At 50.4% G+C, this 143,736-nt stretch overlaps 1 protein-coding gene across 2 annotated transcripts; it reads right to left on the reverse strand.

Annotated features, from left to right (window-relative positions):
• Positions 1–3,332: 3,332 nt before the first annotated feature.
• On the reverse strand, positions 3,333–78,735 carry LOC144799079 (uncharacterized). Of its 2 annotated transcripts, XM_078670266.1 has the most exons (6): positions 76,630–78,735; positions 72,063–76,485; positions 55,661–55,739; positions 33,539–33,622; positions 4,987–5,065; positions 3,333–4,883 (listed from the first exon to the last, which is right to left on the reverse strand). In XM_078670266.1, exons 1-2 carry the CDS (start codon positions 78,710–78,712, stop codon positions 73,820–73,822), a joined length of 4,749 nt encoding a protein of 1,582 aa, XP_078526392.1. In that variant the 5' UTR covers positions 78,713–78,735; the 3' UTR covers positions 3,333–4,883; positions 4,987–5,065; positions 33,539–33,622; positions 55,661–55,739; positions 72,063–73,819. The 2 variants fall into 2 exon arrangements, with proteins under 2 accessions (XP_078526392.1, XP_078526391.1); XM_078670265.1 differs by having other exon boundaries at positions 72,063–78,735.
• Positions 78,736–143,736: the final 65,001 nt, after the last annotated feature.

Raw genomic sequence — 143,736 nt, forward strand, 5'->3', positions numbered from 1 at the left:
GGGCTCTGTATATACTATATCAAAGTAGAGTATAGTGTGTGCAGAGCCAGCTTCCTACAGGGTTCAGTTTTTTTCAAAGTTACTAAAGATCTTTTCATTTTTGTGGTTCAAGTAGTTTGAGAGGTTGTCATGGCTGGCTCTTCGATTCCTTTCCAGCTGTCTGCAGTATTTTTTTTTGGAGACGCAAAGTTCTTCCATGCACCAGGAGGCCTGTTGGTTAGTTCTGCAAGGTTTGTGAGTTCATGAATGCCAGAGCATCAGTAGTTAGTGTGACACTGCACACTTAAGTTTCCATTATTTTCTGCTCTAGTTCCAGCTGGGTTGGTTGATGCACGCTTGGCTTGTAGCATGGAGATTTTGAAATGGATGTTGTGGTCAGTTTATGTAAATGGGGTGGCTGCTGATTCTGTTGTCAGAGGCTAAGATTAAAAAACGATGGAGTCCAACCCGAACAGCTTACTTGAATCAGTTCTGGCAAACAATTCTATATCCTGTTGGGATGGTCACAGCAATGTTGGCACAGGTTTCCATTACAAAGAAGACTAGTGTGCGGTCTTGAGTAGGTCCCAAATTTCAATAGTGTGCTTTTTAAGTGAGCGGTGGGTGTTGAACTTTCTTGAGAGAGTTCACTGAAGGTTAGGCGTGGTGTTTGGGGAGGTTGTGAGAGCGATGTGGGGTACAGGTAACATTTGATGGAGAGTTGGTGTAGGTTCAGTGGGAGCAAGAGAAAGGTCCTACTGTGCTGTGGGTCACAGAGCGGTAGCAGCAGGTGGATTGGCGTCCTGAGTTGAGCGAGTGCACAGTCACTATAACGTAGCAGCTAAGTGTGATCCAACAGAGAATTGAAGCACTGGGTGCGGTCCAGGAGCAGCCAGACTTCCCATTGGTGCTCCTGCACCAACCATTAAGCAGGTCCGGGGAGAGGGGAGGAGCACAGAAGGGAAGTGGGCAGGGCTGGTAAAAAGGATTTGATGCAGGAAAGCAGGTAACTAGAGGGCGATGGGGCAGGAGGAAAAAAGCACTGGAGTGGGGAGGGCAAGCTGTGAAAGTCACAGAAGTACGACAAATATAAGAGTCACAAAATCGAGGGACGAGAGCGAGAAAAGAGGCACAAAAGCGAGGGGCGAAAAAAGAGGCACAAAAGCGAGGGACGAGGCACAAAACCGAGGGGCGAGAAAAGAGGCACAAAACCGAGGGACGAGAGCGAGAAAAGAGGCAAAAAACAGAGGGACGGGGCGAGAAAAACAGCACAGAGGGGTCGAGAAAGAAAACCGCACAGAGGTGGGCGAGAAAGAAAACCGCACAGAGGCGGGCGAGAAAGAAAACCGCACAGAAGGGGCGAGAAAGAAAACCGCACAGAAGGGGCGAGAAAGAAAAACGCATAGAGGGTGCGAGAAAGAAAAAGATGCCAGAGGGTGCGAGAAAGAAAAAGATGCCAGAGGGTGCGAGAAAGAAAAAGATGCCAGAGGGTGCGAGAAAGAAAAAGATGCCAGAGGGTGCAAGAGAGGCAGACAGAGCAAGAAATCATGAGAGATGAGGAGAGAGTGAGGGGCAGTGGGGAAGAGCGATACAGGGCCTTGAGGAGCAAGGACTTGTCTGAACAGGCCATAGACTGGTCAGAGGACCAGCCCCAGGTAAAGAGGGTGGGGAACTGGGGCCAACTCACTGCGTTCAGCTCACTTTGTTAGCATCAAATTGTCAGCTATGAGGCACTGGCCACATGTACAGGAATCAAGATCAGATGGTTTGTAAAGTTTTAGTATAATGTGAGTAACCAAAAAAGCTGTAGCAGTTCAGGTCAAAGGATGAGACCAGCACTGGTAGGGAGCTTAGGGGGCAAGGGAATACGAGTCTAAGGAGAATCATAATGGAGCAAAAGGTGGGCAGTGAGTACAGAGCTGTGCATCCCTATAGAATAGTCTCAAGATCAAACTAGAGGAAAGCAGGAGCTGCATGAATATGCTTAGTGTGTCTGCATCTGAAATTATGTGAAGCATAAGTGGGAGATTGGAGCTGTGCACAGAGGCTGGCGGTTAGCAAGGGGATGTGGGAGGGAGCAAAAGACATGACTGTGAAAACTGGATATGGGGGTGTGGGAGGGACAATACAACCTTCTAAAACACAGGCATGCATTGCCACATAGCACACAAACATCCAGCCTAGCTGACGGGAAAGGACAATGGCTCAGGGAGCAGAAAGCCATCTACGTAGCATAGCTTTGAAACGGTCATATACACACACACACACTGGCTTCTACTTAAAATTCATTTATAGCAGTCTAAAAACATTAAAATGCCTGGTACACTACCCAGTAGACATTCCACATGTTGAGCGTGACAGGAATTGTAACAATGGGGAAACAACTGCTGGACGTGCTTTCTCCTCACACCAGATATCAGAGTTCATGCCACTGCAAAGGTCTGAAACACTGATAATGGTAGAGAATCAACTGAGAAAATGGAAACAGGCAAAAATGGAATTAGAGAATACAAATCCTTGAGACCCATCAAAACAAATGAACTATTGTAGTGATCTGGGACGTGCACTCAAGGAAAGTCTATCGTTTCCAGCAAAGGAGGATTTTGGTTGGCTGTGGCATACTACCAGTATTGTATTTTATTAAAGAATTAGGAAATTCCCAATTTTTCATTTCAAATTTAGAGTGAGCATTTGCTTTAGGAAATCATGTTGATGATGCTTTTGCACAAGTCCGCTACTGCAAAGTGATTTGTTGAGCATTTAGCTGTCCTGCAATCATCTACTAAACAATATTCTCAAAGATTTCCTTAGTTTCACACACAGACACCTCTAATCTGGTTTGAGACACATCTAAAGATAACGTGACAGGAGACTTGCGTAAGTTCGTCCTGAACCAGGCAGGAGGATAGCACATGAGAAATGGGTGACTCAATACCAATATGTGCAAGGTATTCAAGCCCAAACCGATATGAAGGCGTCAATTGCATCACCATGAAAGTCATGTGTAGAAGGTTCACAGACATGAAATTATTTAACTTGATTGAATGATAAAAACAAGGCACAGGAAGAGAGCGCAGGAGATGTGGGCAAGGTGCTGCAGCTTCAATATTTTTTCTGTGATTCCAAGTATTAACATGTTCCATCAACAGATGCTGTCCTGCTTAATGTACGGAGAGGAGTGTGCACCCATCTGAAAACATCTATTTTGCTGGCTTGGCATTCAGGTTTTTATTTTGGCACCTGATTTTTACTACCAAACTGTTGATTTAAACATTGGTCCTTTCCAACAGGTGTGGAAACTGGTTATTTTAGTAAAATCTATCATGGCATTAACAAGAACCAAACACATGAAAAACTTGCAAATAACTTTAATAGAGTAAACGTGTTAGAACTAGAATGTACACATGACGTTGCATCTTGCGCTCACAAACGCGTAATACTATATTATTTAAAAAAATACAATAACTGTAGCATGAGTCCAACACAAATGAACATTTTAAGAGGCAAAACAACTTCCCTCCCTATTCCAAAGAGTATTACAGGAAAACAACCACAACTATCAGACATGGAAAAAACTGAGTACAAATGTTTTACCTTTTCGTAGCACTATCTTTAATTACATGCGCTTAGAGCTTCAGACTGCTGTGGTCAAACTATGAGGAAACGCATTCCGGCAATAAAAATTAAAAAAAATGGAAGATTCTCTAAATAGTAATGCTTTGATAGATTCTCATAACTCCATCAGTAATTAAACAGGTTGAACGTCTTAGCCAGCAGATCAAGAACACAAGGAAAGAGAAGTAAAACTAATCTTTTAAATCCTCCAGCTTTACTGGAGATCACTGGTGAGATGGCATCTATAACCGCCTTAGATAAGGAAGCATGGGCAACATTATGCATGTCCTTCCTACAAGGCTAAATGTTTTCAAAAATATCTTCAAGTCGCAGGAGCTTTAGAATACTCTTTAAGAGGCGTTTAATATTAGCAACTTTACAAATTGCAACAATTTTTTTTACCAAAAGTGCTTTCGCAGCATGGTCAAATTTAGATTGATCAGTTCCTAACACATAATGGTATAAAACCTCCACTGCTGGTGAAAAACTATAGGTAAAGTGTAACACCAGCTGTGGAGAGTGGATTTAAGGGGAAGCCTTCAGAGCTTTTAAGTCACTAATGTATTACACTGGTGTCAATATTCAAGGGATTAACACATTTGGGTAAAGAAGGTCACATCCGATGTTTCACCAGCGCTTCGGATTAGCGGTAGATCAAAGAGGACAAACGTACTAAATTACCACTCCAGTGTATGGAGTGGAATGTTTAAATCACATGAATCGATAAACTTATAAAATGTTTTGGAAGGGTTTAGATGAACCATAACGGCATCCTTGCCGACAAGCTCAGAACAACATTCCTGCAATCCAGAGCCAAAAAGAATTTTCAGCTGTCCCGTGGTGTTTTAATCATAAGTAGGGTGTGACAGAAAGTGGAGAATTAATGTCTGGGCTCTACACCCATCCCAACCCCAAAGTAAGGCAACTTTTTGAGCAGACATGCAGCAAAAACCAAAAATGGAGACAAGAGGAGCAACTCAAGGCCACCATAATAAAGAGACCGAAGCAAACAGCATTTATTCACAAAACTTCGGTCACATTATATCTTTTGCTCTGTAACTCGAAACTCTTTATATTACTGGTGTTCCAATCATGTCCACACAAAATCCTGCTCTCCGAAGGCTTCATGAGTGGCAATGTTTACATGCCGGGTCATGGGTTTCACAGTAGTTCTCCCAAAGGACAATTCTTTCTGGGCTTTGGTGTGGTCCTCCTTAGTTCTCCTCGGAGATTAATCCTGGCAGCAGAGTTTGACTGTTCTTCGTAGGGGTCAGAGCGTACCGCAGAGGCTGCAGAAGAAAGAACATAAGAAAGGGTCACATGAAAGAGGAGGCAGAGGCAAGGTCATTATGCCCAGCTTTAAGTAGTGGTAGACTTGCAGAAGAGACTTACCTGAGTGCTGTCCTCTCTTGCACAGCCTCTACATGGCAGCCAACAGATCTCCATTTTCAGCCTGAAGGGACAGCGTTCACTAGACAATAAAAACATGACATCATGGTATGTGTGTCAAAAGGAGTGTGTGATTTTTGTGAACGCACATCCACGAATCAAGCGCTCATTGCCATGGTTGTGCCACAAGCTTGGAGCTGTAATCTTTGGGTAGTGAGGTGAACTCATTTTTCATCCAAGCCCCATTGGTAAACCAGTCCCTTCCACAGCGAGGATCTCACTGCGATAGGTGCAGGCTGTCCGCAGTGTTCTTCAGGTTGACAGCTGGTTGGGATACCACTAAGGGTAGTTGGGCAAGATCATGGTATCTCTTTCTCTTGTTCAAAGCATGCTAAAGTGCAGAGCTTTGGGTATTTGATTTACTAATAGTCCCACATATTTGTGATCACTGCAAACGCCTTATTCCTACACCTCAGTCTTTTAACAATACTCCCCGCAGATATAGGCAACGTGGAGACTAAAACTCTTGTGTCTGGTGCCTAATCTCAACAGGTCATGAAAATATGGTGGTTTCACATGCTTCAACTCAGTCGGATGGGGTGGGGGGCACTTTTGAAAATCAGCTATAGTTCGATAGAAGACCATGTTTACTAAATGGTTACGGTCTGTGGGTATCCTGACAAACCAATGTTTGTACCACATCCCACTTCTGCAGCTATTAAAAGAGCTCTGCGTGGATGCATCATATGTAGCACCCCCATTGCGGTCAAAAGGTAGGCCCTTGTTTTGATTCCTTGAGAAAAAAAACATTGACAAATCCTGCTGCTCCCCTGATTGGAGAATCAGCACATGGTTGCTGAAAGGCGAAAGAGGGTCAAAGGTTGGATGAATGAGTGTGAGCAAGAAGATGGGCGCACACGCCATAACAACCAGGGTGCAAACTCCACAGGCATGAATAAAGGTATGATTCAGGGTTTGGGGGGACAGGTTACCAAGTCACAAACATTACATATATCCTGGCCACCGAATTACAAGTGCATTATACTCTACAACATTTGTATAGGATACTAGTCATGCTGGTGATGGAGAATTCCCTCCGCCAAACTCTAACTCAGACCCCAGGTTAGTAAAGTGAATCCAGGGATAGTCTGAAGTTGAATCGCATGTGAGAAACCAATCACAGGGACAGCCAGAGAACACAAATGTGAGAGACATTAAGAGTCGGAGCTGCACAGAAGATACTTAGACTACCTGCACAGCTGCAGCACGCAGAGTCCACGCTGACATCTGTACACAAAGGGCCACCAAGTTACAGCCTCAGCCCGTGGTTACGCCGTTTATATGTTGCTCACACTACATTTCATTGGTTTACCAATCATGAAATTGGCTAATTGTCTTTTCCCTGCCATTTAATTAGTAGGGTCGGAGGGACAGGGTGCAATTCTTACTTCCAAAATAAAAATTCACAAGACAAAGTACACTGGTGAAGCAGTGTGAAGACACCGCCATCGTGCTACACTTTGACAAGTGACACCTGCATGTACAGATGCACTGGGGCAACTTTCCCGCACTCTACAGCTTTGTAGTGCCCCTGGAGAGAAGAGAAGCCCATTTGATAAAAGAAGAGAAGCCCATTTGATAAAGCTTGCTCCTCTAGAACCCTGGCTTGAAGCTGCGCATTGGTTGGGATAGGAGTAACAACCTCCCCTTCTGCACAGACAGGAGCACTGACTCTCAGAACAAGACTCAGCAGGTCTGAAAACATCACTTTACAAGGCTGTGCTCGAGCCACGTGGATGACAAGAGTAAACAAAGGTGTGCACCACCACCACAGGCCATTCACTAGGGATAACAGGCCCTGCCCATCCAAGAGGCGAACATTATGGTATACAGACAAGTTGAAAAGGAGTCTACCTTCAGACAACACCAGGCCCCGAACACAGGGTTGAGAACTTACAGTTCCGCAACATCTTAAAGAATGGAGAAGCCTACTCGCATGGAAGTGGACTAGGAGGTTTCCTCTGAGTGCAGCAATGGGCCTGTTATGAAGGTTGCCCGCTTGTGGTCTGTTCCAAGATACAAACATCTAATAATTCTGTTTTAGATACCACCATTAGGTAGCAGGACAGCACCCATAAGTGCCCAGAGGTAAGAGTATTGATCAAGGCCTGCTAATAGATTAGGAGTTCTATCGAATTGTCTGCTCCTAGAATATTGCCCTATCGCAAACCACGTTTTATGTACCTATCCGGCATGGAAGAATTTGAGCATATGGGTGTCCACCATGATGTACGATTTTCACGAAAGGCACTTCTAAAGCAGACAGGTCCCTTTAGATTACTTATATATACATACACCATATCCCTTAGAATCAGTCATGGATCTAGTAGATCTGGACCTAATTTGGACCTGCTTTTTAAGTGAGTCTGGGTGACTCATGTACATAGTGAAGGAATCCTAACCACAGGAGATGGCAGACACAGCCTCTGAATCAAAGCTAGGGACTTCCAGTGCTGTATTGTGTCAATGGACAAATCATACATTTACATGTAAACAATGAGTAGCAGGTTCTTACTTATAATGTGCAAGGGCCTTCACTGATAACTGTCTCGATTTATTCTCTCCTGGCCGATGACTTGTGCTCAGAAGAACTGCAGGAAAAATGGAAGCAGTTTTAGGGTCGCTTCACGTTTTAGGTGATACGCTCCAATGTGCCGGAGGTGGCAGAAGGCATTAGTAACTTAGCAAGTGCTGCACTGAACGCAACTTCAACTACAAGCACCAAAGTCTGAGTTTATTGTTGGTAAAGCGTTCTTGGAGAACACTCCTGAGTTGAAGTTGGTTATCACTATTAAAAAGCCCCAAACTGGACAGAACGATCTGCAGCTACGCGATTAATTTGACCAAGAGAAAGCACTATTGCCACCAGCTGGGCTGACAATTGAGTGAAGCGAATCTTGTGTTGGATGAGATGGCCCAACTCCAAGTGTTGCATCAATGACATCCCAACAAACCGAGACCCTGAAGTTCTACCGACAGCAATCACAGTGTGGAGTCCAAAAAGGCATCAATGGTGTAATGTCCATTAGTGTTTTTTCTCCTTTACATGGGTACAAGATGATTAGATTTTGCAGCTTGTGTAAAATGTGATTGGATTGCACATTTGTAAACATATTATACCAACATAGCTCAATGACAATGTATTCCAGCCATATCACACTGGGTAAAAAGTCCCTGCAATTAATCAACATAGGGTAGTAGCAGACAAAGTCACCTGAAATATTTAAGAGATGCATGTAGTCTTGCCACGCAAATACTAGACCTTTCACTGTTGTGGACAGCATGATCAGTAAGTCTAGAACAATATGGTTCGAAACCTCCCTTTCATCTGCAATGGAAACCTTGGATCTATGGACTTATGACTATTTTAAAGATATGATATTCTTTTATCTGCTTTATTCTATGATATTTTACTATTCGTGCAGAATTTCTAACTGTCTTTTAAAAATTTGCCTTACAATTTTTTTAATTTGTAAAATGCTTTTATGATAAATGGTTTATCAAATAAAGCCTATCTAACAGTAAGTCTAGCGGCAAAGTAATACACAGGTTGCTACACAATACAAGATGCATGCATACATACAAAACTACAGAAGTTTTCTTTACAATATAATCATCCAAACACAAGAGTGAGGGAGAACAACAGTTGTTATAATTTTAAATCAGTTATTCTTTTTAAAATGTAGAGTGTAAAATGTTCATAAGAAATAATTTTTAAGCGGACATGTAGGGGTGGTATGGTGAGGGGTGAAATTGTAGATGCAGGAAAAGTGGTTATATAGTTATGTTTTCAATTTCCTCCTAAATTGAAGATTTTTACACCAGACATCTTTAGGAACAGAGATCCACATCGGAGAACAGGTTCCGAAAAAGGATGATGTGGCTCCATGAGAATTGAATTTCCTAGTCCGAAGTCTTAGATGGTCTTTAACCATGAGGTTTTTCTTTTTGCCTCCAGATATCGTCAAAGATGAAGTGAGCCAGGAGAGTGTGTTGAAGTGTGCTGAAGAATATAGAGCCTTGTCAGGATTTAATGTTTTTTCTTTTATGTAATGTAAGTATTGAAGCAGAATGTAAAATAGCTCTGAGGTATGACTGAAGCTCTTGAAAGACTGGCTACAGTAGGAGGTCTGTAGTCCTGCAAGATATTAGTGAAGACCATACCACTCAGCAGAAGTCTTCTGGTGAAGCAAAAGAGAGGGGAGTGTGTGTGTGTGTTTTTTTTCCAACAGATCAGTGAGGTTCTGGTATTCTTTAGTGAGTGTTCAATACTAGAGCTCATGCATAAATGTTGGTTTAGTTCAGCCAAAATCCCAGATTTTTTACCTTGGGTGAGACTAGGAATTCGTTATTTTTTTAATTGAGTTGTGGATATTATCATAAATTTAGCGGTTTATGGATTGAGTTTAAGAACATTTGTCGACACACAGTTCTGTTGATTTGATAGCTATGTTTTTATTACACATTAATCTTCAATGGAGGATATTTCAATAGTAGATGAAGTATTGCTTGCATATCTGTGACTGAAGAGGTCAGAATCCTCCATCAAGATTCTCAGATTCCGTTGACAAGCAAACCAACGTAGGAGAGAGGAGGAAGACCTGGGGAATGAAACAAGTGACCAAGCCATGGTCGAAGAGTTTCCCATTCGGATATTCACCCCTGAATTTCACGTGTGTCTTAAGGATGGCTAAAAGTTTACTTTGGAAAACTTAGCGAAGGCCACCAACGGTCTAGAAAAGGGAGTCCAAGGTCACTTGTGTAAGTTTGTATGCGTGTGCTTTTGTGGAAGATTGAATTGTGCTGTTCAAGCTATGTACCATTAAGTGCTGTGCAAGAGTGAGGTGTTGCACGAGATTGAGCAGTAGGATAAGAGCCAGCGCAGCTTCAGTGGAGAGGGGGTTTGGAGAGTTGCAGGTTGGAAGGTAGATTGTAGGCTAGAGTAGAAGAAGGGGACTTACAACTAGGTCAATCATGGTTTCAACTGGGAAAGAAGAACACAATCAGGAAATACCACCAGGAGGCTCATGAAGGCAGGATTAAATGGACATTTTAAAAACCTTGTGAAAGAGAACCATATGTGGGTGAGAAAAGCTTGAAAATCGCTAGAATAGATTTCGCATACGGTGTTCACGTGCTATCAGCAACTGTTTGACTTCGGCATTTCAGTGTGCCCAACTGCACGTTCCCTTGTGCTATCGTGCGTACCAGCATGCACATACAGCACCAGCACGCAAGCCATGCTGAGGCCTTGGATACGATTTGTACGTCTTGGTACAGAGTAGGAGACAAAAACGTAATTGCGTTAGACTGTAGTGACTGATGATTATGCGGACATCTCTTAGGACGGCCAGAGCTGCCCACATTGGAGAAAAATGATGGGGACTGGAGAACAACATTTGGGAACAAGCATTTGCAATGCAATAGGTCTCGCATTAGGAACGTTTGAGCTATTGGACTTGTAAATGACAATTTTTTATTTATGTGTTGGTTTTGAAAATAGCTAAATTAATAGCTTTGTCATTTACAATGCCAATAGTTATCACTTTCGCAAATGTGACACCTATAACCTGGGGTTGCGCTGAGTGATGCTGTGGTGGTGCAGAGGTGGTGGTGCAGAGGTGGTGGTGGTGGTAAAGTAAAGTAAAAGTCCACATTTGTAAAGCACACAATCACCCGTAAGGGTCTCTAGGCGCTGGGGGCCGTCGGGAAGATTAAGCGAGCTATTGCCCAGAGTCACATGGTGCTGGGCTAACCTGCCGCCGGAGCCGGGGATCGAACCGTGGTCCCCAGATTCCAGCGTCAGTCGCCCTGGCCGCGGCGCCACACCGTGGTGCGGTGGTGGTGGTGCCGAGTGATAATGTGGTGGCGCCGAGTGGTCGTGCAGAGGTGGTGGTGCTGTGGTGGTGGTGCCGAGTGATAATGTGGTGGTGCTGAGTGATAATGTGGTGGCGCCGAGTGGTCGTGCAGAGGTGGTGGTGCAGAGGTGGTGCGGTGGTGGTGGTGGTGCGGTGGTGCTGTGGTGGTGGTGGTGGTGCTGTGGTGGTGGTGGTGGTGGTGTGGTGGTGGTGGTGGTGGTGGTGGTGGTGTGGTGGTGGTGGTGGTGGTGCTGTGGTGGTGGTGGTGGTGGTGCTGTGGTGGTGGTGGTGGTGGTGCTGTGGTGGTGGTGGTGGTGGTGCTGTGGTGGTGGTGGTGTGGTGGTGGTGGTGCTGTGGTGGTGGTGGTGGTGGTGCTGTGGTGGTGCTGAGTGATGTGGTGGTGGTGGTGCTGGGGTGGTGGTGGTGGTGCTGTGGTGGTTGTGGTGGTTGTGGCGCCGAGTGATGGGGTGGTGGTGGTGGTGCTGGGGTCGTGGCGCAGAGTGGCGCTGGGGTGGCGCAGAGTGGCGCTGGGGTGGCGCAGAGTGGCGCTGGGGTGGCGCAGAGGTGGCGCCGAGTGACGCTGGGGTGGCGCCGAGTGACGCTGGGGTGGCGCCGAGTGACGCTGGGGTGGTGCCGAGTGACGCTGGGGTGGCGCCGAGTGACGCTGGGGTGGCGCCGAGTGACGCCGAGTGACGCTGGGGTGGCGCCGAGTGACGCTGGGGTGGCGCCGAGTGACGCTGGGGTGGCGCCGAGTGACGCTGGGGTGGCGCCGAGTGACGCTGGGGTGGCGCCGAGTGATGCTGAGGAGCTGTCCTGGGCAGCACTGAAATAATGAGGACTGGAAGTTAGAACGGGGAGTGTGAACGGGGATTACAATAGTTAAAAAATAAAACCAGGGCCAGTGTGCGAGTGGAACAGTCGGAACCTAAATAGGGTAGTTGGTAAGCAGAGATTGTAAGAGTTTTTAAGCATAGTGGGCAGTATATGTGCATAGGCTAGTGCAGGGTTAGGGTTAGCGTGCACAGTGTGTGAGCAGCAGGAAGAAATGCGTTACTTACCTGTAACAGCAGTTATCCAGTATTGGTGTCTTTCATAGATTCACATGCCTGAATCATTCCCCGTCGTCGAGATGGGAGCCCCGGTAATAGAAAAGTAATGTCCTATAGACATACATAGAGAAAAGTAGGCCTAAGGGCCTTGCCTTAGTAGCCTATCTATGTCCTTTTGTAAAAAGGACCAAATTTCCAAAGGTAGCCAATCAGCTACCACCTCCCTCTAGAACCTTCCTGCCAGGAGCCTCAGTCTCTCAGATTTTCGTACGCACCAAGCTAGGTAGACGTAACATATGCTCTGTAGTGAGAGATGAGCCCTTCCTGGGGAGGTGGGAGGGTTGCATGTGAATCTATGAAAGACACCAATACTGGATAACTGCTGTTACAGGTAAGTAACGCATTTCTTATCCAGTATTATGGGTGTCTTTCATAGATTCACATGCCTGAATCAGAATAGCAAGCAATACATTATGCACATATGCGATGGAATATAACTGTCTGAGATAATACATATCATGTGACTAGATACCATCAGTAATATAAAGAGTAAAGTAAATGAATGTGCATACCATTGCAGGACGGTGGGAAGTAGGAGGGCTCATCTTACTGGAAGAGATGGCGAAGTACAGCTTGGCCCACAGCTGCATCCTGCATCAGTTCCGTGTCCAGGCAGTAGTGTCTGGTAAAGGTGTGCGGCGATTTCCATGTGGCCGCTCTGCAGATGTCCAGAATCGGTACACCAGCGAATAGTGCTGCCGATGTGGACACAGCTCTCGTGGAATGTGCTCGGACTGAGGAATGTAATGGACGTCCGGCTTTGTCATGACAAAATGCAATTACTGCCGATATCCATCTGGAAATGGATTGTTTGGAGAGTGGCATGCCTTTTCTCGGCCTGCTGAAGGCAACGAAAAGTTGTTTTGTCTTTCTGAAAGCTTTCGTTTTGTCCAGGTAAAATTTTAGACATCTCTTAATGTCCAAAGAGTGAAGAGATCTTTCAGCCACTGTGCCTGGGTTCGGGAAGAATGAGCGAAGCACAAGCGGTTCATTGAGATGGAAGTCCGAGGGGACTTTAGGAATGAAACGGGGGTTGGTTCTTAATATGACTCTGTCCTCTCTAAATTGCAAGAAAGGATCCTGTATCGAAAGAGCTTGTAACTCACTGACCCTTCTGGCTGATGTTAAAGCTAAAAGAAGTGCAGTTTTCCATGAAATGTATTTGATATCTGCCCTATGGATAGGTTCAAATGGATGTTTCATTAATTGATTGAGTACAATATTCAGATGCCACGTTGGTGGTATTCGCCTTGGTCTAGGGAAAGATCTGTAAAGCCCTTTAAGAAACTGTTTTATCAGTCTGTTGGACCATAGTGAAGGGCCTTTTGAAGACCTTGTGAAGCGTGAGATTGCTGCCAGGTGTACCCTGATGGAAGCATGCGCAAGACCTGTTTGGGCCAGATGCAGGAGATAAGGCAGTATCTGCTCTGGAGTGATCCTGAAAGGGTGTATATTGTTGTCTTTACACCAAATACAAAATCGTTTCCATTTCAAGGAATAAGTTTTGTTCGTGCTAACTGCTCTTGCTTTAGCTAGGACTTCCTTGCACTCCTGCGGGATGCTTAGGTGACAGAATTCTCGGTACTCAGGAGCCAAGCCGATAATCTGAGAGATTTCAGATTCGGGTGGAGTATCTGGCCTGTGGACATCGAGAGTAGAGAGGGATGTTGAGGCAGTTGGATTGAAGGTCGGACTGAGAGGCGACGGAGGTCCGCGAACCAATGTTGTCTCGGCCAGTATGGGGCAATGAGAATCAATGTGCAATGCTCCATTTTCATTTTCCGGATGACTCTGCTTATCAGGGGAAATGGCGGAAATGCGTACGCAAACACGTTGCGCCATGCGATGGAAAATGCATTTCCTAATGACCTCTGTTGGGGATGCCAACTTGCGAAGCTGTGGCATTTTTTGTTCTCCTTGGTGGCGAAGAGGTCTATTTGTGGTTTTCCCCATGCCGAGAAGATGTTGTCTAGAACTTGTTGGTTCAGTTCCCATTCGTGGGACATTGACCTCTGTCTGCTGAGAGCGTCTGCTATGACGTTGTCTTTTCCTGGGACATACTCTGATGTTAATGTGATGTTGTTGAGCAGTAGCCAGTTCCAAATTTTTTGTGATTCGCGAGACAGCGTCAGCGAGCGTGTCCCTCCCTGCTTGTTTAAGTAGTGCATTGTGGTCGTGTTGTCCGTCCTCACTAGCACTGCTGAATTTTTGATGCGAGGGAGGAATGCCTGTAGGGAGTGAAGGACTGCACGTAGTTCTAGGAGGTTGATATGCAGAGCCTTCTCTTGCTCCGACCATCTGCCGCTGATTTGTAAGTCTTGAAGGACTGCACCCCATCCTTCGAGAGATGCGTCCGTCGTTATGACGTGTGGAGTTTCTGGTAACAAGAACGTGAGACCTTTGGATAGGTTCTTGTGCTTCATCCACCAACCCAGCGTCTCGGATATTTATCGAGTGATGACTATGTGATCCTCGAAGGAATCTGTACATTGGGTCCACTGTTTGGTCAGGGCCTCCTGAAGGGGGCGCATTCGGAGCCGACAGTGAGGGATGAGTAGAATGCAGGAAGACATCATCCCTAGAAGAGATTTGAAAATCCTTACTTTGATGGTTTGTTTTGAAGATATTGCGGTAGCTAGAGTCATCAGTTTGCTTTTTCTTTCCTGAGACGGGAAAGCTTTGGAGGAAATGGTGTTTATAGTGGCCCCCAGGAATGTTATTATCCTGGTGGGTTGTAAAGTAGATTTTTCGAAGTTGAGAGTCAAACCTAGGTTCCGGAAAATATCGAGACAGGCGTTGGAAGACAGCTGCGCGTCTGTGAGAGACGGTGCTTTCACCAGCCAGTCGTCCAGGTAGGGGAAGACCTGGTGATTCTGTTGTCTCAAGTAAGCTGCCACAGGAGCCAGGCACTTTGTAAAAATGCGAGGCGCTGATTTGAGGCCAAATGGGAGGACACAAAATTGGTAGTGGAGACCTGCTACTTCGAATCGTAGGAATTTTTTGTGTCGTCTGTGTATTGGGACATGGTAATATGCATCTTGCAGGTCCAAAGATGTCATAAAGTCTCCTTCCTCCAGGGAGCCTAAGATTTCCTGGATAGTCACCATTCGAAACGATTGGCTTTTCAGGAAGGCATTGAGCGCCCTGAGATCTAGAATGGGCCTCCATTTCTTCTTTTTCTGTTGGATTAAAAAGAAGCGGGAATAAAATCCCTTTCCCTTTTGAGCTGATGGGACTCGCTCTATTGCTCCCTTTTTTATTATGGAAGAGATTTCCTTTAGTAACATACGAAGGTGTTTGTGAGGAGGAGTTAACGGTGGGATGGAGTTGAATTCCAAGGTGTGACCGTGTTGAATTAATTGTAGTACCCACCGATCCGTCGTAATCAATTTCCAATTGTGGAGGAAATGTGTCAGCTTGCCACCAATTTTGAGCGGACAGGACAGTGGGGGGACTGGCTGCGGGAAATGGTCATTGTCTTCCGCCAGCCGTTTTCTTTTGAGATTTGCCCCTGAAGTTCGATCTCCCGTAGGAGGTCTGACGACTTTGTTGTTGCTGTCGCTGCGGATATTGTGAGCGATTTTGATTGTATGAGTATGTGGATTTGCCTTGATAGGATCCTCTGTATGTGGATTGTCCTCTTCCTCTGTGCCCTCGAAAGGACTGGTTTCTGAATTGTAAAGTCCCGAGAGCCCTTGCAGTATCGGTGTCTTTCTTTATCGTTTGCAAGGCTTCATCTATTTTAGCTCCAAATAGTTGTTGTCCGTCATAGGGCATATCTACAACTTTGGTTTGTACCTCTTGTCTGAAGGACGTAGCTTTGAGCCATCCTTGTCTGCGCAAAACTGCGGCGCCTGCAAGCTGTCTGAAGCCTGTCATGGCGACATCGACAGCTGAATCTATGATTTCCGATGCTGACATTTGACCTTCATGAAGGAGTACCTGGACCTCATCTTTCAAGTTGTCAGGTACGTGCGTGAGATATGGAGCAATATCCTCCCATAGTTGCCTATTGTATCTGCCTAGCAGAGCAATGGCGTTGGCCACTTTGACCGTCATGGCTGACGTTGTGGAGAAGCGTTTGCCTATGCCATCTAATTTCCTGCCCTCCTTGTCTGGTGGTGCTGACAGTGGCGAGGATGGGTTTCTGGAGTTCTTCTGGGCGGCTTGAGTGACGACCGAATCTGGTTTTGGATGTGAATTAAAGCAAGTGGGTGCCGTTGACGGAGCTCTATATTTTTTATCCAGTCTAGGGACCACTATGGAAACAGATGCAGGTGTTTGCATGAGTTGTAGCCCCTGTTCCCAGATGTGCTCTATTATGGGAATGGACCTTGCCTCCTTCCTTATGGGGTCTTTAAAGTCATACAAGAAACAATCCGTTACTTTTGTTTCCATTGCCATGTGAAATCTAGTGGCCGCTCTCTCTATTAAATTGTGGAATCCACAGATATCCACTGGTGGAGAGTCTGACGTGCTGGGTTCCGGTGTGGCCGGAGAATGAGCAACGTAATCCTCATCATCTCTGTTTTGAGAGAGGTCATCTCTAACCTCACCTTCCTCAGGAGGTTCGTCATCATCAGAGGATTGGATGTTGTGAACCTGTTCACTATCTTGAGGAATAACCAAAGGCGCTGGTCTTGTCCTTGGTGATCTTTGCTGTTTGGAAGAGTCTTGAGACTTGTCATGTGAAGGGGTCGCCGACAATTCTGGGAATCGTTTTTTATAGTCTGTGATCAGGAATTGAAGATCATTAACTATCTCAGCTGGCAATACGATCATTGGAGTGACTCGAGTATGTACCTGAGCCTGAACAGTGTCCTCCGTAATAATAACATCATCTCCGTCATCGTCAGTACTCTGGCATTTGACATTGAGATCTGACGGGCTAGTAGCTTGTTCGAATTGTTCATCATCTGATTCGTCTTCTTGTAGTATGTGAGAAGGGAGCAGTGTTTGAACCCTACTGGGTGATGTTAATTCGGGCGTAATAGTGAGTTTGGTGACCTTTTTTGATGGAACTAACTCCGCTTTTTTCCATGGCGTCGATGATGTCGTCGTCGACGAGGTCGTCGTTGGTGCCGTCGACGGTATCGACGTCGATCGTTTTTCAAGCGTCGAGTGTCCCTTCGCCGATGAAGTTGTCGTCGACGGGGCGGTCGTCGACGGTGCGGCCGTCGACGATGTCTTCGACGACGCGGTCGTCGACGGTGCCTTCGCCGATGTGGTCGTCGACGGTACTTTCGCCGTCGATGTGGTCGTCGACGGCAGTTTCGTCGTCGGCGGCGTAGTAGCCGTCGACGGTGCATTTGTCGTTGGCGGTGCTCCTACCGTCGTCGGTGTCTTCGTCGACGATGCGGTGGACGTCGACTGAATTCTCGTCGACGATGTCAGTGTTTTCTGTTTTGTCGACGTCGACGGTGATGACGACGGAGTTTTGACAAACGATTGCTGTTTTTTAATAAGTACAATCGACGATATTGGCTTACCCGTCGTCGAGTGGGTGGTCGTCGTCGTTGAAGTCAAGGCTGACGATGCCACCGTCGTCGAGACTGTCGTCGTCGATGTGGAGACATAGTTCGTTTTTCTTGAAGAGAACGTCGTGGAAGTAGACGACGAGGACTGCGATGGCTTTCTGAAGGTTGCAGCATCCTTCACAGACGTGTCAGATCTTGCCTCAGAAGACTTTGAAGTAGTCTTTTTGTGAGGGACGTCTGAATGGCCAGGGGAAGCCTCCCTTGGCCTTTTTAAGGACAGTTTTGAGGAAACTGAAGCCATTTCACTGCCCTCCGAGGAGAGCACCTCATCATCTCTGGTTTTGAGTCTGTTTAACCAGAGGAGCAGTCTGCCTTCTCTATCCTTAAGTGTTTTGGTAGAGAATGTTCTATATACCCTGCAGTCCTTTACTGTATGGTCAGGGTAGAGGCAGTAGAGGCAAGTCTCATGCTTGTCGTCGACGTGCAGTCTCTTCTTGCCACAAGAAGAGTAGGCTCTGAAGAGTCCTTTTTTCTGTTGTTCAGTCATAGTTGAAGTATAATCCAAGTTTTTTGAAGAAAAGGAGAGAATTTGAAGAAACCTGAGGAGAGCTCAGGTGGGGACTCCCTAGCACAACGTGCGGTAGAAAATCTGAGAGACTGAGGCTCCTGGCAGGAAGGTTCTAGAGGGAGGTGGTAGCTGATTGGCTACCTTTGGAAATTTGGTCCTTTTTACAAAAGGACATAGATAGGCTACTAAGGCAAGGCCCTTAGGCCTACTTTTCTCTATGTATGTCTATAGGACATTACTTTTCTATTACCGGGGCTCCCATCTCGACGACGGGGAATGATTCAGGCATGTGAATCTATGAAAGACACCCATAATACTGGATAACAGGGAGTGCAGCGTGGGATCTGAGGCTTTAAGGAGCTATGGGAGTAAACTGCTGGAAGGAGCGTGTGAGCACAAGGGACACACGCACAAAGCAGTCTGAACAAAACAGACAGGGAGCAGAAGAGGCTGAGCGCATGCAATGGGGACAGGGTGCAGAGGGGACAGGGTGCAGAGGGGGCAGGGTGCAGAGGGGGCAGGGTGCAGAGGGGGCAGGGTGCAGAGGGGGCAGGGTGCAGAGGGGGCAGCGTGCAGAGGGGGCAGCGTGCAGAGGGGGCAGCGTGCAGAGGGGGCAGCGTGCAGAGGGGGCAGCGTGCAGAGAAGGAGCAGAGTGCGGGAAGAGGGACAGGGAGCAGAGATGGCAATGTTTGAGTTGAGAAGATAGAACACAGAAGGGGCAAACTGTGTGACAGGCAGGGAGCACCAAGGACGGGGGATAAGCAGAAGTGGCAGAGACCTCTGTGTTTGGGCAGAAGGGGCAAGACGCAGAGGGCAGTGTAAGCAAGAAGAATGGGCACGAAGCAGAGAGAGGTGTGTGTGAACAGAAGAGTGTGAGCAAAGTGAACAGGGTGCAAAGGTAGCAGTGTATGAGTAGAGGGGGCAGGGTGCAGAGGGGGAGTGCATAAGGTGGGAGGCAGGGGCAGTGAATGTGCAGAAGGGACACAGAAGAGGGAGCAGTATGTCAGCTTAAGGGGCAAGGTCTGGCGGCTATGTGAGGGAAGACGGCATTAACTGAATACAAAACGTTATTTTGCCATGGAATTGACGGCACTGCAAATGTTGCAATTAATCAAACTGCATATATCTTTTAGGTTGCTACACTCGGGTCAACTTTGGAGGCAAAGGGCTCCGAAAGTCACAGATCCGGTACATGTGAGCTTGTGTGTATGTATGCATGTATAAAACACCCATATACGAGAAAGTGTGTAAAATGGGGTATACACAACTTTCAGAACCAGCATGGCATTTGTGAAACGGGTGCAACGCTGTTGGTAAAAAAAAAATATATATGACCACGGGAAAGTCTTCCTGGGAGGATGAGGGGTGTGGGGTATTGAAATGCCGTCAGCTGCTCGTTCACATGCAAACGCAAAACATCCCGTGCTCGTTTATATGCAAACGCAAAACATCTCGAGCTGCCGACTCTGCCGAACTGAGATGGACTTAGGCATGTTCACACAGGCGTTGGGAAGGAAGCGCGATGCATGAAAGAAACCCCGTGCACAAAAGAGGTGTTGTGCTTGAATAAATAAAATAGAAAACTACGTGACCAAGGGAAAGCCTTCCTCGTGGATGAGGGGTGTGGGGTACTGAAATGCCGTCAGCTGCTCGTTCACATGCAAACGCAAAACATTCCGAGCTGCCGACTCTGCCGAATTGAGATAAGCTGTAGAAGCACCGACACAAGACACACAAGAGTGACGTTGGAGGGGTGCTGGGGGCGGGCAAGCACTGTTGTGTGAGGGGGAGGTGGTGTGGGATACGGAGAGATTAAGTGACGGGCGAAGAAAATTATGCCGTCAGAGGAGCACGAACAAAGTAACCAGTGTATTTCTGAAGTAAAAAAAAAAAAAAACAAGCTCTTGGCATTGCTGTGGGGTGGGGGCAGGGAGAAATGCAAGACACGGCCTGGCGTCCGTGAAAAGTGTGAGGCGTAGAGGGGTGGGGGTGGGAGTAGAAATTAGCCAGCAGAGGAAAGGCAGCGCTGTGAGGAGGAGCGCGTGAAGTGGATGGTGGGTGACAAATGGACTCAAAGCGGCCGGTCGCTTTGATGTTCTTGGCTTGCTTTGTGGGAGGGGGTAGGGTAATTGGAAGTGTAAACCAGCACGTGAACTGTTTGAAATCCGCCGATGGTTTGAGAACTTTTTTGCCCACTATAATTCTCCCCTATCCATTCCTTGCGGAATGGGATAAGCGAGACCTAAAAAGGTGCGGAGACTAGCAGTTTGAGCTCACTAAACTCCCTTCTAATTTAAAAATCAAGCACAGCAATTGGAAGTTACAAATACCAGCGACTCTAGGTGTAGGAATCACTGCCCAACAATGATTGAGCTTGAGGGGAAGTCTATTGATTGTCCAAAGAAGCAGCCCAAGCTGATCTCGGGGAAAGCAGGAGCTATAAAAACTTGCTCCAAATTTGGATTAAAAAAAATGGAAGTCTAGTTTAATGGAACATTTTCCATGGATACAGTAAGGTTTAAAAAATGAAACAAGGAAACACCTTACAAACACGATAGAATAGCTCTCTAGCCTAATGCATTTGCTGCAGAGATTTCTGTATGGACTATAAACATCCTCACCAGAAGGTTCTGTAAAGGTCTGCAACAAGTACAGAAACTAGCAAGAGCATGTTACAACAGAACATGAGTTGACTAGAATAGGGCTCTTGGAGCAATCTAATAAACCCAGACATCTCAGCCTTTACACTAGTTTGTCCCTAAAGACGGAAACAGTCCTACACTCAATTAAAACCAGCTCTGCTGATATATTATGAAAAAGTGGAATTACATTTTTCAGTAATCCACTTAACTATAGTTTACATATAGGGGAGTATACCAAAAACTAAAATACTGCCCACTTTGAAAGAAAACTAATGACACCAAATGAGAAACCCTAAGCCTGACACTTCTGACAGTTCTCTTCGTCTGCACATACTCAGATCTATACATTCATCTATTCCACGATTTCTCCCAATAGATGGCATGCATTGTTTTGGTACAACATAAAAAGAAACACGGAGGTAACGGATTACAACTCAAATACCCCACAATCACTTTCACAATCAATGTGATGGAAAAAAAAAACCTACCTTTTTAGAACTAATTGCTCTTATTGAACAATAAACAAATAGAGATTTTTAATCGCCATCCACAGATGGAACAACTTATTACATTAGCATAATTTTCATCAAGAATAAATTCAATCCAATTCAACTTTATCCTAATCAGGATTTAATAGGATTCTCTCTAATCCATAAATATGATAAAAGAAAGCCATAAGCACTAAGTTTTGAAACAAACAGCAAAAAACACAAAAGATTTATTAAAACCAGACACTAAACAAAAAACAAACAAAAAAAAAAAAGATATGGCAATTGTCTAGGTTTTCAACACAGCACTAAAAAATAATGTACTCTGACCAATACTTTAAAAACAACCACTCACTCAATAACATTTTCAGAGACCAATATTTTGTCTATCAAAAAGTAAAAATTGTACAACCAAAATAATGCAAAACGTTCAAAACAAACTTCAAATTAAACAGCAAAATAAAGAGTGTTAAAATCCTAGGCCACAATCATGGGTGCTGGAATGCTAATTGACATGGTAATGAAAAGTAAATCCATACTTTGGAAAACAAATTTAAACCCCATGACAGTAAAGAGAACCATCTGTCTCCAAAGCATTGCCTCTGGGGTGGTGGTGAAACCCTAAGGGCAGAACATTCCCTATAACTTTACCCAGCTTGTACTGTTTTGGCCAAAAGGCAAGTGGCCATTGGTTGGATGGGCACTCAAGTACTTCTGGGGTCTACTTGGCTGCGGGAGGAGACGCATATGAGCCTTTCCCGTACTGAAGCGGGTACCTTGAATATGATCATAAGGGGGAGGACTTCTCAATAAATTTACTGCCGAAGATGTTGCTAGGTCGGAGGATGGTTCCAACGAAGAAGTATGATTTTAGTGCACTTTATGCCGCTGTATCATAATTTGTGACAGCCAAGTGTGACATTATTGTATTATTCACTGTATCTCTGGCTCGATGACTTGGCTTTGATGTGCTACTGCAGCCTTGCAGGTTGCATATCTGCTACATACGTTCAGCCGTGTGCAGTGTTGCTTTTGACTGTACTGACGTGATATGAGACTGGGATATTCATTCCTATTTAAGATTGGGGCCATTCACTGCTTGTGCTTTGTTCTGCTAGACAAAATTACATTAAAGTTTAAAAAAGAAAATGCACTACAGATCTACTTGTGGCAAGGTCAACTTCACATATTTGCTTAAATGCCCTTGCAGCAAAATATATGCAGGTAAGAGAAAAATCAACAATGGTTTAAACGGAAAACAAAAGCAACACAACTTTAAAAAACGAGAAACCATCAGTGGTGTTGTAAACAAAACAACAAAAAACCACAGAAATTAACCAGTTATAGTTAGCAGAGCTAACATTACCATGGGCCCCACCATGCACTGCGTATGACCAAAAGTTACATCACTCACAACATGTTCTATGGCATAATTTATGACATCACAGTTGCTTTTTGCACACTCCTACTGGCTGAGAGCAATATCAGCTCCGTTTTCCTGCTCGCATCAGTGCAGGAAGGGACACAAAACCCAAGTCTGATCCAAGCTGGAGATTTAAAAATGCTTCCCCTAGACTGGAGCGAACAAGTTTCCCTACCGCGATGGTAAGGGCATAAAAATATACTATGTCCAGGGGATGGCCTACCCTGGCCACAGTCGCTGAGGCGGCCCCTGGGTATGGGGTCCTGGGGCCACTAAGTCTCAGGGAGGGGTGCAGTGTTACCCACCTACCCTTTTAATTGAAGTAACGACCCTGGGGATGTAGTCCCCACTGTTTTAAGGCTTGGGGAGGGGGGCCATTTGGTTCCCCCCTTTATGTTTTTGAATACAGCCCAGGGGATAAGGTCCCTGGGCCTCCTTAGGCTTGGGGGCAGGGGCCCACCCTAACCCCCATTCAATATACCAGGCCCCGGGGATGGGGTGCCCAGGCCCCAAAATGGGCTCTGGGAGAGAGAAGTCCCTACTTACCCCTCACCTACATTTAAAAAAAAAACCAACAACAACAAAAACAGGAGACAGCCATTATTTGTGTTTGTTTTTGCCACAGGAGTTTTGCTGGCTCAGTTGTTGCAGTTTTTATTTTGGGCCAGAAGCCAGGGAGGGGATAAGGGGGGGGGGTCTACTTTAGTCACTCCCACAGGCCCTAGGGGGGTAGAGTATCAAATATATTAGCAACATTCCTAATGTTGGTGGCAGCCAATCAGAGTGCTCACTCCGGAGTCTGGCTCCTAGGGGGGCGAATTGGCCAAACTAGGAAAAAAAAGCTCCTTGGGCCAAACAGAAGGCTCCATTTTGTCAACATTTCTGATCATTAACCCTACGTATAAGTTTGGTTATCATCATTTGTGTCCATGGTCGATTATATGTGGGATCTACAACAAAGATGTTAAAAACATGTTGGAAAGAGCATGAACGTGCCTTGTTCAGTAATAGTATACATCCTGTTGCTTATAATTTTTGGACTTTTCATGAGATGAAGGATTTGTGCAATAATAACATTTTGGAGATCAGAGAAGTTATGTGATAGAAGAGGTGGTGACGACAATACAGAATTTAACTACATGCGTGCGGTGCAGATTCCCGCGGTGCGCGGAGTTTTAAAAAAACCCGGGGTTCATGACGAGCTCAGCTCGTCATGAGTGTACGAGAGGCGTAACTCATGACGAGCGGAGCTCGTCATGAGCATCGAAGGGGTTAAGGAAGTGTGAAGCACACTGGATCAATAAACAAAAAATTGATAAAGTTACAGTGACACTTGGAGGTTACTGTAATGTGGTCTTGACTTGTGGATAGCAGGATTGTGCAGTAGTGTACGGTAGGAAACAGACGTGTAGATGTTTAATGAATAGTTCGACTCAAAGCGTATATTTGCATATTGTCATGGTTGCATCATTAGTATTGATATTCCGAGTACTAACTGATCGAGGTAGTGTGTTAGAATAATGCTGGGGGTGAACGATCAAGAGTATGAGGATCTGTATGTTAGAAATAGATGAATGGGCCAACAGCAATGCAAGCATAAAGGAAAAGAGATGGCCAATCTGGGGGTGAGTTTAAATCTATACGTGTATATTTGAATTAAAAAATATATATATTCAAAAATGGAGTTGATGTCGGTCATAACTTTTTGAACGTCAAATGATTATTGATAAAGGGGAGGAGGACATGTATATTTAAGAAATAGTTGATTTGACTAACCGCAGGAATAGCACATCGGAGCAAACCGAGATGAGGTGGCCAACTACTTATTAATGATTGATAATGGAGGTTTACCTTTATTGTTTTTTGCATGAGAAGATAATTGAAACTGCGTTTTTAATGTATGACTTTAAGTATAGTGTTTATTCTTTGAAAGACTGGTAAAAAAAGAGGACTGCCACCAGTTTGTGTTCTAAATACGAAGCGCAGGTGAATATACTCTGATGTGCTATGACATTGGTCGGTGTAAATGTGACCGCAAGAACTTTATTAAGCTTAGTTCTGGTTCGGACGACAAAACTGGTTTATTAGGGTGTTTACATTGGACTAAGGATTGAAACATCTTTTGGACGAAGTTTGCATGTTAGAACATAACTAAGAAGGAGAGCTGGGAACACTCAGTAATTGTGCTTGGGTTTTATTGAAGGGAATTATTTTACAGACATTTGTAGAACCTTAACAGAGGTTCTGAATGATTTCTCAAAGCTTAATTTCGTGAGTCTAGCAGGTTGTTAATGGGAAGCGTGGTATTTTTAAGAGTTATTTTCAGTTAAATGTATATAAACGCGGTTATGACAGAGCTTGATTTATTTATAGATTTTCTGTAGAATTGCATTGTTGCTTGAGAAATGAAAAGCTAATATTGGCTCATCTCCTAGCAACTATTTGAGCTTGCGTGCTTCTGAAAGTAGAGTATATTTCGATCTGTTTTTTGATGTGGACATAGCACACAATAAGCTAATGGCAGTTATAGCTGTCTGGATAAATTATAGTGGTGTTTCTGCCTTGAGAGCGGTAAAGTGCATATTTTGTAGAATAATTTAGACTTTAAAGAGTAGGAAGGAGTGTGTCTGACTAATGAGGATGATTTGTGCTGAGATATGACCAGGTAATCAATCACTTGCGGACTATGAAATTAGTTTGGGCGACAGTATTTGACAGAGTTAAGGATTTGTTAAGGTTGCTCATAAAGAATGGTACTTTTTTTGTTACAATGAGGGAAATGATCATGGTGTGTTTATTTGCATTTTTGATAGCTTATGTTGAGTGTAGAATAGGATTTTTTTAATGTGATTTATTTAGAATGGAATTTGTTTTTTGATTTTTTCTATCAGTATTGTAGACATATCCAGGACATCCAGCGACGTAGACGTGTAGCATCAAAGATACGTTGTATGCAGTGATTTCGGAGTACAAATGTTGCTTTCAAACTGGACTGAAGGTAAAAATCTGTGTGTATGAAATTCACTTTGAAATAAGAATGTTTTTTTGGTATTTGATTATTCATAAAGTCTTTGGTCCCCATGAATGTGAATAGTAGTAAGATATTTGGATATATTTATGTATTGGAGTTTTGTTTGGTCTGTGATCGGTAAAATCAGTTTGTGATTTGATCATATTTATGCTTTTACAAGCCATGAAAAAGTGATGGGGAGTTGTGAAGCTTATGGTGCCATTTCCTCTTTGGCTCTTCGATTTTGAACAAACCCAGGCTGTTTGCAATTGAAACCCATCATTGTGGTTGTTATATTTTATTTTTAAAAGACTGTGTGGTCATGTGCATATTAAGGATTTGTTATAAATTGCTGTAAAATAATACTGTATTAAAACGTTTTGAAATGTCAAAAATTTCATTTTGGCTTGTACCTGAAAAAGGAATTTTGTTAGATAAAACAAAGAAGAAAAATAACATTTTTGGGTACGTAAAGAAACTTTATTTTCCTATTTTTTTTATTAGTTGCCTTCCGCTATAGTAAAATAATTTATTGTGTTGGAGACAGTGGGGCACTATCACCTCACGGTGCACCTATAGGCCGGGCAGAGCCTCCAATAATTGTCCTTTTATTCCCTCATGAAAATACCAACAGGCTCCAAAGCATCAGAAAAAGAAGAGAAGGGAAGTGAGGTCAGACTTGGGCATGTGAAGAAGTGTTTGGAGTGTAGTCCTGGTAGAAAGTGAGTGATGGCCCTTGCGGCTGCATCGTTGAATCTTGGGTTGCAAAGGTTCTACAAGTTTACATCAGACTGCACGCGAGCATGGTTCACTTCCACCTCATGCATAAACATGCCTGGAGAATCAGAAATGGCTGCTTTGTTGGTATGTGCACAAGCACCCAATAGAAGGGGGATTATCTGCATGCAGCTGCAATGGGCGATAAAGGTAGACCATCAATGAACAGTGTAACTGCCCGAGTGGGCTTGTATTGTACAGTTGTAGGAGCTCTTTCTTAAGAGACAATATTAATCTTTTAGATTTCATAGAGGCAGCCAAGTCGATTGAGTGTAAATATAAAGAAGGCTGTTCATATGAAGTTCAGTCAGCTCTTAGAGAGCGTACGAGGGACGTCTTCTGACTACCAACAAGTTCTGAAGAAAATGTCTAACAGAAGAGTGCCACACCGTTAACACCAACTAATGTGGTGAAACAGAGGACCTCTGCACAGCTTTGGAAAGCTGTGTGATCCTGTCCATTTTTAGTATAATAAAGACTATGAACCTCAGGACCACTGAGATGCTTCACAACAGAGCCTCTCTAATCAAATGGCGTAGATTTAAGTTCAATGTAGAGAAGAGAGTGGTGGCTGTGAATATACCTCACTATATGCCTTCTTAATAGAACACTTGTGGGGCAGCCCTCTAACCCTTTCCTGTGAAAGAATTCTGCAGCTCAGCCTACCAAGGATGCAAAGTGTTGCATTTCTTGGTTAGATCAATCACAAAGGTGTCTATGCTGGGAACTCCAGCCCTAGAAGATGAAGGTGAACTGCCTGGTTTGGATTCCATTCATAAAAAGCTTGTCAGCTGCTCAACCGGCCCGCTCTCTAAACGAGAACCCCCGTCATATAGGCAAACAGGAGGAACCAGTCCTGGAATTTGGCCCATTAACAGTTCCACTTGCAGCACATTGAAATGGACCATGAAAGAAAGGCCTTTAAGAACAAGAACCCCATCTTACACTTAAAACATGTATGGGGATGCTTGGATCAACTTTGTTCCATAAAATGTTTATGAACGAGAAGTCCTCTCAGCAAACGGCCCCCCACTGTCATTGGTACTATGTCAAATCTAACATGACGTATCTGGACGCACATCACCAAAGAACAGCATCTCAGAAATTATATCCAAACAGATTGGGTTGGTTGTCCAGCAAGGGATTCCAGCAGGTTGCCATTGGAAACTTCAAGAGTGGGACGGCTATGTCGGGGAAACTGGGAGAGAAGCACGGGTCAGCCATTAAGACTAAAAAGATAACGGCACCATTAGTGGACATTTTCTAGAAGCTGGCCACAGTGAAAATGATTTCACGTGGTTTATTCTGGAAAAAAGCAAAATTGGCAAAAGGGGTGGGAACATAGTATCCAAACGAAAAACACGTGAGCAGTGGTATATCTCCTACCTTAATACTGTGAGGAATGGGTTAAATTCCAAAGAAGAATGGGAACGGTTGATCAGGCCTATTTGAGAATATGGTTACTGTAGAGGAGCTAAGCTATTAAGGGCACTGTTCATATATTTGTCCAATGAGAAAAAGATCTCCCAACTTATGATGAAATTACAAGTATTTATGCTTATTGAGAGTAGAAAGCATAAAAAAAACTTCACGTATATCTACATATCATTGATTGTACATGTGGGGACGACAAAAATGTTTTTAGGCTTGATCCCAATCTGTATGTGAAATCTCATACAAGTATCTTTCTGTTATTGTAATAGATCTTATTGATAATCAAGAAGGATTAGTTACTAATGTCAAATGTACAGATTGGAACATGCTGTACTAATGGCGGCCATTTTTAAATGTGGTATTTACTTACTATTGCATATAATAAAAATATTTCAATGTATAATAATATGAATGTTGAGTAAACCCACAGGAATGTATATGCTAAAAGGAGTTTCTCTTAAGAAGGATATGGAGAAAACCGACCATGAGGCAATTGCATAGTCTATCGAGAAATAGTGTCAATCTGATTTAGAGCTAGGCACGTCTTTCCTTGAGAATAGTGCCTTGTTCGTAAAAATATTTTACATTAGTAACTGGAATGATATCCCTTTTCATCCCAGCTAGTTATTTATACTCAATGGCGCTAGCTTGGTAAAAACTGAGCGGGACTGTTGTGTCCGCTGACTATATCTATAGGCTTGAGTTTGTTACATCCGGAAGTATTTACAAATGACCCGGATGCTAATTTAGAACGTGAGGCACGTCCCATGCAAATACACGCGAGATATGGGTATAAAATAGAGGAAATCACGACATTCCCGTATTCACCGTTCGAGGATTTGGACCAGATTTGCCGTCCTACGGAAAACTAGCAGGTACGAGTTTGCGGCTAGGCGTGGGTAGACCGGTTGAAACAGGCGCATTAAACATGTTTCCTCTCTTCAGACTGCGGGCAGTCTAGCTACATACAGGGACTGGAACTAGCACGGAATTTTTAAACTGACAGCGTAATATATTTATATACCGGCAAAAACCTCGTGAAGCGTAGTTTTTCGCTAATACAGGAAAAACAACTAGGTAAAATTTGGCATCTGAAAAAGCTTGTCCTTTGTTAGTGTGGTCAGGTGTCTTAATGTCGTGTACTAACTACCTATGGCGATAGGGAGAAGCGCTCAAAAATCAACAAAATATGTGCATTTGAGCTAATGGATGAACCAATATCACTCTTCTCATTTCCTACCTATTTTATTTGGGGGATGCCACGACCTTAGGAGAGAAAAATTGACAAACGACCATTGATAAGGTTTCTTTTCAAATACACGACATTTATAATAATAATCGACGTGTCGTTTGAATGTAACAGCGATTGTTTAAATATAGAGAAATGATTTGAATAAAGGCACCCCTTTTTTCATGTTAAAGAAACTGAGGTGTACTTATGCTTAATCGACAGAGATACATACAAGAGCAATCAATCTGTCTTTTAAACCAAATAGTTCCGGTCTACAAATATAAGCGATGAATGAAAATAATTATATTCCTCTCTTTTTGTAGAGATAACTGGGGATTACATACTTTTACTGCTTTGTATTTTAAAATCTCGAATACATGGGATCTGCTAACATGGCATAGGTGCGTAATGAATGGCTTTTTAAAATAACCTAATAGTATGCGCAAATCAATAATGGCGCAGCATAATATAACCTACATATTTTCCTATTCCAACATTTAGATGAGCATTAAATGGTATCGTGAAACAGCCTGGAAGTTTTGAGGTCCTCTTGTGACCTGCTATGAGGTAAACATTATACTATATTGTTACCTATCTATGAAGGCTCTAATATTAAATGTAAGGAGCTGCCTCGTGCTATAGGCTGGTTAGCATTTGACAACTAAATCATTTCTAACGAGGAAAATCAATATCCACAGACCAGGTTAAATGTTGAAAATAACATCTAGCAAGTCTACGTTCTCTCTCTCTTTATGATATGAACTAGGGAGGTGATTAATTACTCTGTGTTTTGAAGAAAACATCAGTGTTTTCTGGCCAAATTGCTATGCAATTGTTATACAATGAGAAAGGATGTTGTATGCAACCTAATGTATGGTAGGAGTGTTGTAGTTTTGAGCAACTTGTATAGGAGTAGGATTGTTTGTAATAATGCAACGTTTTTTGACAATCTTTTTAATATATATCTTAATCTGCATCTTATGTTGTGTACTATATTTCTTGTTTCAGATGTATTAGCTATATGTGGGAACTGATTTTAATCCTGAAGAAGGTGTTGGCTTTAGAAATAAGTGCCAAACCGAAACGCGTCGATGCAAACTTGAGTTGTGATACGTTAAGTCATTGGAAACTACTAGTCCAACCACGATATTAACATAGGATTTGGAGTTTGATTAGATTTTTTGGACTAGTTTATTCACCTCATTTTAATTGTAATCATTTTCCTTGTGTCCCATTTTGTGTAGAATTTTTTTTTTCTGATGTGCATAACTGTATTTTTATTTGTGTAACCCTGTATACTATGTTTAATATATACTGAAATAAATTGTACACTTTTTATGAATTTATGGTTACCATTTCTGCTCCTTATCTGTTGCTCAATTTAATTATGTATGGAATGATGTGGGTATAAGCTTTGGCTATCTGTAAGTTCACCCAAATGGGAAACTTTTTTTGACGAGAAGATGCGGTGCGGGCAGGGTCCGAAGCAAATGCTGTTCATGGTCTTGAATTGGCAAGTTCGGTCCAGTTGGGCAGGATCTGTTGAGGGGGGAGGGGTGTATTGTGGGTGTGTGGTGGTGGTGGTGGTGTGGGTGTGTCAAAGCAGTCTTAGACCTGCTTGACCTTGTGGTCAAAGTAGGTACCTAGTTTGTTGCAGAGGTGTTGGGAGGTTGGATTTCTGTGTTCTTGCTGTGGGGTTTGGTTAAGAGATTGTTGCTGTTGTGCACGTTGGTGTTGATTCAGACTTAAAGGGATGTTTTCTTAGCGGTTTTGAGGAGGGTGTGAAGTGAAATGGAGGCTTTGAAGGCTGTGTGAGTTTCCGTGGTTTTGTTGTTCCTCCATCTCTTCTTGAGCCGTCAACAGGTGCGTCTGGAGTCGTGGAATGCGGGAGTGAGCCAGCTGGCTTTCTTGGAGTGTTGCTTGCCAGGTGCAGCGTGGGGCCAATCGTCTATGGATGTCGGCGGTATAGTAGTGCGGAGGGAGGCAGGGAGATGTTCTTGGGAGACCATGTTACTGTTGGAGTGAGGGGGAGGGGAGGGGGTGGCAGAGCACAGTAGGTTTGGTGAAGGTGATACAGTGAATACTTTTACATTTGGGGGAGCCCAGGTTGCCACCAGAATGTCTTATAAGATTGCATTTTTTAAATGGATAATTGAACATAACTAATGTTTTAATGACTAAATAGGTTAAGAGCTGCCAACTTTATAGAATGGTAAATTTGCAATTCGGGGCAACCCATGTGATTTTTTTTTTCCCCTACAAAGGCCCGGCTGTAAAAGGCCTGACTACCACTACATTACAACCAGAGCGCATCAACCTTGAAAACAGGAAAGGGACAACCACCGTATGATTCAAGCTCAATACCTGAGCCCAAGATAGGCTGTTAAATCATAACACTGACAAAACAGATGCAACTTCTCACACACACACACCTTACTTGCTCTGAATAACAAGGTATGAGGGCTCCCAGGCAAGTGAGTAAGAAAGCTGTTTCAGACTATCCATTAAGAAACAAAAATAACATTCCTTTCACTGATGCTTAAGTTTAGGATTTATTTTTATGAGGATCATACTCACAAGATTTGGTTTTCAATGTGGGAAAAGCTGCATTTTCAATAGAGTCTCTGAAGGACTGCAAAGCATTCAAGGGTGAGGAAATGGCAGAAGAAACCATACCAATGAAGCTTAACACAAAAGGGAAGATCACAGACTTTGAACGGGGGACCAAGAAAAAAAACGGGATGCATTATGTCGTAACGTGGACTCTAGCAAGAGTACCAGCAGCTAGACTAGTTTTACATTGTCCAACCGCAAAGTGAGGATTTGTGACATGCACAAAACCTCTGGGTTCCTTCCACCAGCTTCTGCGAAAAAAACTAGTCCGCCCTGTGATCATCTTTACTTGAAGCATACAATAAAAAAGAAAAAGGATTGAGAGCTCCTCAGAGCTTTAAGCCTAGAGACCTTGAGAACTAGAGCCGCATGAGTCAAATCACTAAAGTCCTGCAGTTAGTGCATTTTAAAGAGGCGGAAGACCTCTGCTTTCCAAGGTAGCTTAAAAAAAAGGTGCACAGACAATTTAAGTACGTTTGGTAGATGTTAAAGGAAGCATAGTAAAAAGTCTAATACTTGTTAGTGGGTTGACAAGAGAAAGGGATGACTAGCAGTAGTTTCCTAAGAGATGAGATGTACAGGGAGCATTTAGAGTCAAAAGTTATGAACCAAGATGGAATGTATGCTCAGTCCAGACACAACTCGGCATCAGCTCCTTCTGATAAGGACACTGCCATTCTGCTTCAACAGGAGATAAAGATGGATACATTAAGAATTCCGGTTAACAAAAAAAACTGGTGGTTTTCTGTGTATTATGTTACAGGTTGCCAAACGAAAATGGCACCACAAGAGTATTCCACTCAGGTTAGAAAAAAAAGCTAAACATTCCCAAAAAAAGACCCAGAAAGGCCTGTAACTTATAAAGGGCCAACGTAGTTGGGGATAACTGATCGTATGCAAAGAGGGAGTTCACTGCTGGTTGACAGAAGTGGTCCTTGAAGACATGAGTTTTTATACATTTTTTTAAATAGGAGTGACTGGGCAAGAACAGAGTACACGACCTAAGTAGTTTGGCCTGCGGCATTTTCCTCTTGACATTCATTTCAAGCCGGCTAATGTGGTTGCTTGAGCTGCTTTGGCCTGAATCAAAACCTTTTAATTTCGCACAGTATAGCGAGTTTGTCCAAGGTATTCTAGCAGCCGATGCACGTGGTTCTGAGTTATCGAGCACACCGATAGAGCTTTTCCAATGGCAGCAAATTCGACATGTTAGGCAACTACTCTGAACAGCATCTGAGTGAACATATATTTAAGATTTATAGAGACCAGGATCTGCGTTGGTGCATCTTACTTACCAAAAAGTACCAAACTAGTGAATCGCTCCACATTTAGTGTTTCAGGAATGCAAACTCACGAGCATTAAATAGATTGCTTACATGAGCCTTTCCAAGTTTCAGTTGGAAAATTCCCATTAATATTTGAGAGATTATGGTGCTCACATAAGTGGAGAGGGCTTTTGGTATGTATTTTGAGCATTAGTGTGTTAAATGGATGTTCAAACGAATGTTCTAAAGTGTAATCTGGAAACTAGGCAGGTAGGATGGTGACAAACTAAAAAACGTCCCCATGCATGAAAGGAAAGCTGCAGAAAGACCACAGTGACAGCTTGAAAAGAGTTACAAGCAGAAAAACGGAACACGTGCAAAGGCAGCTCCACTGGCCTTCTTGTAAATAGCACAGCCTTAGTGCCTGGAAATAGAACGGTCGAGACCGAGTGCGGGAATACATGGAAAGAAGGACATGGTAAACATGTATAGCCATGTAACATGGAGTGCTATTTTTTAACTAGGGGGGATATTAATTAGGTTGGCTTAGATTTTGGGTTGGGGAGAGGAATGGAAAACAAAGTGTGCGCATGTACTTACCGTGCCCTGCACCGGTACCACTCTTTGTTAGAGATAGGAGGCTTGCTACAATTCTTCAGTCAATCCTACTTCAGAACCATTGGTCTTAAAGAATAAAAAAAAGAAAAAAGTTAATAGTTTTGAAAAATTGCACTTTGCTTCTAGATCTATATTAAGAAATGCACATTCGTCTGTTCAGCCATGCAAAATACAGACCTCAAGGGCTCCTTGATCAATTATATGTCTTCAATCACCTCAGAAGTTGTTGTGCAACATAACAATTGGAGATTGTCTCTACTCCCACGCGGTGTCTACTCCCACGCGGTCCCATTTTCAGGGCCACTTTGCAGATGGCCAGAGCCTTCTATGGAATACAGTGCCACTCCCCCTTTTGCCACTCCCCCTTTCATGGCTGCAAACTGTTCCTCTCACAGACTTGAGAACGAAAGGTGTGTTGACCAAAATCTTATCTGATAACCAGCCTTAAAATTTCACAACTTGCTTAAACGCAATCTCATCCCTAACGCTGCAGCCACAACCAGAGGGAGCAAGCAACGATTCGATCAAACCCGGTTATCTGGGGGAGGCAAACAGAGGGCGCCTCACATCCAACTAATGCAAACTCTGCTTTTCCTCGAAGAAAGCATGTAAAGAACTAAATGAATTCCCATCAAACGTATGCAACTTCCTCAGAGAACCAAATGAGCGGAAAACACCAACATACCACAATGGAAATCAGGAAATGGAGAATTAGCAAATGGAACACCAATTTTAAAATTGTATAAATAATTTGACTTGCAAGTTAACTTTTCAAACTAAAAAACAGATTCCGCTGTACACTCTGGTACAAAAGAACTCCAAGGAGTTTAGACAACACTAACTGGCGTGCCACAGGAAAAGTCTACCCTACATAAGCTCCATCATGATAAACTAACCCCAAGCTCTGAAAAATGGTCCATCCCCTGTGAAAGCATAAAGCCACCAAAGAGTTTTCAATTCTAGTGCCAAGATCATAACAATAGTCACTAATTCTACCACTTCTCTGCTTCCTTAGACAGGGCACCCTTTTCACCTCACTGGACCTCAATCCCGTTGAGCTGAAATCAGAACCTTCTCATTCTGCCAAAGCAAAGTCCAAGAATCTCAAGACCCCAGTCACGAAGAGTAGAGATGGGAAAAACTACTCCGACCTAATCCAACTCCCCTGCCTCTTCTGAATCCTAAATAATCTAAACAGCCTAGTAATAACAGTATTGTGACAATTAAGTTCCTCTAAGAATCTATTATAGAGGCCACTCAAACCTTATCAATTAATCAGGATACACCTACTGGAAATTCAATCTGTGGTGTTCCGCTACTATGAAAGTGTGAGTGGGAATCCACTGAGTGGACTATACAAGTCTCCATAATAAGGAAATTCTCGATCCATTTCTAAAGCCAAGAGGTCCAGCGACTTTGAGGACCAGACAAATACAAAGACAGGGGTGTGGAATTTAATGAAATATCTGGGTCATGAGGCAGGTTGCTTCTTTAATGTGCCTGCCCTGACAAAAAAAAAAACCAAAAAAACAAACCACTTGTCTCCTTAGTGCCATGTAGTGCAGCAACAAATGATGGCAGCACTCATTACTTAAAGCTTGGATATTAGTCTCGGATTACTCCATGGATCATACTATAGTATGGTTCGAATTCTAGCAATTTCCTTATTTTGCCACTTTTCCGCAGATCAACATGCTGGAGGTAGCGTTAAGCGATAGTTCTATGGTTAGAATGCCCCTTTTTAGTCTGTGCAAACAAACTAAATTGCATATTTTCTGACAGCTCTTCTTTAATCTTATTCTTTTCCCATACTCAGAAAGGTTGAAAGTTTACTCCTGACAATAGGTGAAGTAAAACTTCTTCTAGGGTAGGGAAAAAAGTGGTTGGAGGGAAAGTGAACTTGTAAACACTAAACAGATTTTTGCATGAGCAAATCTACATCTGCAAATTTGCTCGTGCTAAAACCCATTCAAAAATTTTTTCTAGGAGTACGCTTTCTTAGCCTACTTCAGGACATTCTTGTGAATTAATTAAAACAAAAAAATCATACCATGGGTGCACTATGTGACTTTCTTTAGGAATTGGACCCCTAATTAACCCCTTCCATGCTGCCGCGATTCCGCTCCTGGGCTGAAGATTTCAGCGCGGGTGCGGTCATGACGGCCCCCAGCCGTCATCAGCACACGAGCACTGTAGTGCATGACGGCTGGGGGGCGTCATTAGCATGCAAGGGGTTAAGTCTGGTTTTAAGAAAGACCTTTTGTTTTTATTAAAATTGTATCCCTCCATCAGCCGGCTTCACTGTGATTTACAGCATTCTGCTCTTTCAAAAGGAGCATAATCGGCACACAATATTATTTGTGGACTGTGTCCTTTTGACAACCAGAATTTTTTTTTCCTTTGTTTTTTAGGTCGAGCCTGGCGGCAGCACACTTGCACTTCTCGCTCGGCGAGGCAGGCTGTAGCAGAGTATGCACTGGTAAGCCCCGCCCACTCAGCCCATATTTTTAATTAGCTTGTGTTGTCCTTCGTAAATACTGGCTTCCAAATTATTATTAGGCTTGTTAGTTCCTTCTTGGTACCGCCTTGCCTGAATAGGTTAAGTCAAATAACGAAAGGACCTTTCACTTGCCTTGTTACACGGTCTGCTTTATCTAGTGGGTGATTGGTTATTGACACCGATAGGAATTTTGCATTTGCAGCACTGCTGAGCGCGGCAAACGCTATAGGGACATCATGCTCAGTTTAAAATTGTATTTTAATTAAACTTTCATGTTGGAGCGAGGTGCCCGCTTCAGGGACACCACGCTCTGCAATAGGTATCGCTTTTGCAAACGTTTAAACTATTGGTATTGTAAATAGCAATGCCTTTTAATATTATAAAAGGCATTGCCAGTTACAATGCCAATAGCTCAAAATCAAATGCTTGTTCTAATTGCGAGGGCTCACCAATGTCAGACCTATTTATTTTGCCAATGCTTGTCCTCAGGTTTCCCAGGATCTTGTGTAAACTGCTTACACTGATTTTCCATTATAATTTTTTGGAAAAACACTGGCATGAATGACTCAATGATCCTTCCAAGATATGATACCTAAACAGGACTGAAGTCAAATTTAATCAGGAGGAGCTATTTTTCTTCAAATCTCGCCACATTTGCCCAGCTGTCAGAGGCAAGTTAAGTCAGTTTGTCTTCACACATTTACTTTTCTTTGACTGAAGCTCAGGATTCTGTAAAGTGAACTGTGTGACAACTGTGGCGTGCAAAGCATGTGAACTGATAGGAAAAAAAAGGCCTGAAATCTTACAGGCTAACTAAACAATGAAAAATTTAACAAGTGAACAGTTCAAACATTTCACTAGTTATGAAGACATTTTTGTAATTCCGGTGAAAAAATTATAGGATATAAACAAATCAGAACACTACTTGATTTGAATATGGGATTTATATAGCGCACAAATACCCAAAGCCGCCATGGGGCTGATGTGCAAATGTAAAATAGTTTTGCTTAAACACAATATCCAAACGTTCATGCGCTATATAGTTTATCAGTGAAACTACATGTTAGTGGGAAAGTTTTCTAGCCATTTCAATGGAAAATGTGCCATCTATAAATGCATTACCACATCATGCTCTAGTTATACATTTATGAAAAGTGAGCCTTTAAATATGCCCCAAAAATGTGCGTAGTGAACTAAGAGGCAAGCCAGGGGGCATGTGTACCCTACGTGTGGGCTTAGTTCTTATTCTAGATGGAGCAAACATTATTCCAGTAAAAAAAAAAAAGAGTCTTTTGTCCAGCTGAAATCGTGAACTTGTCTATTAGAAGGTGCTCTCTTATGTGATAAGGAAGACCAAGGCAGCTCCATAAGAAAGTATTTGCCTATGTCACAGTTTGAGACCAGTCCAAGTGTCAAGTACATTACAGTCCAGTAGATAATTCAGGTTACTAGATCTGCAGGTCTAGTAACATTTTAATGAATTTGACCTGTGCTAAAATTACACAATTTAGCTAAACGTTTTTTTTTCGAAGTTGCATTTTTTTGTGAACATTTTATTTCAAAAGCAAAGAATTGTTAGTCTTGCTTCCAAGCTTCTGCAAATATTTGCATCTGATAAGAGATTTCTGTGAGCATTAAATGTAGCCCAATATTGTTAAACTTTGCAAACATGTGTAAACATTTTTATACTGGAACTCGTACAGCCTGAGTTTACAACATTTATTTAGAGCACTCGCCTTGTTGGACTTGCACTTCTGGCCGGTTCACCCCTGAACTTTTTGCCTGGTACTATTAAATAATTATAGTGATTTCTGGTCTTTACGCACTTTGACACTGTGGCGCAATGTAAAGTGCCTGCGGTCCTTGAGTGCGTGTGTGAGATAGGCCTGCCCTCCCATAGGAATGCATGGGGAATGTATGTGTCCCTGGTAGTTCCTGATGCGTGGGGAGTGCAGGCTCGAGTCTGGTATGTGCGGACTCGTGCGATTGAATGCTGCGCAATAGTATATGCTGCGTGTTTGTGTCTAATATGGAAGTGCCACTTCTAGAAGTGTGCCTGTCTGTGCAGTGAATGTGCTGGCTTGTGATTGGCTGGAGCTGGCTGGGTGCCAGGCTCCATGAGACATAATGGGTCTGGCCGGTGGCGAGTATGGAGATTAGCATGTGTGATGTGAGGGAGTGGTACACCTGGGACCTGAATAGGGCTGGGCTTTCCCCACACAATGCTGGCTCCGCCCCCTGTGGTGCGACTGATGTCCCTAGCCTGCCTGGTGAATGGAAAGGGTGGCTGGGGAAAACAAAGTACTCCAAAACCAGCTGCAACTGGTTTCTCCCCCACCCTGCACCCAAAATAAAGGTTTACTCTGTATAAAAAGGGGCTGTGTACCCGTACAAAATGTTCTTGTGTGCCTACTTGAATCTGCCAGGGGCGTGCTGCTGCTGAGGCCCAGGGGAAGGCTTGCCTCCCTGGGCCCTGCCCAGCCCCTGGACTGCTGATGCCCTGGATTACTGGAGGAGCTATGGGGACCCCTCTGACTGGCCTGTGTGCTGAGGGCTTCTTTTGTACCCTCCTGCCCTCTGCCCCTAGCAGGACCTTGCTGCTGGGGCCCTGGTTGCTGAAATAGGTCATTCCGTAGGGCCCTGGTGCTGCCTGTGCCCCCCCCATCGCCTTGAAGGGCGCTTTACTTGTCCTCTCTGGGCAGAGCTCTGTTTTCCCTCGGAGGGAAGCGGTCCTGCCCTTTATTGGCCCCCATTGATGCATTGGCTAATAGCAACGCGGGTGTCCACCCCGCTCATTTGGCATATTTTATAGCCGGTGCCTACCCGGCGTTATGCCAGTTTCCTTATGGTATCCTACGAGGGTGCCCACCCCTCGTTATGGCCCCCAAAGCAGTGACGGCACCGTCGCAACACAGGAAGTCAGGCGGCCGGGCGCCTGGAGCGGGGCGGGACTTCCGCTTGCTTCCAGGAAGTCCCACCCGCCGCCACGCCGCGATTGACTGCCTGCCCCGCGACAAACTAAGAGAGGTAGCCGGCCGACTGATGGCCACCCGGGGCTCCCGTGAGCTGGGGAGAGCCCCGGGGCTGCCAGTACAAACCGCCCATGCTGCACTAAGCGTCCCGGTCCCGAGATGGGGGACCGGGTGAAGAAAGGTGATGTCGGGCGGGGCTCCCAAGGATCGGGAGAGCACCGCTACCGCCACCCACAGAGAGAGGAGTCCTAAGCGACATGTCCTGCACCCAGAACCCGGTGAGTGGACGGGCAGGGGAGAGCTCCGGGCCGATCCCTAGGGCCTGAGGGGCCCGGTGTTTAATACAGAGGGGGGCATTGGGGCACATTGCTGGTGCCCGCCCGCCCCCCCAGTGTGCGCACTCTGTGTGCAAGCGCCTCACCTGAGCGCAGCGGTGCAGAGCCCAAGAGGCTCCAAGGCTCCGGGAACCTTTTGTTTATTTAGAGTCCCCACGAGGGGCTCCATGGGGGCATTTTGTTATTTAGAGCCCACGAGAGGCTCTTGGCTCCTTTTGTGTATGTCGAGTCCCCAGAGGAGGGACTCCAACGAAGGCCCCACATTGTTCACGAGCCCTGAGAGGCTCCAACGTTGGCAGCATGGCTTGAGAGCCCACGAGGCTCCCGGGGGCATAGTTCTTTTGGCCACCGAGCCTGCGAGGCTCACAGGTGGTTCTTGGCCCCTTGATGGTTTCTAGAGCCCCAGAAGAGAGCCAGGAGGCACGATGGTGCCCGGCTCGGTTCTTACAGCTGCCCAGCACTTAGTAGGCAGCTGCTACGTGTAGGACCCCTGACCTTGGGACACAGGGCGTCCTAGCCCAGAGAGGCCAGTTGGCCTGGGTATAGTTATGAGATCATGCTAATGTAATTTCTGCGAATTGTTCTCCTGTGCTGCACCTCTGAATGTGTTTTGATGCATCATGTGCCTTGTTCTTACACCGCTGAATGTATGGTTATGCATCATGTGTTTTCCTTCCCTACACCTCTGAATGTTGTGATGCATCATGTGTAATGTGTTCTTGCTTATACCCCTAAATGTATGGTGATACTTAGGTGGTTGTTTTTCTCCTAGTACAGGTGTTGCTAGTGAGGTCCTGGTTCCCTGCGTAATATTCTCCTAAGGTGGTTAGAGGTGCGTAGGTGGTACTTACCTGGTACCAGGTATTACTGGTTGTCTGCTACAGTGATTTATATTCTATGTTCTAAGTGCTAATTCTACCAAGTACTAAGTCTAAAAGTGCATATTCCTGACAGTGGTCCATGTGGCCCGGTCCTGTACATATCCCCTGTAAATTCTGCCCGTGCCTGTTGGCACATTGTAAAGTGTGTGTTTTTATCTAACGTGTTTTGGTATAATACAAAGGCTTTTTTTACATATAACCTTGTGTGGAGTTTCCTTTGTGGTGGGCCTTGGGTGTTGTTGCTGTGGGTGCGTGCGCAAACACTTAACTCACATTGCCTCAGTTTAGCCTTACTGCTCGTGCTACGTTACCAAGGGGGTGAGCAGGGGTTATCTTGGCGTGTAACTCCCTTGCCCCGACATGGGAATGGTGGTCTCTGACTGACTTCGGCGCAAGCCCTGGCCAGCCAGGGATCCCATTTCTAACATTGGCTGGCAGCGAAAGGGATCCGGATTTGTGTTTGCGCTGTACCATAGTAGCAGCTGGCTGCACCACAAAACTCTTGCATTTTAGAATAAATCACATTTTGGGGATTATTGTTTTAAGTTGCTAAAAATGTCATTTCTGTGGAAATGTGTTTCTTGTGCACTGTGAGTTAGGTGTCCCTAGCTCGGGAGGGTAGATCATCCCCCTAAGTGCAGTGTGTTTTCTGGATTCACCAGAAGGGTGGGATCCAGTGCAGGCAGCATAAATGTGTCCCCCCCGTCCCTGTCCTGGAGTAATGGTACCTGTGTCACGTGTGGTCAGATTGAGAAATCAGGGGTGGTAGAAACTGCCTTACCAGTCTGGGAGGGGGGGGCGTGTGTGGATGAGTGGTGTGAGTTCTCTGGATGGGGAGCTTGTTGAATACTTGTGTACTCTTGTTGTTTTGCTCAGATACCTAAGTTCCGTGCGTTAAACTTTTCCCAAGAACGTCTGCAGAAGTGGAGCCTGCTTTTAATTTCTGTGGTCTGTTCAGAGACAGAATTTTGGAGTTGGTAAGGTTCTGGGAGGAGGGAGACATGGGGGATGGAGTGATTCCAAAAGGAGTGGTTGAGGTGTCTTCCAGCCCAGTGTGGTGGAAGAGGTTCAGTGTAGCCCAGCTAGGTCTCGGTGTAGGGGCTCACGTCCTGTCTCAGATGAGGAGTGGGTGGGACTGCGTGTCTCCAGGTGGCCGAAACCCAGTCTCAGGGCCTGGAATGTTTCTGAAGGGAACGTCAGGTCGGGGGCCTAGGCTGTACCAATAGGTCATTTGAGGAGGATCTCCCAGAGTGTTTGAAGAACGTAGAACATCAGTGAACAGGGTTTCAGTAGTTCTGGTGTGTGGCAGTGCCGCTCCAGTTGAGAGGGTGCAGAAGTCCAGATGGAGGGGTGCGAGGGGGATAGGTTCTCCAGTGGGTCAGGGGCCAGCCAGAAGGGTTGTGTCGCCAGGGAGTGACCATGGTGATGCAACTTCTGTCCTGAGTGTCAGGCAGACTTATACACGACACATTAGTGGTGTCACCCTCAAGGAAGTCCTGGTGCGCCAGGCATCTGACCAAAGGGGTACGTCCCTCGGTTGGGGAGCCAGTAGCCGGTGTTTCCGGATCTGGACGTAAGGGCAACTGTACGTAGTGTCCTGAAGTTACAAGAAGGAACTCCTGCCTGAAGAGAAGGAACCGGGTAAGCTGTATGGGGGAATTGACCTGCAGTGGTTGCCTTGCTGCTGAAAGAGGAGAGAAAGTCTTAGATTTTTGTTTTCAACTTGTAGAAGTCCTGGTGCGCCAGGCATCTAACCAAAGGGTAGCGTCCCTAGGTTAGGGAGCCAGGTTCAGGTGGTTGCCCGAACTGGACGGCAGGGCGACTATAGCCAGTGTCCAGGCCGGTTTGTCTTCTAGGGGTACCCCTGTGAACACAGGTGGGGCTCATCTTAAGTGAAGAGACCCTGTGTTTCCCAGAAGGGGTGGTAAAGGCCTAGCAGGGATCTTTAGGGTTCTTAGCTGAGTGTTGTGGTACTACCCTGAGAGCAGGTGGGGCCTACCTTAAGTGGAGGGACCCTGTTCTACAGTGGGAGGGTGCAGAACTCTGGAAGGGGGTCAGAGGGAGTCTGACCCCTGTGCATCCGGTGAATTTGAATCCCAGGTGGTAAACCAGTAAAGGGAGCTGTGACTCCGTCATGACCCCCCTGGTGTCCTGTAGGCACTGCACTGAGCAACATCCCCCTCAAGCAACGCCGCCTCTGCGCTCACCGACGTCGTCTCGACGCCGTCAACGAGCCATAGGCTGCACCGCAACTGGAGGGCACCGCAACGTGCAGCGCCTCGCTACACCGTCCTTGTGGTGGTCTGACCGCGGTCACTGCTGCTGAGGGAGTAAAGTCCTAAACTGGTGGGAGAGTTGTGTTCTGGAGGGTGCTTCAGAAGTAGAGGTAGGGTGGGGCATTCTTGCCCGTGACCTCTGGTCAGCCTGAGGGTGCGGACCCTAGGTTGAAGGATCAGTGGTAGTTTGGAACTACCCTGAGAAAGGGAGTGGAGAATGGCTATTGTATGCCAGCGGTTACCACCCCCCACTCTCTAAATTGGCAAGGACCAGTGGTATCTGGGTGGCCTAGGGCCTGGTACTGGCCGTGGACAACTAAGGAGTGCCAGTGGGGTAGCCTGGTTGGGCCTGTTTTTTTTTTTAGTGCTTGTCTTGTAGAACCGGAGGGTGTCCCGGCAGTGCGGGTCCGCGTCAGTGTTCTATCGCCCACAGCAGGGAAGTCCATCACAGTGGTGATTTGTCTGCCCTGCGTTTTGGCTGGAAGGGGGTTGTGTTGGACTTGGCCCTTCTGGCCGGTTCACCCCTGAACTTTTTGCCTGGTATTATTAAATAATTATTGTGATTTCTGGTCTTTGCGCACTTTGATACTGTGGCGCAGTGTAAAGTGCGTGCGCTCCGAGTGTGTGTGTGTGAGATAGGCCTGCCCTCCCATAGGAATGCATGGGGAATGTATGTGTCCCTGGTAGTTCCTGATGCGTGGGGTGTGCAGGCTCGAGTCTGGTATGTGCGGACTCGTGTGATTGAATGCTGCGTGTGTGTCTAATATGGAAGTGCCACTTCTAGAAGTGTGCCTGTCTGTGCAGTGAATGTGCTGGCTTGCGATTGGCTGGAGCTGGCTGGGTGCCAGGCTCCATGAGTCATGATGGGTCTGCCCGGTGGTGAGTGTTGAGATTAGCATGTGTGATGTGAGGGAGTGGTGCACCTGGGACCCGAATAGGGCTGGGCTTTCCGCACACCATGATGGCTCCGCCCCCTGTGGTGCGACAGATGACCCTAGCCAGCCTGGTGAATGGAAAGGGTGGCTGGGGAAAACAAAGTACTCTAAAACCAGCTGCGACTGGTTTCTCCCCCACCCTGCACCCAAGATAAAGGTTTACTCTGTATAAAAAGGGGTTGTGTACCCGAACAAAATGTTCTTGTGTGCCTACTTGAATCTGTCTGGGGCGTGCTGCTGCTGGGGCCCAGGGGAAGGCTTGCCTCCCTGGGCCCTGCCCAGCCCCTGGACTGCTGATGCCCTGGATTACTGGAGGAGCTATGGGGACCCCTCTGTCTGGCCTGTGTGCCGAGGGCCTCTTTTGTATCCTCCAGCCCTCTGCCCCTAGGAGGACCTTGCTGCCGTGGCCCTGGTTGCTGAAAGAGGTCATTCCGTAGGGCCCTGGTGCTGCCTGTGCCCCCCCCAGCGCCTTGAAGGGCGCTTTACTTGTCCTCTCTGGGCAGAGCGCTGTTTTCCCTCGGAGGGAAGCGCTCCTGCCCTTTATTGGCCCCCATTGATGCATTGGCTAATAGCAACGCGTGTGTCCACCCCGCTCATTTGGCATATTTTATAGCCGGTGCCTACCCGGCGTTATGCCCGTTTCCTTATGGTATCCTACAAGGGTGCCCACCCCTCGTTATGGCCCCCAAAGCAGTGATGGCGCCGCCGTGGCAACACAGGCACTCAGTCAGCCGGGCGCCTGGAGCGGGGTGGGACTTCCGCTTGCTTCCAGGAAGTCCCGCCCGCCACCACGCCGCGATTGGCTGCCTACCCCGCCACAAACGAAGAGAGGAAGCCGGCTGACGGATGGCCGCCCGGGGCTCCCGTGAGCTGGGGAGAGCCCCGGGGCTGCCAGTACAAACCGCCCAGGCTGCACTCTGAGTCCCGGTCCCGAGATGGGGGACCGGGTGAACAAAGGTGATGTCGGGCGGGGCTCCCAAGGATCGGGAGAGCCCCGCTACCGCCACCCACAGAGAGAGTCCCGGTCCAAGATGGGGGACCGGGTGAACAAAGGTGATGTCGGGCGGGGCTCCCAAGGATCGGGAGAGCCCCGCTACCGCCACTCACAGAGAGAGGAGTCCTGAGCGACATGTCCTGCCCCCAGAACCCGGTGAGTTGACGGGCGGGGGAGAGCTCCGGGCCTATCCCTAGGGCCTGAGGGGCCCAGTGTTGTTTAATACGGAGGGGGGCGTCGGGGCACATTGCCGGTGCCTGCCCCCCCCCAGTGTGCGCACTCTGTGTGCAAGTACCTCACCTGAGCGCAGCGGTGCAGAGCCCACGAGGCTCCAAGGCTCCGGGCACCTTTTGTTTATTTAGAGTCCCCACGAGGGGCTCCACGGGGGCATTTTGTTATTTAGAGCCCACGAGAGGCTCTTGGCTCCTTGTGTATGTCGAGTCCCCAGAGGAGGGACTCCCAACGAAGGCCCTACATTGTTCTCGAGCCCCGAGAGGCTCCAACGTTGGCAGCATGGCTTGAGAGCCCACGAGGCTCCTGGGGGCATAGTTCCTTTGGCCACCGAGCCTGCGAGGCTCACAGGTGGTTCTTGGTCCCTTAATGCTTTCTAGAGCCCCAGAAGAGAGCCAGGAGGCACGCTGGTGCCCGGCTCTTACAGCTGCCCAGCACTTAGTAGGCAGCTGCTACGTTTAGGCCCCCCTGACTTTGGGACACAGGGCGTCCTAGCCCAGAGAGGCCAGTTGGCCTGGGTATAGTTATGAGATCATGCTAATGTAATTTCTGCTAATTGTTCTCCTGTGCTGCCCCTCTGAATGTGTTTTGATGCATCATGTGCCTTGTTCTTACACCCCTGAATGTATGGTTATGCATCATGTGTTTTCCTTCCCTACACCTCTGAATGTTGTGATGCATCATGTGTAATGTGTTCTTGCTTATACCCCTAAATGTATGGTGATACTTAGGTGGTTGTGTTTCTCCTAGTACAGGTGTTGCCAGTGAGGTCCTGGTTCCCTGCGTAATATTCTCCTAAGGTGGTTAGGGTTGCGTAGGTGGTACTTACCTGGTACCAGTGATTACTGGTTGTGGGCTACAGTGATTTATATTCTATGTTCTAAGTGCTAATTCTACCAAGTACTAGGTCTAAAAGTGCATATTCCTGACAGTGGTCCATGTGGCCCTGTCTTGTACATATCCCCTGTAAATTCTGCCCGTGCCTGTTGGCACATTGTAAAGTGTGTGTTTTTATCTAATGTGTTTTGTTTATAATACAAAGGCTATTTTTACATATAACCTTGTGTGGAGTTTCCTTTGTGGTGGGCCTTGGGTGTTGTTGCTGGGGTGCGTGCGCAAACACTTAACTCACATTGCCTCAGAGTTTAGCCTTACTGCTCGTGCTACATTACCAAGGGGGTGAGCAGGGGTTATCTTGGCGTGTAACTCCCTTGCCCCGACATGGGAATGGTGGTCTCTGACTGACTTTGGCGCAAGCCCTGGCCAGCCAGGGATCCCATTTCTAACACGCCCCAATAACTGCTTTATATTATCGAACCATAAATACAACTTTGAACAGCATTAACCCATGGACACAAATATCACCCTAACTGCAGACAATGCCCTTCCCTGATCCTTAATGTGGTACTGTAAACTGCAGCCAAAGAGTTTGAGCTGCCGGGGGGGTTGGGCCTACTTGTCCCAATGTCAAAATACACATGCATAATTGTCTTTGACCCCCAAACAATATGGCCTGGGCGACGGGCTATAGGAATTCCACACCCTGTTATATGTTGTAGCAAATCCAACATGGAGAGGTGAGATGACCGCTTTATTATCGACCGAAGCTGTGAAAACAAGTCGTCTTAGCTTCTTCAACACCAACATTCAACAAACCAGATAAGTGCACAGACATTGAACACTGAAGCATCAACGTTTTAAACAATGTTATGGCACACAATTACTGCTCAAACTAAAGCAAGAAAAATAATGAATACATACACTACATTTAGTCACATAAGAGGATCTAAAATCTAGACTCCTGTGAAGAGGGGGACCCGGACTCGGGCCTTCCAGGCTTACCTGTTCCTATGTCCCCTCTTTCTGAACAGCACACCGACTCCTGGAAGACGACGGACATGGTGTACAACCCCGTGCTGTATACCGAGGACCAGTGTTTCTTTAACTGGGCGGAGCTGGACCCTGAACCTGCCCACCTACCACTGGTAAAACCCAGCCCAGAAATCCCACAGCTGTGTGATTCACCCGGAGGTAGAGAAGGAGAGTGGCAGCAAGAGGACGGAGCAGAGAGGAGTTCGAGAGAGGAAGAGCGGAGGACGGAGGAGGCGAGAGAGGAAGAGCGGAGGACGGAGGAGGCGAGAGAGGAAGAGCGGAGGACGGAGGAGGCAGAAGGTGGAGACCGAGGAGCCCAGAACATCGGAGGAGAACGGAGAAGGGGCCGAGACTGCAGCGACCAGCCAGGAGGCCAACGGGAAGGAGCATCGCCCAGCCACACTTCCCAGGAAGTGTGGCTAGACCAGGTACGGTCACGCGTTACGGGTTGGGCGGGACCTAGGTGGGTCAAGCCACCCTAAAGAAGCACTCGGCATACCGTGCACTCCCCCCCCCCCCCCCCCACCACCCCACCCCCTCACTACATCGGTACTTGTACCGGGGTAGTAAAACTGCACGTGTGTATCCTCACTCCCTTCCCATACACGCCTACAAAGCACCAGGCTAACACTGGTTTCTTTCTTTCCTGCTGCTGTAATCCGGACCATATTCGTAAACGGCGGAAGAGCGGCCTACTACTCCCAGAAGACATCGGGAACCTCGGCCACTTGGAGCAGCAAAACACCTGACGGGAGGACACAGAAAACCCCCTCCCCTACTACCGAGTGCCGGTCCAGAAGAGGCGGTTGTACAAAATAATAAAACCGGCTTTACCCAAAACACCGTTGTCCGTGAGTCTGTTCGATTCCCCACTCGAAAGCTCACAACTCCAAAACTTTCAAAACCTAATTAGGCACCTGATGTGAATCAATACTTTACATTGCAGAAGACTTGGACCCAAGGAGTCAAATCCTGATAAGAAGAGATGGCCAACTCCGCGAAAGTGCTAGACACAGTATTTCAGAACCATTGCCCCTAAAACAGTGGTATAAAAGTGCGGTTCCCTGCATCTCCTGCACGGACCGTCTCCAAGAAAGTGATAGTAACCTCCAAGATCAAATAAGGGGCTTACGGAGAGGAAAGATTTTGAGGTGCGAGGCTTGCAGGTAAGCCTTTGCACTAGGCTCCTAGGAGCATACACACCCTGCTATAATAGCAAGCATGTTCCCCAAACAGGGTGCAAAGCACTTTGAGCACAACACCAAAATCAAGTCTACATGGACAACTCCGGATAATATAGGGTTATCAAGGCCATTAGGTCCAGAGATTCAAATGAGTGACAATTCTGCAGCCCACCTCAAGAACCACAGGCCCATCTCTCTCCTCCCCTACGCCACAAAGGTCACTGAGAAAATCGTCAACACCCAGCTAACGCACTTCATAGAAACCAATAACCTCCTCGACTCATCTCAATACGGATTTTGCTGCAAACACAGCACAAAGACCACCCTCCTAGCCGCCACAGACTACATCCGCGCACTCGAACGAGGCCACACTGCAGCGCTTATCCTAATAGACCTCTCAGCAGCCTTCAACACCATCTCCCACCGCACACTGACTGCCAGGCTCCACAATGCCAGCATTTAGAGAACTGCCGTGGACTGGATACACTCCTTCCTCACCGGCAGAACTCAATGAGACTCCCGCCCTTCCTCTCCAAACCCAGAGTAATCAGAACCTCCCTTAGCCCCACGTTCTTCAATATCTACATGGCACCCCTCGCATCCATTGTCAGAAAACATGGACTCAGCATAGTATCCTACACCGATGACACGCAGCTCATCTTCTGCCTCACCGAGGGACCAGACATCACCAGGCACAGTTTCCATGAAGGAATGAAGGACGTTGCATCCTGGATGAGCAACAGCTGCCTAGAGCTCAACTCTGAGAAAACAGAAGTCCTCATCCTCGGATCCACCCCAACGCGTGGGACACCTGGTGGCCCACTGCCCTTGGAGACCTTCCCATCTCCACGGACCATGCCTGCAACCTCAACTCTTTCATCCCCACGGACCATGCCTGCAACATCGGGATCTTACTCAACTCTTCTCTCACTATGAACGGACAGATCAACGCTGTATCCTCCACATGCTTCTACACCCTCCGCCAGCCCTTCAAATGGATCTCCCCAAATCCAGGAAGGTCGTCACCCACGCACTCATCACTCGCATACAGGACTACGGAAATGCCCTCTACGCAGGAATCAACAAATCTCTCCTTCACAAACTCCAGACCACCCAGAACACCGCAGCCAGACTCTCTCAGCATCCTACAACACAACCACATCACCCAGCACTTCCGAGACTGCCACTGGCTCCCCATAGAAAGAAAGTGACCTTCAAGCTGCTCACACATGCCTGCAAAGACCTCCACAATAGCAGGCCCCGACACCTCAACAAAAGATTCTCCTTCCACACCCCCTAGAGAAACTTCAGCTCCGCTAACCCAGCCCTGGATAAAATCCCATGCATCCACTGAGCCAAACGTGAGGCAGATCCTTCTCCTCAGGGTTTGAAAAATCTGAAAAATGGCACTATTCCTGCAGGTCTAGTACCTTGAAAAATCTCCTTGACCTAACTAACCTACTTGACTTCCGTCTCTGAAAGCGGAGCAAATGTGATAAGATTTAAAGGCATCTTTATTGCTCATTTGCTTTGTGAGCAATAAAAAGGCCGTAAAATCTTGTTATCTTGTCACATTTGCTCCGTTTTCAAAGACAGAGGACAAAAGGTAGTATGTTTTCCTACTCGCCAGAAAGGGCGAGTAGGACCTAAAAATAGCTGGACCTCATTAAATTTACCTCGCAGCGGTCGAGTGGATTTGTCGAGCCCTGCTCCTACATCGCAGCCAAGACCTGAACAAACTCCCCCTCAGCATCAGACGAAGCCCTAGACGGCAAACCTTCAGAAAGGACCTCAAGATCTGGCTCTTCGGAGGCCCTTGGAGCTGCCCGAACACCCCTGCACCCAGCACCTGTAGACCCATGCGGGTGAGTAGTGCGCTCTATAAACCCATGAGGAGCACCTCACTTGCCTCAACTCAGGAGGAAAGCTGCACAAACACTGTAAAATACATGGAGTTATTGGGTCAAATAGTCCTGTGGGGGAAAACCTGCTGGGATATCCCTCACATTGACTTTGGCAACCTCACCTGTGTACTGGTTGAAAAGGTTCGAGATTCTCTTGAGTTGACAGTTGGCATAAGGTCCAGACCAATGGAAAGAACACTGAGAAACCCAGAGAGCCCCTTGACTCAAGACTGGTGGAAGGACTTCTGCAGGCAAAGCATGTCTCTGGCACATGGGTGGAGGAAACCCCAGTGATGAGAAAGCAAAGAAGTAACTCTACTAAGAAGACTAGAGCACGAATGAGCAATGAGGAGGGAGATGGCAGGAAAGGCAAGCTAATAACAAGGCATACAAAACTCTTGCCAAAAGACCTCCCAACATGAGTAGAGGGAACAGGGTTCTGGGAGAACCAGACTAACTGAGGTAAAGGGGTATTCAAAGAGTTTGGAGGATACACAAGTGGATGTACTGGAACACAGGAAAGACACATTAAGACATCTGTGGGTGTGCGAAGGAGGTTTACAGAGAGGTATTAGGTAAACAACTTGATAAAGAGGTTTAGTTTGTAATGCATGAAACATTGAGCCGGGAGAGATGTTGAAAATTGCACTGATGGTGGGCAGAGCGTGCCAGTCACAGCAGTTGATCTGTAAGGGATATTACCATCTGCAGAGTTCAAATTAATTCACCAGCTGCACACTTTTACATGCCTGCCGCCTCACTTTGCACAAAAAGCCAGTATACTAACAAGGCCCCTCCTTACAAACACTAAACTCTCCACACTAATCATTCTTAAAATAACAAATCTATCTACTCATCCTGCTTCCAGAAATCACTCTTGTTCGGTTTAACCTCCCCTTGCTAGGTCACACTATCCAATTTTCTCAATTCTATTTCTGCGCCACACTTCCTCCACTTATGTTAACACACTAATAGCTACACCACACTCCACTTAGCTTAATACACCATTTGAAAATAGAGGAAATTCTTCAGTCCTCTTTCAGCACACGACTAACCACATAACTAAACAAATATACATCAGTTAACCACGTGGTTAACCACTAACGTAGAGCTTAGGAGCAGTGTACTACCTGCCATAAAGTACTACAACGTCTTATCACAGGTAGAAAGAGCCATATGAAAGCAATTATGATACAAATCACTAAAGGGATATTTGCAGAGACTATGTCCACCCCCCATGAGAAAATTTGGAACGAGAGACAAATAGCGAACATATTCTGCCTGTTAACTAAATGGCACTATACTTTTGACCTCAGAAAGATACCATTGGAGTGTGTCTGCCTGGAATTGAAACTGTGCCAATTGGTCCAAACGACGAGCACTGGAATCCATTAACCAACTGAGCCGCCAGATCTGAACTGTGTCAGTGCACACGAGATAGCCAAGTCTGGTAACAATTTTTAACCTGAAGATAAACGTGAGAAAAGACCAAAGTGAACGAGCATATGATACGTGGTTTCTGCTCCAGACACTCATTGACTCAGCAGACGGAAACAATGTGAAGCATTTGAAGGAATCTTTTGTGGACTAGCACTCAACAGGAATGGGACAATAGAAGGTCAGAGGCAGAGACATTTTAAGCATTCCACTCATGAACTCTGTTATAGTACCAGAGCCAGACACTGTTCTGTAAAATAAACAGTCTTAACATACTGAAGGGCGAGAGAAGAAAGTTACTGGTGGTGCAATGAAGTACAGCAGAGCGGTACCGGGCTAAACCTCAGAGTGAAAACTGGGGAGAAAATGCACTAAAGTCATCATCAGGAATATGGTCACTATAGATTGGGAAGAACCCACGAACACTGGCCTGCGGGTCGGATCCCTTGCATTAAATGTCCTCGCTGCCGGTACTGCAATCTTTTTAGGTGGTCTGGCTACGCTCACCAATCAAGTCTTACTGGCAGAGTCTTGAATAACGTGACACGTGTGCTGGAAATCCCCATTAATTTATCACCGAAACACACCTTACTTAGAAACCTTGATGAAGTGGCAGATAGCCGGGGAGACCTATGTCGCTTTCATCCGGCCAGGTACCTTTGAAATGGAAGCAAGCGGTAGTGATGCCCATTTTAAAAAAGCCATCCCTCGACCCTAGTAAATCGGAGAATTATCGTCCGATTTCGCTTCTCCCCTGGCCAGCCAAACTCGGAGGTGCATGTTAACATCGCCCTCACTGATCATCTGTCGCGTACTAACGTTCTGGACGACACACAGAACGGTTTCAGAGCTGGCCACAGTACGGAGACAGCACTGTTATTCATGGTCGAGCACTTGCGGGCAGTTCTGGATGCAGGTCAAACGGCGGCGCTTGTCAGATCTGAGCGCCGCCTTTGGCACGGTCTCGCACGAGATCCTCCTGCAGCGGCTCGAGGAGATAGGGGTGACTGGCACTGCACACCAGTGGTTTAGTTCGTTTCTCGCGGACCGTTCCTTCTGTGTGGCTGCCCCGCCCTATCAGTCCAAACGACACCCTCTGTCTCTTGGGGTCCCGCAGGGTTCCTCGCTGAGTCCCACGTTGTTTAACATCTACGTGAGGCCGCTGGCTGAGGTTGTGAAGCTCTGCGGTATGACCATGGTGTCGTACGCAGATGACACACAGCTAGCGGTCACGATCAGCGGGGACTCCGGGGTGGATGCCCCAAGATTCAGAGAAGGACTCCGGGCGGTGGCCAGTTGGATGACGTCCAACTGTCTCCAACTGAATGCCAAAAAAACCGAGGTTATGGTCTTCGGCAAGCGGACGGAACTATGGGGAGACACCTGGTGGCCTCCTGAGCTGGGCCCCACCCCCACTCCGGTTTCGGAGATCAAAAATCTGGGGGTTTGGTTGGACCCTTCACTTAACTTTGTCGGCCACACTAAAAGGACGGCGGCTTGCTGTTTCGGGATCTTGCGCAATTTGAGACCCGCACTTAAGTACTTTGATGCCGCAACCCGTCAACTTGTGGTTCAGGCGACGGTTTTGGCTCGGCTAGACTATGCTAGTTCCCTTTTTATAGGGTTAAACCAGGCCGAGCTCACCCGTCTCCAAAGAGTGCAGAATGCAGCGGCCAGAGCAATTGTAGGCCTGCCAAGGTTTTGCTCGGTCGCCCATACTCTGCGAGCTTTGCATTGGCTACCTGTTAGGCAGCGGATCCATTTTAAAGTGCCATGCATGTCCTTTAAGATTCTAAAGGACCTTTCGCCCCCGCTACTGGACCAACTCCTGCACCCCTACATTCCGGGCCGCTCCCTGCGTTCTTTGGACCAGGAATTAGCAGTATCCCCACGATTTAAGCTTAGTCGGGCTGGGGGTCGCTCCTTTGGGGTGCGGGCTGCCGCACTATGAACGCACTCCCTTCGAAAATCCGGACCCTTGGTGACTTGCTTTCCTTTCGCAAGGCCGTCAAAACTTTCTTGTTTCTCCAGCACTGTTAAATTTTTAATCTTTAACAATACTTCCGTTTCCTAGTTATGTTGTGTGACTACCTTGTCGGCGCCGGGACGCACCTTCGCGGGAGCAGCTGCGCGCATTACAAATGCCTTTAACATAACATAACCTCTCTCATCGAGTTGGCTACCTTTGTGGCCAAAAGAGAGATAGCTCAGAAATGGCGATCTACCACCTTGCGTGGCTCGCGGGAAAGGACTATGCGCCAACAAGCAACTAAGGTTACGTCGATGTGTTTTACCATTCTAAAATGGTTAAAATAAAAAAAAGAAGATCTTATGGATGTTGCCTTGGAAAACTCAGAAAACCGTCGTCCAGGCCCCAATTATATCAAAATTGGATTACGGAAATATCCTATACTTAGGGGCAAACAAATATGTAATCCGTAGATTACAAGTGGTCCAAAACGCGGCAGCCAGACTCCTATGTCAGCTACCTCGAATGGCTTCCATTTCCAAATCACTCCGGGACTTACATTAGCTAAGAATTGACAATCGCTCTAAATTCAAAGCATTGGGATATATGCACAAAATCAATGTCGGTACGGCCCCTCATTACTTGAGCATGCTGGTTCACAAATATAAGCCAACTCGCTCCCTTAGATCTTCGAAGCAAGCCAGATTTGTGACCCCTAAATTTAAATTGACCCGCATAGGGGGGCGCTCTTTCTCCTCTCTCGCTCCTGCTCTGTGGAATTCTATGCCTCTCCCCCTCCGTTTGGAACATAATTACATAAAATTTAGGAAAAGGCATCAAAACGTAGTTATTTAATTTATAGTCTGTTCCTCTGGTCGTTCTGCTGATTAGCATGTGTCTATAGGCGCCGGGAAACCTTCGGGTAGCTGTTGCGCCATATAAGCTCAAATATAATAATAATAATAATAATAATAATGACTGGTGTGCACACATCCAAGAACCCATCTACACAGCATGGGGCTGCCCATGAAAAGATGCAAAGAGCTGGGGCGAATAGCTAGAATACTATATTCTGTGTATGATGTGGCTGGTAAGAAAACTGCACCTGCTGTAACATGTATCTCTAACGAGGGTGATGTTGATGGGGCTTATTGTTAACAATGCAAAACCAATACAATTAACGAAAAAGAATTGAGAAGAACCACCTTTGGATTAAACGCAGCCTTAAAAACAAGCCCAAATATTTAGTACGACTGTTAATCCATATCTTAGTTTGTTCATAACTGTAATGGACAAGAGTTAACTCTTCGAGAGATATTGCCAAAGCATGCTCAAGACACAAGCATGCCCACTTGGGCTTGTTAAGACTGCAGCTCCACGGCCGGCATATATTTGCCTCTCTGTATCACACTGTTACATCACTGGCATCCCATAGAAACACTGTGGAGCACTTTCCTCACACAAAAGCAACACCGCTTTTGAGACTTCTCTAATTCAAGTGCAGGACATACAATTGGCAATGAAATGGATTCCCCAAGAAGAGAGACACTGACTCCCAGGTCATTTGTAAAGAGTGACTTTGGAAGAATATACTAAAAACAAGATGAAACAAAATGCAAAAAGCGAACAGGGGTTCCATAAATATCCAATAAATAATGCTCAATAGCTGTTCAAGAATGTCAACTGCCACAAATTCTGAAATGCCAGCAACAAGCGTGGCATTGTGGACATTTTTGTTCAGTTATTGAAAGTTTCATTGACTGGGGGTATCAAACAACGAAAGGCCAAAACAATTACAGGGGTTAAATTTTGTTGCGATGGGGGGTGCTTCGTCTGTGTGTGGCATCAGCCTGGCTTGATCCAATCCCACCGTCATATATAAAGTGGAGGGCCAGACTGCTGGCGACATGTAGCCTTGAAGTTGCCATCTATAGAAACAAAGGGTATAATACTCGTAGAAGAGGAATGAAGATGTGGGGTCCCCTACTTGACTGGATTGAAGAGAATGACTGGGGGAATAACGGGAGATATTAGAAAAAGGAATATGTTGAGATTCTATGAGATTTTCTTCTTCTCTCCTTTCCTGTTTATGTACTCCTCTTTTCTTTTTTGTTTCTATATCTGTTCATATTTCCTCATCTTAGAAAATTACTGAGTTGTAATTTGTATCTACTTATGTTTGATTGTATAATTACCTCCTGGTCTCCTGGCGGAGGTGGGTGGGGGGAGGGTTGGGCCAAATGTAAAGTTAATAAAAATCTGTAATAAAGATTGTTAAAATAAAAAAAAAAAAGAAAGAAAGTTTCATTGACTGATGTCTAGGAGTGTGTTTCGCGCAAAAACAGTCCGTTGTTGGTAATCGGAGTACATAATGAGCGATTTGTTGCATACGGATGTATACACGATATACAAAATAGATAATATGCACAAATATGGATACCAACAGTATGGAGTTAGAGAATGTCTAGGACACAAATTCAGAAGAGTTTAAAAATCCATCTCTCTGTGCAACAGTCCATTGGGCATTTATGGAAAACAGTCTTACCAAGCACTGTACTGAAGAGGACTCCAAGACACTGGGAGGATCTGGTGGGGAAGGGTGGGAGATACTTACGAAACAAATGCACCACAGTATCCGTTGTTCTTCGGGGAAGATCTTCAGTAATCTTTGCGTGACCTCCGTTCATACAGGCCTACAAGAAGCGACAAAATCAGGTTACGGTTCCGCAGTTTGTTTCCACACTTCACAGCACAAGTATTCAGGGCACCTTTAACCGCATGCGCGCTAGCGGTTTTCCCGCTGCGATTTTGAAAAACCCGCGTTACGTGACTAGCTCAGCTCGTCATCAGCGTAGGGCAGGTTACGCCCATGACGAGCTGAGCTCGTCATCAGCCCGAAGGGGTTAATGGATTGCTGCTGATCGTTGGCAGTCCTGCAGGACTTCACAAAATGGCCTGTCACTATACCCTGCAGATTCCATCCTGGTTATCACTGTTGGTTAGACATCCCACGCTGCGCTTTGGCTGTGACACCACTGCATCTGGAGAAGCAAACAGCAACGCGTGTTCACTTCCTTACAGCTCCAGCCCCCAACATTGAACTGTAGTGCACCCTGTCCTTGAGGGGACATTGTATTGCACCCCACAAAGGCACTCCACCACCATACACAGCGAGTACCCCAATCAACCCATTTTAAATGTCCAACTAGCACACTGCACACCCTCTGCTTTTAGCATGCAACATCCCTAAACTTAGTCATCCACCAGGGAACACTGCTCAGCTGAAATGTGAACATAAAGTGACATCTAAAACTTTTATCCCTCACTTAAAGAGCGAGGAGCTGGGAAGTCAGAGTAAAAACAAACATGTTTCAGATTTCCGTGAAGGCCTAGGATCTGATGTCCAACAAGTTGAGATCAAAGTGTTCCCTACTAGTGGAAAATAACGTAGTCCACTTCTATGCGAAGGGATGCCCATTACTAGTTGTGAAATGCTGAAACCTTTGGACTGGCCTCTCACTACAGAGTTTTAGAAAGTAAACAAGCATTGCCATGGCCAATAGGTCTCGCCTTTGGGACCTTATAAGTGTTTAGTTATTCAGCACAATATCCTTGGTGCAACAACATCAACTGTTACATGGCTAAACACTTATAAGGTCTCAAAGGCGAGACCTATTGGCTATGCCAATGCTGGTTTTGAGTGAGTGACTCGTGCAAGTATGCCACTGTGAGGTAGAGATGCTGCGAGTGCTTTTACAGGAGCCCCTGTGACATTGCGCCTCTTCAAAATGTATCTTGGGTCTGGTGTAATAAGTCTAGCCCCTATTCCCGCACCCAATGCATCCTTAAATGTCCCATGTACAGCCAGGGTCGACACTCGTATTACACCTGCTCTCCAGTGACACTTCACCAGTCACAGAAAGAGGCGGACGACGTGGCGGGCGGGCGACGTGGCGGGCGGGGGGAGCGGACGACGTGGCGGGCGGGCGACGTGGCGGGTGGGCAGACGACGTGGCGGGCGGACGACGTGGCGGAGAGGGGGCGGACGATGTGGCGGAGGGGGATGGGGTGGTTATGGACATGGTGGAGGACGTGGGTGACGTGGTGGGCATGGTTGAGGAAGTGGTGGACGCCGTCGGGTGGAGTTTGTGGGCAGATTTGGGGGGTGGTGGGCCGACTTGGTTGGTGGTGGTGGTGGTGGGCCACGCGGAATAGGTGGTGGTGGTGGGCCAGCGTGGAATAGGTGGTGGTGGTGGTGGGCCACGCGGAATAGGTGGTGGTGGTGGTGGTGGTGGTGGGCCACGCGGAATAGGTGGTGGGCCACGCGGAATAGGTGGTGGGCCACGCGGAATAGGTGGTGGGCCACGCGGAATAGGTGGTGGTGGTGGGCCACGCGGAATAGGTGGTGGGCCACGCGGAATAGGTGGTGGTGGGCCACGCGGAATAGGTGGTGGTGGTGGTGGGCCACGCGGAATAGGTGGTGGTGGTGGGCCACGCGGAATAGGTGGTGGTGGTGGTGGTGGTGGTGGGCCACGCGGAATAGGTGGTGGTGGGCGGCCACGCGGAATAGGTGGTGGTGGGCCACGCGGAATAGGTGGTGGTGGGCGGCCACGTGGAATAGGTGGTGGTGGGCGGCCACGTGGAATAGGTGGTGGTGGGCGGCCACGTGGAATAGGTGGTGGTGGTGGGCCACGCGGAATAGGTGGTGGTGGGCGGCCACGCGGAATAGGTGGTGGTGGGCGGCCACGCGGAATAGGTGGTGGTGGGCGGCCACGCGGAATAGGTGGTGGTGGGCGGCCACGCGGAATAGGTGGTGGTGGGCGGCCACGCGGAATAGGTGGTGGTGGGCCACGCGGAATAGGTGGTGGTGGGCCACGCGGAATAGGTGGTGGTGGTGGGCCACGTGGAATAGGTGGTGGTGGTGGTGGGCCACGTGGAATAGGTGGTGGTGGTGGTGGGCCACGTGGAATAGGTGGTGGTGGTGGTGGGCCACGTGGAATAGGTGGTGGTGGTGGTGGGCCACGTGGAATAGGTGGTGGTGGTGGGCCACGTGGAATAGGTGGTGGTGGTGGGCCACGTGGAATAGGTGGTGGTGGTGGGCCACGTGGAATAGGTGGTGGTGGGCCACGTGGAATAGGTGGTGGTGGGACACGTGGAATAGGTGGTGGTGGTAGTGGGACACGTGGAATAGGTGGTGGTGGTGGTGGGACACGTGGAATAGGTGGTGGTGGGACACGTGGAATAGGTGGTGGTGGTGGTGGGACACGTGGAATAGGTGGTGGTGGGACACGTGGAATAGGTGGTGGTGGGACACGTGGAATAGGTGGTGGTGGGACACGTGGAATAGGTGGTGGCCCACGTGGAATAGGTGGTGGCCCACGTGGAATAGGTGGTGGCCCACGTGGAATAGGTGGTGGTGGTGGTGGTGGGACACGTGGAATAGGTGGTGGTGGTGGTGGGACACGTGGAATAGGTGGTGGTGGGACACGTGGAATAGGTGGTGGTGGGACACGTGGAATAGGTGGTGGTGGTGGCCCACGTGGAATAGGTGGTGGTGGTGGTGGTGGCCCACGTGGAATAGGTGGTGGTGGTGGGCCACGTGGAATAGGTGGTGGTGGGCCACGTGGAATAGGTGGTGGTGGTGGTGGGCCAACGTGGAATAGGTGGTGGTGGTGGGCCAACGTGGAATAGGTGGTGGTGGTGGGCCAACGTGGAATAGGTGGGGGACCAACGTGGAATAGGTGGGGGACCAACGTAGAATAGGTGGTGGTGGTGGTGGGCCAGCGTGGAATAGGTGGTGGTGGTGGGCCAGCGTGGAATAGGTGGTGGTGGTGGGCCAGCGTGGAATAGGTGGTGGTGGTGGGCCAGCGTGGAATAGGTGGTGGTGGTGGGCCAGCGTGGAATAGGTGGTGGTGGTGGGCCAGCGTGGAATAGGTGGTGGTGGTGGGCCAGCGTGGAATAGGTGGTGGTGGTGGGCCAGCGTGGTTGGTGGTGGTGGTGGGCCAACTTGGTTGGTGGTGGTGGTGGGCCAACTTGGTTGGTGGTGGTGGTTGGCCAACTTGGTTGGTGGTGGTGGTTGGCCAACTTGGTTGGTGGTGGTGGTTGGCCAACTTGGTTGGTGGTGGTGGTTGGCCAACTTGGTTGGTGGTGGTGGTGGTTGGCCAACTTGGTTGGTGGTGGTGGTGGTTGGCCAACTTGGTTGGTGGTGGTGGTGGTTGGCCAACTTGGTTGGTGGTGGTGGTGGTTGGCCAACTTGGTTGGTGGTGGTGGTTGGCCAACTTGGTTGGTGGTGGTGGTGGTTGGCCAACTTGGTTGGTGGTGGTGGTGGTTGGCCAACTTGGTTGGTGGTGGTGGTGGTTGGCCAACTTGGTTGGTGGTGGTTGGTGGTGGTTGGCCAACTTGGTTGGTGGTGGTGGTTGGCCAACTTAGTTGGTGGTTGGCCAACTTGGTTGGTGGTGGTGGTGGGTCAACTTGGTTGGTGGGTCAACTTGGTTGGTGGTGGTGGGTCAACTTGGTTGGTGGTGGTGGGTCAACGTGGTTGGTGGGCCAACTTGGTTGGTGGTGGTGGTGGGCCAACTTGGTGGGTGGTGGTGGGCCAACTTGGTGGGTGGTGGTGGGCCAACTTGGTGGGTGGTGGTGGGCCAACTTGGTTGGTGGTGGGCCAACTTGGTGGGTGGTGGTGGGCCAACTTGGTGGGTGGTGGTGGTGGTGGGCCAACTTGGTGGGTGGTGGTGGTGGTGGGCCAACTTGGTGGGTGGGTGATGGTGGGCCAACTTGGTGGGTGGGCGGTGGTGGTGGGCCAACTGGGCGGTGGTGGTGGGCCAACTTGGTGGGTGGGCGGTGGTGGTGGGCCAACTTGGTTGGTGGCGGTGGTAGGCCAACTTGGTGGGTGGGCGGTGGTGGTGGGCCAACTTGGTGGGTGGCGGTGGTAGGCCAACTTGGTTGGTGGCGGTGGTAGGCCAACTTGGTTGGTGGCGGTGGTAGGCCAACTTGGTTGGTGGTAGGCCAACTTGGTTGGTGGCGGTGGTAGGCCAACTTGGTTGGTGGCGGTGGTAGGCCAACTTGGTTGGTGGCGGTGGTAGGCCAACTTGGTTGGTGGCGGTGGTAGGCCAACTTGGTTGGTGGCGGTGGTAGGCCAACTTGGTTGGTGGCGGTGGTAGGCCAACTTGGTTGGTGGCGGTGGTAGGCCAACTTGGTTGGTTGGTGGTGGTAGGCCAACTTGGTTGGTTGGTGGTGGTAGGCCAACTTGGTTGGTTGGTGGTGGTAGGCCAACTTGGTTGGTTGGTGGTGGTAGGCCAACTTGGTTGGTTGGTGGTGGTAGGCCAACTTGGTTGGTTGGTGGTGGTAGGCCAACTTGGTTGGTGGTGGTAGGCCAACTTGGTTGGTGGTGGTAGGCCAACTTGGTTGGTGGTGGTAGGCCAACTTGGTTGGTGGTGGTAGGCCAACTTGGTTGGTGGTGGTAGGCCAACTTGGTTGGTGGTGGTAGGCCAACTTGGTTGTTGGTGGTAGGCCAACTTGGTTGTTGGTGGTGGTGGTGGTGGTAGGCCAACTTGGTTGGTGGTGGTGGTGGTGGTAGGCCAACTTGGTTGGTGGTGGTGGTAGGCCAACTTGGTTGGTGGTGGTGGTGGTGGTAGGCCAACTTGGTTGGTGGTGGTGGTAGGCCAACTTGGTTGGTGGTGGTAGGCCAACTTGGTTGGTGGTGGTGGTAGGCCAACTTGGTTGGTGGTGGTGGTGGTAGGCCAACTTGGTTGGTGGTGGTGGTGGTAGGCCAACTTGGTTGGTGGTGGTGGTGGTAGGCCAACTTGGTTGGTGGTGGTGGTGGTAGGCCAACTTGGATGGTGGTAGTGGGCCAACTTGGTTGGTGGTGGGGCCCACTCGGCAGGGGGTGGTGGTGGTGGGCCAACCTAGTTGGTGGTGGTGGGGCCCACTTGGCAGGGGGTGGTGGTGGGCCAACTTGGTTGGTGGTGGTTGGTGGTGGGCCAACTTGGTTGGTGGTGGTGGGGCCCACTTGGCAGGGGGTGGTGGTGGGGCCCACTTGGCAGGGGGTGGTGGGCCAACTTGGTTAGTGGTGGTGGTGGTGGGCCAACTTGGTTGGTGGTGGTGGTGGTGGGCCAACTTGGTTGGTGGTGGTGGTGGTGGGCCAACTTGGTTGGTGGTGGTGGTGGTGGGCCAACTTGGTTGGTGGTGGGCCAACTTGGTTGGTGGTGGTGGTGGGGCCCACTTGGCAGGGGGTGGTGGTGGGGCCCACTTGGCAGGGGGTGGTGGGCCAACTTGGCTGGTGGTGGTGGGCCAACCTGGTTGGTGGTGGTGGGGCCCACTTGGCAGGGGGGGGTGGTGGTGGTGGTGGGGCCCACTTGGCAGGGGGGTGATGGTGGTGGTGGGGCCCACTTGGCAGGGGGGTGGTGGTGGTGGTGGTGGGGCCCACTTGGCAGGGGGGTGGCGGTGGTGGTGGTGGGGCCCACTTGGCAGGGGGGTGGCGGTGGTGGTGGTGGGGCCCACTTGGCAGGGGGGTGGCGGTGGTGGGGCCCACTTGGCAGGGGGGTGGTGGGGCCCACTTGGCAGGGGGGTGGTGGGGCCCACTTGGCAGGGGGGTGGTGGGGCCCACTTGGCAGGGGGGTGGTGGTGGGGCCCACTTGGCAGGGGGGTGGTGGTGGGGCCCACTTGGCAGGGGGGTGGTGGTGGGGCCCACTTGGCAGGGGGGTGGTGGTGGTGGTGGGGCCCACTTGGCAGGGGGGTGGTGGTGGTGGTGGGGCCCACTTGGCAGGGGAGGGTGGTGGTGGTGGTGGGGCCCACTTGGCAGGGGAGGGTGGTGGTGGTGGTGGGGCCCACTTGGCAGGGGAGGGTGGTGGTGGTGGGGCCCACTTGGCAGGGGAGGGTGGTGGTGGTGGGGCCCACTTGGCAGGGGAGGGTGGGGCCCACTTGGCAGGGGGGGGTGGGGCCCACTTGGCAGGGGGGGGTGGGGCCCACTTGGCAGGGGAGGGTGGGGCCCACTTGGCAGGGGAGGGTGGGGCCCACTTGGCAGGGGAGGGTGGTGGTGGTGGGGCCCACTTGGCAGGGGGTGGTGGTGGTGGTGGGGCCCACTTGGCAGGGGGTGGTGGTGGTGGTGGGGCCCACTTGGCAGGGGGTGGTGGTGGTGGTGGGGCCCACTTGGCAGGGGAGGGTGGTGGTGGTGGTGGGGCCCACTTGGCAGGGGAGGGTGGTGGTGGTGGGGCCCACTTGGCAAGGGAGGGTGGTGGTGGTGGAGGGGCCCACTTGGCAAGGGAGGGTGGTGGTGGTGGAGGGGCCCACTTGGCAGGGGAGGGTGGTGGTGGTGGTGGGGCCCACTTGGCAGGGGAGGGTGGTGGTGGTGGGGCCCACTTGGCAGGGGAGGGTGGTGGTGGTGGGGCCCACTTGGCAGGGGAGGGTGGTGGTGGTGGGGCCCACTTGGCAGGGGAGGGTGGTGGTGGTGGGGCCCACTTGGCAGGGGAGGGTGGTGGAGGTGGGGCCCACTTGGCAGGGGAGGGTGGTGGAGGTGGGGCCCACTTGGCAGGGGAGGGGGGTGGTGGTGGGGCCCACTTGGCAGGGGGGTGGTGGTGGGGCCCACTTGGCAGGGGGGTGGTGGTGGGGCCCACTTGGCAGGGGGGTGGTGGTGGCGGTGGTGGGCCAACTTGGTTGGTGGTGGTGGGCCAACTTGGTTGGTGGTGGCGGTGGGCCAACTTGGTTGGTGGTGGCGGTGGTGGGCCAACTTGGTTGGTGGTGGTGGGCCAACTTGGTTGGTGGTGGTGGTGGTGGGCCAACTTGGTTGGTGGTGGTGGTGGTGGGCCAACTTGGTTGGTGGTGGTGGTGGTGGGCCAACTTGGTTGGTGGTGGTGGGCCAACTTGGTTGGTGGTGGTGGGCCAACTTGGTTGGTGGTGGTGGTGGTGGGCCAACTTGGTTGGTGGTGGGCCAACTTGGTTGGTGGTGGACCAACTTGGTTGGTGGTGGTGGTGGGCCAACTTGGTTGGTGGTGGTCCAACTTGGTTGGTGGTGGTGGTGGGCCAACCTGGGTGGTGGTGGGCCAACCTGGTTGGTGGTGGTGGTGGGCCCACTTGGCGGGTGGCGGCGGTGGGCGACTTAGTGGGTGGTGGACACGAAGGAGGATGTGGTGGTTATGGACATGGTGGAGGAAGTCACGTGGTGGCGGACTGGGTGGTGTTGGTGGGCCAACTTGATTGGTGGTGGTGGCGGTGGGCCAACTTGATTGGTGGTGGTGGCGGTGGGCCAACTTGGTTGGTGGTGGTGGTGGTGGCGGTGGGCCACCTTGGTTGGTGGTGGTGGGCCACCTTGGTTGGTGGTGGTGGGCCAACTTGGTTGGTGGTGGTGGGCCAACCTGGGTGGTGGTGGTGGTGGGCCAACCTGGTTGGTGGTGGTGGTGGTGGGCCAACCTGGTTGGTGGTGGTGGTGGTGGGCCAACCTGGTTGGTGGTGGTGGTGGTGGGCCAACCTGGTTGGTGGTGGTGGTGGTGGGCCAACCTGGTTGGTGGTGGTGGTGGTGGGCCAACCTGGTTGGTGGTGGTGGTGGTGGGCCAACCTGGTTGGTGGTGGTGGTGGTGGTGGGCCAACCTGGTTGGTGGTGGTGGTGGTGGTGGGCCAACCTGGTTGGTGGTGGTGGTGGTGGGCCAACCTGGTTGGTGGTGGTGGTGGTGGGCCAACCTGGTTGGTGGTGGTGGTGGTGGGCCAACTTGGTTGGTGGTGGTGGTGGGCCAACTTGGTTAGTGGTGGTGGTGGGCCAACTTGGTTAGTGGTGGTGGTGGGCCAACTTGGTTAGTGGTGGTGGTGGGCCAACTTGGTTAGTGGTGGTGGTGGGCCAACTTGGTTAGTGGTGGTGGTGGGCCAACTTGGTTGGTGGTGGTGGTGGGCCAACCTGGTTGGTGGTGGTGGTGGGCCAACCTGGTTGGTGGTGGTGGTGGGCCAACCTGGTTGGTGGTGGTGGTGGTGGGCCAACCTGGTTGGTGGTGGTGGTGGTGGGCCAACCTGGTTGGTGGTGGTGAGGCCCACTTGGCGGGTGGATGCGCCCACTTGGCGGGTGGCAGCGGTGGGCAACTTAGTGGGTGGTGGACACGAAGGAGGATGTGGTGGTTATGGACATGGTGGAGGAAGTCACGTGGTGGCGGACTGGGTGGTGTTGGTGGGCCAACTTGATTGGTGGTGGCGGCGGTGGGCCAACTTGGTTGGTGGTGGGCCAACTTGGTTGGTGGTGGTGGGCCAACTTGGTTGGTGGTGGTGGTGGTGGGCCAACTTGGTTGGTGGTGGTGGGCCAACCTGGTTGGTGGTGGTGGGCCAACTTGTTTGGTGGTGGTGGGGCCCACTTGGCAGGGGGTGGTGGTGGTGGTGGGGCCCACTTGGCAGGGGGTGGTGGTGGTGGTGGTGGGGCCCACTTGGCAGGGGGTGGTGGTGGTGGTGGGGCCCACTTGGCAGGGGGTGGGGGTGGGGCCCACTTGGCAGGGGGTAAGGGTTGGGGGGCCCACGTGGCAGGGGGTGGGGGGGCCCACTTGGCAGGGGGGGTGGTGGTGGTGGTGGGGCCCACTTGGCAGGGGGGGTGGTGGTGGGGCCCACTTGGCAGGGGGGGTGGTGGTGGGGGTGGGGCCCACTTGGCATGGGGGGGGGTGGTGGTGGGGCCCACTTGGCATAGTGGGTGGTGGACATGAAGGAGGATGTGGTGGTTATGGACATGGTGGAGGACGTCACGTGGTGGCGGTGGCAGACGGGGTGGTGGCAGACTGGGTGGTGTTGGTGGTGGGGTGGCCGGCAGACCGGGTGGTGGTGGTGGCCGGCAGACCGGGTGGTGGTGGTGGCCGGCAGACCGGGTGGTGGTGGTGGCCGGCAGACCGGGTGGTGGTGGTGGCCGGCAGACCGGGTGGTGGTGGTGGCCGGCAGACCGGGTGGTGGGCGGCAGACTGGGTGGTGGGCGGCAGACTGGGTGGTGGTGGGCGGCAGACCGGGTGGCGGTGGGCGGCAGACCGGGTGGTGGTGGGCGGCAGACCGGGTGGTGGTGGTGGTGGGCGGCAGACCGGGTGGTGGTGGTGGTGGGCGGCAGACCGGGTGGTGGTGGTGGTGGTGGGCAGACCGGGTGGTGGTGGTGGTGGTGGTGGGCGGACGACGTGGTGGTGGGCGGACGACGTGGTGGACGTGGTTGTGGGCGGACGTGGTGGTGGGCGGACGTGGTGGTGGTGGAAGCTGTGGACGTGGCGGTGTTGGGCGACATGGTGGTGGATGTGGAATAGGTGGACATGGAGGAGGTGGTTATGGACATGGTGGTGGATGTGATGGTGGTGGCGGACGGGGTGGTGGACTAGCTTGGCGGTGGCAGGCGACTATTGGGTAGGAGGGTGCTGACAGAAAACACAAGGAGAGAAGAATCTTGAAGGGGGCATATGGGGGAGCAGAGAGGCAAAATATTAGAAACAAACAAATGCTGAAAAAAGAAACCCGCATGGCTGCCATTGTTCACTATTCGGATTAGCGAGTTCAGCTGTTGCGCTAGTTTAATGAACCTTAAAAAGCAGCGATGGAAGAGAGGCAGCGACGGGTGAAAGTGCTTCACAACGTAAACCAGCAGTCTTCACGGTCTTCACATTAAGCACTCACACTCATGCTTGCGACGGCATCCACCTTGCAAGCAGCAGCCATAGGTTTAGAATTAATGTGGCCGTGCCGCTGCTAGCACCCGCATGGTGGATGCCGCCACAAGCACCAGTGCTTGAAAGGTGAAGACCAATGGCTAAAGGCCCTCCTAGAGCAGCGCATGAGCGCTGCATAGGCGAGACCTAAACATCTGTAGTAATGAAGGAGTGGCTGAGGTAGATAAGCAGTTAGGGCAATGCTGCCACCTGTTAGCTGGGGGGTAGAGAAGCAGAGATGGGGCACTGCTCCTGCCTGTTAGCTGGGGGTGAAGAAGCAGAGTTGGGACATTGCTCCCGCCTGTGTTAGCTGGGGATGAAGTAGGGGCATTGCTCCCACTTCTGTTAGCTGGGGGTGAAGAAGCAGAGTTGGGACATTGCTCCCGCCTGTGTTAGCTGGGGATGAAGTAGGGGCATTGCTCCCACTTCTGTAAGCTGGGGGTGGAGAAGCAAGTAGGGCCATTGCTCCCGCCTGTGTTAGCTGGGGGTGGAGAAGCAGAGATGGGGCACTGCTCCTGCCCGTTAGCTGGGGGTGGAGAAGCAGAGATGGGGCACTGCTCCTGCCTCTGTTAGCTGGGGGTGAAGAAGCAGAGTTGGGGCATTGCTCCCGCCTGTGTTAGCTGGGGGAGAAGTAGGGGCATTGCTCCCACTTCTGTAAGCTGGGGGTGGAGAAGCAAGTAGGGCCATTGCTCCCACCTGTGTTAGCTGGGGGTGGAGAAGCAAGCAGAAGCATTGCTCCCGCCTGCGTTAGCTGGGGGTGGAGAAGCAGAGTTGGGGCATTGCTCTCGCCTGTGTTAGTTGGGGGTGCAGTAGGGGCATTGCTCCCACTTCTGTAAGCTGGGGGTGGAGAAGCAAGCAGGAGCATTGCTCTCGCCTGTATTAGCCGGGGGTGGAGAAGCAGAGTTGGGGCATTGCTCCCGCCTCTGTTAGCTGGGGGTGGAGAAGCAAGCAGGAGCATTGCTCCCACCTGTTAGCTGGGGGTCGAGAAGCAGAGATGGGGCACTGCTCCCACTCCGTAAGCTTGGGGTGGAGAAGCAAGCAGGAGCATTGCTCCCGCCTCTGTTAGCTGGGGGTGGAGAAGGAAGCAGGAGCATTGCTCCCGCCTCTGTTAGCTGGGGTTGGAGAAGCAAGAAGGAGCATTGCTCCCACCTGTGTTACCTGGGGGTGGAGAAGTAGGGGCATTGCTCCCACTTCTGTAAGCTGGGGGTGGAGAAGGAAGCAGGAGCATTGCTCCCGCCTCTGTTAGCTGGGGGTGGAGAAGCAAGAAGGAGCATTGCTCCCACCTGTGTTACCTGGGGGTGGAGAAGTAGGGGCATTGCTCCCACTTCTGTAAGCTGGGGGTGGAGAAGGAAGCTGGAGCATTGCTCCCGCCTGTGTTACCTGGGGGTGGAGAAGCAGGAGTATTGCTCCCACCTCCTTAGCTGGGGGTGGAGAAGCAGAGATGGGGCATTGCTCCCGCCTGCTACTGGAGGCGGAGAAGCAGAGATGGGGCTTGCTCCCACCTCCTTAGCTGGGGGTGAAGAAGCAGAGATGGGGTATTGCTCCCACCTCCTTAGCTGGGGGTAGAGAAGCAGAGATGGGGTATTGCTCCCGCTCGCTACTGGAGGTGGAGAAGCAGAGATGGGGCATTGCTCCCACCTCCTTAGCTGGGAGTGGAGAAGCAGAGATGGGGCTTGCTCCCACCTCCTTAGCTGGGGGTGGAGAAGCAGAGATGGGGCATTGCTCCCACCTCCTTAGCTGGGGGTGGAGAAGCAGAGATGGGGCTTGCTCCCACCTCCTTAGCTGGGGGTGGAGAAGCAGAGATGGGGCTTGCTCCCGCCTGTTAGCTGGGGATGTAGAAGCAGAGATGGGGCTTGCTCCCACCTCCTTAGCTGGGGGTGAAGCAGAGATGGGGTATTGCTCCCGCCTCCTTAGCTGGGGGTAGAGAAGCAGAGATGGGGCTTGCTCCCACCTCCTTAGCTGGGGATGTAGAAGCAGAGATGGGGCTTGCTCCCACCTCCTTAGCTGGGGGTGAAGAAGCAGAGATGGGGCTTGCTCCCACCTCCTTAGCTGGGGATGTAGAAGCAGAGATGGGGCTTGCTCCCACCTCCTTAGCTCTGGGTGGAGAAGCAGAGATGGGGCCTTGCTCCCACCTCCTTAGCTGGGGGTGGAGAAGCAGAGATGGGGCATTGCTCCCACCTCCTTAGCTGGGGGTGGAGAAGCAGAGATGGGGCATTGCTCCCACCTCCTTAGCTGGGGGTGGAGAAGCAGAGATGGGGCATTGCTCCCGCCTGTTAGCTGGGGGTGTAGAAGCAGAGATGGGCTTGCTCCCACCTCCTTAGCTGGGGATGGAGAAGCAGAGATGGGGCATTGCTCCCGCCTGCTACTGAAGGTGGAGAAGCAGAGATGGGGCTTGCTCCCACCTCCTTAGCTGGGGGTGAAGAAGCAGAGATGGGGTATTGCTCCCGCCTCCTTAGCTGGGGATGTAGAAGCAGAGATGGGGCTTGCTCCACCTCCTTAGCTGGGGGTGAAGAAGCAGAGATGGGGTATTGCTCCCGCCTCCTTAGCTGGGGGTAGAGAAGCAGAGATGGGGCTTGCGCCCACCTCCTTAGCTGGGGATGTAGAAGCAGAGATGGGGCTTGCTCCCACCTCCTTAGCTGGGGATGTAGAAGCAGAGATGGGGTATTGCTCCCACCTCCTTAGCTGGGGGTAGAGAAGCAGAGATGGGGCTTGCTCCCACCTCCTTAGCTGGGGGTGGAGAAGCAGAGATGGGGCATTGCTCCCACCTCCTTAGCTGGGGGTGGAGAAGCAGAGATGGGGCATTGCTCCCACCTCCTTAGCTGGGGGTGTAGAAGCAGAGTTGGGGTATTGCTCCCACCTCCTTAGCTTGGGGTGTAGAAGCAGAGATGGGGCACTGCTCCCACCTCCTTAGCTGGGGGTGTAAAAGCAGAGATGGGGCACTGCTCCCACCTCCTTAGCTAGGGGTGGAGAAGCAGAGATGGGGCATTGCTCCCGCCTGTTAGCTGGGGGTGTAGAAGCAGAGATGGGCTTGCTCCCACCTCCTTAGCTGGGGATGGAGAAGCAGAGATGGGGCATTGCTCCCGCCTGCTACTGGAGGTGGAGAAGCAGAGATGGGGCTTGCTCCCACCTCCTTAGCTGGGGGTGAAGAAGCAGAGATGGGGTATTGCTCCCACCTCCTTAGCTGGGGGTAGAGAAGCAGAGATGGGGCTTGCTCCCACCTCCTTAGCTGGGGGTGGAGAAGCAGAGATGGGGCATTGCTCCCACCTCCTTAGCTGGGGGTGGAGAAGCAGAGATGGGGCATTGCTCCCACCTCCTTAGCTGGGGATGTAGAAGCAGAGATGGGGCTTGCTCCCGCCTGTTAGCTGGGGGTGTAGAAGCAGAGATGGGGCTTGCTCCCACCTCCTTAGCTGGGGGTGGAGAAGCAGAGATGGGGCATTGCTCCCACCTCCTTAGCTGGGGGTGTAGAAGCAGAGATGGGGCTTGCTCCCGCCTGTTAGCTGGGGGTGTAGAAGCAGAGATGGGGCTTGCTCCCACCTCCTTAGCTGGGGGTGTAAAAGCAGAGATGGGGCACTGCTCCCACCTCCTTAGCTAGGGGTGGAGAAGCAGAGATGGGGCATTGCTCCTGCCTGCTACTGGAGAAGCAGAGATGGGGCATTGCTCCCACCTCCTTAGCTGGGGGTGTAGAAGCAGAGATGGGGCACTGCTCCCACCTCCTTAGCTGGGGGTGTAGAAGCAGAGATGGGGCTTGCTCCCACCTCCTTAGCTGGGGGGTGTAGAAGCAGAGATGGGGCTTTGGGGGTGTAGAAGCAGAGATGGGGCTTGCTCCCACCTCCTTAGCTGGGGGTGTAGAAGCAGAGATGGGGCATTGCTCCCACCTCCTTAGCTGGGGGTGTAGAAGCAGAGATGGGGCATTGCTCCCACCTCCTTAGCTGGGGGTGTAGAAGCAGAGATGGGGCTTGCTCCCACCTCCTTAGCTGGGGGTGTAGAAGCAGAGATGGGGCACTGCTCCCACCTCCTTAGCTAGGGGTGGAGAAGCAGAGATGGGGCATTGCTCCTGCCTGCTACTGGAGAAGCAGAGATGGGGCATTGCTCCCACCTCCTTAGCTGGGGGTGTAGAAGCAGAGATGGGGCACTGCTCCCACCTCCTTAGCTGGGGGTGTAGAAGCAGAGATGGGGCTTGCTCCCACCTCCTTAGCTGGGGGGTGTAGAAGCAGAGATGGGGCTTTGGGGGTGTAGAAGCAGAGATGGGGCTTGCTCCCACCTCCTTAGCTGGGGGTGTAGAAGCAGAGATGGGGCATTGCTCCCACCTCCTTAGCTGGGGGTGTAGAAGCAGAGATGGGGCATTGCTCCCACCTCCTTGGCTGGGGGTGTAGAAGCAGAGATGGGGCACTGCTCCCACCTCCTTAGCTGGGGGTGTAGAAGCAGAGATGGGGCATTGCTCCCACCTCCTTAGCTGGGGGTGTAGAAGCAGAGATGGGGCTTGCTCCCACCTCCTTAGCTGGGGATGTAGAAGCAGAGATGGGGCTTGCTCCCACCTCCTTAGCTGGGGATGTAGAAGCAGAGATGGGGCTTGCTCCCACCTCCTTAGCTGGGGGTGGAGAAGCAGAGATGGGGCCTTGCTCCCACCTCCTTAGCTGGGGGTGTAGAAGCAGAGATGGGGCACTGCTCCCACCTCCTTAGCTGGGGGTGTAGAAGCAGAGATGGGGCACTGCTCCCACCTCCTTAGCTGGGGGTGTAGAAGCAGAGATGGGGCACTGCTCCCACCTCCTTAGCTGGGGGTGTAGAAGCAGAGTTGGGGTATTGCTCCCACCTCCTTAGCTGGGGGTGTAGAAGCAGAGTTGGGGTATTGCTCCCACCTCCTTAGCTGGGGGTGTAGAAGCAGAGATGCTGCTCCCACCTCCTTAGCTGGGGATGTAGAAGCAGAGATGGGGCTTGCTCCCACCTCCTTAGCTGGGGATGTAGAAGCAGAGATGGGGCTTGCTCCCACCTCCTTAGCTGGGGGTGTAGAAGCAGAGATGGGGCTTGCTCCCACCTCCTTAGTTGGGGGTGGAGAAGCAGAGTTTGGGCATTGATCCCACCTCTTGACTTTTGAGATCAGATTGTGATGGGATCAAAATGTCGGATTTTACACAACTGTCACTTCACATGGTGAAGTTGCTTCCTAGACATGCACAGAAGACTTTTTCATGAGCCAGAAGGAAGCAGCTGGAGGTAGGTGTGGAATGGTGAAGTTGTGTGTGGGGAAAACACATTTTGGGACCCCCCTTTTTTCTCAGCCTCAGTTGATGGATCACCCCAAAACTTTCCATGCGCAAACTAAGCAAAAATAAAGCACATTTTTGGAAAGTTTGGTGGAGATTCGTCAAACGGCACCAAAGTTATTAGCAAGACGAAAAATGCATTTCCTATGGAAATATGATGAGAACTACAACTATCTAGTGGTGAACAACACTGGGCGTTATATATGTGTGATGTGCGTGTGTCACAGTTTTCTTCATGTGCGCCTTTCATATTTTTTTATGAAGTTATTTGCATGCTGCAGTATGTCCCCTATACAAAACACATACATCTGCACCTGTGCACTGTTACAGTGTAAAGGGGGATATTTGCAAATACAGGAATGCGTTTGATTTTTTCCATCAGCTAAAATCCACAGACCTCTCAAACCATACTTGGCTCAGTGCTGGAAAGTGTTGCCTTTTACTAACAGTGAAATCGAACAGTCTACGGATGACCATGGGATTGGAGAGAGCTGCAGTCGCACACATGTCTTTAAGTTCCCTCTCCAGGTTCAAGGAGTAAGAACTGTTCTTGTAACACTTATGTATAGCAAGGTGAATTTATTCAGGAGACTGTGTTGCGTTTACAATTGTAATCTGTCTGTGCAAGTTTAGGAACTATGCTACAGCTACATTTCCAACAGGTTGTGGCGGTCATGCTCCAGAACCGGGTTTGGTCTGTCCAGCTGCCCGTCTCATGCTCGCCGCCACCATTGAGTGATTCTTCTCACAACAGGGACCAGTGGGGCAGGCTCCAGGCAAGAGAACCAACATGAAGCACAAGATCTCAGCAGCTGGCTGGCATGAATCTTTAGGGGGCAGACAAAGGAAATGCCTGGCCTAGAAACTTCATGAACTTTAACTGCAGACCCCGGGCACTCCTACCACCCACCACATGGCGAACCAACACGTCACTGCATGGGAAGCAACCCTCGCCCCCACTGTGCGCCATGCCACAACCAGGGGCATGCTCAATGACACTGTGTACCTCAGCCTCATCAGGGGTACCCTCTATTCCAAAAATGCAAGAGCACAAAGAGCGTTCAGTCTTCTAGAGGAGAGTCCACTGGACCCTCAAATGGGGGAGAGCGGCCCTTACCTGTTCAGCCAGCACCGAAGACCGCTGAAACGCTGCCAGGCCTCACGAAGAACCTCCTTCGCTCTTCTCTGGGGCTGCACTGTGTTGTCTCATTCTTGTAGCAGGAATCTCACGAGTCACAGAGAAGCCACAGGTCATTCTCTCCACCTGCCCTTTAGTAACAGCAGTCCCAAGCCCTCCACGAGCAGGAGGCCACAGCAGAGCTGAGCTCTGAGCTTCCGAATCAGCGACACTGAGCTAGCTTCATGACAAATGGGATGGGTTTTGTGCCGCCCTAGTTTTATGATGTCACTGCAAACATGCACGGAATATCCCCAAGATGGTCAGTGTATACACCCCTGAGCTCCTTTCACCCCAACAAAACACCAGAATAAACTGCTGCCAGACTAAAATGGCCTTGACGTGTGCCCTGTAAATCCTCTAGAGGGGCAATAGTCATGTACTTGGAACCATCAGCCCATGCGAGAGGGGCCTTGTGGGACAGGAATCTATCTAGAAGTCTGCTCTGGAGTGCCGAGCAGCATTGCAGACTTTTCAAGGCGCCCCTGACATTTCTGAGCACCACCACCCCCTGGAGTGGAATATGTGCAGCCTCGGCTCCCTCTCCAGAACACACTTTCATGCAGGAGATTCCTTCTCTCCACTGCATTTACATCCGACGTATTCTACTCACTGCCGTCAAGTCAGAACAAAAACAAGAACCGTGCACTGCAGGGTGCAGCTGTAGAGGGTCTCCGGGGAAAGGGGGGGGGGGGGGGGGGATACCTGCCTTGCACCTCCAGCCATCTCCATCAATGCAAACGTCTCACCCTACAGCTAAGGCGTCCCTGGCAAGGTTTACCCAAGTGAGGGGGGGCCTGGTGGTCTCAACAACATAATAGGAATTAACACTGTGCATCTTTTACCAGATGCCTGCTTTGGGGAAATTGAGGACTTTATCGTAATTGCTATGAAGACAACGTGCCAGAAAAGTACGTAGGTGGCCTTCCTTATAAGTGCCTGCTGCCATAAACACCAAATGTGCGCTCTGCTACCAGACTTTGGTTGCAAGTTTGGACCAGGAAACAGCGATGCATTCTACAGAACTATGAATTACAAGCAGCCTCTGGACGCCCACCCATTCCTCATACGGGTGTGATCAGGACTGTAACCCCCCTGCTGTACAACCCAAGCAAGGTTTGAACTCTCCTGGAGCAAACACGTCACTGCTGAAAACTAACAGGGAAAGCTAACGCAAATGAACAGAACAGAGACGTGTGGGAAGCTAAAAAGCCCCGACTTTAACTGTTCAGAAACCTACCAGGGAAAAAGCCTTACTAAATCAGAAAAGTAATATGTGGCAAACTAACTAGGCTCGAGAAGTAAGGTGGGCTGAACCGAGAAGAGGGTCTAATCCTGTAAGAAGCGAGTCACAGCGACAGAAGCCATCTATAAACAGATCCCAACATAAAACACAAGTGTCAAACATGTTAGCTGTGGTTCCAACAATGAGAAGTGGAGGAAACGAGAATGGAGCTAAATCTTTCAGATCTTAAGCCAAGAAACGACCTAAATGGTGCCGCCCTCTCCTCCCCCGACCCGAGGTGTCTTATGCTGCCTCGGCTGGATTAAACACAAACGAGGCTCAAAAATAGGTGGGTTTATACAATAGTGGTCGGTTTTTACAAAACTAGAACTTTGTTTCACTACACAGGAGAGAAGGGACGGTGCGCCCGTAGGTCCATGGATCAGTTCCTGTATGTCCAGAGTCTGTGCCCTCACTGCTCTCTCATCAGGTACTCGTAGAGCGCGGCCACGTCCTGCTCCGTGGAGTGCATGGCGCAGTAGAAGTCCGTCTGGCACTCGTAGTTGGCGTAGTCCACGGCCACGAAGCAGCCGGCCAGCCGCTGGCCCTTGATGGCGTTGACGGCGTTCTGGGCGTGCGCCAGCTCGTAGAAGAAGACCAGCGCCTTGTTGTGCACCGTGTCCAGGGCGGCCAGCGCCACGGGCCCGTAGTGCAGGCACAGCTTGTGCAGGTAGGCCTGGGTGACCCCGCGCAGGCCGTCGATCCAGACGCAGTTGCTGGGCTCGGGCTTGGCGTAGCTGAGCAGCACGGCCGTCTCGCCCAGCTGCGCCCCGTGCATGGCCTTGATGGCGCGGGTGACGCTCAGGGTGTCGCTGTACTGGATGAAGGCCAGGCTGGTGGGCTCGCCGAACTTCTTCTTGATGTTGACCTCCAGGATGCGGCCGAAGGCCTGGAAGGTCAGGTGGAGGTCACCGCGCGCCAGGCTGCTGTCCAGGTTCTTGATGAAGAGGGTCTTGGTGGCGTTCTTGCTGAACTGCATGAGGGTCTTGGTGGCGGCCCCCTTGCCGGCGTTGGGCCGGAACACCACGTTGCTCTCGGTCTCCGGGCCGTCGTAGGCGGCCACGGTCACGTCCTGCTTCAGCACCTCCAGCCGGGGCCCGGCCTCCACCGCCCGGTCGCGCCCCACCCTGTCCTTGTAGAAGAGCAGACAGAAGCGGCCCGCGCCCTCCCCGTGGACCTCGATGGAGGACACGAAGCCGAAGTTCTTGAAGACGCGGAAGGCGGCGAAGGAGATGTCTTTGTCGGAGCTCCGGGCCGGGAAGGGCGCGATCCGGACCCCGCAGGGCTGCTGGGGGCAACCCTCGGCCGGGGGCTGCTGCTCTGCCTCCGTGTCCCGCTTGGTGGAGGGCGAGGAGCCCTTCCTGCGGCCTGGCACCAGGGGGCGAGGGGGCAGCAGTGAGCGCGGGGGCCGGACAGGCCCGGCTTCAGCAGGGGCCTCTCCCTTCATCAGGGGCTGCAGCTTTGGGGGACCTGGCTGCTTGGAGGGGGCCCCTTCCTTCAACAGGGGCTGCAGCTTTGGGGGCCCTGGCTGCTTGGAGGGGGCCCCTTCCTTCAACAGGGGCTGCAGCTTGGGCGGCCCTGGCTGCTTGGAGGGGGCCTCTTCCTTCATCAGGGGCTGCAGCTTGGGGGGCCCTGGCTGCTTCTCGGGCGCCTCTTCCTTCATCAGAGGCTGCAGTGCGCCGGGGGGCCCTGGCTGCTTCTCGGGCGCCTCTTCCATCAGAGGCCGCAGTGGCTGCTTGGAGGGTGGGGAGGAGGCCAGCGTGCTGTTCTGGGGGTTCCTTGGACGCTTGGAGGGGGGCGAGGAGGCCAGCGTGCTGTTCTGGGGGTTCTTTGGCTGCTGGGATGCCCAGGTGTTCCTAGAGCCGGGTGGGTGCAGCATCCCCCCTCTGCCGCGTCTGCTCCTTGGGGGGGACCCGCTCTCCCCCAGCCTGGAGGCCATCCTGTAGGCCGGAGAGATGCCCCTGCCGGCATGCGCCGCGTCCTCACTGTCCTCGCCCTCCTGGGCCGCAGACGGGTCTGTGGGCAGGGGCGACCTGCTCTTGGTGCGCCTGGCAGCGGGCCGTGGCGAGGGTGCCCTCCTGGGCCTGGCACCTCTGCTCGGAGAGCGGGCTCTGGACGGGTGCCCCGCGGGCGCAGGACTCCTGCTCGGCCTGCCTCGCCTCGGTGGGGACCGGGTCCGGGTGGGACGAGGCGACCGGCTCCTGTTGCGAGCAGCCTCTCTGCGCGGAGGGGAGCCGGGGCTCCTTCGAGGGCCCCTCTGGGGGGACCGAGGCCTGGGTCTGCGTGGATCGGGCGACCTGCTTCTGCTCCTCCTGGCCCGCCGCGGGGGGGAGCGGTGTCCTGGGGACCGGGTGGCTCTGTACCTGGGCGGTGATGGGGGCGACCTGCTCCTCCTGGCTGGCCGTCGAGGAGAGTGGTACGGTGGCGATCCACTTCTGGGCAGCCTCTGGGGTGATCGGTACCGGTCACTGGATGAATGTGGCGATCCACTCCTGGGCAGCCTCTGGGGTGATCGGTACCGGTCACTGGATGAATGTGGCGATCTACTTCTTGGCGGCCTCTGGGGTGATAGATATCGTTCACTGGATGAAGGTGGCGATCTGCTCCGCCGGACCAGCCGCTGGGGCGAGCGCTCCCTTGGACGGGGCGAGGACGGAGAGCGGCTTCGGCTGCGCCAGGACCGTCTCTCGGGAGACGCCGTCAGAGACGGGGGAGACTGGCTCCTGAAATGCCTCCGGTAGCTCCACACGGGCCTCTCCACTCGCTTCCCCACGTCGGCCGCGTTACGGTGGATCTGTATGGGCCCCGCGTAGTGGTCGCCAGCGCGCAGGTCATCCGCGTGGAGGGCGCTGGAGCCCTCGTGGTCTTCGGACCGAGCTGCTCGGAGCACGGAAGGCGCTGGAGGCAGACCCCGGTAGGTAGAGGGAGAGGTGTCCAGTGTCGAGCAGGCTGAGGCGGGCCCCTGATAGGCAGGCGCCGAGGAAGGAAAGCTGGGAGACTGGGGTACAGAAGGGGGCGCTGTCAAGTCGGCATCTTGGAAACGTACTTTACTGGCGGGGTGGGCCCCTGAAGGAGAGTCTCGATTCGCGGCTGGCTCCAGGGATGCAGGGTATCCTCTCTGGGCAGCAGGGAGGGCCCCTGAGGGAGAGCCTCGATTCGCGGCTGGCTCCAGGGATGCAGGGTATCCTCTCTGGGCAGCAGGGAGGGCCCCTGAGGGAGAGCCTCGATTCGCGGCTGGCTCCAGGGATGCAGGGTATCCTCTCTGGGCAGCAGGGAGGGCCCCTGAAGGAGAGTCTCGATTCGCGGCTGGCTCCAGGGATGCAGGGTATCCTCCCGAGGCAGAAAGCTGCTGGTCTTGGCCTGCGGTATAAGACTGAGCACGATGGGTTGAAATTGGATGTTCTGGGTGAGCTTGTTGGGTATAGGTTTGTTCTCGAGAGGGTGGCAGACGAGAATAAGGGTGCCCTTGTTCGGTAACGAGGGGTCCACGCTGTGCAGGGTCAGTGGTGGCTGATCGGGAGTAGGGAGCCTGCTGATCAGAGCCACGGTGAAGTAGGGGCTGTCCTTGTTCTTCAGAGTCACGATAACTCTGCCTTTGGGAAGCAGAAAGTATTCCCTGTGAAGCAGAGAAAGATCCCTGGTAACTAGGCGTGGTGCCACTGGACAGAGAGGATTGCTGGTGGCCAGTACGACCAGTGGGAAGAGAGAGAGACTCCTGGTAGCTCCTAGGGAAGGAGCTGGTATCTTGCTGACCCATTGGGGCTCTAGGCAACGACAGTGGGTCCTGGAATTCCCTGGAAAGAGAGCTGGCCTCCGTGTAGCCTCTGGGAAGAGAGATGGCCTCCGTGTAGCCTCTGGGAAGAGAGATGGCCTCCGTGTAGCCTCTGGGAAGAGAGATGGCCTCCGTGTAGCCTCTGGGAAGAGAGATGGCCTCCGTGTAGTCCCTGGGAAGAGTGCTGGGCTCCGTGTATCCTCTGGGGAGAGTGCTGGGCTCAATGTATCCTCTGGGAAGGGTCCTGGGCTCCGTGTATCCTTTGGGAAGGGTGCTGGGCTCCGTGTAACCTCTGGAGAGAGAGTTGGGCTCCGTGTAACCTCTGGAGAGAGTGCTGGGCTCAGTGTATCCTTTGGGGAGAGAGCTGGGCTCAGTGTATCCTTTGGGGAGAGAGCTGGGCTCCGTGTAGCCTCTTGGGAGAGAGCCGGGTTCAGTGTTACCTTTAGGAAGCGAGCTGGCCTCGGTGTAACCTTTTGGAAGAGCGCTGGTCTCCGTGTAACCTCTGGTGAGAGAGTTGGGCTCCGTGTAACCTTTGGGGAGAGAGCTGGGCTCTGTGTAGCCCCTGGAGAGAGAGCTGGGTTCAGTGTTACCTTTAGGAAGCGAGCTGGGTTCAGTGTTAACTTTAGGAAGCGAGCTGGGTTCAGTGTTAACTTTAGGAAGCGAGCTGGCCTCAGTGTATCCTTTGGGAAGGGAGCTGGGTTCAGTGTTAACTTTAGGAAGCGAGCTGTGCTCCGTGTATCCTCTGGAGAGAGTGCTGGGCTCAGTGTATCCTTTGGGAAGAGTGCTGGGCTCAGTGTATCCTTTGGGAAGAGTGCTGGGCTCAGTGTATCCTTTGGTAAGGGTGCTGGCCTCTGTGTAGTCCCTGGAGAGAGAGCTGGCCTCTGGGTATCCCCTTGGAATAGAGCTGGGTTCAGTGTATCCTCTGGGGAGAGAGCTGGCCTCTGGGTATCCCCTTGGAATAGAGCTGGGCTCCGTGTAGCCCTTGGGCGCAGACACCGGGTCCTGGTGGGCTGTGGGGGCTCTGAGGAGAGGCCTGAGCTGCGACAAGTCCACTGAGAGCCCTCGGAGGATGGACAGCGCCCCTTCAATGCCAGGAATGGGCAGGCGAGGTGCAGGGAGACCCCCGCGACCCTCCATGTCTTGCCTGGGCGGGCCAGAGGGGGGCCCAGGGCGCAGAGCGGATGAAGGCGAGGAGGGGGTTCCTGGATAGCCGGGGGTCGGGGCCCTGGGAGCAGAGAGGCCGTAGCCGGGACTGAATTCCCTTGAAGTAGCGAAGGACCCCAGGCTGCCTGGACCCCGGGGGAGGAGGCCCGGGTAGCCCGGGCGAGGCATCGAGTAGGGGCCCGGAGGGCCGGGCGCCCTGCCTCTGAAGGGCGGGCCCAGGGCGCCAGGCAGGGGCCTGTGCGGCGGCAGCGAGAGCGCCTCTCGGTAGCGCGCTTCCAGCTCCATCCTGCTGTCTCGGTAGGAGGCCTGCGGCGGTCTGCGCGGCACCGTGCCGTGCATGTAGTCCACTATCAAGCTATTCTCCGCCATTTTCTCCCTACATTGGCCGCGCGAGTGACGCGTATCCTCTGCGCCAAAGTCTCACGGCGCGCAAGTCTGACGTCAGAACAAGCCCCACCACCCTAGAAAAAAAGCTCGAAAGATATACAGTCTCTGGCTAGAAAAACTGAAACAAGCCACGCCCCACATAAGCACATCGAAGTGTTACAAAATGAGCGGAAGTCCAGACTTCTAAAAAGCGTGTTGCCGTTAGGCGCAATTTTTTTTTTTTAACAAACTTTATTGAGAGAAATGTGGCTTCACATATTGGCAATAATTATACATACAGTCGATTTTCCGGTATCAATTTTTTAGACAAATACTTATATTTCCTTATATGAGATGATTGTTGCTCATATACGTTAGTGCTGTGTGAACTCGAAGCTATAAATCCAAACGACATTCACATGTTCATTTTCATAACATTACTAGCTTCAGTAATGAAAAAGAAAAAAAAAGAAAAAAGGAAAGAAAAAAAAGCTGTGGTATCTCAAACATTTTAAGCGTCAACTACCCACCCTAACCCTCCCCTCCCGCCTCCCCCCTCTCCTGGTCTGTGATTATCTGTTTGAGTTGTTTGTCTAAGCAGATTATTCATGAGTTACTGATAGTCCTATGATGCCTGAGACCTGTGGTTTGACCGGTGTGTGTCGGTGTGGGCACTCTTCTGGCCAGTGTGGTATAGGGCTATTGTGCTCTACCCTGTTGCATGGATATTAGATCCATACTTCTGAAGTCCTCCATCACAATGTCCCATTCCATGGAGATAGGTTGCTTGCGAAGTCCCCTGGACTCCTCGCGGCGAAGAGCCGTGCTCTCTGCACCTCCCCATTGCACTACCTCTTCCTGCCACGATCAGATACACCTTTTCATACACAAGTATAACATTTCATCACTCACTCACTGTAAAATACAGAGTACCATATTTGAATCCATTGACACACCAATAAAAGTTTCTAAAAACCCACTCAGTGATTCCTAGATTTACACACACATCTAATCACTTACCTAAAGATTCTCTCATACATGCTGTCAATGATCAATAGAACACTATCAAATATACTTATACACCTATATCGACATTACACACCAGCACACATCCTATTCACTTACGCAGTCATCCTACTCACTTATGCAAACAATGGATGATACTTACATTTAGTCAGCTACACACTTATACAAACACCACTTCATTTATTCATATAGATAGTAACTCATACTTAGTGTGTTATAAAATCACTATTGCAAGTATACAGTTAACCATACAGTCACTCATACAATCTCTGAGTCTTATGTATACTTACTTATATACAACAACTGTCACATACACTGCCTTTTATTTTTCTACTTTGTTGGACATGTACCATTGAGAGATATATTTGCTCATCACCACACCCATAAGGAGATTCACTCACCCAAACAACTGTTACAGCCTCATATACCTACTGAAACAACTATTCACACATCTTTGGGCAGTCACCCCCTCCCCCCCACCGAACCATACACACATTCACTCTCCCATACAAATACTCAGTTAACTAATCAATAACTAATATAGAATTTCACGTAGATAGTAACCATCTGGCGTAGCAGTTTACACAACAACTGACAAAGTGATACAAATATTCACACAGTTTAGTCACTATCCAATATATTTAGTGAGACAATATAAATTAGTCAAGTAAACAGTTAATCACACTGCTACTAAATCCTCCATCTAGATATTCATATATCCACTCATTCTTCAATGCAGATTGCTATATATGTAATACATATTTAAATAACAAACCAAACCACATTCACTGGATGATGTCATCAGTGATGTCATTTGAGATGTCATCAGGGATGTCACTGACCATGTCATGAATGATGTAATATGTGACATCATCAGCAGTGGGTTGCGGGCCCGTGAGTTATAGTTAGCAGAACTAACTATAACAGAGGAATTTCAATGGTTTTGTATGAGTGAAATGTCCAGCTAAGTATAACAGCCCTGAACCCTATGTTTTTTTCAGTATAGTCCCAGTAGGACACTGAGATCGTCTTCATTGAACTTGTTACAAATTCCCCGAATCCGGAGGACACGGACGGGAGGGAGAGCCGTCTCCTATCTGGCTCCCAGATATTGGAACGGGCTACCTCTGGCTCTCCATTCCATCCCGCAGTATGGCACTTTTAAGAAACACCTGAAGACATTTCTGTTTTAAAATTTCGGTCCTAATAATCTTCCGACATCAGTTGTCCAGTCTCTAGCCAGCGCCATGATGCCCCAGGGTGAGTTGCGCGCTATACAAATCCTAAATACAAAAATACATACATACAGGAGGTGACAGGAGCTTGGAGAGTAAAGTGAAGAGTGCGCAGGACCCGTGGAGACTGCAATGCAGGAACCAGGAGGTGACAGGAGCCTGGAGAGTGAAGTGAAGAGTGCGCAGGACCCGTGGAGACTGCAATGCAGGAACCAGGAGGTGACAGGAGCTTGGAGAGTGGAGTGAGGAGTGTGCAGGACCCGTGGAGACCACAATGCAGGAACCAGGAGGTGACAGGAGCTTGGAGAGTAAAGTGAAGAGCGCGGAGGATCCGTGGAGACCGCAATGCAGGAACCAGGAGGTGACGGGAGCTTGGAGAGTGAAGTGAAGAGTGTGCAGGACCCGTGGAGACTGCAATGCAGAAACCAGGAGGTGACAGGAGCTTGGAGAGTGAAGGGAAGAGTGTGCAGGACCCGTGGAGACTACAATGCAGGAACCAGGAGGTGACGGGAGCTTGGAGAGTGAAGTTAAGAGTGTGCAGGACCCGTGAAGACCGCAATGCAGGAACCAGGAGGTGACAGGAGCTTGGAGAGTGAAGTGAAGAGTGTGCAGGACCCGTGGAGACCGCAATGCAGGAATCAGGAACTGAAGAGTGTGCAGGACCCGTGGAGACTGCAATGCAGGAACCAGGAGGTGACGGGAGCTTGGAGAGTGAAGTGAAGAGTGTGCAGGACCCGTGGAGACTGCATTGCAGGAACCAGGAGGTGACGGGAGCTTGGAGAGTGAAGTGAAGAGTGCGCAGGACCCGTGGAGACCGCAATGCAGGAACCAGGAGGTGAACGGAGCTTGGAGAGTGAAGTGAAGAGTGTGCAGGACCCGTGGAGACCGCAATGCAGGAACCAGGAAGTGAAGAGTGTGCAGGACCCGTGGAGACTGCAATGCAGGAACCAGGAGGTGACGGGAGCTTGGAGAGTGAAGTTAAGAGTGTTCAGGACCCGTGAAGACCGCAATGCAGGAACCAGGAGGTGACAGGAGCTTGGAGAGTGAAGTGAAGAGTGTGCAAGACCCGTGGAGACCGCAATGCAGGAACCAGGAGGTGACCGGAGCTTGGAGAGTGAAGTGAAGAGTGTGCAGGACCCGTGGAGACCGCAATGCAGGAACCAGGAAGTGAAGAGTGTGCAGGACCCGTGGAGACCGCAATGCAGGAACCAGGAGGTGACCGGAGCTTGGAGAGTGAAGTGAAGAGTGTGCAGGACCCGTGGAGACCGCAATGCAGGAACCAGGAGGTGACCGGAGCTTGGAGAGTGAAGTGAAGAGCGCGGAGGGCCCGTGGAGACCGCAATGCAGGAACCAGGAGGTGACAGGAGCTTGGAGAGTGAAGTTAAGAGTGTGCAGGACCCGTGAAGACCGCAATGCAGGAACCAGGAGGTGACAGGAGCTTGGAGAGTGAAGTGAAGAGTGTGCAGGACCCGTGGAGACCGCAATGCAGGAACCAGGAGGTGACCGGAGCTTGGAGAGTGTAGTGAAGAGTGTGCAGGACCCGTGGAGACCGCAATGCAGGAACCAGGAAGTGAAGAGTGTGCAGGACCCGTGGAGACCGCAATGCAGGAACCAGGAGGTGACCGGAGCTTGGAGAGTGAAGTGAAGAGTGTGCAGGACCCGTGGAGACCGCAATGCAGGAACCAGGAGGTGACCGGAGCTTGGAGAGTGAAGTGAAGAGTGTGCAGGACCCGTGGAGACCGCAATGCAGGAACCAGGAAGTGAAGAGTGTGCAGGACCCGTGGAGACCGCAATGCAGGAACCAGGAGGTGACCGGAGCTTGGAGAGTGAAGTGAAGAGTGTGCAGGACCCGTGGAGACCGCAATGCAGGAACCAGGAGGTGACCGGAGCTTGGAGAGTGAAGTGAAGAGTGTGCAGGACCCGCGGAGACTGCAATGCAGGAACCAGGAGGTGACAGGAGCTTGGAGAGTGAAGTGAAGTGTGCGCAGGACCCGCGGAGACTGCAATGCAGGAACCAGGAGGTGACAGGAGCTTGGAGAGTGAAGTGAAGAGTGTGCAGGACCCGTGGAGACCGCAATGCAGGAACCAGGAGGTGACAGGAGCTTGGAGAGTGAAGTGAAGAGTGCGCAGGACCCGTGGAGACTGCAATGCAGGAACCAGGCGGTGACAGGAGCTTGGAGAGTGAAGTGAAGAGTGTGCAGGACCCGTGGAGACTGCAATGCAGGAACCAGGAGGTGACAGGAGCTTGGAGAGTGAAGTGAAGAGTGCGCAGGACCCGTGGAGACCGCAATGCAGGAACCAGGAGGTGACAGGAGCTTGGAGAGTGAAGTGAAGTGTGCAGGACCCGTGGAGACTGCAATGCAGGAACCAGGAGGTGACAGGAGCTTGGAGAGTGAAGTGAAGAGTGTGCAGGACCCGTGAAGACCGCAATGCAGGAACCAGGAGGTGACAGGAGCTTGGAGAGTGAAGTGAAGAGTGTGCAGGACCCGTGGAGACCGCAATGCAGGAACCAGGAGGTGACCGGAGCTTGGAGAGTGTAGTGAAGAGTGTGCAGGACCCGTGGAGACCGCAATGCAGGAACCAGGAAGTGAAGAGTGTGCAGGACCCGTGGAGACCGCAATGCAGGAACCAGGAGGTGACCGGAGCTTGGAGAGTGAAGTGAAGAGTGTGCAGGACCCGTGGAGACCGCAATGCAGGAACCAGGAGGTGACCGGAGCTTGGAGAGTGAAGTGAAGAGTGTGCAGGACCCGTGGAGACCGCAATGCAGGAACCAGGAAGTGAAGAGTGTGCAGGACCCGTGGAGACCGCAATGCAGGAACCAGGAGGTGACCGGAGCTTGGAGAGTGAAGTGAAGAGTGTGCAGGACCCGTGGAGACCGCAATGCAGGAACCAGGAGGTGACCGGAGCTTGGAGAGTGAAGTGAAGAGTGTGCAGGACCCGCGGAGACTGCAATGCAGGAACCAGGAGGTGACAGGAGCTTGGAGAGTGAAGTGAAGTGTGCGCAGGACCCGCGGAGACTGCAATGCAGGAACCAGGAGGTGACAGGAGCTTGGAGAGTGAAGTGAAGAGTGTGCAGGACCCGTGGAGACTGCAATGCAGGAACCAGGAGGTGACAGGAGCTTGGAGAGTGAAGTGAAGAGTGCGCAGGACCCGTGGAGACTGCAATGCAGGAACCAGGCGGTGACAGGAGCTTGGAGAGTGAAGTGAAGAGTGTGCAGGACCCGTGGAGACTGCAATGCAGGAACCAGGAGGTGACAGGAGCTTGGAGAGTGAAGTGAAGAGTGCGCAGGACCCGTGGAGACCGCAATGCAGGAACCAGGAGGTGACAGGAGCTTGGAGAGTGAAGTGAAGTGTGCAGGACCCGCGGAGACTGCAATGCAGGAACCAGGCGGTGACAGGAGCTTGGAGAGTGAAGTGAAGTGTGCGGATAGGCTCAATCTGCAGGAAGGTTCTTGTCTGGTGCAGAACACAAAGGTACAACCCAGGTAACAAGGGGCAAAATCGAGCATTTTCCATTGTCCTGTCTGGATCAATGATTCACGGTTCACAATCTGCATTTCAGACTTTGATGCCTATTTATGAACAAGCACTTAACAGGCAAATAAAACTACAAAAACCCCGGCTTTATGCTGAACCATTACTTGTGCTGCTGCTTTGACTGTTCATCCTTCTTGTCACACTCTGGTTTCGATGGGTCAAGTTCAGACTGCTGCTGCGCCCATTACTTGAGCCCTAAACATTTTATAAGTTTAAATAAATGATTTCAGCATTAACCTTTCGATAACTGGCAACTTGCAGCGTGACAGCATTGTATATGTGGCGAAAGAGGGCCTAATACGAGAAATGTATTTTGTCATAAAACAGAAAATAGTCTTTAAATGGAGTTCTATAAGTAGCTGCTCTGCCAGTCTCGGGTTGGACCCCTGCCTCTGACGTAGGCTGAGTCGTGTTTCTTGTAGGAGGTTAAAAGAGTCAAAGAAACGCGGTTCTGACAAATGTTTTTTTCCCACTTCAGAACATGTTGTAAACTAGCATAAAATACTTCATGCAGGATTACAGTTTAATAGAAGGTGGAATGTAAGCTGTGGACCCCGTCTGCAGCCGGCTTCATTGGTGGGGGGGGGGGGCAGACTTCTGCCCCTCCTGCCCCAGTGAATCCACTCCCCACAGCCACAGCCCTGGACTCCCGGGTCCCTTGCATCGCTGCCCCGTGGGCGCCGGTGCCAGGGCCTGGACAGGTCTGAATGCAGCTGGAAGCGTCAGGCTCGGGGCCCTTTGTTATGCTGAACACTGACACATTCACACCTGGTTCTCATCCACAGCCCTGGGCTGCAATGCTTCCTGCTGTGGGCGCCGGTGCCAGGGGCCTGGACAGGTCTGGATGGAGCTGGAAGAGTGAGGCTCGGGGCCCTTTGTTATGCTGAGCTCGGCACAGACACATTCACACCTAGTTCTTATCCACAGCCCTGGGCTCCCAGGTCCCTTGCATCGCTGCCCCGTGGGCGCTGGTGCCAGGGGGGTGTACAGGTCTGGGAGACTCGAGCTCGGGGCCTTTGTTATGCTGAACTCTGGACACATTCACACCTGGTTCACATCCACAGCCCTGGTCTGACAGGTTCCCTTGAAGTGCTCCTCTGTGGGCGCCAGTGCCAGGGCCTGGGCAGGTCTGAATGGAGCTGGGGGAGAGAGGGTCGGGGCCCTTTGTTATGCTGAGCTCGGCACAGACACATTCACACCTGGTTCTCATCCACAGCCCTGGGCTCCCAGGTCCCTTGCATCGCTGCCCCGTGGGCGCTGGTGCCAGGGCCTTGACAGGTCTGGGAGACTCGAGCTCGGGGCCTTTGTTATGCTGAACTCTGGACACATTCACACCTGGTTCTCATCCACAGTCTGACAGAGGCGGATTGAGCCTCACACCCGCAGCTCAGCAGGGGCCTGGGGGGAGTGGAGGTGGGGGGTCTGGGGGAGGCCGCCTGAAAGGGCCGGGCCCTGGGGGTTCTTATCTTCAAAGGATGAAAGGTCGGGGCGGTGTCACCTGCGCACTCTCACCCACAGCCCGACATCACCTACAGCTGGGAGTGGGTAAAGACAGGACTCTGCTGACGCCCCCCCAGCGCCCACCTGCAGACAGGCGGCATCTTTCTGTTACTGGGGACAGTATCCACATTTCGTATATTTTTTTAATTCAGTCACATGACGGCTCAGGGGTTCAGTGACCTTTGCATCATTTACCAATTACCTACCCCCGTGTTCTGATCTAGTTTAAATATTGTACGATTTATCTTTCAATACTGACACTTTCTTACTCACCGAGTCGCCCGTTTTATACACACATTATGCACAGCATTCATTTTCTTTCATTTTGTGCTTTGCTATTATCTTCCTTCTCCCTTTCTCACAGATCTGAGAGTCGTAGTGCCTTGAAGTGTTAGTTGCTCGCCTCCTCCGCAGCGTCTGACATTACCCGAGGAAGGGCGACAAAGCGCCTCGTGCAGAGTTTTAGTGGCACGAGCCCCTCATGCTCAGCTCCAGTGCTGAGTGCACACCCTGCACAGCAGAAGCTCCGAGCAGTGCCATGTTCATAGCAGCAAACACCTCACTGTGCCTTCTGTGGATTGCTGTGCATAGTTGCAGTCTAAGCATGTGGCTTCTGCATATCTGCTGTGCCCTGCATGTGTTTGCTGTGCATTGCTTGTACAGTGTGGCTTCTGCATATCTGCTGTGCGCAGCATGTGTTTGCTGTGCATTGCTTGTACGGTGTGGCTTCTGCATATCTGCTGTGCCCTGCATGCGTTTGCTGTGCATTGCTTGTACACTGTGGCTTCTGCATATCTGCTGTGCCCTGCATGCGTTTGCTGTGCATTGCTTGTACACTGTGGCTTCTGCATATCTGCTGTGCCCTGCATGCGTTTGCTGTGCATTGCTTGTACACTGTGGCTTCTGCATATCTGCTGTGCCCTGCATGCGTTTGCTGTGCATTGCTTGTACACTGTGGCTTCTGCATATCTGCTGTGCCCAGCATGTGTTTGCTGTGCATTGCTTGTACACTGTGGCTTCTGCATATCTGCTGTGCCCAGCATGTGCTTGCTGTGCATTGCTTGTAGAGTGTGGCTTCTGCATATCTGCTGTGCCCAGCATGTGTTTGCTGTGCATTGCTTGTACAGTGTGGCTTCTGCATATCTGCTGTGCCCAGCATGTGTTTGCTGTGCGTTGCTTGTACAGTGTGGCTTCTGCATATCTGCTGTGCCCAGCATGTGTTTGCTGTGCATTGCTTGTACAGTGTGGCTTCTGCATATCTGCTGTGCCCAGCATGTGTTTGCTGTGCGTTGCTTGTACACTGTGGCTTCTGCATATCTGCTGTGCCCAGCATGTGTTTGCTGTGCGTTGCTTGTACAGTGTGGCTTCTGCATATCTGCTGTGCCCTGCATGTGTTTGCTGTGCATTGCTTGTACAGTGTGGCTTCTGCATATCAGCTGTGCCAAGCACATGTTTGCTGTGCATTGCTTGTAGAGTGTGGCTTCTGCATATCAGCTGTGCCAAGCACGTGTTTTCTGTGCATTGCTTGTACAGTGTGGCTTCTGCATATCAGCTGTGCCAAGCACGTGTTTGCTGTGCATTGCTTGTAGAGTGTGGCTTCTGCATATCTGCTGTGCCAAGCACGTGTTTGCTGTGCATTGCTTGTTCAATGTGTATGCGTTTTTCTATAGCGCGGATTGTACCCGAAGGTGTCAGAGGCTTTACAATACGAACAGAACTGACACATGAGAACCTTACAAGTGAACAAATTACAAAAGCAAACGTTAAGTTACATGAGGCAAAAGTGACAACTGTGAACAAACAAAATACAAGAGGAGCAAACGGTGCATTACAGGAGGAAAAAGTGTCATGTGTGCGGGTTACAAAAGCGTACAAAGTACAAGTAGAGGTAAAATACTGCAATACATGGAGGCCACTCAAACACAAGAACAAATGTTACGTAGGCCATGGTGGCACTTGTGCAGGTATCGAAAGCAAACAAAATGTAAGAGGAGCAAACTGTGTGTTACAAGAGAAAAGTGACGTGTGCATGTTACAAACGAGTACCAAACACAGGTAGAAGGGTAATACTGCAATAAATGGCAGACTCTCAAACCACCCGAACACACTGGGAAGGCACTTCCCTAGTAATGGAGAATAGAGTTTTCAGTGATGGGAGGTCTTCCTTCAGATAATAGAGAGGGCCTAAATTAACTTTGGAAGTGTCTTTGAAGGAGGAGAACTTTGAGGTCAATTTTGAAGGCCTGGGAGGAGGTGGGGGTCCGGAGCTGAGGCGCAAGTGAGTTCCAGATTCTCACCGCGTTGCCTGAAAAGGATTGGGCCATCGATCTTTCCTTCTTGAAAGTGGGAGGTTCAAGCAGTAGATTTTCCGCATTACGTGATGATCTAGACCCTCCAGAGAGTTTCAGTTTATTCGCCAGGTAGCGAGGAGAGGAGGAGTGCAAGGCTTTGTGGGTGATGCAGGCAGTCTTGTAGATAGCTCTAGCCTCGATGGGAAGCCAACGGAGGGTGGATAGCATGGGTGTGTGTTTGCTGTGCATTGCTTGTAGAGTGTGGCTTATGCATATCTGCTGTGCCCAGCATGTGCTTGCTGTGCATTGCTTGTAGAGTGTGGCTTATGCATATCTGCTGTGCCCAGCATGTGTTTGCTGTGCATTGCTTGTACAATACAATGTGGCTTCAGCATTAAACATGCACTTACTGCTACACTTGCGTCAAAGGCCTGGCATGGACTTTGAGTCACTAAAACGGCAGAGGTAGTGAAAGTGACACACACGACCTTTCACCTTAATGGCGTCACAGGAAGAGAGAGCAATGAATCTTTCCAAGAAGTGAGGTCACATAACTATAGCCAATGGCATGACCGTTTCTACGAGAGCTGAAGTTCCAAAATAGCTGTATGGTTACTATGACAACGCTGATCAGACATGTCCAATATTAGGACGCTGGGTTATCTTTGAGTGATGGCCAGTAATATCCGCCCTGAATTGTACCCAGTGGAATAAGGAGGCCTCTTATGGAGGGGCTCAGGTGTGGCTTATGATGTCTCCCCATTGAGAACATTTTGAATAAAATGGAATCAAATACTGCATCTGAAGAACAATGTTCACATACATTTGTTTAACAGCCGTAGGCTTTGAAGTGACACTCATTAAATATTCAAATCCTTTATAGAGTGCCCAACCAATGAATCACATCAGTTACAAGTTACATCAGTTACAAGAAAACATTTCAAGAGCGTCAGAAGACGAAATAAATGGAGCTTAGAAGGGTAAGGGGGTGGTGTAAAGGTGTAGGAGGGAGAAAGGATGGAAATAGGTTGGAAGTAGAGACGAAGGAGAATCTTCCCAAAGTCCGGCTGGGTAGGTGACGGCAGAGGGGGAAGTCCACAGGCCATCTCTGTCATATCGTAACTGCCTGACCCCTGTCTGCGACAGGACAGGCAGTGCAGGAAGGGGCGTTGGGAGGAAGAGGAAGTGAGGAGAAGGGGAAGTTAGTTATGAGTAGGACACAGAAGAATAAAGACGTGTCGAATACTACTCCTGGCTCCTGTCGTAATTTGGGGGGGCACAACACTGGCGACGAAGGTGGGATTAGTGCAAAAACCCACATTGCCCGAACCCCTGCCGTGTGTGAACGGCCCGAGATTAGAGAGCCTGCAGCCTGTGTCAGCGTCGCGTGTCGGAAGCAAGAAAACGAAACGCGTTACGCGTTGTGCCTGAATGCTGCCCCGTGACATGACAAGTGGGTGAATTGAAGCTGCCCGTACGATCGGAGGGCCACCCAGAGTGTCCACACGTCGAAACGAAGCGGCCGGAAGAAGAGAAACGGCGCGAAAGGCAGCGCAGAAGCTGAGAACACCTGGGGACAGACCGCTGCGCTCGGCAAGGCAGGGGGTGAGTCCCAAAGGCACGGATTTAATTTTAAAGCCCTGGCAAGCAAGCACAACAGCTGCAGAAAACAGAGTGAAAGAGATAAACCTGCAAGGGAAAAATTACAAGGGGTCAGGCGTCCCGAGCGGTGGCCATCTTGAAGTCAGGCACTGCCCATTGACTCCCACTAGAATTTTGGTGTCGGCCATTTTGGGGTCAGGCGCAAAAGAAGAAAAAAACTTTGCATAAACTGCCCAGTGGACTCTGGAAAGATCGAAATTACTGACTCCAATAACAGCAGCTAGCTGAGTAAACCCACAAGCAGAGATGTCGGTCACTAGCTCAACAGGTGCCACAGGAGGAGCACCAGCAGCCCCAGGCAACCCGCCACTGCCTGCACCAAACCCTCAGACATTCATGGGAGTGCAATACCTACGGCCACTGGACCCCCTGGAACTAACGTCCGGCAACAGCATGGGACCCAAGTGGAAGAGCTGGGCCGAGGATTTCGAAGACTATATGTCTGGGTCTCAGGTACAAGACCCCAAGCAGAAGCTAATAGCCCTGCGGAACTTGGTGGGGAAAGACATCGCGCAGTTCATCAAAGAACTGCCTAACGTGGCCACCGCCTCATACGACGATGTCAAATGAGCCCTCGACCGAAGATTCCTGCACAAGCGCAATTTAGACTACGAACGTTACACATTTAATCTAGCCACTCAAGAGAGAGACGAGCGCATGCGCGACTTCATCGTGCGCATTAGACGGCTAGCTCGCCATTGTGACTTCGACAACTTCAATACCGAGGATGCACTGCGGCTCTGCATAATTGAAGGCTGCCACTCTGAGTCACTGCGTCGGCGATTGCTGAAGAAGCACTACAATCTTGAAGAAATTGAAGAAATGACCCGAATCAACGACCAGGCGGAAGTCCACGCAAAGAAGATGGAAACGAATAAAACAGATAGAAAGGAACAAGCCTTCAGAATGCAAGCACACAAGGAAAAGAAATACCGGACTGACCACCATAAAACGAACAAATCAACACATTTCAAGTCTTCTCGGAGACCGTCGTCACGACATGAATCGCGACACACCAAATCTAATAAATCTGCACCTGCGTGCTACAGATGTGGCCAGGACTATCCTCATTCAGGACAATGCCCAGCCATTGGTCAGAGATGTCACCGCTGTGGCAGGGAAAATCACTTTGAAAGTGTCTGTCAGACTTAACGCTCAGGGCGAAGGTCATCAAAAACTCGACCAACCGCCCAGCATCATGCCCGTGCAGTGAAAGGGAGAGAAGAACGTTCCTCCAGCTCCTCCCGATCGAGTGTTCGATCTGTGAGCTCACATCGATCACGAAGGTCAACATCCAGAGAGTCATCCCGCACGCCTGTGTCACAAGACAGTGACAAATATATATGTATGGTATCTTACCCGGACCGATTAAAAAAATATCCGAAGCTAGATATCCGGATAGGAGAACATCCAGCCAAGTTTGTTTTAGATTCGGGAGCCTCACTTAACTACATCTGCTCATTGGAATATCAGAGCATGAAACCACGACCTAAATTAGAACCTGCGGCTGTCAGGATACTCACGTGGATGTCCAGGAAGCCATTACCATGCCTAGGCCGCTTCCACACGACGTTGTCGTACAAGGACCGACAGATCCCAGCTTATATCCACGTTGTCGAAGGCCCAGATGTGTCTGACTGTCTGCTCAGCCTGCCGACAGCTGAACGATCGAAGCTCGTGGAACTCCTCTACATGACTGAAGATGCCCCGGACATTGTTGCAAAATTCCCAAATCTCTTCAAGGGGCTAGGAAAGCTAAATCAATTCAATGTGAAACTACATATTGATGAGCGAGTGACTCCGGTGGCGCAGCACCACCGGAAGGTACCGTTCCATCTACAGCAGGCTGTTGATGATGAACTCCAGGACCTGCTACAGTCTGACATCATTGAGCGCACCTCGGGACCAACTCCATGGGTGTCACCCGTAGTGGTTGTACCGAAGAAGGGACAGGACAACAAGGTGCGCCTGTGTGTAGACATGAGGGCACCTAACGTGGCCATCGAGAGAGAACGCCACCCTGGGCCACACATCAGCGATATGATCGCTCGCCTCAACGGAGCCACGGTATTCTCGAAACTCGACCTCAATAAGGGGTACCATCAGCTAGAGCTGCACGACAAGTCGCGCTACATTATCACCTTGACAACACATCAAGGACTCTTCCGTTACAAGCGTCTGAACTTTGGCATCTCGTCAGCGGCTGAAATATTTCAAGAGGCTATCAGGCGTGTGATCCAAGGGATCCCCAATGCATTCAATTACAGTGACGATTTGCTGGTGTTCGGAAAAGGCCAGACCGAACACGACACAGCTCTAAACAGAGTATGCCACGCACTACTGAAAGCAAATTTGACTTTGAATGCAGCGCAAATGCGAGTTTCACAGATCAACTCTGAAATTCTACGGACACATTTTCTCTAAAGATGGCATGAAGCCGGATCCAGACAAAGTGTTTGCCCTTGAAGACACACCAACACCGCGTGATGTCACTGATCTCCATTCCTTCCTTGGAATGGCAAGTTATTGTGCATGAGATATCCAGGACTTCGCCACCATCAGCCACCCTCTTAGAGAGCTCACTCGTCAGTGTCAACCCTTTACATGGACAGCTGCGTGTGACCACTCTTTTCACAAAATCAAGCATGCCGTTGGTTCCGCCATCAACCTGGCATACTTTGATGCAAAGAAACGAACTGAAGTCACTGTTGACGCCAGCCCGGTGGGCCTTGGCGCTATCCAGGCACAGTATCAGGAGGATTCAGAACAACGCCACATCATCGCCTATGCCAGTCGCAGTCTCACCAACACTGAGAAACGATACTCCCAACCGGAGAAAGAGAGTCTAGCGGTGGTATGGGCATGTGAACATTTCCATATTTTCATCTAAGGCAAACATTTTACCATCATCACAGACCACCAAGCTCTCGTCACCATCTTTGGTAATCCAAAAGCCAAGATGCCTCCGCGCACTGAACGATGGGGCCTGCGACTCCAAGACTACATATACACCATTGTCCACAAGCCAGGGAAGTCGGAAAATCCAGCAGACCACATGTCCCGACGCCCCAGGACATCCACAAGTGAGGAGCACTCATTGGCTGAGGACTATATCCACTTTGTCATTGACACGGCATGCCCGCCCACAGTTCCTCTAGCAGCGATCCAAGAAGCATCCGCCCAGGATCCCATCCTTCAAGATGTCACGGATCGCATACGTAACAACTCATGGCGACACGTGAAAGACATGTCTCAGGACTCTGGCCAGAAGTCCCAGGAACTGCCTGCGTTTAAACACATTCACGAGGAACTATCTATCAGTGAAGATGGCCTGATCTTGAGAGGGGGAGGATTGTCATTCCCCAAAGACTAAGGCAAGGAGTAATCTACCTCGCTCATGAGGGCCACCGAGGGATAAGTGCCACGAAAAAGGCCTTACGAGAACGTGTCTGGTTTCCGACACTCGACCAGATGGTAGAAGCCACACTCAAAGACTGTGTTTCATGCCAGCTGGTAAGCCGTGATGAACCACCTGCTCCTTTACAAATGTCAGAACTACCAGAAGGAGTATGGCAGCAGGTCGCAGTCGACTTCTTCGGCACTCTGAAATCCAGCCAATACATTATCGTCATTATGGACGAGTACTCCCGGTTTCCTTTTGCACATCTGATATCATCTACCAAAGCAACTGCAGTATTCCAGTTCTCGATGAAACATTCGCAGCATGGGGCATCCCATTGCGAGTCAAATCGGACAACGGACCACCGTTCTATGGACACGAATTCGCAGAATTCACAAAACACCTTAAGTTCAAACATCAAAAGATCACACCCCTATGGCCCCAAGCCAACGGCATGGTAGAACGCTTCGTGGGGACATTGAAGAAAGCAGTGCAACAAGCGGAACTGAACCACCGGGACATTCAACAAGCCCTGAATGAAGTGCTAAGAGCATACCGCACCACGCCTCACAACACAACCAACCGATGCCCAGCCACTTTGATGCTGGGAAGAGTCCCACGCACTCGACTGCCCACCCTGGACGGTGCACTCCGGCCAAAAGTTACAAACATTGATCATGAGACACTGGTCAGAATAGACTACGACAAGAAATTACAAATGAAGACACATGCTGACCAGCGCAGACACGCAAGACACACCGACATCCAAGAGGGAGACTGGGTGATGGTCCGACGTGACCGAAAAACAAAAGCGGACAGCCGCTACCTCGCCCATTCTCTGAAGGTTAGCCGCCGGAAAGGAACTATGATTACAGCGGAAGGCGATCACAAACGGATCACTCGAAATATTTCACATTTCAAGAAATGCAACCGTCATGGACGGCATGAAAGTCAACACTGGGAGTCCACCACTGACTCAGAAAGCCGAAGCAGGAGCAGTGACCAAAGTCATCCCAGTCCGGCAAGACAGGATAACATCGTGCACCGCCGAACCAGGACACCAGAACAGGCTGACCGCCCCAGGCGACAGACCAGACGGCCAGTGCGCCTCATTGAAGTGATCTAAGAAGCAGTAAGACTTTGTACAAAAGGGGGAGATGTCATATCGTAACTGCCTGACCCCTGTCTGCTATGATTAACAGGAGTGTAACCCGTAGACCAATTCAGGACTGGGTAGGTAGGATGCAACAGAAACACAGTGTCCTGAAAGGTAGGAGTCGGTAGACAATTATAAATAGCATGCACATAGCATTACTTAGGAAGAAAAGAAGGAGAGTACTCGTTTTTATATCAAAAGATAGTTATTCGCGGAAGTTTAATGGCAGTCCTCACCTAGACCGGCCCTCAGACGCCCACCGACCCGGAAGCGCCGCGGACGCCAATCAATCCAGCGCCCGCGGATAAACGGCTGATTCACACGGCCGACGAGAGCACTGAATCAATCAGAAAGCACCTTCCTGTAGCCCACAGACGATCCAATTCTGGGGCTCCTCAAGTTACTCTGACATCTCTCCCAGGACAGCTTGCTTTTAAGAGGATTCAACTCACCCAGGATCCCAACCCAGCACTCCTACATCCAGACAACCAAGTCCTGAAGATGATCTGAACTAACCCAGATCGAAACGCCGTCGACCTAACAGCCTAAATAATAGGCGCACCCCTTCTTGTGGCCCTACATTTAATAATATTACTCGTGCCTGCTGTGATATCACTATGTCACATGCGCCGATAAGCCACTCACTGTAAATTATTTGCACCTTATGCACAGTGCGCCACCAACGCTGTTCACTTTTCACTTGCGTCGCCACTTGCACTTTTGTACACGTTTTTGCACCAAGTTCCATGTGGTTGTCACTAATTCAAATTATGCAGTGCTGTTCTTAACTGTATACCTCCGACCTTGGAACTAATGATACTATATAAAGATGAATAACTATCTTTTGATATAAAAACGAGTACTCTCCTTCTTTTCTTCCTAAGTAATGCTATGTGCATGCTATTTATAATTGTCTACCGACTCCTACCTTTCAGGACACTGTGTTTCTGTTGCATGACCCCTGTCTGCGACAGGACAGGCAGTGCAGGAAGGGGCGTGGGGAAGAAGAGGAAGTGAGGAGAAGAAGAAGTTAGTTATGAGTAGGACACAGAAGAATAAAGACGTGTCGAATACTACTCCTGGCTCCTGTTGTAATTTGGGGGGGCACGACAATCTCCTCCATAGCTATCAGGTAGCTCCACCGGTCGTCAGTCAAGCGGCTAGGTCTCAATGAGAAAACAATTAGAGAGCAAAGAGGAGGGCAAAATTGAGCATAAAGAAGCAAGTGGGTGGAGTAAAGAGGTAGGAGGGAGAGTACAACGGAGAGACGAAGTAAGGTCTGCCCAATGTCCAGCTGGGTGATGTGATGGAGGGTGCGCGGCGGGCTGGAAAAGCAGGCAAGGAGGCCGGATGTAGTGGGCTATGCCGGTTTTTATTTAGTTGTCAGAGTCAAAAGAACAGGAGATGTAATAATGATGTCCAAGGCGCTTCCGGGTTCTTCTCCGATGGGGGGAAGTCTTGAACGGTTCCTGGGTTCCGTCTGGTCGGGTCCGGCGTAGGGGAGGCACCTCAGAGGGCAACAAGAGACAAGAAGGTACCGTTAGTCCGGAGGGAACTCTGTGAGTTTCCTTTCACCGACAACGGGTAGTGAGGAGAGGAAGAAGAGGTCTGTGAGGAAGGTAGGGGTCGGGAGAAGGAATGAAGGACGGAGATACAGCAAGAGTGATAGGGCGTGAGTGAAGGGAGGGATTCCACACAGTGCGAGTGCTTTACAGGTACTATACAGTGCACAATAGGGAGGTGTTACTATGTGGTTCGTGCCTAAGAGAGGGAGGGAACTTTACACTATATATACAATGAGCACCTAGCACGCTCTCAGGGGTGTTACTAGTACTCACACGGTCCGCCGCAACTCTCCGATTGAGTTGCGGCCGCTCTTCAGCCACCTCCTCAGGGACTCCACCACTCTTCTGACCACACGTCTTCTTCGGGTTCCGCCTCGTCGCCGTCTTCTCCTCCAGTCCGAGCGTCCTGCCACGATTCTCCGACGGCGTTCTGGGCTTCCCGTCTGTTTTTCACTGGTTCTGTCGCTGCCTCCGGGGTGGGACTTCCGGGGTCGGAAGGAAGTGTTTCCTGTCGGCGGATTCCTCCGATTGGCTCCTGAAACACAGAGAGGGGCGGGAGTCTCCTCGTCATGGGGTTTGTTCCGATACGGGTTTCGTTTTCGGGAGAGTGACCGAAGGGGCTTGCAGTTATGTCCGATAGAGGAAAGTTTCTAGGTGGAGTCATTCCGGGCGGGGAAGATAGCGGGGCCACATCACATCCCCTTCCCCTAGCTGTCTTTCCTGTACGGGTTGGAGAGGAGGGGTATCGGGAGAGGAAATCAGCGTTGCCTTGGTCTGTTCCCTTCCGATGTTGTGTTCTGAAGTGAAAGGGTTGGAGGGACAGGAACCAACGCAGGACCCGGTCATTATGTCCTTTATTCTCCAATGGAGCGTGGTCTGTGTAGATGGTGAAGTCGCGGCCCTCCAGGTAGTAGCGGAGCTTTCAATGACACCTTTGGTCGCGAGGGCCTCTTTTTCCTCTACTGCATAATTTCTCTCCCCGGGGAATAGTTTCCTGCTGAGATACAGGATAGGTCTTTCGGACCCTTGATCGTCTTTCTGGGATAGGACAGCCCCCAATCCCTGGTCGGAGGCATCAGTTTGTAAGACAAAAGGCAGGGAGAAGTCAGGGCTTACTAGAACCGGGCTGGAGGTCAGGGCAACTTTCAGGTCGGAAAACGCCTGCCATAATACGGGGGTGGGGTTTTTCAGAGCGGCTTCAGTGTGGGTAGATTTCTTTAGGAGGTCCGTAAGGGGGGCTGCTCTCTGGGAAAAGTTGGGAACAAACCTCCGATAGTATCCCAGGAGCCCAAGGAAGGCTCTCAGGTCTTTTTTCGTTTGCGGGAAGGGAAGGGATTGTATAGCTTCCGTTTTGCTCTTCTGGGGTCGTATCAGGCCTTCACCCAAGAGGAAACCCAAATATTTAACCGTTTGTGCCGCAAGGGTGGTTTTAGCAGGGTTGATGGAAAAACCATAGGAGCCTAGGGAAGCAACAACCTTGGAAAGATGGTCAAGATGTTGCGACCAGCTATCGCTGTATATGACTATGTCGTCCAGGTAGGCTCCTGCATACAGAGAGTGGGACCTTAGGACATGGTTCATGGCCCGCTGAAACGTGGCTGGGGCGCCATGAAGCCCAAAAGGCATGACTATAAATTGGAACAACCCCTCTAGGGTGGAGAAGGCTGTTTTCTTTTTGTCCTGTTCTCTGAGGGGTATCTGCCAATTGCCTTTGCAGAGGTCTAGGGTGGAAATGTATTTGCCTTACCAATCCTTTCAACCATTTCGTCAACCCGGGGCAGGGGATAAGTGTCAAATGAGGATACTTTATTGACCTCCCGGAAATCAATGCAAAACCTGACAGACCCGTCAGGTTTCGGTACAAGGACAATGGGGGAATTCCAATCACTAACTGAGGATTCTATGATCCCCATCCTTTGCATTTCCTCTACCTCTCTTCTTATGACGGCTCGACGAGCTTCGGGTACTCTGTAAGGCCGCATCCTAACCACTTTCCTTGGTTCTGTGTCTATGGCATGTTCTGTGATTGTGGTTCGTCCCGGAAGAGAAGAGAAGACCCCTTTAACGGGAAACAACGCTTCTCGGAGCTCTTGTATTTGTATCGTGGACAACTCGGGATCTAGGCAGGGATCGAAGGGAAAAGAATAGGGCAACGCGGAACCAGACAGAACAGGTCGGGGTCCCTCCCACTTTTTCAGGAGGTTGATATGGTATATCTGGTATGTACCCCGAGTGGGATCCAGTTCAACCTCATAAGTAACCGGGGTGACCTGTCGCCTAACGGTATAAGGACCTTGCCACTGACCCAAGAGTTTTTGGTCTGAAGAGGGCATCATCAGGAGGACTAAGTCTCCGACAGCGAAGACCCGGCTTTTAGTCCCCTTGTCATATTGCCTCTTTTGGGCGTCTTGGGCGCTTTCTAGATTCTGTCGGACTATGTCCCGTATCTCTGCCAGATGGGTCTTCAGGTTATCTATGTACTCCGGCAAAGGCCGGGTTCGATCGGGTTCCGCCTCCCAGGCCTCCTGGGCCATATCCAGCAACGTACGAGGGGCCCGACCATACAACAGCTCGTATGGGGAATATCCTGTGCTGCTCTGTATTTTACACCGAATGGCGAATAGAGCCAGTGGTAACATTTCTTCCCAACGTTTGGCCTCTAACCCTATTAATTTTTTAAGCGTTTGTTTTAGCGTGGCGTTATAACGCTCAACCAGTCCGTCCGTCTGGGGATGGTACGCTAAGGTCCTGATCTGTTTTATTCCTAGTTGGGAACAGACTTGTTTTAGGAGGGCTGAAACAAATGGCGTGCCCTGATCGGTCCAGATTTCCCTGGGAAACCCCTCCCAGGAAAACACAGAAATAAGGGCTTTGGCGATATTTTGAGCCGTGGGTTGGCGCAAAGGAATGGCTTCAGGGAAGCGAGTGGCATAGTCTACTATGACTAAGGCATAGCGACACCCGCTTCGTGAGGGCAGGAAGGGTCCTATGATGTCCATCCCTATTCTGCTAAATGGGATGTCGATGAGGGGGAGAGGTTTCAGTGGCACCCTAGGAGGCCGATATCGGCTAGTTCTTTGACAGATCGCGCATTCGCGACAATAGGTTTTCATTTGCTGGTGTACCCCGGGCCAGTAGAATTTCTCAAGGACTGCCTGACTAGTCTTCTCATCTCCGAAATGACCCCCTAAAAGGTGACTGTGCGCTAAGAAGAGAACCTTCTCTTGAAATGGACCGGGGATCAATAACTGCGGGTTCTGGTGTGCTCCCCCCTTTCGGTATAACAGTCCGTTTTTCTTGAAAAAGTAGGGACCTACTTGTAAGGGATCCTCGTTGTCTAGGGCCCTTCCCCAGGCTTCTTGAAGGAGCGGATCCTCTTGTTGGGCGGCCCTGAACTCCCGGTCGGTCTGCCATGGGTGTTCCTCAACAACCGTAGGATAGGCATAGGTATGGGATTTCTTCTCCTTTCTCCTCTGACTTTTTGACTTGTGTTGTTTAGGAGCTGCATTCAGGGAGGACAGGCCCTGGGAGTAGGGGGCTTCTTTCCACCACTGGGCAAGGGAGTCAGTGGTGTCCTGCAGGAATAGGGGAAGGCCAGAGTAATCACTTCCCAATATGACCTGTTCGGGCAGCGTCGGCACAAGACCGACCGTAAGGGTGGTACCAGGGTCACCGGGGTGTTGTACCTGCACCTGGGTTGTGGGGTACCGTTTGGTGTCCCAGTGTACGCACTGTATGGCTACCATTCCGGTAGGGGGGCCCACAGGGAGGGCTAGATCCTGAGGACGGAGAACGCTTTGGCGGCATCCTGTATCGGCCAGGGCAAGGACACCTTGTCCGTCGATAGACACCGGACAGTGAAACGGAGGTGGTGTAGCCCCCGGAGTGTGGCAGACATAGTTCCGTACTATGCCTATCTCCATCCGCTCCTCCTTCTGAGGGCACACTCGGGCTATGTGTCCAAAACCACCACAATTGTAACACTGAGGTCCAGGGTTAGGAGGACGATACATGACCAGGGGGCCCATAAGAGGAGGTGTTCCGGTCTCCTGGTAGGTATCGGACGGGAAGACCGAGGGGTCGTTCCATAGTGAGGTTTATGTATTGGTTCTTCCTTGCTACGTTGCAATTCCTGAGCCCGACTATAGGCACAGGCTACTTCAACAGCTGTGTCCAGAGTGAGGGGAGAATGTTGTCGCACCCATCTCTGGGTGGACGGGTGTAAGGAGTTGAGAAACTGTTCAAGGTAGATCTTGCCTAGGATATCTTCCTTTGTGGATGCTTCTGGTTTGAGTCACCTGTTGGCGAGGTCTTTGATCCGGAAGGAGAGGGCTCGGGGATTCTCTTGAGGCCCTTCCTTGGCCTGTCTCAGCTTTACTCTATAAGTGTCATCGTCCACGCCGAGACGTTCCAGAATACATTTCTTTATATCCGGATACGGGTTGTTTCCCTGTATATTCGCCTGCTGGTAGGTGGCTTGCAAGTCACCAGTCAAAAGAGGACCCAGGTATTGTCCCCACCGCTCGACTGGCCAGTTGGCGGCCTGGGCCAATCCTTCGAAATTGGTGAAAAAGTAGTCCGGGTCCTCCCCCGGGACGTACTTCTGAAGGACAACAGATGGGTGAGAGGTCATTGGTCTTGGTTGTCCTAGGGCATCTGTCAATTTGCCCATGGCTTGTTCGTGTACAGTCCCTTGGCCCTTGAGGACGTCATGCAATTGACCTCTGTCGTCCTCTGCTGTTTTCAGGAATTGTTCCATCAATTTACCCAGTTGTTCCTGGGAATCGGCCATTCTGTTCATGACGGCCTCCATGCTTCCAGCGGATCCCACTTCTGACACCAGATGTGATGGAGGGTGCGCGGCGGGCTGGAAAAGCAGGCAAGGAGGCCGGATGTAGTGGGCTATACCGGTTTTTATTTAGTTGTCAGAGTCAAAAGAACAGGAGATGTAATAATGCTGTCCAAGGCGCTTCCGGGTTCTTCTCCGATGGGGGGAAGTCTTGAGCGGTTCCTGGGTTCCGTCTGGTCGGGTCCGGCGTAGGGGAGGCACCTCGGAGGGCAACAAGAGACAAGAAGGTACCGTTAGTCCGGAGGGAACTCTGTGAGTTTCCTTTCACCGACACCGGGTAGTGAGGAGAGGAAGAAGAGGTCCGTGTGGAAGGTAGGGGTCGGGAGAAGGAATGAAGGACGGAGATACAGCAAGAGTGATAGGGCGTGAGTGAAGGGAGGGATTCCACACAGTGCGAGTGCTTTACAGGTACTATACAGTGCACGATAGGGAGGTGTTACTATGTGGTTCGTGCCTAAGAGAGGGAGGGAACTTTACACTATATATACAATGAGCACCTAGCGCGCTCTCAGGGGTGTTACTAGTACTCACACGGTCCGCCGCAACTCTCCGATTGAGTTGCGGCCGCTCTTCAGCCACCTCCTCAGGGACTCCACCACTCTTCTGACCACACGTCTTCTTCGGGTTCCGCCTCGTCGCCGTCTTCTCCTCCAGTCCGAGCGTCCTGCCACGATTCTCCGACGGCGTTCTGGGCTTCCCGTCTGTTTTTCACTGGTTCTGTCGCTGCCTCCAGGGTGGGAATTCCGGGGTCGGAAGGAAGTGTTTCCTGTCGGCGGATTCCTCAGATTGGCTCCTGAAACACAGAGAGGGGCGGGAGTCTCCTCGTCATGGGGTTTGTTCCGATACGGGTTTCGTTTTCGGGAGAGTGACCGAAGGGGCTTGCAGTTATGTCCGATAGCGGTAAGTTTCTAGGTGGAGTCATTCCGGGCGGGGAAGATAGCGGGGCCACATCACATCAGGTGATACATATTCTTATGTGTTTGGTTTGCATGCTGACTGTTGTACTCTGTGGGTAAAAGAAGGTCTAGGACACGCATGGTTGAGGTGAAACAGGTTTCTGTGATGAAAGGTGCATTGTCATTATTGCTTATGATGACAAAGGTGCCGGCTGGCATGTGGATTACAGCACAGCATGCTTTAATGAGCAGGAGTTGAAATGTGTTGGTAGTTTATGGATGTCTGGGAGTTAGTTGGATGTGTATGAAGCTGGAACTGTGAGTTGTGAAGGTGTGTTGTGTCGTCACGGTCTGCGTAATCTATGGTGTTGTGCAAGGCACATGCTTTAGCATCACTTTGGAGGGGCTAGTTTTGTCAAGGTGGGATCAGTGGTTCTGGCCCCCTGTCCTACTGGGATACCCAAGCGATACCAAAGGGGATGATGAACGGAGCGTTGGAGCAAATCAAACACTCACCCCCAATCAACTGATCTGGGTGTAATCCATCATCATACTTTAGCTTGCGCCACCACCCCAGTTCAGACATGGCCATATGCAAATCGGTCTGACCCTGTGCCTCATGGGAACAGTCCAGCCCGAACTGCCAAGCCATGTCTTCCCTCGACCAGAAACAAGCATGCTGGGACCGGTTTCTGGCTAATCAGCCATCATCAGCCGGGCTAGCTTGAATCCAGTGGCAAAGTGAGCAAGTGACCCACGTCTGGGCATACCCTGCCAATGTACGGCGAACAAAGCGGTTGTATGATGTTACAACGCATACTTTTACAACGCACACCTTTACAACGCATTTTTTACAACGCAACATCCATTACAACACATTCCATTACAACGCATGCCATTACAACGAATTTTTAAAAACTACCTTTACCACGCATACCATTACAACGCATACTACCTTTACAACACATACCATTACAACGCATAACATTACATTGCATGTATGGTAAGTATTGGATAGTGTAGGGGTAAAAATTACTATTCTAACTCCAGGGGGTGCAACAGTAGAGTAAGTGTTGGATAGTGTGGGGGTAAAAATTACTATTCTAACTCCAGGGGGTGCAACAGTAGGGTAAGTGTTCGATGGTAATGGTATGCGTTGTAATGGTATGCGTTGTAATAACATGCGTTGTAATAGTGTGCGTTGTAGTGTCATGCATTGTAATGGTTGCGTTGTAATGGCATGCTATGTAATGGATGTTGCGTTGTAAAAGTTTCGTTGTAATGGTAGTGCGTTGTAAAAGTTGCGTTGTAAAGGTTGTTTCCTGAACAAAGCGATACCAAAGGGGTATGCCCAGATGTGGGTCCCTTGCTCACTTTGCCACTGGATTCAAGCTATCCTGGCTGATGACGGCTGAAATGCCAGAAACCAGTCCTAGGAAGCTTGATTCCGGTCCAGGGAAGGCATGGCTTGGCAGTTCGGGCTGGACTGTTCCCATGAGGCACAGGGTCAAGACTGATTTGCATATGGCCATGTCTGAACTGGGGTGGTGGAGTGAGCTAAAGAATGATGATGGATTAAACCCAGATCAGTTGACTGGGGGTGAGTGCTTGTATTGTCAACGCTCCGTCCATCATCCCCTTCGGTACTGCTACCAGGATACCCAGCTGAGCTCAGCCTTTCACTCTGTCCAATTTGTAGGAAGCCGGCCAGGGGATGCAGGTTTACCGAGAGTTGTGCGTCTGAACCTAAACAGTGGGCGGTCACTTCTTTTGCAGTCCTTTGTAATCTCTAAATTGGCCAGAGACGGGTTACGTGAGGCAGGGCTGCTGGTTGTTTTAGTCTTAAGCTTGAGAGCAGCTATGGTTTCTTTTATAGTAATTCGCTTTACCTCGAATGTGATGCATGATGGGGGGTGTTGAGAGTTGTGGTTCTTATCCTGGGACTGGCCTTGAGCTTCGATAAGTAGCACCTCAAGGTGACCCACTGGTGGGAAGGGATCACATGGTGTTAGGTTTCTGGGACTTGAGGTTTTGTAGCCTGGGCCTGGAACTTCTTTAGTAGTCCTTGGCAGTACCTGATATTTGGGAAGTGGTTTGCGTCATACAGGGTTTCTTGGTGTTGTGGTTCTAAGTCTGAAGACAGTCTCTGACTTCTTTGTTCGTCCATCACATTGACTGGCTGGCAGGAAGGGAGTCACTTCCTCGGTGGCTGCTGGGAGTTGTGGTCCTTAGCAGCTCTAAACATTAAAGCACCCCCTCGGTTGATGAATCACGTCTTGACCTGTAGTACCAATGTGCATGGCGGCTCCCAGACTGCATTTGGTGGAATGGGCACCATTTGGATGGGAATAAACCAGTTTTACCAACCTCATCATTAGGGTCTCAAGTAATCCCGCGCCAGGTCGCTGTAGCCAATCCAGACACTTCTCTATATGATGACCTGCCATGTGCCACATTCCAATGCATATGTGACTGATACTTTCTGCGCACAGATCCAAGAATCCATCACATATTTCTTAACATGTTTGCAAGTGATGCTTGGTTCCTCAGTCAAGTCAAGTCAAGTTAGAAATTTGTATAGCGCGCTACTCACCCAGAGGGTCTCAAGGCGCTGAAGGGAGAGGGGTTCGCTACTGATCGAACAGCCAGGTTTTGAATTGCTTTCTGAAGGAGAGGTGGTTCCGTGTAAGGCGAAGGTGGGTGGGCAGGGAGTTCCAGGTCTTGGCCGCTAAGTAGGAGAAGGATCTTCCTCCCATGGTGGCTCTTCGGATGCGTGGAATCGCGGCGAGGGATTGGTTGGACGATCGTAGTTGGCGGGTGGGGGTGTAGAAGGTCAGGCGAGTGTTGAGGTATTTGGGTCCTAGGTCGTGGAGGGCTTTGTGTGCGTGGGTGAGGAGACGGAACATGATTCTTTTGTTGACGGGGAGCCAGTGCAGGTCTCTTAGGTGACCGGATATGTGGTTGTGGCGAGGTATATCTAGGATGAGCCGAGCGGAGGCGTTCTGAATGCGTTGAAGTCTTTTCTGCAGTTTGGCTGTGGTTCCGGCATAGAGGGTGTTCCCGTAGTCCAGTCGGCTGGTGACGAGTGCTTGGGTGACCGACTTCCTTGTTTCGGTGGGGATCCATCGGAAGATCTTACGGAGCATGCGCAGGATGTTGAAACATGATGAAGAGACGGCGTTGACCTGTCTGGTCATTGAGAGGGAGGAGTCTAGGATGAAACCCAGGTTGCGAGCATGGTCCGTTGGTTTGGGTGCGTTGCCTAGGGCCTGGGGCCACCATGAGTCGTCCCAGGCAGAGGGGGATGATCCTAGGATGAGGACTTCCGTCTTGTCAGAGTTCAGTTTTAGGCGACTGTTCTTCATCCATTCGGCTACGTCTTTCATCCCTTCGTGTAGGTTGGATTTGGCGGTGGTTGTGTCTTTGGTGAGGGAGAGGATCAGCTGGGTGTCGTCTGCGTAGGAGATGATGTTGAGGTTGTGTTGGCGTGCGATGGATGCGAGGGGACTCATGTAGACGTTGAAGAGGGTGGGGCTGAGCGATGATCCTTGTGGCACGCCGCATATGACTTCGGTGGCCTCTGAACTGAAAGAGGAGAGGCGGACTCTCTGTGTTCTTCCGGCGAGGAACGAGATGATCCAATCCAATGCTTTGTCTTGTATCCCGACGTCCCTGAGGCGTTGTACAAGTGTGCGGTGGCAGACCGTGTCGAACGCTGCGGAGAGGTCCAGGAGGATGAGGGCCGCTGTTTCCCCATTGTCGAGCAGTGTTCGGATGTCGTCTGTGGCTGCGATGAGGGCGGTCTCGGTGCTGTGGTTGGCTCGGAAGCCGGACTGTGAGGGGTCGAGGAAACTGTTAGACTCAAGGAAGGCGGCGAGTTGGCTGTTGACGGTCTTCTCGATGACTTTGGCGGGGAACGGGAGGAGCGAGATGGGGCGGTAGTTCTTAAGTTCGGTGGGGTCAGCTTTAGGTTTTTTCAGGAGGGCGCTGAGCTCGGCATGTTTCCAGCTTTCTGGGAAGGCAGCGGTGTTGAAGGAGCAATTGATGATGTCCCGGAGTTGGGGTGCTATGACGGAGTCGGCCTTGTTGAAGATGTGATGGGGGCATGGGTCAGTTGGCGACCCGGAGTGGATGGAGTTCATCAAGCGGATGGTGTCTTCGGTGCTGATCGGGGTCCAGGCGCGGAAGGTGGTGGTGGGGGGCTTCGGTTCAGTGGTGAGGGGAGTGGGCTGGTCGCCGAAGCTGTTGTGTATGTCTGCGATCTTGCTGTGGAAGAACGAGGCTAGAGAGTCGCAGAGGTCTTGAGAGGGAGTGATGTCGTTGTTGCCGGCGTTGGGATTGGTGAGTTCTTTGACGATGTTGAAGAGTTCCTTGCTGTTGTGTGCGTTGTTGTCAAGTCGATCCTTGAATGCTGATTTCTTGGTGGTGCGGATTAGCTGGTGGTGTTTGCGGGTGGCATTCTTGAGGGCGGTCATGTTGTCTGTGGTTGGGTTTCTTCGCCAGGCTTTCTCGAGGGTGCGGCAGTTTTTTTGGGAGTTTTTGAGGTCGTCGTTGAACCAGGAGGCTTTTTTGCTTCCAGTCTTGTTGGGATGGTTTTTCAAGGGTGCTAGTTCGTTAGCGCAGTGGGTGATCCACTGTGTGAGATTGATGGCTGCTTGATTTGGGTCTTTTGATGTGGCGGGAGGGTTTTGGTTCAGAGATGTGGTGAGCTGGTCGGTGGTAATTTTGTTCCAGCTTCTGCAGGGAACTTGTTGTGGGTGGTGGTGGGTCGTGGTCTTTCTGAAGCTAAAGTGGACGCAGCTGTGGTGTGTCCAGTGGAGTCTCGTGACGTGATTGAAGGAGATGTGCTTGCTGGAGGAGAAGATTGGGTCGAGCGTGTGTCCGGCGTAGTGGGTGGGGGTGTTCACCAGTTGTTTGAGTCCGAGATTGGCGAGATTATCCAGCAGGGTGGTGGTGTTGTTGTCGTTGTTATTTTCCAGGTGGAAGTTGAGGTCCCCTAGGAGAATGTAGTTATCGGAAGGGAGGGCGTGTGGGCTGACAAAGTCAGCAATGTCTTCGCTGAATTGTGTGCGGGGTCCCGGGGGTCTGTACATGAGGGTGCCTCTGAGTGTGGTCTTGGGGTCGGGGGCGGGCAGAGTCAATACGATATCAGCACAGGATGCAGGCAGTGTCAATGCGATATCAGGACGGCCTGGAGCGGGTGGAGCGACCGGTTCTGACCAGGTCAGGACGGTCACAGCTCTTCACCTCCTCGGGTCTTTCCTTATGTTCCAGTGGGAGGGAGGAGCAGCTGGGAGGCGGGAGCGGGGTGGCGAGTGGGGAGGGGATCGGTCGCCGATGCTGTAGGGAGCGGGGGTGGGGGAGCAGCGGCAGGGAGCGGGGTGGAGAGACGGACTGGGACAACAAAATGGCACCAAACAACAACAAAAACAATGCAGGGCGAGATCGGGGGCACAGTCTGGCACAGATACTTAATTAAAGCAGGGTCAATACGATAAAATGCACAATCTGGCACAAATACGATGCAGGCGAGATCGGGGGCACAGATACGATACCACAGGAAGCGGGCAGAGTCAATACGATATCAGCACAGGATGCAGGCAGTGTCAATGCGATATCAGGACAGCCTGGAGCGGGTGGAGCGACCGGTTCTGACCAGGTCAGTGCACACGTGAGACAGGCACACGCCTAGGGCTCTGAGATAGGCATAGAGCTACCTGCGGGGGGGCTTGGAACAGCACTGTGGGCTTCTGCTTTGAGGAAGGAAATGTTTCCAGCTGGTGGTACCTCTGGTACTGGAAGTGGGAATTAACTTAATATCACTCACTCATTTTCAGCCATCTAGAGATCACTACAGAGTACCTCACAGCCCAAGTGTTGTAGCCACATTTATTTTCTGACCGGACTCTGTCAGCACATACTTACACAACCTAGAGAAATGGCACACACAGGACTTTCATCTAACAAGAACTTCCCCAAATTACACAAATCGATGGTGTGATTTCCGTTTCGACCAGGCCTAAAAACGATACCAGATGGGTAAGAACAGAAGTTCGTGATCTGAGCAGCAGTCATGGAACTGTTTATGAAAGGCAGAGATAGAAGCTAGAAATGCACAGTTCTGTCAGTGACCGTCGAGCAGAGCGCCACGAGAGGGGAAGGATTTTTGATTTAAAGAAATGTTACTCACACAGTGTTCTTGTAAAAGGAATATTATATGGAAAAAATGCCATTAGACTGTAAAGGACCGGTTTAAAAAACACACCAACTTTGGCAAATTGTCAACATTTGTGCATACATGAATGGTCAAATCCGAGCTCTCTGTGCTCCGCTCGAGGAAAACAAATATCACATCGAATTGCAGCATTTGTGTTTTTTGGGGGATTTATTACGTGGGGGGGGGGGCGCAGCCGCATCACATGGGGTGAAGAGAGTGTTCCTTGGTCGCTGCTTTGAAGTCTGCCTGGCTCTCCAGGCTGCGCCCTGGGTGATGAGCGGCTCCAGCTTGAGATGTTTCTGCGGTTTGTAGAGTTGCAGACACTGGTGCCAGGGGGGGTTAAAGCGCCTCGCTGGCCCCGAGGTGTCGCCGTCTAGGCGCTTTGTCATTCAGAGCTGCTGGGACACCTCTTCCTTGGCCATAAGACTGACAATGGAAGCGAAGCCCCCCCTTGCACATCACCCCTGGGGGGGCACAGAGGGTGCCGCGGGGGTCAGAGCGGTTCTTCTTGGCGCCTCGACCCTCTGCATCGGCCCCGATGGGCCCCCTGTGGATCCGGAGTCTTGTCCCTTCCTTGGCGGGTCAGCCGCTGCGTTACGAGTCCAGTTGCGGCAAAAGACGAGGCGCGGGGGTCGCCATGGCACCACAAACTGGCTCTGCCAGGGGGGCACACAGCTCCTAGCTCGGTGGCACTGCAGGTCACCCCTTAGCTGGAGCGGCCACAGTTCTCCAGACCCGACCCTGACTGCAATGAGAGAGTGCGCGTGTTTGCACCCGCACAACTCTGGAGCAACAGTGGGCGCCGCGCCCCATGGCAGCGCCAGCTACTGGTCCAATACTGCTCTGTGCAGGGGCGGCCTTAGGCATGTGCAAGCTGTGCACCTGCACCGGGCCACCAAACCCCAAGGGCGCCACGCCAATATATATCCTTAATATAATAATCCTCTGAGGCTGGTTACATGTTTGCATGGCGGGCCCTGGCAGGGATTTGGCGGCCTCCGGCTCTGTTCCACTTCCAAACACCCTGACCCCCCCCCCCTTCACTGGCCTCCGCGCCTGCGATCCTCCGCCCTGCCCGTACCCCCTCTTCTGGGGCCCCCTACCTACGCTCCCTGCCCCGGGCCACCATGAGCCTAGAGCAGGGCCGGACTGGCCGTTGCGGGGACCGGGCAATCCCCAGGTTGGCCGCAAGGGTGGGGGCCGGTTTTGGGCCCCTGCGGGCCGTTTTTGTTACAGGCCCTGTAACACATTCGGCCAAAAACCGGCCCTGACAAAGAGCTCGGCGGCACCTCCTACTCCCTAGTGTGGAGGGGGGCGCCGGCCGAGCACTTTGCCAGGGGCGGTTTTGGTTCCCAGTCCTGCCCTGTCCTAGAGCCGCTCCTGCAGCCATGATCAATGCATTTTGATTCCACTTCCTCACCCATCCATTTCGAACCAGATCCTCAAACGTTAGGTGGAAACGCATCAGTTACGTCATGCATATCATGGGATCAGTGTCTCAGCCACGTGCATGCACAGTCCCCGTCCTACTGAGCCGCAGTTTGTTTGGCGTTAAATGAGGTCTGAGGAGGGTTAGCTGATGCAGTTCCTTCCTAGCAATACATACCTCCTCCAGTTGCACATTGCTTGTCTTGTGTTCCTCAACTCTTCCCCTCAGACTTTTAACCCCTCCCATGCTCGTGACGGAACCGTTCCGTCACGAGCCTCAGGTGGGCTGTGCTGGTGACGGAACGGTTCCGTCACGGCCCGCTCGCCGCGCCTGCGCGGCGCGAATTCCGCACCTGTGCTGACGTTCTAAAGAGTGGGCGGGGCGTGACGGAACCATTCCGTCACAAGCACAGCTCACCCGAGGGCCGTGACGGAGCGGTTCCGTCACGAGTACGGGAGCGCCGCGCGACCCGCCTCCCCCTTAGCGCTGCGGCGGAATAGCCGCCGCAGCGAAGGGGTTAAAGGTATGTCAATGGTGCATCACGGGGCTAGTTTTGTTTCTTAACCTAAAGACACCCAGTGCCACAGCCTCAAGCTCCCAATTTGCATTAGTCCTAGGTTGTGTTACGCTGGGCCTTCTTGTGTTATTTGATACAGTTGTATACAGCACATATGGAAAGGTTCCTTCATAGAAGTGTTGTTGGGCGGCCACACCCTGTGCAAGACTCGTGGTACCTGCAACCGTATGTTGGATCTCCCAGGAGCTGCGTTCCTAGGGAGAAGAGTCATGCGTGCGGCCTTTCATGTGTATATGTGGGTATTTCTATAGCATGAACTAGTCAGGGACAGTAGAGTGAGTACTGTATATGGTCACTAACAAATTGGTTATTGATCACACATATGGTTGGCGGAGAGGGTCCGCTGAGTTGAGCCGGAAAGGGGGGCATTCTACGACAGCGAGATGTAATGTTCCTCTCATCATGTATTTTCCCCATAAAGGCCTCTCATTTCTGTCACAATTGCGAAACTACGACCACCCGGGTATGCATTATACACTGCAAACAGATATCTGCTAGGCATACCGTTAGATAGTGTGGCTGCAGTGTAACCCTAAAATCGTACACTTCAAAGACACCCCAATAACACGCCCATGAGTAGGTGGACTGGAGTTGGTGTTAAACCTCCATTTCATGAGGTAATTTGTCCCAAATAAGGTGCAACTCAGCTTATCAAAAATACTATAAATTAGTAGGTTCTAAGGTGTAATTAGAAATGAAAAAGGTTTATTATGAAAATTTAACAGAGTATTTTACAAAAATAAGTAAGGTGCCTCTGTCATGACAGTTCTCAGTAATAGAACACTACTGATAAGAGGCAAAATTAAAATTAGTTTAAGTCTTGTTCAAAGACATATTATTAGGATGCCGGAGTTAAAACATGTAACTTAGAGGTTAATATCTGTTCTGTCTTGGCAATATACCTCCCGATGTGTCTCACAAGTGGAAACTTGGTGTCACTATGAATCGTCACCAGTGGGGGTGATGACTGGTGATCAGGTTAGGTGGAAGTTAGGGTTTCAACTCCTTATGAATAAGGCAGGACAGCCACAGACGTCCCCGGTCCCTAAAAAGTGTATTAAGACTCACAATGAAGGCAGTTTGGGGAGATCTGCACCTTCAACTAACAGATGCCAATCATCAGTCTTCAGGCCGCTCACAGGGTTAGCAACTTAGCAGCCTGGGGAGAGTGTGGGTGGGGCATTGGAGCATAACCCACTTACTAGTTACCCCTTTAAGTAAAGGTTGGGCATATGGGGATTACATGGGGCATCCAGTTACTAAGACCATCCCATCAGATAGTGAGCCGCCCCCTCAGCTTTGTACCCCCCCTGAAGTAGACACTTGAGTACCACCGAGGGATGGCACTAAACACCTATTAAGCTGTGCCAGCACATCCCTCGGGGGAGGGGGGGGGGGTGCGCAAACACATCTGTTCTATTTGGCATAGACTAGGTCCATCACAGTTGACAAGCTTTCCTGAATCTGTGGTATGGACAGGAGACGAACACACGCAGAGCCCATGGGTTTGGATCTTGCACGATAGTAATAATCAATCAATCCATCATATCATTTGTAAATCGCACTACTCACCCGTGAGGGTCTCAAGGCGCTGGGGGGGGGGGGGGGGGAGAGAATGCAGCTACTGCTCGAAAAGCCAGGTCTTGAGGAGTTTTCTGAAGGTCAGCAGGTCTTGGGTCTGCCGTAGGTGGATGGGGAGGGTGTTCCAGGTCTTGTTTACTTGTTTACAATGTTTACTCGCCACCGGCTCGAGGGCAAACAATTGTAATGAATTTTAGCCGCCGCTTCAGCCAGCTGATCTCAGTATGAGTTGCTGGGGTTGCTACCTCAGGATAGGTAGGTCCATGCTTAAATGTTGCGCTTGAGTGAGATTCTCTAAACCAAAGCGGGTTTTGTCTTTCCAGGGGGAAGAGATATGCCGTGTCTTGTAGCTCGCTACATAGCACAACGGGTGGACAATTAAAAAAAAAAATACAATTCAAGTTGCAAATAGGGATTCCCTCACGTTGTCAGCACCTGCTCATGCTGGATGGTGTAAAAAGTTTTTATTGCAGCCAGGAGATTCATTCATCCATCCATATAAGCTACTGATAAGCTAAGCTACTGCTTAACGGCAGTTACTTGGGCGTGCTCCTTGCTGTAATCAGCGTACAAATCAAATGCATGTTTATGTAAAGGCATGGTATATCACAAGAAATGCAAGTCACATACATCCTCGAGTACCTCCAAGATACAGGCACGCCAATTTCACACACTTCCGGTGGGGGGCGAGCAATTCAGGGGGATACGAAGGGAACCAGATCATGGTTAGTTCAGCACCAAGGGTCACTGTTGGTCAGCAGGACCTCAGCAAGCGAACAGGATGGGCTGTGTAAGGTCACCCCACAGGGGGTGCAGTGATGGCAATAGTGGGCACAGTACGAACCTTCCCTCGATCCAGATCGTCTCCATTCATGAGCCCGCCATGTGACAGGATGCTTCAATTAAACAACATTCCCGGCCTGGACAACCATAGATACGTGGTGGAGGAAGCGGAGCCCTAGCAGGGGGGCTGCTGTCCCACAATAGGGGAAACAAGGTGTTCATAGCACTAATGGCTGTAATGTTGAAGGAATGGTGGCAGGGCCATTATTGAGGCAAAGCTAGGTAGCTGGCATTACAGTGCCCCACCTACTGGTCCGCGACAGGGTTCTAACTGGCAGAAGTTTTTACGCGCATGACTTGCACAAGGAAGGGATATCCGCCTGGAATCGCAGCAGGTATATTCGATGGCAGAAGGTGGTAGGTGTTAGGTAGCATGTCTATAGGTATTTTATCTATAGGTCTCAGATTTGAATACTAGAACATTTCTTGGGGTGTACTTGCATTTGGCATAGAGATCGCGTTGTAATTCCCAGGTCAAAGATCCTTTCCAAACAAAATAGCCCACTAGGGTATGTGCCCGCTGATAACACCATTTATAGGGCTAGATGTAGGTAATAGCAAATTACCGAATGGTAAATACCGAATTTTACCGATTCGGTATTTACTAATCGGTAATTGCTATGTAGGAAAAAAAAAATCGGTAAAAATACCGAATCGGTAAGATTCGGTAATTACCGATTCGGTAATTACCGAATCAGTATTTGCCATTGATTCCTATGGGCCTTGAAGCCCATAGGAATCAATAGCAAATACAGATTCGGTAATTACCGAATCGGTGAAAATACCGAATTTCCAAGGGGGACAGGGTGTCACTTTGACACCCTGTTGCACCCTTGTTTCTGGCTTGTGTGCCATGTGACACACATGCATGCCCTTAGGGCATGTATGTGTGCCACATGGCACAGGTGTACATGCACATGTACACAGAAATTCGTAATTTACCACCCAATAGTTTTGGGTGGTAAATAACGAATTTCTAAGGGCCTGTGGCACTCTAAACTGTGCCACCTACATGTTGAATTACAGAATCGGTAAATTTATTGATTTGGTATTTTACCGATTCTGTAACTTTCTAGCCCCCTACATTACAAAATCCAAATACCGGTACCGACCGGTATTTGGGCTCCTACATCTGGCCCATAACGTGTAGTGCATCAGTAGCTACCTCAATCTTTACCTCTTTAAGTGTGATAAAATTAGTAACAGTAAGTTGCGTTGCAATTTACAGCTTCTGTTAAATATCATGTAATTACGAGTGCTACGCGGTTATTATTAGTGTAAGGAGTCCACTACACAAGCACAACATCACTTATATTGGGCATTCAGGACACATGCTCGATGTTCCAACTATACCCGAATGGGAGGTAAACACACATTGTCAGCTATGTTAACAGGACACCTGCAACAGGAGTTGAAGGGTAGATGGGACTGGCAGGTCCTGCTGGCCACTTGCAGGCAGGGTGCTTTCCAAGGGCATAGGAGGGGTCAGGCCAAAGAACCTGGAACGCTTCACCTGCTGGGTGCGGTGGTGGTTTCAACAGCAGGGTCTACCCCCGGGGATCTATCATCCTAAAGTATGAGGTCACGGTTAGAGTTTAACAGGTTTAAATGAGCAGGGGACTAATGGACTTGGTGTGGCACAAAAGACAATGCCCCAAGGGTACAGGACTACAAACAACATGGGCAAGCCGGTTATCAATAGTTATGGGGAGGTGCATACGGAGTGGCCAGCTAACGAGAATGTCCCTCAGCATAACCGGTGGGTACCACAGGACGGTCATCAGTAGAAGGGATAAGTGGGCGCACGCGGCTGACAGAAGGTGTGAGGCTAGCGCGCGATTGCCATGTTAGGAAGCAGCCATTCAACGGGGATGCCCCTCAACATAAGCAGGGGTACCACAGGACGCTTCACTTGTCGTGGAGACTGCCTGCCCCATAGCTGGCCCAGCCAGATGGGGAGGAGCGGTTGCCCTTAGAGGGGGGCAAGGTACTCAGGGTGTGGGGTACACTTGTTGGAGAACTCTGGATGATAAAGTGTATTAGAGCTCTTACTTTTCCTCTCCTGCATCAAAAAGGAAGGGCAGGCAAGTTATGGATGATTATATACAGGGCTTTACTAGCCACGAGCCACGTGACTCCCTGGGGAAGAGGGGTCTGTTGCAAGAGATGTAGTCCTCCATGTGTAAGTTAGGCTACTATTGGGGGCATGTGAGTTTTGCTTGCCACTCCACAGGGTGTTTTGAAGAAGATGGGGTTAGAACTGCAAAAAGTGGGCTTGAACTTGTTTGCTGGACCAGGGAGAGGCCCAGGTATCAGCTGGATATAGGTAAAGATGCCTACCCTTGTCCAGAGGGGGCATGGGCAGGTTTGCTGGACCCGGAGAGGGGCTTGAGCAAGCAGGATGTAGGTAAATTGGCTTAGGTGCTAACTGGAGTGTATAGAATGGTTTGCAGTGCTTAATTAAGGGTGTTAAGCAACCCAGCATGTCTTTATTTTGCCAGGATCAATGGTTGGGTATATGGCCTTTCGTGCGTCGTAGGGTGGCACGAGGGGTGGAATGCAGGATTCGGAGACAAGTGTTGTTTCCACCACAGAATTTTCGGTTAGGGGGGCCTAGGCTAGCGCTGGAACAGCTTGCTTAGTGAAGCAAGGAGCCCAGTCAAGGGTGGCCAGGAAGCCTCGCACAAAAGAGTTAACCGCGCCATGCATAAATTCTCTGAACAGATTAGACATTATTTGGCAAGGATATCCAGACATACGCTTGACCTGCTTGCTGTAGAAGCTGCAGCAGAGTCTTGGGGGGGGATTCCTCCTCATAATGTGCTGGTCATACACCTGGGAGGGAATAATATGGCATCTCTGGGGAGAAGGGCACTGCTTCAAGCATTGACGGTCACCATGTGTAAGTTTAGCAACCAGCTGGAGACCTGTGAGATATGGTGGTCTGAGATGAGGCCCAGCGTGTGGGGCAGAGCGCACAATGAAGGGAAGCCATGGAGGTCCCTGGCAGAAGGTTAACAGCGCAAAGGGGGTTTGCTTTCATCCGTCAGTGGTTGCTGCACACGAAGGCCACAGGGTGTTTTGATGACGATGGGGTACACCTGTACAGAGTGGGTATGGACCTGTTCCTACTTGACCTAGGGGAGGCCTTAGAGACAGCAGGGTGTAAGTAAGGAAGGCTATCTTGGTGGGGGGCTTTGGGGTGACAGTGTCCACACCCAGAGCTGTGGCGGAGTTACAGGGCGATCCAGAGGCAGTAAGGTACATATGGGTACCCTCTGCAGGAGCACCACAAGGGTGCAAGGGCCAAATATCCACAGGGAGGTCCTCCAGTTGGACCCTGGAGGAGTGACGGCGCCCCGTTAGTCCTAAGGGCGGTTGTGGACCTGAGCAACCGGGGGTTGCCTGGCAGTCTACGCCCCCTTATGGGACGTGAGAAAAGGGGTGGGCTGTTGGCCCACCGGTGGGAAGAGTCTACCCTCCCCAAAAATATGGCACACACCGTTAGGGAAGTCCACGGTGTAATTTGGCTCATCAGGTGGCAGGCGGCGAGGGGCTGCCTGCCTTGGGATTGCCCGTAAGATAACCCACCAATCTTAGTGTGCAAATAGGGGTACGAAGTTCCTCTGAATGAGCGGTAGGAGGAGGGTACTGGAGAGTGAGATGTGTGTGTAATGTATGCCAGTAAGGGGAGCTCCCCTTGTTGGAACTAGGGCTCTCACACACCTAGCAAGCTAGGTGTAATGCTTCATCATTTGAGCCTGCCCCTCGTCAGGTCGGCGCTGCAATACCTGATGGGCACCCAAACGGGGTTCTTTGACAGGGATCTTTTGTTCCTGCCGCTGGGTGCAGTGGGGGTAAGGGGCCTAGTTATCTAGATACGGAATGTGTGAGTTAAAATAGGTCAGTTAGTCCTAAAAGAATTTTATTGGGAAGGTAAACTGCCTAGCTAAAAAGAATGAGAGGGGCACACGACTAGTAACAATGTGTCTAGTTTTACATGCCCTACTCTCGAGTGATCGACATGTTTCGTGCCATTTGACTCATCTAGACCTGGGCACTTCCTCAGGATCAAGTGAAACGCTATCTACACTAAAAAAGCTAAGTAATTCCTACATACCCAATTCACAGGTAAGTTGACCTGAAAGTGAAGCAAAACAAGGGATGTAATATATTAAAACAAATGTAGGTAGACTGCGTACCTCCTATCAACACCTACAAATATTATATTGGACCAGGAGTTTCTAGTACGCATTCAATGGTGTTAGAGTCACACTGTGAGTGCAGTGAACTAGATAAGTTACTTCTATCATGTGACTAGGCAAAAAGCAGGCAGAGCAACATAACATCCCAGCTCCTTTTGAGTTTTTCAGGGAGTCCCATTATCATGCCTTTCAATGTCTTGTTGAATCTTTCAAAGGCATTGGTTTGTGGGTGGTAAGGTGTTGTGAACTTGTAGATCACACCACACAACCCACGTGTTTTAAGTAAGCAGATGAATTTGGAACCTCTGTCTGATACTGCGCCTACGGCCTGGTCACCCCCACGCTCCTGTGCCTGCTGCCGCTGCCGCAGCCCCAGCCTCCCGAGGGCCGCCGAGCCCACACCAGCTTTTCCCGCCGCCCCAGCCTCCCGAGGGCCGCCGAGCCCACACCAGCTTTTCCCGCCGCCCCAGCCCGTGGCCCCGCCCCCCCGACAGCCGATTGGCTCGCGCTCCCGCCTCCCCGCAGACCCTCCCGACCGGCTCCCTTCTTAAGGGGAGCCAGAGCAAGATCCAGGGAGTGACCACTGCGCCTACGGCCTGGTCACCCCCACGCTCCTGTGCCTGCTGCAGCTGCCGCAGCCCCAGCCTCCCGAGGGCCGCCGAGCCCACACCAGCTTTTCCCGCCGCCCCAGCCCGTGGCCCCGCCCCCCCGACAGCCGATTGGCTCGCGCTCCCGCCTCCCCGCAGACCCTCCCGACCGGCTCCCTTCTTATGACGTCCCCAGAGCGACCGCGCAGCGGACGCGCGCAGCGGGAGCACCGATTGAGCGCCGAAGGTGCGCCAAAGGTAAGCCCGTCTGCGCCCGTCCGCGCCTGGACCGCGCCCAGCGCCAGGACCCCTGGCCCTCGCAGACCCCAGCCCACCCACCGGACGTACGACGCCGCCACCCTCAACGCACTCAACCCCGGCCGAACCCCTGGATGCTACCGAGCCACCCCGAGACGCACCCACGGACCCTTCATCTGCCAGTCCTGCAAGTTCTCCTGCACCCGGACCTGCACTGCACCAGCACCCACCAAGCCGAACTCCAGCAGCACCCACCTGAATTGCATCCTGCTCAACACCCGCTCCGTCCACAGACACGCCGTCGAGCTCTGGAACCTGCTCGACACCACAGCCCCAGACGTCGCCTTCCTCACGGAAACCTGGATGAACGCCTCCTCAGCGCCCGACACCGCCATCGCCATCCCGGACGGCTACAAGATCATCCGGAGAGACCGCGTCAACCAGACAGGAGGAGGCATCGCCATCATTCACAGGAACACCATCCGCATCACGACCAACACCGACGACACCATCGCACCCGCCGAACACCTGCACTTCCAGATCCACGTCAACCCCAAGACCACCCTCAGAGGCACCCTCATCTACAGACCCCCGGGACCACGCACACAATTCAGCGAGGACATCGCCGACTTCATCAGCCCGCTCGCCCTCCCCTCAGCCGACTACATCCTCCTCGGGGACCTCTCCTAGCTCGGTGGCACTGCAGGTCACCCCTTAGCTGGAGCGGCCACAGTTCTCCAGACCCGACCCTGACTGCAATGAAAGAGTGCGCGTGTTTGCACCCGCACAACTCTGGAGCAACCGTGGGCGCCGCGCCCCATGGCAGCGCCAGCTCCTGGTCCAATACTGCTCTGTGCAGGGGCGGCCTTAGGCATGTGCAAGCTGTGCACCTGCACCGGGCCACCAAACCCCAGGGGCGCCACGCCAATATATATCCTTAATATAATAATCCTCTGAGGCTGGTTACATGTTTGCATGGCGGGCCCTGGCAGGGATTTGGCGGCCTCCGGCTCTGTTCCACTTCCAAACACCCTGACCCCCCCCCCCCTTCACTGGCCTCCGCGCCTGCGATCCTCCGCCCTGCCCGTACCCCCTCTTCTGGGGCCCCCTACCTACGCTCCCTGCCCCGGGCCACCATGAGCCTAGAGCAGGGCCGGACTGGCCGTTGCGGGGACCGGGCAATCCCCAGGTTGGCCGCAAGGGTGGGGGCCGGTTTTGGGCCCCTGCGGGCCGTTTTTGTTTCAGGCCCTGTAACACATTCGGCCAAAAACCGGCCCTGACAAAGAGCTCGGCGGCACCTCCTACTCCCTAGTGTGGAGGGGGGCGCCGGCCGAGCACTTTGCCAGGGGCGGTTTTGGTTCCCAGTCCGGCCCTGTCCTAGAGCCGCTCCTGCAGCCATGATCAATGCATTTTGATTCCACTTCCTCACCCATCCATTTTGAACCAGATCCTCAAACGTTACGTGGAAACGCATCAGTTTCGTCATGCATATCATGGGATCAGTGTCTCAGCCACGTGCATGCACAGTCCCCGTCCTACTGAGCCGCAGTTTGTTTGCCGTTAAATGAGGTCTGGGGAGGGTTAGCTGATGCAGTTCCTTCCTAGCAATACATACCTCCTCCAGTTGCTTATTGCTTGTCTTGTGTTCCTCAACTCTTCCCCTCAGACATTTAACCCCTCCCATGCTCGTGACGGAACCGTTCCGTCACGAGCCTCAGGTGGGCTGTGCTGGTGGCAGAACGGTTCCATCACAGCCCGCTCGCCGTGCCTGCGCGGCGCGAATTCCGCGCCTGTGCTGACGTTCTAAAGAGTGGGCGGGGCCGTGACGGAACCATTCCGTCACAAGCACAGCTTACCCAATGGCCGTGACGGAGCGGTTCCGTCACGAGTACGGGAGCGCCGCGCGGCCCCGCCTCCCCCTTAGCGCTGCGGCGGAATAGCCGCCGCAGCGTAGGGGTTAAAGGTATGTCAATGGTGCATCACGAAGCTAGTTTTGTTTCTTAACCTAAAGACACCCAGTGCCACAGCCTCATGCTCCCAGTTTGCATTAGTCCTAGGTTGTGTTTGCTGGGCCTTCTTGTGTTATTTGATACAGTTGTATACGGCACATATGGAAAGGTTCCTTCATAGAAGTGTTGTTGGGCGGCCACACCCTGTGCAAGACTTGTGGTACATGCAACCGTATGTTGGGTCTCCCAGGAGCTGCGTTCCTAGGGAGAAGAGTCATGCGTGCGGCCTTTCATGTGTATATGTGGGTATTTCTATAGCATGAACTAGTCAGGGACAGTAGAGTACTGTATATGGTCACTAACAAATTGGTTATTGATCACACATATGGTTGGTGGAGAGGGTCTGCTGAGTTGGGCCGGAAAGGGGGGCATTCTACGACAGCGAGATGTAATGTTCCTCTCATCATTTATTTTCCCCATAAAGGCCTCTCATTTCTGTCACAATTGCCAAACTACGACCACCCAGGTATGCATTATACACTGCAAACAGATATCTGATAGGCATACCGTTAGATAGTGTGGCTGCAGTGTAACCTAAAAAAAAAAAAATAATGTAAAAAAAAAACAAAACTGTAAACTAAAAAAAGAGTTGGCGTTAAACCTCAATTTTATGAGGTCATTTGTCCCAAATAAGGTGCAACTCAGCTTATCAAAAATACAGAAAATTAGTAGGTTCTATGGTCTAATTAGAAATGAAAAAGGTTTATTATGAAAATTTAACAGAGTACTATACAAAAATAAGTAAGGTGCCTCTGTCATGGCAGTTCTCAGAAATAGAACACTACTGATAAGAGGCAAAATTAAAATTAGTTAAAGTCTTGTTCAAAGACATATTATTAGGACGCCTGAGTTAAAACACGTAACATGTAGGTTAATATCTGTTCTCTCATGGCAATATACCTCCCGATGTGTCTCACGAGTGGAAACTTGGTGTCACTATGATGCTGTGTTGATGAATCGTCACCAGTGGGGGTGATGACTGGTGATCAGGTTAGGTGGAAGTTAGGGTTTCAACTCCTTATGAATAAGGCAGGACAGCCACAGACGTCCCCGGTCCCTAAAAAGTGTATTAAGACTCACAATGAAGGCAGTTTGGGGAGATCTGCACCTTCAACTAACAGATGCCAATCATCAGTCTTCAGGCCGCTCACAGGGTTAGCAACTTAGCAGCCTGGGGAGAGTGTGGGTGGGGCATTGGAGCATAACCCACTTACTAGTTACCCCTTTAAGTGTAGGTTGGGCATATGGGGATTACATGGGGCATCCAGTTACTAAGACCATCAGATAGTGGGCCGCCCCCTCAGCTTTGTACCCCCCCTGAGGTAGATGCTTGAGTACCACCGAGGGGTAGCACTAAACACCTATTAAGCTGTTCCAGCACATCCCTCGGGGGAGGCGGTGGGGTGCGCAAACACACCTGTTATATTTGGCATAGACTAGGTCCATCACAGTTGACAAGCTTTCCTGAATCCGTGGTATGGACAGGAGACGAACACATGCAGAGCCCATGGGTTTGTATCTTGCACGATAGTAATAAGGGAACAATGTTTACTCGCCACTGGCTCAAGTGCAAACAATTGTAATGAATTTTAGCCGCCGCTTCAGCCAGCTGATCTCAGTATGAGTTTCTGAGGCTGGGGTTGCTACCTCACTCACAAAGCCGCCTCACTTTCTACACACCCACCCGCCAGCTCCGTTCTGCCAGCCTCGCCCTTGCCTCCGTCCAAAGAATTCGGAAATCCACCGTCGGAGGAAGATCCTTCTCCTACCTGGCAGCCAAGACATGGAACTCCCTCCCCGCTCACCTACGGCTGACCCAGGATCACCTCTCCTTTAGGAAATTACTCAAGACCTGGCTGTTCGAGCAGTAGCGACCCCCCCCCGCAGCGTCTTGAGACCCTTACGGGTGAGTAGCGTGCTCTACAAATTTTTATGATTGATTGATTGATATAGGTAGGTCCATGTTTAAAGGTTGTGCTTAAGTGAGATTCTCTAAACCACAGCAGGGTTTGTCTTTCCAGGGGGAAGAGATATGCCGTGTCTTGTAGCTCGCTACATAGCACAACAGGTGGGCAATTAAAAAAAAACAATTCAAGTTGCAAATAGGGATTCCCTCATTTTGTCAGCACCTGCTCGTGCTGGATGGTGTAAAATGTTTTTAGTTGCAACCAGGAGATTCATCCATCCATCCATATAAGCTACTGATAAGCTACGCTACTGCTTAACGGCAGTTACTTGGGCACGCTCCTTGCTGTAATCAGCGTGCAAATCAAATGCATGTTTATGTAAAGGCATGGTATATCACAAGAAATGCAAGTCACATACATCCTCGAGTACCTCCAAGATACAGGCACGCCCATTTCACACACTTCCGGTGGGGGGCGAGCATTTCAGGGGGATACGAAGGGAACCAGATCATGGTTAGTTCAGCACCAAGGGTCACTGTTGGTCAGCAGGACTTCAGCAAGCAAACAGGATGGGCTGTGTAAAGTCATCCCACAGGGGGTGCAGTGACTGCCATAGTGGGCACAGCACGAACCTTCCCTCAATCCAGATTGCCTCCATTCATGAGCCCGCCATGTAACAGGATGCTTCAATTAAACAACATTCCCGGCCTGGACAACCATAGATACGTGGTGGAGGAAGCTGACTTCTAGCAGGGGGGCTGCTGTCCCACAATAGGGGAAACAAGGTGTTCATTGCACTAATGGCTACAAGGTTGAAGAAATGGTGGCAGGGCCATTATTGAAGCAAAGCTAGGTAGCTGGCATTACAGTGCCCCACCTACTGGTCCGCGACAGGGTTCTAACTGGCAGAAGTTTTTACGCGCATGACTTGCACAAGGAAGGGATATCCGCCTGGAATCGCAGCAGGTATATTCAATGGCAGAAGGGGGGGCGGGGGGCGCACACAATATGTCCATGTTAGGTAGCATGTCTATAGGTATTTTATCTATAGGTCTCAGATTTGAATACTAGAACATTTCTTGGGGTGTACTTGCATTTGGCATAGAGATCGCGGTGTAATTCCCAGGTCAAAGATCCTTTCCAAACAAGATAGCCCACTAGGGTATGTGCCTGCTGGTAACACCATTTATAACGTGTAGTGCATCAGTAGCTAGCTCAGTCTTTAACTCTTTAAGTGTGATAAAATTAGTAACAGTAAGTTGCGTTGCAATTTACAGCTTTTGGTAAATATCATGTAATTACGAGTGCTATGCAGTTATTATTAGTGTAAGGAGTCCACTACACAAGCACAACATCACTTATATTGGGCATTCAGGACACATGCTCGATGTTCCAACTATACCCGAATGGGAGGTAAACACACATTGTCAGCTATGTTAACAGGACACCTGCAACAGGAGTTGAAGGGTAGATGGGACTGGCAGGTCCTGCTGGCCACTTGCAGGCAGGGTGCTTTCCAAGGGCATAGGAGGGGCAGGCCAAAGAACCTGGAACGCTTCACCTGCTGGGTGCGGTGGTGGTTTCAACAGCAGGGTCTACCCCCGGGGATCTATCATCCTAAAGTATGAGGTCACGGTTAGAGTTTAACAGGTTTAAATGAGCAGGGGACTAATGGACTTGGTGTGGCACAAAAGACTATGCCCCAAGGGTACAGGACTACAAACAACATGGGCAAGCCGGTAATCAATAGTTATGGGGAGGTGCAGACTGAGTGGCCAGCTAACGAGAATGTCCCTCAGCATAACCGGTGGGTACCACAGGACGGTCATCAGTAGAAGGGATAAGTGGGCGCACGCGGCTGAGAGAAGGTGTGAGGCTAGCGCGCGATTGCCATGTTAGGAAGCAGCCATTCAACGGGGATGCCCCTCAACATAAGCAGGGGTACCACAGGACGCTTCACTCATCGTGGAGACTGCCTGCCCCATAGCTGGCCCAGCCAGATAGGGAGGAGCGGTTGCCCTTAGAGGGGGGCAAGGTACTCAGGGTGTGGGGTACACTTGTTGGAGAACTCTGGATGATAAAGTGTATTAGAGCTCTTACTTTTCCTCTCCTGCATCAAAAAGAAAGGCCAGGCAAGTTATTTGGATGATTTACTACAGGGCTTTACTAGCCACGTGACTCCCTGGGGAAGAGGGATCTGTTGCAAGAGATGTAGTCCTCCATGTGTAAGTTAGGCTACTATTGGGGGCATGTGAGTTTTGCTTGCCACTCCACAGGGTGTTTTGAAGAAGATGGGGTTAGAACTGCCAAAAGTGGGCTTGAACTTGTTTGCTGGACCAGGGAGAGGCCCAGGTATCAGCTGGATATAGGTAAAGATGCCTACCCTTGTCCAGAGGGGGCATGGGCAGGTTTGCTGGACCCGGAGAGGGGCTTGAGCAAGCAGGATGTAGGTAAATTGGCTTAGGTGCTAACTGGAGTGTATAGAATGGTTTGCAGTGCTTAATTAAGGGTGTTAAGCAGCACAGCATGTCTTTATTTTGCCAGGATCAATGGTTGGGTATATGGCCTTTCGTGCGTCGTAGGGTGGCACGAGGGGTGGAATGCAGGATTCGGAGACAGGTGTTGTTTCCACCACGGAGTTATTTCGGTTAGGGGGCCTAGGCTAGCGCTGGAACAGCTTGCTTAGTGAAGCATGGAGCCCGGTCAAGTGTGGCCAGGAAGCCTCGCACAAAAGAGTTAACCGCGCCATGCGTAAATTCTCTGAACAGATTAGACATTATTTGGCAAGGATACCCAGACATGCCCTGGACCTGCTTGCTGTAGAAGCTGCAGCAGAGTCTTGGGGGGGGGAGGGGATTCCTCCTCATAATGTGCTGGTCATACACCTGGCAGGGAATAATATGGCATCTCTGGGGAGAAGGGCACTGCTTCAAGCATTGACGGTCACCATGTGCAAGTTTAGCAACCAGCTGGGGACCTGTGAGATATGGTGGTCTGAGATGAGGCCCGGCGTGTGGGGCAGAGCGCACATTGAAGGGAAGCCATGGAGGTCTCTGGCAGAAGGTTAACAGCGCCATGAGGAAATTCACAGAGCAAAGGGGGTTTGCTTTCATCCGTCAGTGGTTGCTGCACACGAAGGCCACAGGGTGTTTGGATGAAGATGGGGTACACCTGTCCAGAGTGGGTATGGACCTGTTCCTACTTGACCTAGGGAAGGTCTTAGAGACAGCAGGGTGTAAGTAAGGAAGGCTATCATGGTGGGGGGTTCTGGGGTGACAATGGCCACACCCAGAGCTGTGGCGGAGTTACAAAGCGATTCAGAGGCTGTAAGGTACATATGGGTACCCTCTGCAGGAGCACAACAAGGGTGCAAAGGCCAAATATCCACAGGGAGGTCCTCCGGTGGGACCCTGGAGGAGTGACGGCGCCCCGTTAGTCCTAAGGGCGGTTGTGGACCTGAGCAACCGGGGGTTGCCTGGCAGGCTCCGCCCCCATATGGGACGTGAGAAAAGGGGTGGGCTGTTGGCCCACCGGTGGGAGGAGTCTACCCTCCCCAAAAACATGGGACACACCGTTGGGGAAGTCCACGGTGTAATCTGGCTCATCAGGTGGCAGGCGCGAGGGGCTGCCTGCCTTGGGATTGCCTGTAAGATAACCCACCAATGTTGGCATATCTGTAATGCTAATAAACCTGCAGCAGTGATCTCCACAAAGAAGGTGTCTTGTCTGGTTATTGCTCTAGGAGAATGCTGTATGGGGGAGGGTGAGTGTTTGCCGATAGTGGCACTAAAGGGTTTGCAGCGACGACCATGAAAGATTCTAGTCTGAGCCTGTGAGAGGGGCATTGAAGCCCATCGGAAGGCTGACCTGGAAATTGTTTTTATTTTAAACGTAGTCTGCAAGTCAATTTGGGGGATGTGAGAAGTTGGCCTGGTAGGGGATGTTTCCAATTCTGGAACCACCTACTACCTGACCAAACAATCCCTTATGGTGTCTGGTTGTAAGTCAACCTTATTAGACAAGCTATCCTAGGGGTAGCATGGACTAAGCAGCCTAAAGGCTTAACTTAAGAGGTCGTGTTAAGCGAGCTGTTTTACCACATACAATCCTGTAATACCAAATGAAAGGACACCACACAAGTATATATTATAAAAATATATGTGTTTATTACTAAAAACAATCCCCAGTATTCTTTATGAATAAAGGGGCACAAGCGTTAAATCAAAAGCACTGTTTAAACATACAAGTTGCACAATTATGGATGAGGGCGGGTGGCCACTCAAACCATATACTAAACAAGTGGTATAAGAGAGGCCACTCGAACAGTGGTTAGGCCTAGGGCCTAGGGAATCGCTGGGAGCAGTCAGGACAAGCAATGCTGAAGTCGGGAATGGCCCTCGGGATTCGGGAGATGTGCGGAAAGCGCACGCATGCACCAATGTTAACCAATGGTGCGTAAAAGTCATAAAGTTAAAGTTTAAGAACACTTCCGCTGGACCTAGAGGAACAAAACTTAACACACAGACCCTAGAGATGTGCACCAGTGTGGGAACACCGGCGGAGCAAAGTTACCTCACCCACAGGAAGTGGGTGCACAGGGTCGAAGTGGCGTCGGGTTTTGACACGCAGGCTCTTGGTGCTTGAAGCTGAAAGGGCTGCAGGCGGGTTAAAGATGAAGTGTCCGGTGGAGTCCAAGGGTGGACTCAAGTTGTAGAGTACCTGAAAGCAGAGGGGAAAGAGTCTGGGTCACTCAGCAGTGACCAGGGTGGAACCAGGACGGAACCAGGCAATGTCGGGCGCAATCAGGTGGTCGTCGAGGAGCTTCTCTCCGCTGTCACGTGGGCTCTGGGGCATCTGCGACGTCCAGGAGCAGGTCACGATCTGTCCCACGCAGGCTCTCACCGTCGGTGCAGTCGGCTTCAAGTTTGGAGCAAACAAGCCTTGGCAAGAGCAATCCACGCGGGATCGGAAGATTGCTTCTCACTCGGACCAGGAAGGTCAGAGTCGGGGCTCCTTTTCAGGGGAGCTGGTGTGGATCTGGAGCAACCAGATTCACGAGTCTTCTTAGGTAGTTCGTCGGCACAGGGACCACTAGCCAGCTGGCAAGTGACCGGGCCAACGCGTTGAGCCAAATAGTGCCAAAGGGCCCCACGCAGCACTCGTCGAGTGTGGAGGGCTGAACTTCGGCTCAGGAGCAGCTCAGGGTGGGGGCTTCTCAAACCCCGGTGCACAGCTTCGAGGGTCACTCGTGGGCTGCACGGTCAGCGTCTCGTGGTCAATTCAAGATGGCGTGCCCCACGCTTCCGGTCGCCTCCACGGGTCTCAGCTCTGCAGGGACTGTGGATCGGGCTGTTTGAAGGCAGGCGAGCTTGATCTCGTCGATCTCAGTCGCTCGAGTTCCGGCGGGAACTGCAACTAAGTAGATGTCGAGGGCTGGATGGTGCCTGCTGCTGCAGGGTGGTCACTCCTTGACCACAAGGGAGATTCTTCGGGCTTCCACGTTGAGATGGAGGTCCAAGGGTCCAGAGTTTCGTTTCTAATGTTTCTTCCAGAAAATCTGATGTGCCTTGGCACTGCTCCCACTCTTATTCCAATCTGGGGGGCGTGATTACCTGCTAGGTCCCCTCCTATGGGTGGGACCCAGGAAGTGGGTGGATACACCCCCTTCCTTTGATCCAGGCCGCCCTGGCACTAGGGCTGGAGTGCCCCAGAACCGGTTTGGCCGGATTATGCAAGGGGCAGCCTTGTGCGCCCCAGGCAGTGTCTGGTTTCTTTCAAACCTCCCTGCTACAATACACTATCTCCTGTCTGGAGGGTGGTGACACCCTCCTGTGACAGGAAACCCTTTGTCCAGGCCCCATCTGCTGAGTTTCGGTCAACTGCAGGGGTCCAGACAGTTGTCTGTGGCAGAGGCATCCATTTTGTGGATCTTAAGGTCTTTGGAGAAATTAACCGCATTTAGTAAAGGAACATGTCTTACCCCTCTAGAGGGGTGGAATGCCATCCCCGTCGCCAGAACTGGCGAGGGGATGGTATTCCAAATCGTATGACACCTTACACGACATGTTTTGATAAAGCCAAACCAAAGTTGCTAAATAACCGCGAGGATTATAAGGCACTTAATAGTATATGGTATGGCATTATCCTGAAACAGCTTAGGGATTTGTTCCCGACCGCTGCAGACAGGCTCAGCTCATGCTAGAGCTCCATCTCACATAAAACCACGCACTCAGCCTCCAGGATTGATGACGCCTACTATAGGAGTGGCTCACAGGTTTACATGTGTCCAGATATAGGTTTAGATATAGATATACTATACCTAAGCAAGGGGTGTTTACACCACCTTACCCCAGCTGAGTGATCAGCCAGTTGTGTCAATTTAAGAACCAGCCAGGGGTGGCAAAAGATATGCTGCAGCCCCTGGTAGGCCTTGGTGGCCCCTATGCCCTGGGCACCTATAGTGCATTATACAGGGGCTGACAAGGAGTCCATTTCCAATTGGTATGTGCCTATAGCACATGTGTCATTAATTTAGTGAGAGAACAGCAGGCTGGGGGTCTGATCAGCAGGCCCACAGCCTCAGTAGTCGAAAACCAGTGAAGCAAAAAGCAAAAATTTGGGGTGACCATAGGATAGCAGACCCTACTCTCCTACACAACCCCCCCCCCAAACGCAGGGACATTAAACTAACCTTGACCAGATAAGTCTTCATGTTCTAAGTGGAAGTACCTGGAGAGACCATCTGCATTACCATGGTCAGTCCCTGGGCGGTGCTCCACTGTAAAGTCCATCCCCTGTAGGGAAATGGACCACCTGAGCAGTTTGGGATTTTCACCCTTCATCTGATTAAGCCATAAGAGGGGCTTATGGTCTGTCTGCACCAGGAAGTGAGTTCCAAACAAGTAGGACCTCAACTTCTTTAATGCCCAAACCACAGCAAAGGCCTCCCTCTCAATGGCTGACCAACGTTTCTCTCTGGGAGTCAGCCTCCTGCTAATGAAAGCAATAGGCTGGTCTTGACCATCTTGATTAAGTTGTGAGAGCACAGCTCCCACCCCCAACTCAGAAGCATCTGTCTGAACAATGAACTGTTTGGAGTAGTCAGGACTCTTCAGGATAGGTGCAGAGCACATGGCCTTCTTCAGGTCATCAAATGCCTTCTGACAGCTAACTGTCCACTGAACCTTTTTTGGCATCTTCTTGGATGTCAAGTCATTTAATGGTGTCACTATAGACCCATAGTTTTTCACAAACTTTCTGTAATACCCAGTCAGGCCCAAGAAGGCTCTGACTTGTGTCTGGGTAACTGGAGGAGCCCAGTCCTGTATGGCCTGGATTTTGCTTTCCAGTGGCTGAACCTGGCCTCCACCTACTAGGTGGCCCAGGTATACAACCTTACTCTGCCCTATCTGGCACTTAGTGGCCTTGATAGTTAGGCCTGCCTTTTGCAGGGCCTCCAAAACTCTCTTCAGGTGGATCAGGTGATCCTCCCAGGTGGAGCTAAAGACAGCAATATCATCTAGATAAGCTGCACAAAAGTCATCCAACCCAGTAAGGACTTGGTTCACCAACCTTTGGAAAGTGGCAGGTGCATTCTTCAAACCAAAGGGCATTACCACAAACTGATAATGCCCACTAGGGGTAGAGAATGCTGTTTTGGCTTTTGACTCCTCAGCTAGTCTGATTTGCCAGTAGCCAGCTGTCAGATCAAATGTGCTCAGAAACTTGGCAGAAGCCAATCTGTCAATGAGCTCATCTGCTCTTGGAATGGGGTGAGCATCTGTCCTAGTGACAGCATTGAGACCCCTGTAATCCACGCAAAACCTCATTTCTCTCTTTCCATCTTGGGTATGAGGTTTTGGCACCAGGACTACTGGGCTGGCCCATGGGCTCTCTGATGGCTCAATCACTCCAAGCTCCAACATCTTTTGCACCTCAGCCTTGATGCAATCCCTGACATGATCAGGTTGCCTGTAGATCTTATTCTTGACAGGCAGGCTGTCACCAGTGTCCACAACATGGGTACACCAGTCAGTCTGGCTGGGTGTGAGTGAAAACATTTGCCTGTGCGCCTGCAAAACTTGTCTGCAGTCCATCTGTTGCTGGTCAGTGAGGCTGCCTGCCAAGGCTACTCCATCAACTGAACCATCATCAGGGTTCTGAGAAAGCAGGTCTGGGAGAGGGTCACTCTCTTCCTCCTGTTCCCCATCTGTGGCCATGAGCAAGCTCATGTCCTCCCTGTCCACAAATGCTTTCAAGCGATTCACATGGATTACCCTGTGAGGGCTCCTGGGTGTTCCAAAGTCTACCAAGTAGGTGACTTCCCCCTTCTTCTCAATAATAGGATAGGGTCCACTCCATTTGTCTTGGAGTGCTGCTGGAGCCACTGGCTCCAGTACCCACACCTTCTGTCCTGGTTGGAACTCTACCAGCACAGCCTTTTGGTCATGCCAAGCTTTCTGTAATTCTTGGCTGGCCTCCAGGTTTTTGGATGCTCTTTCCATGTATTCAGCCATCCTGGAGCGGAGACCAAGTACATAGTCCACTATGTCTAGTTTGGGCTTTTTGAGAGGTAACTCCCATCCTTCCTTCACCAAACACAATGGACCTCTCACAGGGTGGCCAAACAAAAGTTCAAAAGGGCTGTAGCCAACCCTCTTCTGTGGGACCTCTCTGTAAGCAAAGAGCAGGCAGGGTAAAAGAATGTCCCATTTCCGCCTGAGCTTCTCTGGTAATCCTTTTATCATGCCTTTAAGGGTCTTGTTAAATCTCTCCACAAGCCCATTGCATTGTGGATGATATGGGGTGGTAAACTTATAGTTTACTCCACATTCCTTCCACATTGCTTTCAGATAGCTGGACATAAAATTGGTGCCCCTATCTGATAACACCTCCTTTGGAAAGCCCACTCTTGAGAAAACTGCAATGAGGGCTTTTGCCACCACAGGTGCTGTGGTGGTCCTCAGGGGAATAGCCTCTGGATACCTGGTGGCATGATCCACTACCACCAGTATGAACCTGTTCCCAGATGCTGTTTGGGGGTCCATTGGACCCACAATATCAATTCCAACTCTTTCAAAGGGGACCCCCACCACAGGTAGTGGTATTAGGGGGGCCTTTGTTGTGCCACCTGACTTACCACTGGCTTGGCAAGTGACACAGGAGCGACAAAACTCCTTGACATCCTCTGACATGTGAGGCCAGTGAAAGTGTGAAACAAGCCTGTCCCACGTCTTGTTCTGGCCTAAGTGTCCTGCAAGGGGAATGTCATGGGCCAAGGTAAGAAGGAACCCCCTGAACTGCAGAGGTATGACCAACCTCCTGGTCATGCCAGGCTTGGGGTCTCTAGCCTCTGAGTAAAGGAGTCCATCATCCCAATACACAGTATGGGTACCTTTGGCATCCCCAGCAGCCTCAGCAGCAGCCTGCTGTCTGAGGGGTTCAAGGGAAGGGCAATCTAATTGAGCCTGCCTCAGGTCTGCCCTTGAGGGTTCCCCTGTCCCCAGAAACTCAACCTGGTCAGGTTCAAGCTCCTCAGAGACAGTCTCCTCTTGGACTGCAGAATCAGTTTCCTCTGAAACTTGATCCTCAACCTGGGGCAAGGTGGAAGGCTGGGCCTTTCCTCTCTTGCTCCTTCTCTTGGGTTGTGGCTGGTCTATTGTTTCCAGATCCACCACTGGTTCAGGAAGGCACTTCTTAGCCTGAGCCCTTGTCATGGCAAGGACATGCTCTGAAATCCCTAGCATTTCTGCATGAGTCCTGTACTCCACTTCTGACCATGCTGAGCTTTCAAGGTCATTGCCTAACAGACAGTCTACTGGTAGGTCTGCACTCACCACAACTTTCTTTAGGCCATCAACCCCTCCCCAGGAGAAGTTCACAACTGCCACACTATGGGAGGTAGTGGAGTTGCTGGCGTTGGTCACTAGGTAGCTCTCACCTAGTACAATCTGTCCAGGGTCCACAAAGTCAGGTGTCACCATTGTGACACTGGCACATGTGTCCCTGTATGCTTGAGCCAGTTTCTCATTAATTAAGGGAGTCTGCCTGTATTTGCCCAGGTTAGTGGGGCTTACTGCAGTGGGCAACTCAATGTCCACATCATACAGGAGAACTGCCTGTGTAGGGATTCTGACTAGGCCAGATCCTACTTCAATACCCAGGGTCAACCCAGCTACACCCTTGGACTGTGTTCCACCACTGCTTACTGTACTTGGGGTTGCAGTTGCTTTAGGAGCTGTAGTGGTGGGAACTGGATTTGCCTTGGTGCACTCACTGCCCCAGTGTGAAACTGATTTGCAGGTATTACACCAAGGTGTCTTTGGACCTTTGTTCTTCTTCTTCTTGTTACCATTTTGGGAACCACCCTCCTTACTATTAGTTTGGGGGCCTGAAGACTTCTGGTCTTTTTCTTTATCTTTCTGATTCTGGTTACCACCCTTCTGGTCTGTTTTCTTCTGGTCACCACCTTGGTTCTGGGGTTTCTGCTTAATCCTTGTTCTGACCCATTTGTCTGCCTTCTTTCCCAATTCTTGGGGAGAGGTCAGATCAGAGTCAATAAGGTATTGATGCAACAGCTGGTTTGTACAGTTATTAAGGATCTGTTCTCTTATTATAAGATTGTACAATCCTGTATAGTCTGAAACTTTACTTCCCTGCAACCAACCCTCCAAAGCCTTAGTGGCACACTCAACGAAATCAGTCCAGTCTTGAGTCTGTGCTTTTTGGGTGTCTCTGAACAACAACCTGTATTGCTCAGTGGTTAGGCCAAACCCTTCAATAAGAGCACTCTTCAAAACAGAGTAGTTTTTGGCATCCTCAGGTCTAACTGTGAGGAGCCTGTCTCTCCCTTTCTCAGAAAAGGAGTACCACAAAATTGCAGCCCACTGATTCTCAGGAACCTGCTGTACCATGCAGGCTCTCTCAAGAGCAGTCATCCATTTGTGGATGTCATCCCCTTCTTTAAAGGGGGGCACAATTTTGGTCAGGTTTCTATTGTCATAGGCCCTGTCTTTTTCTCTTGGAAAATTGCTGCCACCAGTGACATCTAAGCCACTTAATTTCTGCTCTCTTGCCAAGGCAAGTCTAGCTTGAGCCAAGGCTACCTCCTCCCTCTCTATCTGGAGTTTGACAGCCCTCATTCTGGCCCTATGCTCTAGCTTTTGAGAAGCATTCATGCCTCTCTGTGATTCTCTGGAGGCACTAGAAACATGAGAGTCCCCTGAGGGAGATCTCACTCTTCTGTTGCCTGGGAGAATAACATGTTGGGTTCTGGGGAGGTGCTGGCCCTCTCCATTCCCCAGTAGGTCCAAGTTGGCCTGGCTAAGCCTGGCAACTGGAACCTGGCTACCCTGTTCCTGAACTTCTAAGTCCTCAACATCTGAGTCCTCATCTAAGTCATCATCATCCTCCTCTTCAGGGGGATCAGTAACAGGGGGGTTCCCTCCACTTCCTGTGTCTAGGGAAGCTGCCTTTGCCTTCTCTAAGTCATCCTGTTCTAGGATTTCTACCAGGATTAGGCAGGTGGGGCTTCTGCCCCTTTTTAACCCTCTTGCTTTGCACAAGGCAATCAAGTCTCTGCGGGTTAGTTTGTCATATCCAAAAGTTGCCTGGGTAGGGTCAACTGTCACAGGATTAGACCCTGAGGCTTTTCCTGTGTCAGACATGGTTACTAGTGAGGTGTAAGTGGTGCACTTACCTACACTAAGTGTTTTCCTACTGTACCTTGCTAGTTAGTTGTAGTCAGGGTGTGCTAATCCCTTTTATCTACAACTACTAAGTTCAGTAGAACTTAATATGCTAAGCTTTTGATTTATATGTACCTAGAGGTACTTGATGTGATCTTTCAATTTGATATAAAGATTGCAATGGTAAAACAACAGCAAGCTCAAATCCGCACCGCTGCTCACCAATGTGAGAAGTTGGCCTGGTAGGGGATGTTTCCAATTCTGGAACCACCTACTACCTGACCAAACAATCCCTTATGGTGTCTGGTTGTAAGTCAACCTTATTAGACAAGCTATCCTAGGGGTAGCATGGACTAAGCAGCCTAAAGGCTTAACTTAAGAGGTCGTGTTAAGCGAGCTGTTTTACCACATACAATCCTGTAATACCAAATGAAAGGACACCACACAAGTATATATTATAAAAATATATGTGTTTATTACTAAAAACAATCCCCAGTATTCTTTATGAATAAAGGGGCACAAGCGTTAAATCAAAAGCACTGTTTAAACATACAAGTTGCACAATTATGGATGAGGGCGGGTGGCCACTCAAACCATATACTAAACAAGTGGTATAAGAGAGGCCACTCGAACAGTGGTTAGGCCTAGGGCCTAGGGAATCGCTGGGAGCAGTCAGGACAAGCAATGCTGAAGTCGGGAATGGCCCTCGGGATTCGGGAGATGTGCGGAAAGCGCACGCATGCACCAATGTTAACCAATGGTGCGTAAAAGTCATAAAGTTAAAGTTTAAGGACACTTCCGCTGGACCTAGAGGAACAAAACTTAACACACAGACCCTAGAGATGTGCACCAGTGTGGGAACACCGGCGGAGCAAAGTTACCTCACCCACAGGAAGTGGGTGCACAGGGTCGAAGTGGCGTCGGGTTTTGACACGCAGGCTCTTGGTGCTTGAAGCTGAAAGGGCTGCAGGCGGGTTAAAGATGAAGTGTCCGGTGGAGTCCAAGGGTGGACTCAAGTTGTAGAGTACCTGAAAGCAGAGGGGACAGAGTCTGGGTCACTCAGCAGTGACCAGGGTGGAACCAGGACGGAACCAGGCAATGTTGGGCGCAATCAGGTGGTCGTCGAGGAGCTTCTCTCCGCTGTCACGTGGGCTCTGGGGCATCTGCGACGTCCAGGAGCAGGTCACGATCTGTCCCACGCAGGCTCTCACCGTCGGTGCAGTCGGCTTCAAGTTTGGAGCAAACAAGCCTTGGCAAGAGCAATCCACGCGGGATCGGAAGATTGCTTCTCACTCGGACCAGGAAGGTCAGAGTCGGGGCTCCTTTTCAGGGAAGCTGGTGTGGATCTGGAGCAACCAGATTCACGAGTCTTCTTAGGTAGTTCGTCGGCACAGGGACCACTAGCCAGCTGGCAAGTGACCGGGCCAATGCGTTGAGCCAAATAGTGCCAAAGGGCCCCACGCAGCACTCGTCAAGTGTGGAGGGCTGAACTTCGGCTCAGGAGCAGCTCAGGGTGGGGGCTTCTCAAACCCCGGTGCACAGCTTCGAGGGTCACTCGTGGGCTGCACGGTCAGCGTCTCGTGGTCAATTCAAGATGGCGTGCCCCACGCTTCCGGTCGCCTCCACGGGTCTCAGCTCTGCAGGGACTGTGGATCGGGCTGTTGGAAGCCAGGCAAGCTTGATCTCGTCGATCTCAGTCGCTCGAGTTCCGGCGGGAACTGCAACTAAGTAGATGTCGAGGGCTGGATGGTGCCTGCTGCTGCAGGGTGGTCACTCCTTGACCAGAAGGGAGATTCTTCGGGCTTCCACGTTGAGATGGAGGTCCAAGGGTCCAGAGTTTCGTTTCTAATGTTTCTTCCAGAAAATCTGATGTGCCTTGGCACTGCTCCCACTCTTATTCCAATCTGGGGGGCGTGATTACCTGCTAGGTCCCCTCCTATGGGTGGGACCCAGGAAGTGGGTGGATACACCCCCTTCCTTTGATCCAGGCCGCCCTGGCACGAGGGCTGGAGTGCCCCAGAACCGGTTTGGCCGGATTATGCAAGGGGCAGCCTTGTGCGCCCCAGGCAGTGTCTGGTTTCTTTCAAACCTCCCTGCTACAATACACTATCTCCTGTCTGGAGGGTGGTGACACCCTCCTGTGACAGGAAACCCTTTGTCCAGGCCCCATCTGCTGAGTTTCGGTCAACTGCAGGGGTCCAGACATTTGTCTGTGGCAGAGGCATCCATTTTGTGGATCTTAAGGTCTTTGGAGAAATTAACCGCATTTAGTAAAGGAACATGTCTTACCCCTCTAGAGGGGTGGAATGCCATCCCCGTCGCCAGAACTGGCGAGGGGATGGTATTCCAAATCGTATGACACCTTACACGACATGTTTTGATAAAGCCAAACCAAAGTTGCTAAATAACCGCGAGGATTATAAGGCACTTAATAGTATATGGTATGGCATTATCCTGAAACAGCTTAGGGATTTGTTCCCGACCGCTGCAGACAGGCTCAGCTCATGCTAGAGCTCCATCTCACATAAAACCACGCACTCAGCCTCCAGGATTGATGAGGCCTACTATAGGAGTGGCTCACAGGTTTACATGTGTCCAGATATAGGTTTAGATATAGATATACTATACCTAAGCAAGGGGTGTTTACACCACCTTACCCCAGCTGAGTGATCAGCCAGTTGTGTCAATTTAAGAACCAGCCAGGGGTGGCAAAAGATATGCTGCAGCCCCTGGTAGGCCTTGGTGGCCCCTATGCCCTGGGCACCTATAGTGCATTATACAGGGGCTGACAAGGAGTCCATTTCCAATTGGTATGTGCCTATAGCACATGTGTCATTAATTTAGTGAGAAAACAGCAGGCTGGGGGTCTGATCAGCAGGCCCACAGCCTCAGTAGTCGAAAACCAGTGAAGCAAAAAGCAAAAATTTGGGGTGACCATAGGATAGCAGACCCTACTCTCCTACAGGGGAAAAATGGAGAATGATTAAAAGTGAAATTAAAAGACAAGCTACTTTAACTCTGTTAATATACAAAAAACTATACTCTTGCATTACTGCGAAAGATTATCTGCACCAGGCACACCGGGGACGGTGCAGAATGTCGCCATTTGAACCCGAACCCAGAAGTTTGGAGTAGCACAGTCAAGGAAGACAGGAGGTGCTGCACTCTCAAACCAGCAGTGAGAGACAGCCTCGCCAATGGGATTCTACATTAAACCCACCCCAGAGTGAGCCCGGCAGGGACAGTCAGCTCTGAGATCAGCAGGTCTGACTCAGGCCCTGCAGTGCCCAGTCCAGCCGGGCCAGACCGCCTCAAGGGTGCCCTCACCCTGGTCTCTTATACCCCCGAGCAGTGTAATCCTTTTAGTGCATGCTTTGCTGCACCCCAGCCAGCCAATTACCACGCATCAGGGGTTAGAATAACACATGTTACTACCAGTGCCCGCATCACTGCACTAAAATGCATAAGTAAGTCCAGGTACCACCGCATGAGGCTGACGAAGCAGCCAGCATAATAAAACTGGCTTCTCAGGCAATGCCAGTGCTTGTGCTTTTGCCCAGAGCCTGCCTCTAGTCTCATGAATATAACCCCCACATGATCTGCTGCACATCTGTGGTCTTTAAACTGGCACGGACGACAAGGCGCAAGCCTGGTTTCAAGCCCTGCCCTGCTCTCGGGTTAAAACCGCACCATGTGGTGTGTCTCAAAGTGTGGTCGCAGGACTGAACATCACAAACAAATGCGAGCGGCACTTCTCTTCCCTCACGTGGGTCCGAGTAAAGTCGCGCTTTCAGTGCATTTCTGTGACTTGCTTGAATTTTATCTATGAGTAAAAAAACAAACAAGCAAAAAACAGCTGGCCATAAAATACAGATGCACCGTGTGCAATCCCAAACCCACAAGAGCCGGCTCTCTGCAAGCAGCTGAACTTATGAGCCATGTTTGTAGCCCACTCCCCGTTGTTGGTTTACAGGTGTGACTCGGTTCTGTCAGAGGACTCCTCTGTCGCAGTCGACGTCAGAACTTAACGCCTAGGGGTCTAATTAAGAGTGGCTCGTTAAAATTCCGTCCCTTGCATAAACCCCTGTTTACTAGTGCATCCGATAATTATCGAGTGTGTTAAGTAGCCCAACATTCATCATATTTTAGCAAGTGAAACCAGCCAAAAATTAACAGGGGAAAACATACAATATTTACCGTATCATACAGATTTTGGCGCGTGTAACAAAAATCCACGTTATTACACAAAGTCATAATAGGTGTGATTTATCGCACCCGATAAATAACATACCCCGTGGTATCATTATTTATCAGGGGCAGTAAATAACACACAACACGAGAGGTACCAAGAGTCTGTACACGGGAGCCTATAAAGTGCTCACTCTGTGAAAAGAACAAAACCAACAGGTCAATGTACAAATCATCCACGATTGACAAATAATAACAGGAGAAGAAGAACCTACAGGGAAAGAAGAGCCCCAGAGGTCCTGGAAAAAATCCCCATCAGCCCGCTCAATAGCGGAATATCGTCATCTGGGTGGAATGGTTGACAAAAGCAATGTCCATAATGCCCCTCCTTAGGAGACACCCAAGGCTAGCATAATTCTGGACTATTGCATTGACCCTCAACCAACAGAGACACGGACTGAAAAGGGTTAAATTGCAGTGCTCAAAAAAGAAGTGAAAAAAGGAAAAGAAACAAGGTTCATAATCCAAGTGTTATAAAAATACCTACCCTGATGTCATAAAAAACTTTATTGGGTCTGACCATCAAGGTGGTATGGTTAAAAGCAGAGTGGAAATAGCATGCAAGGAATTGCTATTAATCATGAATCTAATATGGTCGACATGTTTCAGCCATTAAAAAGGCTTTCTTCAGGACCTATGATATACTACTGCAATAAAGAAAAAGTGAAGGAACTTACTGGGTGAAAGCCTCAATAAGTGAATCTGTACTCCAAAGATAAGGAGTCACAAGTCTTCTCCTGTATATGAAACAAACGGAACAAAAACCGACAAACATAATTCTTATTTGTCAGCAGAAGGAAAATCTAGGTGTACAGTACACAATAGACTCCTACATATTTCAACTCACCCAAATTGAAGGGAGGAAACACCTCACCTCACCTGGCACTTGCTCACAGTGAAGGAGGCCACGCACTAGAAAAGAAAGAAGAAAGTACAAAAGCATACGTATCATATACTGAGTTTTTATAAAAAAGATCAACGCCACAAATGGTACTGATAGGGAGTCCCTGAATAGTGGTATCACACCCTGACTCAAGAGCCTCCAAAGGGTAAGGCATGCCCTCCATCAGGGCCACACACTAAGTTTGTAAAGGCACGCCAACCCGTTAGGCCAGAGGACTGTGCAGCTCTGAATCAAGACTCCCAGAATTGTTTTTATTCAAATAAATCCTAAAAGCCAGGACACAACCATATGTGGTGTCCTGTATGTAGGGTCAAATAGCCAGACAGCGATAGTCAGTAAAGGCGCCTACTGGCCCCAGAACATAGACGAGTATTCTAAAAAACTGCCTAGCAAGTGTCCAAACAGGTATTCCAAAAAGGTATTACAAAAAGGACTGCATCCGCGACACGCCCCAGGTCCTCACCTCTCCGTCGTTGCCTCGCTCAAAGCTGTGAGTCGAGGGGGAGGTGAGGACGTCTGGTGCAGCGCACGGACAAATAGTCAGACTGCGGACCTGCGAGGGAACTAGGTCCTGTCCTTGGCGTCCAATCAGAGGCAGAGATACCAAGACGGACTACGTTCAATACGCGTTAGGTCCCGAATGGCTGCTGACGAACACGCCACACTACTGGTCCATTCTTGGCCAATTAGAACTAAGTATGCATCCTTGCCGAATGTCCGGATCAGAGATGTCACGTAATTGGCTCATTCTAGGCCAATGAAGTATGCCTTGACTGTGTTCGTTGAAAGATACAAACAACGCCGCATCCGATCATCGTAAACGCGGCAAAAATGCCCTACAAACATTAAAAAAGCGTAATGTTTATCAAAAATGTTTTGCCAAAAAGGCACATTTAACTGCTAATACAGACTCGTCATACCAGACCACAGGCCAACACTATCAGCGCTCTATACTGTGTCCATCGTTGGAAGCTGGCTATTTGCTGATAGGGTACCCTGTCCGTAGAATACAGACACTGGATAAAATGCAGACCAATCACAGAGGACCACATGCTCTTGTAATATGTAGACCAAAGTAACGTCCAAGCAACGCTATTGCAAGGGCAGTTTCTTTTAATCAAATCAATGCCCCACATAAATATGGGCCTATGCGCCCTCCAATGGAGGCATGGAACAGCATACGGAAAACGTGCATGGATACATACGCTGACTTCACACATTGCAAGATGGCATTGGTCAACAAGAGTACAAAGAGCCAAAAGAGACCTCTTTGTTCCAAAGTGGAACAGATCAAGGGAACCATGAAAATTCATGAGAAACTAGCACTAGCGGTGTAACTGAAAAAAGAGCCTTAAAGTTGTAACCACGGGATATCATCATTCAACCCCTCCGTGTCGCTCCTTAACTTGTACACCCACTTTTGTTCTTTTCTTAGTAAAAACTGTGAGATGTCTGTTATATGGTCAGGTATATAAGGTTGTTCAAGGACCACCCACTGTAAATCATTTGCCGTATGCTTCGCCTGTATGAAATGGGATGTAAGACGAGTTGCTTGTTTACTGCGTCTGATGGTACTTTTATGTTCCTGGACGCGTAATTTAATTTTTCTCGTTGTCATCCCAATATATCTTAACATACATGGACATGTGATTTGGTATATGACTCTCTCGCTATTACAATTTGTATGGCGTTTGAGTATCCAAGGTCGAGAGGTGCCTATGTCCACTGTTGTGGTCTTCTTAGTCTGGGGACAGACCGAACAATTTCCACAGGGATGATGGCCCTGGACGGGGGGCAGATTCCAAAGAGTGGACGTAGACTCATCCACCGCTCTCCGTGGTCTAGTGTGGACCAGTTCATCCTTCAGATTTGTACCTCTTTTAAACGAAAAAAGAGGAAGGGGAATCCTGTCACCAGAGCTGTTCAGGATCTTCCACTTCTGTCTGATAATTTTTTGCAGTTTCGACGAAGAGGTGTTGAATGTCGTAACACATACCAATTGCCCCAGGGGTGGCTTCTCAACCGGTACCTCTAGCAGGGACTCGCGATGGTTATTCGAGGCCCGCTTACATGACGTCTTAATCAGACGGCTGGGGTATTGTCGCACCTTCAGTCTTGTGGAGAGGTCCTTAGCCTGTACTCTAAAATCTCTCACCTCTGAACAGTTTCGCCTCACTCTTAAAAACTGTCCAAAGGGGAGATTCTCCCTGAGTGAGCGTGGATGATGGCTGTCAAACCTTAAAAGTGAGTTCCGTGCCATAGGTTTTCTATATAGTGAGCTAGCTAGGTGACCGTCTAGTGGAAAAACCACCAAATCCAAGAATGGTAATTGGTCTCTGCTGTGCTCCTGCGTGAACCTCAAGAATGGGTTGAGGCCATTAAGCCAAACGTGGAAAGCTAGTAAAGACTCTTCATCGCCACGCCACACCACCAAGATGTCGTCTATATACCTTTTCCACACCACCAAATGCTGGTGGTGTGGATTGGTGGCACTCAGTACATGCTGGCTTTCAAAATTATGCATGTAGAGATTCGCCAGACTCGGCGCAAACTTGCTGCCCATTGAGGTCCCAGATGTTTGTAAATACAGGGAGTCCTCAAAAGCAAAAAAGTTTTCGGTCATTGCGATCCTGGCCAGCTCAATTATGAAATGGACAGGTGTCACACTAACCGGGGGAGACTCTTCCAAGAGTTCCTGAATGGTTTGTAGCGTCTCTCTCTGGGGTATGCAAGTATACAGTGATTCTACATCAAAGCTCGCTAAGATGTCAGAATCCGTATTAAAGTCTACTCCTGGTAGCAGTCGAAGGACATCCTTCGTGTCCTGAAGGTATGACGGCATCTGTTTGACCAAGGGTTGTAAAAAAACATCTACAAATGATGACAACGGTTCTAAAAGAGAACCAATGCCAGAGATGATAGGCCGACCCGGAGGTGGTCGGGTTGGTTTATGCACCTTGGGTAGTGTGTAGAAATAAGGGACAATGGGGGATTTTGCCACCAAATAAGTCGCCTCTTGGGAGGTAATCCAGCCTTCTGCGCTCGCCTCCTCTATCAGATGTTTAATCTCATTGGTGATCCTGGCCGTTGGATCCAGGTCGAGTTGTGCATAAAACTGGGTGTTGCCTAATTGCCTCAGACATTCCGTGCGGTATGCTGTGGTATCCTGGATGACAATGGCCCCACCCTTGTCTGCTGGTTTGATTGTAATACCAGAGTCACCAGAAAGAGTCTCTAGTGCAGATCTCTCTCTTTTAGACAGGTTCTGATAGCCTGTATGACTAGAGAAATCTAAAGCTTTCATGTCATGCAGAACTGCTGCCTCAAATGCTCCAACCTTAGGTGGTACCTGTTGGAGCAAGGGCATGAAGGTGGATTTCACCCTCAGACCGGTGTTTTTATCAGCATCCATATCCTGTTCCTTGTTTTTAAAGAAAAAATGGAGTCTGACTGTCCTGAAAAAACGTTCCATCTCCGATCGGATTTGGAACGACTCTCCAGTGTTGGTGGGGACAAATCCCAGACCCTTGTTGAGCACTGCTTCTTCCAAGGGTGACAGTATCCGTGCACTCAGGTTCACAACAAGGTCGCCACCGGTGTTAGGTGTGTCCATAACTGGTTCTCTGTCTTCTGGATCATTACGAGTCAAAGGTTGTCTGCCCATTGGACTTGACCTGAATTCTGTCCTCTCCGCCTCCCCCGATTGCCTCCCCGGCCCTGTCCTAAAAAAGGAGGAGGCTGATTGTAAGGGTATTGTGGAGGGTAGTTAGCCATGGGCATTGGAAATTGTGGGTAACCCCAGGGGGCTGGAGGCCACCATGGTCCCGACTGGTACATGTTACCACGTGTATGCTGTCTGCGATTCGCTTGACCACCACGATTCCTCCCCCTTCCCAGATTGTTTCCTACATTATCTGAATCAGAAGAATCTGTGTCTGAAGAAGTAGCGTAGGAAGAACCCGATGCCTGTTTTTGTTTATTGGCATCAGTGGGAGTATAGTTGTCACTTGTATAGGGGTATATTTTCTCATGGGAAAACTTAGCCAGATCTTTCTTAAATTTCTCGATCTTTGCAAAGAAAATGGGATCTTTGTACTCTTTGTTGGCCTTATTAGAATCCTCCTGCTGTTTTTCGAATCTCTTGGCGGTGAGTGTAGTTTTAATCTGACCCTCCAAAACCTGGATTTCCACCAAGATGGCGTCTGCAACTTTCTTGGCTGTGGCTATGATAAGAATCAGCCAATCCCTGGTGCACCGCCATGCTATCAGGGACCAGTCCCTGATAAAGGTTTTGTCCGTCAGAAAAAGCCTAGGCACATTGGTAACTATCAGGCCTGTGGGGGCACACTTTCCATGTAGATATTCGGCCATAATCTGGCCGTGTATCACAGTTCTAGAGAGACTCTTTTTCAAATTAAGAACTGTCTCCCAATCACCTACAGTTGGTGGAGTAGGTGTGGGAATTTGGTCTAACATACTGGGATTGTCTGCAAGTATGGTAGTCAAGGTGTCATCATCAAAACCAACACCCCCAAAGTCAGCCATTGTGGTGTGATCAAAAAAACTCTGAATACGTATGAAAGAACACCAATGTGGTGTACAACAAAAAGAGAAAGAAGAAAAGGCCCGCAGCCTCAGCTGCACATTAGAGACAAACCAGACTAGGTAGGGGAGGGCCTAAGGGGAGAAGTGTTTAAAGACTTAACGGTACCTTGTCCCCCAACTAAGTAATACACAACACGAGAGGTACCAAGAGTCTGTACACGGGAGCCTATAAAGTGCTCACTCTGTGAAAAGAACAAAACCAACAGGTCAATGTACAAATCATCCACGATTGACAAATAATAACAGGAGAAGAAGAACCTACAGGGAAAGAAGAGCCCCAGAGGTCCTGGAAAAAATCCCCATCAGCCCGCTCAATAGCGGAATATCGTCATCTGGGTGGAATGGTTGACAAAAGCAATGTCCATAATGCCCCTCCTTAGGAGACACCCAAGGCTAGCATAATTCTGGACTATTGCATTGACCCTCAACCAACAGAGACACGGACTGAAAAGGGTTAAATTGCAGTGCTCAAAAAAGAAGTGAAAAAAGGAAAAGAAACAAGGTTCATAATCCAAGTGTTATAAAAATACCTACCCTGATGTCATAAAAAACTTTATTGGGTCTGACCATCAAGGTGGTATGGTTAAAAGCAGAGTGGAAATAGCATGCAAGGAATTGCTATTAATCATGAATCTAATATGGTCGACATGTTTCAGCCATTAAAAAGGCTTTCTTCAGGACCTATGATATACTACTGCAATAAAGAAAAAGTGAAGGAACTTACTGGGTGAAAGCCTCAATAAGTGAATCTGTACTCCAAAGATAAGGAGTCACAAGTCTTCTCCTGTATATGAAACAAACGGAACAAAAACCGACAAACATAATTCTTATTTGTCAGCAGAAGGAAAATCTA

This window comes from Lissotriton helveticus, chromosome 12 (genome assembly GCF_964261635.1).
Source record: "Lissotriton helveticus chromosome 12, aLisHel1.1, whole genome shotgun sequence".
Classification (NCBI taxonomy): domain Eukaryota; kingdom Metazoa; phylum Chordata; class Amphibia; order Caudata; family Salamandridae; genus Lissotriton; species Lissotriton helveticus.

Coding starts and splice junctions, on each gene's coding strand:
- LOC144799079 (XM_078670265.1), bottom strand. CDS start 78,712: ATGGCGGAGAATAGCTTGATAGTGGACTACATGCACGGCACGGTGCCG.